General features: G+C 35.7%; 1 protein-coding gene across 1 annotated transcript; it reads left to right on the top strand.

Annotated features, from left to right (window-relative positions):
• Positions 1-69,054: 69,054 nt before the first annotated feature.
• On the top strand, positions 69,055-133,085 carry RUG2 (Regulator of chromosome condensation (RCC1) family protein). The gene is made up of 4 exons (XM_089790230.1): positions 69,055-69,427; positions 107,086-107,302; positions 114,321-114,645; positions 132,067-133,085. The coding sequence occupies exons 1-4, from the start codon at positions 69,090-69,092 to the stop codon at positions 132,585-132,587; spliced, it is 1,401 nt and encodes a 466-aa protein (XP_089646356.1). The 5' UTR covers positions 69,055-69,089; the 3' UTR covers positions 132,588-133,085.
• The last annotated feature ends 11,094 nt before the right edge of the window (positions 133,086-144,179 follow it).

The raw sequence follows: 144,179 nt of genomic DNA, 5'->3' as shown, positions 1-144,179 counted from the left end.
GTTGCTTATTATCAGCCATTTGAAATGTTTTAACTTGTGGGTTTTAGGATCCTTGTAAAACCTATTTTTCTTATAAAAAAAAACATATCTCTTGTTTTTCTTATGTACAAAACTTCAAAAATTCAAAAATTTATAACAACTTATGCCTCAAAATTTGATAACTCCTCCCAAGTTGATAGGTCTGGTTTTGTACTCAAAATTTTGTATTCTTGCTAAGTAAATGTGTCTCAATTGATACTCTTTCATCTGATTTTTCTTTCTCCCCTTTTTTCTTTATCTTCTCTCTATCTCCCCCAAATTCTATATCTCCCCCTTTTTGACACTTATGTCAAATGGGCTATACACTAATAGTGTGTTTGTCCAATAAAGATTTATGGACCTCTAGGATAATTTTGAGAGTTGCATCCCAATTTTCACATGCTACATCCAAAGACTTGATTTGGATAGCTAGCTCGACAACAATGTGGACTAGGTCATCTGGTGTAGAAAGATTTGGGTCTTTCTTCATAAAAGTTTTTGCATAGCCTAACTCCTTGTGCAAAATTTCCATGTGGGGGGTCAAATTTTTTTGGATGCTAATTATTTTTTCCCTTATATTGGCTTCATCTATTGATAATGTAGCTAATTGACTTTGGGTTTGTAGCAAAGTTCTGAAGTTCTTCTCACTTTGAGCTGGTGTCATAGGCAGTTTTGCACTTGATGCATTAATCTGACTTTCCAAACTCAAAATGTGACTTCTTGTCTCTTGTGTGAAGAGTTTTGGATCACATAATTTAGTGTACAGTGAGAAAATGTTCTCAATTACCTTCTTCACACTTTCTACCTTAGTTTCCAATGCAACTTGTGTGAGTGCTATGTCACTTGATATTTTCTCATTCACTTTGCTTTGTAATTTATTTTCTATCCATTCTAATAATTTTGCATGTGTCAAGGTCTGCATCACTTACCTTTTCCACTATAGTTGTCAATTGTTTAATGAGTGGCTTTGTCTCATATGGAGTAGGTAGATGAAATGCATCCAAAAAGATTTCTTTGATATCCAACAATGCTTGCTTCTACCTATGCTCCATTCTGAGAAATTCTGGATGCTTCTTTCTGGCTAAGGCTTCTTGTAGTATGCCCATCTACTCAATTGTCATTGTGTCATAATCATAATTTGGTAACATAATCTCTTCATCCAAGCTTACATCTCCATTTTGTATTACTTCTTTAGCCTTTGATGAACTTGAACTTGAAGTTGACACTAAGATTTGCAATGGTGTTGCATCATGCTCAGTTTCTGAAGAGTTTGACTGGAAGGAGTGCCCGATTCTAGTAAAGTTACCAGTGCTTGAATGACTGCTTGCTCCTTCAGCTTTGGTGTCAACTAGATCTCTTTAGGCTTGTCCTTATTTTCCACAATGACTTGTAATGCACCTTGTACTTGTGTTGGAGGTGCAAATAGATTTATCTGACCTATTTCACTCTGTGCTTCAGTGGTGCCTTGAATTTCCATTGTATCCTTTCCAACTATGTCAACCTCATCTGATGTGGCTTCTAGTATTTTATTTGAAGATTGTACATTAGTGACTTGAGGGGTGATGATAGGTGGTTCTTGTGTATTCACCTCTTCCCTTGTAGTATTATTCGTTGTTTTCTATATTTAATCTACACTCACCAATACAAGATTATCACATAATTTTTCCTACAGTGTAGATTGATCAAGTACCTTTTTAGAGGATTGATCAAGTACCTTTTAAGATCTTTCTTTGTTAGGGGATTGATGTTCTGAGTAGTTAGATCAGAAACATCCTTTACTATGATTGTTTCAGTAGTCTCACTTGTTATTTGTTGAGGGCTAACATTAGGAAATTGTGTATCTTGTACACTTTGTTCTTGTTGTTGTTCTACCTCAGTTGTTGCTTGTTCATCCACATTATTTTTTGTACCTTCCTCAAATGTTTCTTCATTTTTATCATCTTCTTCATCATCTTTGACCTCTATAGGCTCTTGTTCACCTACCCTTACTATTGCTAGTCCATATGTGACTTTCCACGTCTGTGTGGACATCTTCACAACATCTTCAATATTGTTTTGCAATATGTTGAAGGCTTTATATTTAGATACAAACCTAACTAAATATTTCTTCATGGCCTTAGCAATTTGTACCTTACTAAGTTTAGGCATCACTTGTGCAAGTGATGTCTCCCTTATTTGCCTTTCCAAGTTTAAATAATAATGTCATTTCTACTCCACTGTCTCATATAAGCTTTTAGACATAGAGTTAGCAATCTCTAGTGGGGTTTTCTTAAAATTTTCCATCATGGCATATATAGCCTCCTCCACTTGATTATTTTCAACTTTACCAAGGTTATCAAAATCAATATGAGAAAATCCTGACAAATCTGCACTATTCTTAACATTTTCACATGAATTTGCTAAACCAAATAATGGGTTGTGACTCACCACTTTGAATTGGCTATTGTCATCTAATTTAGTTCTTTCTTCATTAGATTCAGCTTGTGCAATGTATTTCCTCCTCGATCTTTTCTACATTCCTCCTTCCTGCTCTACTAGTTTGGCTTTCTCCTTTGCCTTCAGTGTAGTGACACATGCATGAGCCCTTATAATAGGTGTTGTAGGTTTGGGCTGGTTTGGTTTTGCAATTTTCTTGGCTCTTATCACTGGTTGAGCCTTAGCCTTTCTCTTCTTTTGATCAGTAGGAGTAGGGGATTCCTCGACTTCTTCCTCCTTGACACCTTCAGCAACTTTTGTCTCTTCCTCTTGCTAATCATCACCCATTCCTTGTATTAGTGCAAGTGGTGCTTGGTTTTGGGTGTCTTCCTCCTCCTCCTCCTCATCCTCTTCATCTTCTTCCTATTCTGCACCTTCACCAAATTTTGCTTTCAACTTCTTCACCAACTTCTTCTTCTTCTTTATAACAGAGGCAGCTTTTAGTTCCATAGTAATTTTAGACTTGGCCATCTCATAATTTCCAAATGCTTTTGCATCTTTATCAATGTCTTTTGCAAGTAAAGCAATTATTGTTTTAGAGGCTTCATCTACATTTATTTCATAACCTAATGGTCTCAACCATCTTACCCTTGGAGTTGCTACTTGAACAAATGTATAGTCAATATCCACTAGGAAACAAACATCATCATAATGTTTTTCCACTAAAGATACTAGAATTCTATATCTCTTCTTCATAGACTGCTTAGAGTCCTCAAAATAGTTGTTCATTATAGATTCAAAGTTTTCACCCAATTGTTCAATGAACTCACCAATTTGTACTGCCACTGACTTCCTTGTTTTCCATGCAATTGTGCCAAATGTGGGAGAAGTATTTTGAACATAAAAGAAAATACATATCAAAATAGAACCAAATTTACATTGAGAACTCTTAGTCTTTCTTATTGCTCCTAGGTTTTCAATCACGGTTATGGTAGCTTTGCAAGATCATATGTGTGATCTTTCTTGAAAATCTTATAACCAACGTCCATTGCAATACATGGCACACTGTTTAATCTATTGGATTTGTAAAACTTATGTGCAATTACCCTGATTGCAAAATTTATCAATGGATCTGTAATGGTGTCAATTGTCATTCCTCTCTTATTCCACATGACTCTTGTATTCTTCTCAATAACCTCTTTTGAATCACTCCTCAAAGTCTTAGGTTGATCTAAGGCTGGATACCCGGTAACCCTATGGATTATTCTTTTGGTGATTTTGATAGGCCCATTGTTTAATCATAGAGAACTATCATGAATTTTGCTTAACACAATCCTAATCCATTCAATTTTGAAAACATTTAGGAAATCTAGGGCACAAGTTAACCCTTTCTTCTCTACATGAATTTTAAATTCTTCCCTTAACACACCATTCTCACAAAGTCTATTAAATGCTTGCCTAATCTCCATATCACCAATACTTCTAATTTTATAGTTGTAACATTTCCTAACATCTTGAATGATTAAAACATTTGGTAGTATCATGGATAACACACTAGAGGGGTCTTGTTTATAAGTAATATTAGGTATGGCACTGAACATCGGTTGTTAAACCTCATTACTAACTAGTTGAACATTCAAAACCTCCTTTCCCTCTACACCCTTTAAACTAGATGCCATTGTGTGAAACTAGGGTTTCCAAAAATATAAACAGTGTAACTCGACACTTGATAAATAGCTTGCAAGATCTCATGAAATGGTGTTGAATCGCTACTCGAATCTTCTACAAATGCTTTGGATGAATTTTTTAATTGCCTCTTGCTCTCCTTACTCTCTCTCAATTTTGAAATGATGTAAAATAAGCTAAAAATCAATCATATACCCTTTTGGAGTACTGCAATTAATGTTGAGTGCTTACATAGTTGTAAGCTCAGCATCAACCAATTTCAGGCTCACTTAGCATCCACTAGTTTTTATTTATTCAAAAACCATTATGAGCTCAACACCAACTAGCCAATCTATTAGCTTGACATCCTCTAATATTTCACTCGGCAGTCATAGGAAATTTTTCATGCTCAACAATAACATGAAAAACTTAAAGATTTTTCTTTGATCCCTAATAACATCTTGCATCTTTATTCATGCTTCTGTAGAATTTTTAGTACCAAATTCTTTTAGAACTGATGTATGATATAACTTATGAATATCAATCTGACATACCTCTTGATTTCTTAGTTTGATGAGGTGTGATCACCTAACCCATTGGGTGAAGTGATCCCTTCTCCATCTGATGTGTTGCAATCACCCTTTTTCTTCCATGTCTTGTTCATTTCATTTCTAACATTTTCAACATCTGCCTTGCCTTTGCCTTTATCAAACTCACAACTTGGTGCCTTTGACTTTTTGGACAATATCAACTGATGTGACCAATCTTTGAATAGCTAAAACATGTGGTTTGACTCAACCACCTTTTGTAGTCACCTCTGATGTGTGTTCTAATATAATTTTTAGGAACATGTCCATATTCTTGACAATAATGACATCTATATCTTGTATTATAATCATAGTTATAAGAGTTTCCATTGTTCCTTACCTTTGTTTGCCTATTTGATGACCACATGGGTTTGGATCTGCACTCAAATGCTCTATGTCCATAATTCTTATAGTTGTAACAATATCTTTCAAATCTTTATGTGTGCATGATCATAGTTTTGCATTCATGTGCCTGATGACCTTATTTGTTGCACTTGTGAAAGTGAACCATGCTCTTATGCTTGACATTCTGATTTACAGTCTTTCTCTTGCACACATTAGTAGTATGTTCTTTCTTACCACAATTATGACAAGTCAATTTAGAGTTCTTACCTTTTTTGTTCCTTTCTTCGACACTTTTAGATGACTCTCCTTCTTAAGTGCTTGCATATCCGAGTCTAAATGTATCATTATTGGATCTTGGGGATCTTAATAATTGCTCAAAGTATTTGATGGTTTCATTAGGTTTATTAAAACTTTCAACAAATTCTTTTTCCCTATTTAGTTCACTCTTCAATTTCTCATTTTGTAGTTTCAATGTTGTTATCTCAATGTCCTTGACATTTGATTCATAGTTGGCATTCATCATTTGACTCAAATTATCCAATTGCATGTTGAAAATCTTGGTTAGCTTTGATGATTTCTCTTCTAGTCTACTAATCAAAATTCTTTTGTCCTCTTCAATCATGGCTTTATCTTCCATAGCTTTCTTCTTCTGTTCAGTCACTTCACATAGCAGTATGGCTTGTGATTCTTGCTCCAACTTGAGATTCCTAATTTCTTTAGCTTGGACTCTATTCTTTTCCATTAGATCTGCAACTGCTGCATCAAATTCATTAGAGTCTCTATTAGCAAATATCTTTGTAGTGCCCATTTCTCTATATTGTGTGTCATTCTCCTCAATAGCAATTTCCTTCCTTCTCTTCAAAGATTTCTTTAGTTCTTCTCTTGCTTCATTCAGTTGATGTAGAATGAGTTGTATTTCAATTCCCTGATTCTCAATGATCTTTCCCAACTTGTAGACTTCCACTTTCAAGATCTTTCCTCAAAACTGCAAAGCTTCTCTTTCAGAGAAATTAGCCTTGATACCATTTGTTGGAATTACTATAGGAAAGGTAAAATTATGAGGCGGGGGGGGAGGGTGAATCAGTAGTTTAAAATTTGATCCATAAAAGCATTCACCACACATCCATCTCATACATTCACTAAGTTAACTAAAATACCCTATAAAACATGTACTTCTAAATCATGAAAACAAGTAAGCATTCACACATATATGACACCAGATATGATTACCCAAAAACCCTCCAATGAGAAGGTAAAACTAGGGTGGGGATGATAGCACAAATCTTCACTACTATAATAATAAAGTGTATGCAATGAAGGTTACAATGTTTTGATCATGAGACATGATCTACCTTGTGAAAGGTCTTCCCCATTAAAGGCTTACAAAGATTGTTAGGTCTCACCTTGTTAAAGGATTTCAATGCACTGTTAGAAGTGTGCCTTGTTAAAGGACTTCAACTCATAATTAAGTAAGCACCTTATTAGAGAATTTCAATACAGCTTGTTAGGACTACTCTGTTAAGAAATTTAACTAATTCACCTATTAGAATAATTTAACATTGATCTTGTGGTTACCACTTTGTTTCTTGATGAAAAATCACCTCTACACTGATGTACTCTTGACCCTTCTTGATTAGATGTCTTGTTGATGTATACTTTTCCTTTCCTATGTTCTCCTTTAACTGATTCTGCAATGCAATCTCAATTCATAATTCCTTAGTCACCAAGAATGCTTTGTTTTTGCATGCAACCTTCTCTCTTTTCTCCTTCCAAATTTCTTAGATAGTTTAGGGTTTTTCCTCCTTAAGAATATTTAGGTGACTTAGGGTTAGGCATGAATCAATAGCTATGATTGGGGATCCAACTTAAGATTTGTCCTTATCTCCAAAGTATCATAATTTAATCTTTAAGTTGGCTCAAAAATGATTTACATAGTGGTCTATGCCATTACAAACAACTATGACAAAACTGACTTCCTCAGTATCTGAAGTCTCTGATGCTTGACATATACTAGTCTCTGTACTATGACTCAACATCTCTATCACTCGGCATGCTCTGCTTACTTGGCTCCTGAATCACTTAGCATACACTATTTGCTCGACACTTGAGTGACTTGGCACATAAGTGACTCAACACTCACTATCAACTCGGCATGTGCTATTATATACATGTTGTGCTTGACACGTACTACTTGTTTAGCATGAACTAAGTAAATGACTTAAGTGTGTAGACACTCATTAGTCAAAACCAATTTAAGATCAATAGGAGATTGTTGGATATAATCATTTAATTATATGTTGTCTTTGATGTTACACAAATGTCAAGTATATAACAAACAATCAGTGTATGTTGAGCTCACTCAGGAGTTAAAGGAAGTTGTAGTGTATGACAAGCATCTCAGTTTTAACCAAGTTCAGAGTGAGTGTTAACCAAGCTTAGTCGACTACCAAATGGAGTTTGAAGAAAGACAGTGTCTACCGAGTAAACTCAGCAGCCAAAAAAAGTTGGCATGGAACTAGTGTTAATCGAGCTTACTCAATTACCAAAGGAAGTCTAAAGGAAAATCATTTCTGAGTTAGTGTTGACCGAGTTGGGTTAGCTAACAAAGGATTTTCCCTGTATTAGTTTTATTGGTTAGTTCTAGCTCACTCATGGGATGAATTTCATTTGTTTGAAATTTTAGTCAAGTAGACTTGACAAGGTAAATCATTAAAGTATATGGTCAAGTTGAGGATTTAATTATGGATGAGAAGAAGAAGCATGGGATTAAAAAGATAAATCAAGGAAGCAAATTAGGAGTTGACCAAGTTGCAAAGAACAATCTGATCAAGAAGGATCAAGTATTCAAGCCAGAGTAGAGATCTAAGATCAACAAATGCAGTTTGCATCAACAATCAGGTCATATCATTATTACTCTATAATAATTATAGTAGTGAATCAAATCTCTTAATAGAATTAGCTTAACAACTAGTTTCCAAATCTTCTAACAAGGTGGCATTTCTAGATTGAAGTGTCTAAATACCTCTAACAAGGCCACTCCTAATAGTGTGAACTAAATCCTTTAACAGGGTCACACCTAACAATGTGTTTTGTAACTTTAACAGGGTTGGCTCATAACAAGGCTCACTTTAGAAGAGTGAAAAATAATAACTAGTCGCAATTGGTGGTTTCTCCCAAATTGGGTTTCCACGTTAAATCTTGGTGTCTCTTGTGTTCATGTTATTTGCTTTATGATTATGCAACTAAGTTAATTAAGTCACTTGATAAATAAAACTATTATAAACAATAATTGTTGATAATGATATAAATGACAACTTAAACACCATTTCTACAAGTGACAATGAAGTTTATAAGTGACATTATAAAACTAACACATTATAAGTGACATTGTAAAACCAACACAAGCGTTCATGTCGCTTATAAAAGTGCCACATATACGAGTATAAGTCACTTGATAAATGAAACTATTATAAACGATAATTTTTTAGAATGATATAAGTGACAACTAAAACACTATTTATTATAAGCGACAATCAATTGTAAGAAGCAATAACATGTAAGTGACACTTTATATGCAACATGCTTATAAATAATATAAGTGACAAAATGATAAATGAAAATGTTACAAGCGACACATTTATTGCTTATCATAATGCCATTTATAGAAATGATATTTTGAAACACCTTTTTATAAAGTAACATTAACAATGTTGCTTAAAGAAATGTCATTTAGAGAAATGAAATTTTGAAACACCATTTTTTAAATTTACAGTGATACGAGTATAAGTCATTTGATGAATGAAACTATTATAAATGACAATTGTTGATAATGATATAAGTGACAACTGGATACCATTTTTATAAGTGACATTATAAAACTAACACATTATAAGTAACATTGTAAGACTAACACATTGTAAGTGACATGTTGATAAATAATAAAAGTGACAAAAGATAAGTGACACATATTTAAGCAACACATTTATACAAATGTTAGTTATACAAATGTTACTTATACAATCGTCTCTTATAAAATGTCTATTGAAAAAAATTGACTTATACAAATGTCCCTTTACGTTCATAAACATGTGTTTATAGGTTGAACAATGTCGCTTATGATAGTGTCATATGTCTCTTAAAAATGTGTCACTTGTTTGGTCGTCGCTTGTTGTTTTGTAGCTTTTATTATTTATCCATATCTCGCTTATAAAGTGTCACTTATAAAATGTTGCTTATTACATTATATTGTCGCTTATAGAAATGGTGTTTAATTTGTCACTTATATCATTATCTACAATTGTGATTTACAATAGTTTCATTTATCAAGTGACTTATACTCGTATGTTTGTAGCTTATAAAAATGGTGTTTCATATTTCATTTCTCTAAATGACATTTCTATAAGCGAGATTTAAAAATGTTAGTTATTATAATGGTGTTTCAAAATTTCATTTCTATAAATGGCATTACAATAAGCAACATTAACAAATGATAAGTGGCAAAGTGATAGGCGACACATTTTTAAGCAAAACACTTATGCAAATGTCAATTGTACAAATGTTACTTATACAATCTTCTCTTATAAAATGTCCATTAGAAAAAATTGACCAACACAAATGTCCCTTTATGTTCATAAACAACATGTTTTTATAGGTCAGATGAATGTCGCTTATGATAGTGTCATGTGTCTCTTAAAAATGTGTCACTTGTGTGATTGTCACTTATGATTTTGTCGCTTTTTATTATTTATCCATATCTCACTTATAAAATGTCACTTATTACATTACATTGTCACTTAGAGAAATAATGTTTAATTTGTAGCTTACATCATTATCTAAAATTATCGCTTATAATAGTTTTGTTTATCAAGTGACTTGTATGTTTCTAGTTTATAAAAATGGTATTTCAAATTTTCATTTCCCTAAATGACATTTCTATAAGCAAGATTTAAATATGTTAGTTATTATAATGGTATTTCAAAATTTCATTTCTCTAAAGAACATTTCTATAAGCGAGATTTAATAATGTTAGTTATTAAATGGCGTTTCAAAATTTTATTCCTATAAATGTCATTACAATATGCGCTCATGTCACTTATTAAAGTCTAATCTTTAGACTTTCTTGGTATAGTTTAATTATGATTTAAAGTTATTTATATTATTTAACTACAACCTTTTTGTATAACAAAATATGTATAAAAACACCATGTTGATAAAAAGTAATTACACTATGGTATATGAGTATAAATCACTTGATAAATGAAACTATTATAAATGACAATTGTTGATAATGATATAATGACAATTGAAACAAACATTTATTATAACCGACTGATAATTTTAATAAGCAACAATTGATAAATGACACTTTAAATGTGAAATGTTGATAAATAATAAAAGCAACAATTGAAACACCATTTCTATAAGTAACATTTAGAAATGTTGCTTATAGAATTGTCATTTAGAGAAATGAAATTTTGAAACACCATATTTATAATTTACAATGATATGAGTATAAGTGACTCGATAAATAAAACTATTATAAATGACAATTGTTGATAATGATATAAACGACAACTTGAACACCATTTCTATAAGCGACAATGAAGTTTATAAGTGACATTATAAAACTAACACATTATTAGCGACATTGTAAAACTAACACAAGCGTTCATGTCACTTATAATGGTGCCATGTATATGAGTATAAGTCACTTGATAAATGAAATTATTATAAAAAACAATTGTTGATAATGATATAAGCGACAGCTAAAAAATCATTTATTATAAGCAACAATCGATTGTAATAAGTGACAATATATAAGTGACACTTTATATGTGACATGTTGTAAATAATAAAAATGACAAAAAGATAAATGAAAATGTTAGAAGTGACACATTTATTGCTTATCATAATGCCATTTATAGAGATGATATGTTGAAACACCATTTTTATAAGTAACATTTAGAAATGTCATTTAGAGAAATGAAATTTTGAAACACCATTTTTATAATTTACATTGATACGAGTATAAGGCACTTGATAAAGGAAACTATTATAAATGACAATTGCTCATAATGATAAAAGTGACAAAAGATAAGCGTCAAAGTGATAAGTGACACAAATTAAGTGACACACTTATACAAATGTTACTTTTATAATCATCTCTTATAAAATGTGAACTAGAAAAATTTGACTTATACAAATGTCCCTTTACGTTCATAAACAACATGTCTTTACATGTTGGACAAATATCGCTTATGATAGTGTCATATGTCTCTTAAAAATGTGACGCTTTTGTGGTTGTCACTTATTATTTTGTAGCTTTTATTATTAATCCATATCTCACTTATAAATTGTCACTTAAAAAATGTCACTTATTACGTTACATTGTCACTTATAGAAATGGTGTTTAATTTGTAGCTTACACTTTTTTAAGCGACACACTTATACAAATTGTTAGTTTATACAAATGTTACTTATACAATCATCTCTTATAAAATGTCTATTAGAAAAATTTAACTTATGCAAATGTCTCTTTAAGTTCATAAACACCATCTTGCTTATCAAGTGTCACTCTACGTCCTTTATTTGGTAGTCCTTAGTAGTCAATTCCTATGTATCTGTACGAGAGGGCAGAATGGCAATATGTGCCAAAAGGTCTTGATCTTGATTCTTCATTATAAAGGCTAATGTTTTTGCATCACCCTTAGGTGTCTCAGGCTTCTTGATTTATTTTATCAATTCTTTTATTCCTTCCTCTTCTATTAACTCCATTTGTCTCTTTTGTCTGAACCAAACTTCCTTCTTGAGCCATGATGGCGTTCTCCCCATCAGTGACATATACTGAACTAAAGAGGTTGGTTTTGATGTAGGTTCCTTTCCCTTAACACTCCTCTCTAGAATCTTCTTGTTTGTGGAAGAACTTTAGAGTAATCTTTTGTGTCATGTTGGGTTGGGAACCTAACCTTTGTATCAAGAGGAGGTTGTTGCCTTTCTTCCATAATATGCCCTTCCTCTGATACTTCATCAGCATGTAATTTCACATATTCTCCTTTCTCTAAAGTTTGACTCTCAGGTTCAACCATCAGAGGAGGAAGGGCCACTAATCATTGATCCATTACTAATGACATATCCTGTGTTTATAGAGGAGGAACACCAAGAGGCCTTTGTGGTAAGGGAGGTAGTTGATTCCAATCTTCTCTTAATGGCTCATTCTGAGGAGATTTTTGTGATGTGGAGCTAATCAAACTCGAAGGTTTATTTAGTGTGGTTTTCCCATAGATTATTTCTATGGGGGTTTGGGGCAATTCCCTAGGTGCGCTCCTGGTGCCCCTGAAGCCAAAAATGACTCACTATTGTAAAAGGTGTTGGGTGCTTTTTTTTATTGGATGACTTATTCTAGCCCTAATTTTGTAAGCAAAAAAAGCCTGTATAAAATGGCTTTGGGTTAGGGATTTCATAATGTAATGGTGGTATTGTAGCTTATGTGGTGGTATTGAGCTGTAAGGGATTGCCGATTGTAGTTACTAGATAATAATAACATTGGACTTGTTGTTGATGAACATGGTCCAAGGATTGGGTGAAACGCATTAAATATTCATGTCTTGTGTTCTCTTCTATGCAATTTATTATTTTATGATATTGGTTATATTTTTATGTAACTATTATTTATGTATGTGGTTAATCCTAAGAGGAGTATCTTGTATCCTCTCTCCTACCATCTCGGTTCCCATAGACATGAAGTCAAAATTTGAGATGTAAAAAATATCTACTCCCTCGCCTTCCATTTCCTCAATCCACTTTTGTTGTTCCTTTTTCAAGGTCTTAACCTATATAGCCTCCTAAAGCACAAAAGGTGGCATTTGAGTTAAACTTCTTCTCTTCTTTTCTTTTGCGATAGTAGTTGAGAAAGTTCTCTTATTCAAAGGGACAAATTATATTTGTTCCCCTTCCTCCTCATCTTCCACCTCAAGGATGGTTTATGGGACTTGAGGTCATGGAGTGTTATTTTTCTTCAGTCTCCTCCTTTTTACACCTACCATCATTGTTTCTATTCTGGCTCTTTTGGGTATTGAATGGGAGGCTTCTTTTGTAGGAGCTTGAGGCGCTAGAGCTACTTCCTGTGCTGACTGAACCTATTCTTCCTCAGGTTTGGCTTCTTCTTCTTGGGTAGTCAGCTCTACCTAAGCCTCTTCCACTTTCTCCATTTCCTTAGGGGCTCTCTTTCTCTTCTTTCCCTTATCCATTTGTGTCTCAAAGTACTCAACCTCCTACTTATATTGGTGCATCACTTGTGGTCTCACTAGTGATTTAGGAAGGTAGGTCAGTACAGTGACTTTTTCTCCTTTACCTCTCTTAGGTTGATTTGTAGCTTGAAGAGGTAGGGCTTGAGGAACTAGATCCATACAAAAAAACTTCTTGATCCATTCTCTTGTTAGCTCAACTACATGGTTGGCCCGATGATTGATATCATCATTCTCTTCCTGCCTGATACCTACATTCATTATGGGCCTCTCGTAAATCTTATCCCTATTGTACAAGGGATCTAGTATTTCAGGGACATCCTTATCCCATGCTTTGAGAGATATCTCCATGTTGAGCACCTTCTCAACAAGTTGTAGACTCATCTTACAATAATCCCAATTGCAGATATCATAGTCATCTATCACACTCATCCAATGATACTCGAGTGCCTCTTTGGGTATGAACTTTTTTCCCACCAAATGTTGTAGCATCCCAATATTGTCAAAATAAGGGCAAGGTTCTTGGTAATTCTCAAGAGTATATTGATCCCATTCTAATTCAATTGTGGCAATATCTTTCTTTTGCTTTACGTCAAAGGCCCTGATGGTGATTGGCCACACCCAAGTCTTAAATTGGATATAATATGCACCAACTCACATTATCTGTGTTACAACTTCCAGTGATATTCTCTTGACATAGTCTCCCTCAATGAACCTAATGATAGCAAATATAAACCCATCGTTAACCACCCTATATTAAACACTCTCTGGTGGGAGTTTCTTCTTTACTAGCTAAGGGTAAACTACATAAGGCCAAGTATTTATATCTTGCATGCTTCCTTTTCTATATAGTCCTAGATAATTTGTAGTTCTTGCCACCAAAAGATATACCATATAGAAATTCATGTAGAAGCGGGGGTCATTCTTCACTAAAATCAACTTCGCATCCAAATTATCACTTAGTATTGTAGTCTACTATAGGCATCTTTCTTGTTCTGATGGTTTCTATGAGATGTACCATCCATGTCTCCAAATGAATTGCTACACGAAGGCCCATAGCTCTATAGCTCTACTCAAAAGAAGAATTGAGTAGCCAATATCATCAATCATGTAACCTCTAGTCATGTCAATCTTTCCATCTCTTCTTCCCAAGGGTTTTATGTTGATCAGGTACTTCCCTTATCCTAACTCGTTGGCCTTTATTTTGTTCTCCCTATAGCATTTGTTTGTGCTATCATAAGTGATTTGTAGGTATCTATCTACTCATGGAAGGTGAAAGACTTTTTCAATGTTTTGAGATTTGAGATCCAAAAATATCTCTCTAGTCACACTCTTTAACACTTTCTCCTCTAGCACATAGTGATGGGTTAAAGTCATGATCAATTTAGATGATTGACCTAACATTGGGTGAGAAGCAATATTCACCAAACCACTCTAGATTAGTGCTGACACCATGGTTGACCTCTCTTTAGGCTTGTTATGTAATGTAAGAAAAATATTCAATTCAATGTGCCCTAATTCAGTGTCTTGAATCTCATAATGTTTGTCTTGGGACTGAGATTTCTTCATTGCTCCTTGATACTTGAAAATGACCAACTTTGGTGTTATCTTTGCGGTCATGGAGAATGAGGTTGACATTATTATATTTGTACAAAAGAGATAAATGTCAGTTACATTGATGTTAGAAACCTATGATGACCCTAAAGTGTGACTCAGACTAACAGACGACAGACAAAAACTGATAAAAAAAAGGAAAAAATGACTGAAAAATCCCTTAAAGAGTCTGAAATGTACACATGTGCATCTTGCACACTTGTGCATGTGTGCATATGCTCTTTTTGAACTTTGAAGGCACCAAAGATTATAAAAGTGTCTAGTTGCACACTTAGCGCACCTGTACATGTACACAACACATGATAATGCAAATGGATCCTTTTAAGCAGACTTGGTTTGTTTGTGAAGGGTTTTCTCAATCTCACTGGCAAAATCAAACTCTAGATAGGTATGAGCATTTTGAATTTTCATGTACATATACATGTAATCAAGTGTAAAAAAAAATTCTCATCTTCCCCAAACAATTGTGACCATGCATAAAAAGTGTACTTGAAAAAATTCATAAAGGATTCAACAGGATAAGGACCCACATGATCAACATAAATTATTATGTTTTTGTGGCCCTTATACATAAAATGTGCAATTTCCCTGTATCTATTGAACTTCATGGTTCTCTGATATTCATTCTTAGTGTGTTCCTTGTCAATTTTTGTAAGGGCTTGGGTTCTTAATCTAAAACACTCTTTAATACAAGGTTTTGTGATGATTAGTGGCATACCATCCATTTTCCTTGCAATCCTAGTAGTTGGTTCATAATGTTTGGCTACAATGTCTATAAGTTAAGTATCTACAAACACATTTAGGTTTTACCTTAATCCAATCTCCATGGGTTGTCCTAGGTTTTTAATTAATCTTTGTTCACATAGAAATACCAAAACAAAGATCTGCACTGTACTAGAAGATTATCATCTCTACAATTCTCAAATTCATCAACAAAATATTCATTTGACCCTCAGAAGAAGAACCAAGAAACATTTCTAATAACATTTTTTGAATTAATTTCTAAGTGGGTGCTTCCTTTAATTCCTTAACACTGGTGTCTTTCTTTACGAGCATTTTATCCAATCAACTGTATCTAAGGTAAGAGAAGCTTGAACTTACTATTTTTTGCAATTTTCCAAGGACACCGTCAAACCTTCACCCCGAGCTTCTATCTCATCTTTGCTTGTATGTTTAATCATGAAAAGACTCATTTTTGCCAAAGTAATTTATTTATTTTCATTTCATATTTATGAGCCATAACTTTTTGCACATAAATTCACTTCGTAAATTGCCCAATTTGTCACATCATCCAAGTACTCTAAGTTATTAAATTAACTATTTGTCCTTTTAAAAATCAATAAAACTCTTTTCACCTTTTCATGCCTTCATCTTAGGATTTTTCCTAAAGTCGTGATTTTTTAGAACCTCACAAAGCTTTTTCAAATGTTCTTACAAAATCGTGATTTCAAAGCTCATCTTTCCAGTCATTAGTGAAATCATGATTTGCAAACCCTTAAAAAGTTACAATCCAAAATAACAAAGTAATTGCTTTTTCACAAGCCTTGAATTTTGAACTCTTAGAAATGCCCATTTTCACTTTTTCGTTGACACCTTAATCTCTCATCTCTAAAATGGAAAAATTGTATCAAATAAATCTCTTTTGGACAAATATTTTTTTCTAAGGTTTATCATACCCCTCTCACTAATTTTTACATTTCACCTCTTTTCTTTACAACTTGATAGTGAGTGCCCCCGAGTGTTCAACTATCCCCTCATTGAATAAATCAATCTAAGAGTTAGTTGTCAAGATATTAATGATACTATGGTTGTTGTCCTTGAATGATCACACTTTAAACAAAATTCTTTTTTTGATTCCACTTTTTCAAAAGTATAAAAAATAAATTATTTATTCTCACACTTCTTTTAGACTTTTTCAATGCCCAATTTTACAATAAAGGCAATGACAACTCTTCCTTAACCAAGCAATAAGACTTTTGGTGCTCCAAGAGATATCAACCCATATGAATATTTTTCCATGATGATTATGTAGTGCCCACCTATAGTTTGCTTTTCCATTATATTTATCATACTCTTTTATGCCTATTTCATGGATGTGTTAGTTTCAAGGATATTATTTCATTACTTGGACTAGAGATATATCAACGATGATTACTTAGTTGACTATATTTCATATGTTGTTTAATGATTATGGTTACTGGTGCATTAATGATGCTTTAACGATTTGTAGTTAATAAATTTGATTCCTTTCATAGCAATGTGAGATGATGCTTTAATGATGATTACTTCATATTCGTAACAATGCATTATTTTATCTAAGCATTTGATGTTTGACTTATAATTATTATGGTACTTACCCCATACTTGCATGTGTATGGTGTGTGTGTCTATTTTATCTTTCTATTTGTCATGTTTGATGTGGTTAAGGAAGGGAGTCATAATCACTTACTAGTCAAGATTTACACGATGTACCACTCCTTGCTATTGTCAGTTTAGTTTAGATATGTTTATATACATGTACGTGCTTGTCTTTTATGCAGGATGTAAGTACCGGGCATCGACTTCCTGAATTGCCAAGATGAGTGTGTCCTATCACAATAACTCAATGGTAAGAATGAGGAGATAATGTACAGGTCCAATCCCAGCCATAGCCTAAATACTTGTCTTGCAAGTAGGACTCATAACTGACTTTCCACCCTTTTTAAAACCTATAAGTTTATCGTTGTTTGTGTTGTTTGATTTTGAGTTTTGATTAGTTTTGGTAATGTTGCTTTTATGTGGATTTCACTATGTGATTTATTTGGTAAATGGTTTAATTATAATATTTGCGTTAATCATATAATTAAATATTATTTGATTAAAAAAAAATATTAAAGCATGAGAATATTTAATTAATTAAAAAACTAATTAAATATGTGCTTTAATTTAAAAGTCTAAATTTAAAAAATTAGTTAAAGAGAAATTATAATATGATGATATTTAATTAATTATTAAGTAATTAAATATGTACTTCAGTTTAAAAGATTTAATTTACAAGTTTAATTTAAGAAGTTGGACAAAAAGACAATTAAAATATTAAAGATTTAATATTTTTTTATTGTAATTATTTATTTAATAATAATTAAATTAGAGTTGTATTTAAATAAGGAGCTTTGATTATTATTATTAATTTAAATAATAAACTATGCTTTAATTAGTGCTTGCATTAATTAATAAATTGGAAGAAAAAAAAATATAACAAAGTTCATTTAAAGATAAAGTTATAGTCTAATTTTGGGTGTGATAATATTAATTTAATTTAATATAATATATTTAAGAATTCATTTTTAAATAATGTTAAATATTATTATTACTTAAGTTAATAAATATTATATCCTTGCCATCAAGGTTCAAATCTCATGGGGATGAGGTCCTCCGTTTGTGGCCTCACTGGTTCATAGCTCCAGGTCAAAGCGTTTACCCCTCTTAAAAAAAAAAAAAAAAAAAAGTTAATAAATATTATATTAAAAATGCTTTGAAAATTAATAAGAGAGAGTAAACAATTATTTAATATAGTTTATTTTAATTAAATTGCATAAAGTGTATGCATGAAATTAAAATATAATAAATTAAATTAAAGAGAGAAAGCAAATCATTTAAATTAAGATACTTTTGCAATTAAATATCTAAAAAAGTTGTGCATGAAAAGGTAAAAGATAATAAAGTAATAAATAGTGATTGTTCGGTGAGTTTCCTCTTGTGATTGCACAATTAGAGCCTCAATTTAGGGGATAACCCTTTATCAAAGATCTAAAGCTCATTTTGCAATTACACAGGTTTTGGGGAGCAAAATTCATAATTGGATCAAAAGAATTGTTGAAAGTTTCAGAGGGTTTGGATTTGCATGCATTCACAGATTGTCTTAGATTTTAGTTGTGATTTTGAGATAGGGTTTGAAAACCCATTGTAGAATTTTATTGAAAGATTTAGCTACTTTGTGTCTTCTTGGGTGTTTGCTTATTGCTTATTAATTTACAATAGTGATTGTTGAATAAGAAATTATGTTGTAGATTTTGAAAAAGGAAAACTTATTAATCAAGAAAACTTGACTGCAGAAAATTATAGAAAAAATTGTACAAAATTATTGTGATTGTATTCTTATAAACCCCTTTCTAATATAACAAAAATTCGATTATTGAAAATTGGAAGAAAATAATAAATTGATTAGTTTGGGTTTCAACTATAAATTTGTCATTAGAACTATGTGATTGTCATTAATTTTCTAAATATAAATGAATATTATTCTTATATCTAAAATAATTTAATTGCAATATTTATTTGGAAAACATAAGATTAATTGAGAGAAAAGCATGTTGTAACTAAACTTATGCATGCATGTGAAAACAAATATGCTAAAAATAGAAAGCTATGTATAGTAAGATTACATGCATGTGAAAATAAATAAGTTAAAAATAGAAAACTAAGTATAGTATGGTTACATGCATGTGAAAACAAAATAAAACGCTAAGTATAGTAAGATTACATGCATGTGAAAATAAATATGGTAAAAATAGAAAAACTAAGTATAGTATGCTTGCATGATTTGAGAGATCAAAGACATGCAAAAATACTAATTGCATGTTTATTTTTATTTTATAAAAAAATATAATTTAATTTTTACATTTATTTATTTAAAAATAAAAATAAAAATAAATTATTAATTTCTAAAATTAAATAAATAATATCCATTTAGTTATAAAGTGAATGTTAATATTAGTGATTATTTAAGTCTAATTAAACTCTTAGTTGCATATAAATAATTTTATAATTATTAATGCAAGAGGGAAGTTAATAAGTAAATTTATAATTTTATCTCTAATTGCATGATGAATTAAAGGAAAAATAAATATTAATATTAGACTTAAATAAAAGTCATTTTAATATTTTAGAAATTGAAATTAATATCAATATTTAAATATAATAATATACATTTATGTTATTAATTAAATCATTTATAGTTTAAGATTATTTAAATTAATAACATGATAATATTGTATAATATTTTATATGCACAAAAAGATTGAATATTTAAATACTTATTATTTTAAATAAGTATATCATCATAACAATTTATATTAACATATATATTCTTACTTTATTTCTAAGCACATCCTTATGACCCAAATTAAACAAGAGAAATTGGTAGATTTAAATCATGTGGCTGAAAATTATGTGTTTTCCAATATTCTATTTACAGTCTTGTGATGTTTATTTTCATGATGGTTTTTCTTTGTGGGTTGTTTAGTTGGCCAAGTTAGGATGTGAACTAGAGGCGATTTTTGAGATTTCTTTTATGATTATTTGATTGAATGTCATGATGAACTTTATTATTTGAATTGAGATTTATGTTTTATGAGTTTTATGCTATTGAGCAATTTTCAAAACTTGGTTTTTGAGAACCAATGTTATTTTTTGGGTTGCTTGTTAAGGAACCAAATTCAATCAATATTACTTTTTGTAGTATGGGACACTATTGTGGTTTGCGATTTTTGGGAAGGTAGTTTAGGTGCATGTCTATAAGAGTGGCTTGCAATGGGGGCCGAAGCCCAAAGTGGCTGCCAGGGTAACTCATTGTATGTTGTGTAACAAGTGATAATATAGTAATTAAAATATCTTTCCTAGCCCTTTTCTTTGAGATACATTAAAAAGATAAGTTAGAGATTTTTCCTCGTCCATGCCTTGAGTGCTTGTATAGACTAAGGATGGGATGAAGATGATGTCTTAAGAGGTATGACTAGTTTCCTCGTCATCATGAGAGGGTATTCTAGTTTCACATAGAGTTACTAGGGGGTCAAGGTCCTGAGAGACTTCCAGGATAACCCTAGAGTTGGCTCATGTGGTGACACTCCATAGTATGTAGCCTGAGTCTCCATGATTTTTTTATATTTGCCTATAGTGGTGTACTTTTTGGATATTACTTTTGATTGTGCATTTACTGTGAGTTGTTACTCATTGATTGGATGTCATTTATTATTGACAATTGGCTTTTATTAATGATGGTCAGTTATTCATTAGTGGTGTTTTTATTGTTGGAGTTAGTGATTGGTGGTTTACTTTTATTTGATGACAGTTGTTATCTGTTGGTCATTGTGCTTGTGATACTTGACATTGATTTCAAGGTGGTTGTATATTTTTTGTTTTGGTATTTGTATGTTGACTTGGTATGAGATGTTAGTATTGGAACAAGTGTCTTTTCGATTTGATTATCTCTTCTTCTTAAGTAGTTTGTGTTACCCTTGAGATAGTTTTGGCTATTAGGATTCCTTGCTTAGGATTATTTTATGATTTGATTATCTGTGTGTGGATTGTACATTATCTCTCTTGCACGGTGGGAGTGGGAGCCTGATTAGGTGACCACATGGTCAGGAGGTAGTGTATTCTTACCATTTGGGTCCCCCTCAGATTGACAGATGTTGAATGCTCATTGATACAACGACACCATTATCATTTTTCTCTTATCTTGAAGACTTACATTCATTTGATGTATCTATGTATCATGTGTTTTGAGATCCTATGGGATATTGTATTATATATTGATGTACTTGTATCTATTTTCACATACCTTGTGACATGTGCAGTGGATGTTAACTATTAGATGTACTTTCATTGTATTAGTTGTACTTATGCATTTTATTATATGACTATGTATGTGTTTATTCATTTTATGATTATGGACATTGTAATTGAGACTTAAACTTATTAATAAAATTTTATTAAATGTGACTAAACGTGAAGAAACCCTTAAGAAATTGAAACTATATTTGTAATTGATTACATGTTCTTGATGTGTATGTATATATTGCTTCCACATTATTATTACTTTGATGTTGTTTAAACTTTAAAAAAAAAAGTTCAGTAAACTTTGTAACATATTAGGTTTATTTCTTTTGGGTTCTCGAGTGGGATGTTATAGATTACAAATGGGATTAAACCCCTTCATTACAATACTCTTTCTTTCTCGTCACGTCTTTATCCCAAGAGCACTTGTAGTACTTATTCATAACAAAAGTATTTAACTCGTTACTATTTGTGAGACACAAATTCAAGTAAATATTTCATTTACTAAACCATTTGTTGTTTTGTCATATCCAATCCTTTTTTCCTTTTACACAAAATATCATTGAAGACAATCTCAAGCCATCTACCCTCTTCCTTTTGCTCAATTATTTATAATTATCTTATGAGCCTCACTATGGAAATTTTTTCAATAATGTAAAACCCTACCTTAGTCAACATGATATATATGGGATTGAACTTTTAATTTTGAACTTGTTTATAATCAATCATTTTTGGATTTTCTCAATTTTCTTCCAATATAGATCAAAATTATTGTTAACCCATAATTCACAAGCATAGAGAACAACTAGAAGCACTACAAGCTCATAAAGATTTTGAGTAGTTTTCTATTACATGACTCCACTTCTCTGCATCTATTTTAGAAAGCATAAAATGGTTTCCAACCTCCTAAAGTTCAGTTTTTTTTTCACCCTCTCCAACTTAACCTTTGATTGAAGTCAATAGGTATTTGATCATTCACTTCTTCAAAATTACTATCTTCACAATAAAACTTATGTTGGTTATGTTTTATTTTATTTGAGAAGACCTTCACTCTTGTTTTAGCTAATATTGACTTGCATCCCCATTAAACTACACAATTTCTGAAGGGAAAGTAAGTGTTCTTGAAAGTAAAGAGCTGAATTAGAGGTCAAAATAAGGTCATCATAATACAAAATAAGTCTAATAACATATTGACCCAAATGGACATTGTGACCTCCTCGCATATTTAAGAACACTTCAAGTTTATCGATATATAAACCAAAAAGGGTAGGTGACCATGAGCAACCCTTGCTTGACACCTATATCACTTATAATGTTGATTTTCTGGAATAGATTGTGTGGAGATTTTTCATCAACGTTTCGAATCACACTACGTGATCCATCATCAGGAAGAGAGAGCAAGAGATGTTAAATTATGTAAGAGGCAGATTTGGCAGGGTCACAATTTAAGGAGACCAAGAAGAGAGGGACTGCACACGCCCCAACGCAAGTCAAAAGAAGTAAAAAAAAAAAAGACAAAAACAAGCATGGGGGAGACAAAACCACCCCAGACACAAAGAGAAAGCACCACGAGAGACCATAATAAATGATTTGATGCGTACATGTTTAGAGGGTGTTTTAAAAAGTCCACCCATTAGTAATAAAAAGTAATAACAAATAATGCGGGGGAAACCCAATAAATATAAAAAATAATAAAAAGATAAAATAAAAGAAAAAAATTTAAAACATAAGAACAAACACCTCTCAAACTATATGCTTATGTAAGAATGTAAGTGGATAATAAAAACAAGCGTCAAAATATCAAAGAGCTCCCCTCCTAAATTAGAAATTGAATGAAAATATATAAATATCCATATATACTTACGAATAGGCGGGCAATATATATAAAAACGAGCACAACAAAAACAAACAAGTGGCACAAAGTAACATATATATATATATATATATATATATATATATATATATATATATATATATATATATATATATATATATATATATATATATATATATATATATATATATATATATATATATATATATATATATATATATATATATATTAATGTATATATGTTAATGTATATATACAAATGTATATGTCTATATATATATATATAGATACATACATATATATATATATATATATATATACATACATATATATATATGTATATATATATATATATATATATATACATACATACATATATATATATATAGATACATATATACATATATATATATATATAGATACATACATATATATATATATATATACATACATACATATATATATATATATATATGTATGTATCTATATATATATATATATATATATGTATATATATATATATATATATATATATATATATATATATATATATATATATATATATGTATGTATGTATGTATATATATATATATATATATATATATGTATGTATGTATCTATATATATATATATATGTATGTATATATATAATGTGCACACAACACGACTAGAAGAAAACAAACGCAAAAATAAATGAAAAAATAATAAACAACCCCCATACCCAGCCCACGCCAGGCACTGGATACAAAAGATACCACAAAGCAAGAGAATGCAAAACACATATAGAAATGAAACAAACTAGCGCAAAAGTGACAAGGGAATCAACCCCACACGAAGGGATGAAAACCAAAAATGTCAGGAGATAATGCGGAGGAGAGATGAAGAAACACCAAAGACACAAAAGAAGAAGTGGCCAACCTGGGGTAACGTGCAAGGCACCCGAGGAGAGGAGAGGGGGAGAGAGGACAAGAACCGAGGAGAGAGGAGCAGCAAAGCAAGACGGACGGAGAGAGAAAGAGCTGAACCAACGCAATGAGGGTGTTACTCCGCATAAGTCAACAAAGGATGCCACGAGGGGTTGAGAAGCCATCCATCATCACGATTGAGGTTGATGGGGTGGTTAATAATTTCAACTACTTCTTTAAGCTTCCTCTTAAAATAGTTGTCCTCGTGGGAAATGATTTGCGTGTCCTCCAAACATATGTGATGCTTGGTCAAGGAGGAATGTTCAGCCAGCGCCGATTTGTAAACCCTATCGTGTCTAATGTCAGCCACATGCTCCTTGATACGGGTGTGGAATGAGCGGCCTGTTTCGCCAATATAGGGTGTACCACAAGAGCAGACCACTTTGTAAACCCTTGAGTTGGCAAACGAATCTATGGGGTCTTTGATTGGTGGGACACAATTCTTGAGCTTGAAGAGGGGCTTGAAAGCAACATGCAACCCATTTTTGGACAGGATCTTGGCGATCTTATGGGAAATGCCTTCCATGAAAGGGAGGGAGGCAAACAGAGTACGAGGGGGGGGAAGAGAAGGGGGCGAGGAGGCAAAGTGGAGGGACCTAGCTTGGTTTAGGGCTCTAGAAATTTGCCTGGTAGAATAACCATTCAGCCGAAAGACTTGGCGAAGGTGGTTGAGCTCAAGGTTTAGATGATCAACATCACAAATCCTATAGGCTCTTAGGGCCAGGGTCTTGAGAGTGCTAGTTTTATGGCAAGGATGGTGGTGGGAGGACGGATGAATGTATAGGTCGGTATGGGTGGCCTTTCTAAACACACGACGGCCGAGGGAGCCATCCGATTTCTTGATGAGCAAAACATCAAGGAAAGGCAATTGGTTGTTAGACTCTAGCTCTTTGGTGAAAGAAATACAGGGGGTCAAATTGTTGATGTGCTGGTGGAACTCTTCTAACTTGTCCAGCCCATGAGGCCAACAAATGTTAGTATCATCTACATATCTTTTCCACCATTTAGGTTGAAGAGGAAAGGAACGAAGGGCCACCTCTTCAAAATGCTCCATATACAGGTTGGCGATGACAGGGGAGAGAGGGGAGCCCATGGCCACACCATCAACTTGCTCGTAGATGACCCCTTGAAAGGAGAAAAAGGTTGACCTGAGGCAAAGCTCGACCAGACTGGCAATCTCCGCATTGGTCTTGCGCTTCACGATTTCAATGGAATCGGGGATAGGGACCTTCGTGAAGAGAGAGACCACGTCAAAGCTTACCAGGACATCATTGGCATCAAGTCGAGTATCCTTGACAAATTGCACAAAGTGAGAGGAGTCTTTAACAAAGGAATCAGAATTGCCTATCAGAGGAGAGATTAGCTTGGCCAAATGAGCAGCCAAGGGATACGTGGGGGAACCTATAGTGTCAACTATAGGTCTAAGCGGGATGCCCCCCTTGTGGATTTTTGGGACCCCATAGATACGAGGAGTAACTTCCTTGGAGGGAACCAACTTTTTCTTGATATCATCATCAAAAGAAGAGGCCAAGACACGCCCTTTGACTTTTTTTAAGATTTTACTACAAGGGTTACGAGATAAGGTTTTATAGCTAGTTGAGTCGGAGAGGAGGTCTAACATCTTGGAGACGTAGTCTTGTTTGTTCATAATGACCGTAGCATTGCCCTTGTCAGCTTTGATGATTGCTAGGTCATTATGGCGCAACAAGCTTTTGAAAGCAAGAAGCTCAACCTTGGGGATGTTGCCCCTCGGTGGTTTGGCCCGCCTGAGGGCGACTGCACAATCCTGTCTGATAATGTCAGCAACATTATTGGGGAGAGAGCGGATGGCATTCTCAATCTCAATGAGGAAATCAACCCGAGGTATGCTGCGAGGTGCCATCGCAAAATTGAGGCCCCGCTTCAAAAAGTTGAAAGAGTGGGGGTCGAGAGTGGCGTCAGATAAATTGACGACTAATTTGCTCTCCCAGTTGGACACCAAATAAGAGGATATCGGAGAGTCAAGACGACGGGAGGGGGGACAAGGCTCAAGAGAAGAAAGAGGAACCCGTGGTGAAGATCCCAAAGAGGGAGAATGCGAGGTGGGAGGAGCACCCCCGTTCCTCTCCTTCGTAATCCTACTCCGTGGGGAAGTGGGGCCCAAAGGAGAGGCAAGGGTGCGGGAGGGAATGCAAGGAAGACCATTACTCCCATCGTACAGAGCTACATAAGACAACGGCGGAGAAGGGGTGACGGGTTGACAAAAAGTGTGGGTCACATCATCCAAGGACAAGCGGGGAGGAGCAGAGCTTGGAGGGGCTCGAGGAGCAGTGATCAAGGTTGAAACAGCAGGGGCGACATTAATGAAACAAGACAAGGGAGAAGAAGACGTACCTGGCGCGTCAAAAGAATGACTGTTGGAAGAAACTGGCCGTTGAGGACCTGACAACTGCGGGAGAGAGCCGAGCTGAACCACGTCCAAAGGGATGTCACGAGGCTGAGCAGCGAAGGTGCCGACGGCATGGAGATCTGGGACCTGGTGTGGTGACTCTGAATGTTGCAGTGGGCTTGGCTGCGCAGGAATATCCGCCGCGCCACCCATAACATCAAACGACTGCACAGAAGACGAGTGTTGCCGCGGGCTTGGCTTCGCAGGAACATCTGCCGCGCCACCTATAACATCAGACGTCTGCACTGAGGAGGCCCCAAACGTAGCAAAGGTGGAAGACTGGAGAACATCAGTCGGGATATGAGACTGCACATCATCCCCAACAGGAGAACAAGATGGATGCCGGCGAGAAGGGACAGATTGGTAAGGAGACTTCTCTTGCTGCGGTATCGCATGATGTTCACCAATAACACCCGTAACATTGGGTTGCCAGGGTCGTAACTGCAATGTGGGGTCCCCCCGAGCGGCAGAGGTGGACGAGAGGTGTACGGGATGCAAGCCCAGAGACAAACTATCATACCCCCCGCGAGTAGAAGAAGGCTGGAGCCGCGTAGAACTAAACACGCAGGAGGGGGAGCTCAAGGGAGCGAAAGAAGCAGAGATCACGTGATTGTGAACGAACTTGCGAGCCAGCCTTTCAAATTTCTTTTTCTGCCTAGTGATGCAGACCTTCTGACGCCCCAAAGCTTTGGCATGAGATGACGTGTCCAGTCGAATCCAAATATCTGGACACAAAGAGGAAGCAAGCTCAAGATGGAGAGGGAGCAGCCTAATACTCTGAATGCCAGGCTGCTCCCTCTCCATCTTGAGCTTGCTTCCTCTTTGTGTCCAGATATTTGGATTCGACTGGACACGTCATCTCATGCCAAAGCTTTGGGGCGTCAGAAGGTCTGCATCACCAGGCAGAAAAAGAAATTTGAAAGGCTGGCTCGCAAGTTCGTTCACAATCATGTGATCTCTGCTTCTTTCGCTCCCTTGAGCTCCCCCTCCTGCGTGTTTAGTTCTACGCGGCTCCAGCCTTCTTCTACTCGCGGGGGGGATGATAGTTTGTCTCTGGGCTTGCATCCCGTACACCTCTCGTCCACCTCTGCCGCTCGGGGGGACCCCACATTGCAGTTACGACCCTGGAAACCAAATGTTACGGGTGTTATTGGTGAACATCATGCGATACCGCAGCAAGAGAAGTCTCCTTACCAATCTGTCCCTTCTCGCCGGCATCCATCTTGTTCTCCTGTTGGGGATGATGTGCAGTCTCATATCCCGACTGATGTTCTCCAGTCTTCCACCTTTGCTACGTTTGGGGCCTCCTCAGTGCAGACGTCTGATGTTATAGGTGGCGCGGCAGATGTTCCTGCGAAGCCAAGCCCGCGGCAGCACTCGTCTTCTGTGCAGTCGTTTGATGTTATGGGTGGCGCGGCGGATATTCCTGCGCAGCCAAGCCCACTACAACATTCAGAGTCACCACACCAGGTCCCGGATCTCCATGTCGTCGGCACCTTCGTTGCTCAGCCTCGTGACATCCCTTTGGACGTGGTTCAGCTCGGCTCTCCCCCGCAGTCGTCAGGTCCTCAACGGCCAGTTTCTTCCAACGGTCATTCTTTTGACGCGCCAGGTACATCTTCTTCTCCCTTGTCTTGTTTCATTAATGCCGCCCCTGCTGTTTCAACCTTGATCACTGCTCCTCGAGCCCCTCCAAGCTCTGCTCCTCGAGCCCCTCCAAGCTCTGCTCCTCCCCGCTTGTCCTTGGATGATGTGACCCGCACTTTTTGTCAACCTGTCACCCCTTCTCCGCCGTTGTCTTATGTAGCTCTGTACGATGGGAGTAATGGTCTTCCTTGCATTCCCTCCCGCACCCTTGCCTCTCCTTTGGGCCCCACTTCCCCACGGAGTAGGATTACGAAGGAGAGGAACTGGGGTGCTCCTCCCACCTCGCATTCTCCCTCTTTGGGATCTTCACCGCGGGTTCCTCTTTCTTCTCTTGAGCCTTGTCCCCCCTCCCGTCGTCTTGACTCTCCGATATCCTCTTATTTGGTGTCCAACTGGGAGAGCAAATTAGTCGTCAATTTATCTGACGCCACTCTCGACCCCCACTCTTTCAACTTTTTGAAGCGGGGCCTCAATTTTGCGATGGCACCTCGCAGCATACCTCGGGTTGATTTCCTCATTGAGATTGAGAATGCCATCTGCTCTCTCCCCAATAATGTTGCTAACATTATCAGACAGGATTGTGCAGTCGCCCTCAGGCGGGCCAAACCACCGAGGGGCAACATCCCCAAGGTTGAGCTTCTTGCTTTCAAAAGCTTGTTGCGCCATAATGACCTAGCAATCATCAAAGTTGACAAGGGCAATGCTACGGTCATTATGAACAAACAAGACTACGTCTCCAAGATGCTAGACCTCCTCTTCGACTCAACTAGCTATAAAACCTTATCTCGTAACCCTTGTAGTAAAATCTTAAAAAAAGTCAAAGGGCGTGTCTTGGCCTCTTCTTTTGATGATGATATCAAGAAAAAGTTGGTTCCCTCCAAGGAAGTTACTCCTCGTATCTATGGGGTCCCAAAAATCCACAAGGGGGGCATCCTGCTTAGACCTATAGTTGACACTATAGGTTCCCCCACGTATCCCTTGGCTGCTCATTTGGCCAAGCTAATCTCTCCTCTGATAGGCAATTCTGATTCCTTTGTTAAAGACTCCTCTCACTTTGTGCAATTTGTCAAGGATACTCGACTTGATGCCAATGATGTCCTGGTAAGCTTTGACGTGGTCTCTCTCTTCACGAAGGTCCCTATCCCCGATTCCATTGAAATCGTGAAGCGCAAGACCAATGCGGAGATTGCCAGTCTGGTCGAGCTTTGCTTCAGGTCAACCTTTTTCTCCTTTCAAGGGGTCATCTACGAGCAAGTTGATGGTGTGGCCATGGGCTCCCCTCTCTCCCCTGTCATCGCCAACCTGTATATGGAGCATTTTGAAGAGGTGGCCCTTCGTTCCTTTCCTCTTCAACCTAAATGGTGGAAAAGATATGTAGATGATACTAACATTTGTTGGCCTCATGGGCTAGACAAGTTAGAAGATTTCCACCAGCACATCAACAATTTGACCCCCTATATTTCTTTCACCAAAGAGCTAGAGTCTAACAACCAATTGCCTTTCCTTGATGTTTTGCTCATCAAGAAATCGGATGGCTCCCTCGGCCGTCGTGTGTTTAGAAAGGCCACCCATACCGACCTATACATTCATCCGTCCTCCCACCACCATCCTTGCCATAAAACTAGCACTCTCAAGACCCTGGCCCTAAGAGCCTATAGGATTTGTGATGTTGATCATCTAAACCTTGAGCTCAACCACCTTCGCCAAGTCTTTCGGCTGAATGGTTATTCTACCAGGCAAATTTCTAGAGCCCTAAACCAAGCTAGGTCCCTCCACTTTGCCTCCTCGCCCCCTTCTCTTCCCCCCCCTCGTACTCTGTTTGCCTCCCTCCCTTTCGTGGAAGGCATTTCCCATAAGATCGCCAAGATCCTGTCCAAAAATGGGTTGCATGTTGCTTTCAAGCCCCTCTTCAAGCTCAAGAATCGTGTCCCACCAATCAAAGACCCCATAGATTCGTTTTCCAACTCAGGGGTTTACAAAGTGGTCTGCTCTTGTGGTACACCCTATATTGGCAAAACAGGCCGCTCATTCCACACCCGTATCAAGGAGCATGTGGCTGACATTAGACACGATAGGGTTTACAAATCAACGCTGGCTGAACATTCCTCCTTGACCAAGCATCACATATGTTTGGAGGACACGCAAATCATTTCCCACGAGGACAACTATTTTAAGAGGAAGCTTAAAGAAGCAGTTGAAATTATTAACCACCCCATCAACCTCAATCGTGATGATGGATGGCTTCTCAACCCCTCGTGGCATCCTTTGTTGACTTATGCGAAGTAACACCCTCATTGCGTTGGTTCAGCTCTTTCTCTCTCCGTCTGTCTTGCTTTGCTGCTCCTCTCTCCTCGGTTCTTGTCCTCTCTCCCCCTCTCCTCTCCTCGGGTGCCTTGCACGTTACCCCAGGTTGGCCACTTCTTCTTTTGTGTCTTTGGTGTTTCTTCATCTCTCCTCCGCATTATCTCCTGACATTTTTGGTTTTCATCCCTTCGTGTGGGGTTGATTCCCTTGTCACTTTTGCGCTAGTTTGTTTCATTTCTATATGTGTTTTGCATTCTCTTGCTTTGTGGTATCTTTTGTATCCAGTGCCTGGCGTGGGCTGGGTATGGGGGTTGTTTATTATTTTTTCATTTATTTTTGCATTTGTTTTCTTCTAGTTGTGTTGTGTGCACATTATATATATACATACATATATATATAGACACATACATATATATATATATATATATATATATCTATATATATATATATATGTATATATATATATATATGTATATATATATATATATGTATATATATATGTATATATGTATATATATATATATATATATATTTATATATATAGATACATACATATATACATATATATATACATATATATATATATATATGTATATATGTATGTATCTATATATATAAATATATATATATATATATATATACATATATACATATATATATATATATATATATATATATATTTATGTATATATATATATATATAGACATATACATTTGTATATATACATTAACATATATACATTAATATATATATATATATATATATATATATATATGTTACTTTGTGCCACTTGTTTGTTTTTGTTGTGCTCGTTTTTATATATATTGCTCGCCTATTCGTAAGTATATATGGATATTTATATATTTTCATTCAATTTCTAATTTAGGAGGGGAGCTCTTTGATATTTTGACGCTTGTTTTTATTATCCACTTACATTCTTACATAAGCATATAGTTTGAGAGGTGTTTGTTCTTATGTTTTAAAAAAATTTCTTTTATTTTATCTTTTTATTATTTTTTATATTTATTGGGTTTCCCTCGCATTATTTGTTATTACTTTTTATTACTAATGGGTGGACTTTTTAAAACACCCTCTAAACATGTACGCATCAAATCATTTATTATGGTCTCTCGTGGTGCTTTCTCTTTGTGTCTAGGGTGGTTTTGTCTCCCCCATGCTTGTTTTTGTCTATTTTTTTGACTTCTTTTGACTTGCGTTGGGGCGTGTGCAGTCCCTCTCTTCTTGGTCTCCTTAAATTGTGACCCTGCCAAATCTGCCTCTTACATAATTTAACATCTCTTGCTCTCTCTTCCTGATGATGGATCACGTAGTGTGATTCGAAACGTTGATTAAAAATCTCTACACAATCTATTCCAGAAAATCAACATTATAAATCATGGATTGTGGAAATCTGATTGCATTAACCTATATCACTGTTAATTTTTTTTGAGATATCATCTAAAGTTTTGATTTTGACTTTAAACTCCTCATGCAACCTATGAACCATTGATCCAAGGTGTATGAGGACTCCAAGTTTCTCCAACATGTGCTAAAGCTTATCTTTAGGGATTATGCCAAAAGCCTTCTTGAAATAAACAAAACAAAAAAAAAAAAAATTCTTTTTTCTCCCAAAAATTTTCAATGACACACCTTAAAGTTATACCATGTTCCATCATGAAATTCTTAGGTTTGAAACTAGCCTGCCTTTAGCACTTCAATCCTTCTTTTTTTTGTCCACATGCTAATTCCATTTTCTAGAACGCTTCCAAATAACTTTGCAAAAAAACATTTATGATAAAGGTTAGATGATTGGAAGGATTATTTACATTGCCACTATTGAAAAGAGGAATCTCGTGTAGGAGAACCTTTTAATTTCGTTGTAAAATTTAATTGGGTGATGTAATAAGGTCTAAGGGAGACAAATGATGTGGGATTGAGCCTCCTTAAACCCATTTTGTTTATAAGCCCTAAATGGTAGACCCAGTCAACTATAGGACTTTGAGCTACCATGTTTGATAATGATGTAAATCTTTATTAATAAGGATTTTCAAGGTGTATTAGTAGTTAGGAGTGTTTTAGAAATGAATTGGAACACTTAGGAGTTAAATTGAGCATTATAAGTTTAAAAGTGCAAAGTTGCAACTTTGACTTTTGCAACAATGTTGCAAGATTGCAAATCCAAGCCTAAAAATCAATTAAGAGTGGGAAAAATGATCCAAGACAAGATATAAGGCCTTGGAAACTTATTTTGATGGTGGTTCAATCAATCAAGGCAAGAAAGCAAGTTTGTGTGTTTAATTTTGCTCTTTTTTTCCTATCAGCTTGTCATTTTTCATACTCCATATAGTACATTGAATAGTTCTGTGGAGAAATTGATTGTATCTTTAATATTAATGTCTTATCTATCTAAGGAACCAAGTTTTAAGTTATGTGATTTATTGTGTGAAGAGAGCCACAATTTCGAACTCAAATGGGCTTAAATTCCTCAAACCTAGGGGTTTGAAGTTTAAATGAGTTATACATAACATTCCATGGAAAGAATTATAAATAATTTCTTGCAATACTAGGAGTTCTTGTATAGAATGTTTTGCTTTTGGTTTATTTGCAAGATCTATTTTATATTTTTGTAGTCAAGCCCTATGTTGATCACTAGGATGTGGTGAGCTAGGAAGTGAGAAAGAAATTTTGATTGCAGATACTAGTGGAATGAAATTATGGATAGAGATTGTTCAAACATGTACATACCCCTTTCAAATGCTTATATTAAAGGGTGGAAGGATTGGTAAGGTCTGTGGGAGCTATTTGGAGAACTGGTCAAAAGTTGCTCAATAATCCTAATCTTTCTCTATTTGGGTTAAGTGTCTTTATAGTAAAAATAAGGGGTGGTTCTTAGATAGTGTTTAGAAGTCCCAAAAGTTCAATTTAATTGTTAATTTTATTTTGGGGTAATTCAATATTTGTGGGAATCAAATCCCAAGTACCTTATTAGGAGGGCTAATTCTAGTAGGTCACTTTGTAGGTCATTTTGTAGGCCTTCCTCTAACATAACTCATTGTGGGTTTCTAGGAGAAGAACCAAAGTCTCTAAGGAGCCATGTTGGATGTAAAATTCCAATTCAATTCCATGAAAGGTAAGGATATGGTTAGCCCAAGTTGGTGGAGGGAATGCGGTAAGTAATACTTGGGAAGAACTATGAAACAAGGTCAAGGTAGTTAAAGGAATTTATAACTCAACCAATAATAGTTAGTTTGTCCTAGTAGAAACCCTAGGAAGCTAAAGGGAAATAATTAGGTATGGCCTTAGGGAAGGCCACTAGTGAAGAACAATTGGATGGTCGGTGAGATCTTGTTAAGTAATTAAGCATTATTTAGAAGCAAACCACAAACCCCTCTACATCATGATGGTATCGGATTCAATATTTTTGTAATCAGTTTAGTGTATGTTAGACACTCAAGAATTAACGTTTCTATATATCACCAAAGTTAGTAGAATGCCTCCTAAAATAATGACCCTAGTGTCTCTTAGGTAGCTGGTGCAATAAATGATCATCGAAGCTTAGGAGAAAGAAACTAAGAAAGACAAGAAAAAGGAGAAAGGGGAGTTGACATAATGGGGAAACATAATAGATAATGAGGAAGAGGAGAGTCCAATAATAGAAGTGACTATATCTCCATAGCCAGAGAACCAAAGGTATTTCTAGATGCCTTTAAATCAATGAGTAAAGATGATTTTGATGGGTTACCTATATTTAATGGAAATTTGAATGGGGAAGAATTGTTAGACTAGATAGATGGAATGAATATCTATTTTGACTATAAAGAAGTGTCAGATGATAAGAAAGATTTTGTTTCAAAAGCTAGGTTGTAAGGGTCAATCTTGGTGTGGTGATACATTATGCAAGAAGAAAGAGTTCAAGATGGGAAGAAAAAGACCACTTATTGGGAGAGAATGCAGATAAGATGGAAGACTCAATTTTTGCTATCAAATTATGAGGTGTAAATGCACAAAAGGTCACATAACCTTACATAGAGAGAGTTGGATGTCAATTCATATACAAAAGAGTTTCATAGGCTTGGTCTAAGAGCCAAGAAACAAAATAATGAAGTAGATAAGTTATCCATGTACTTGAATGGCCAGAGACAAAATATACCATATGAGATAATCATCCTAGCTCCTAATAATGTGCATGAGTGTTTCCAATTAGTGTTGTGGATTGAAGATAAAACCAAAAGAAGAGGAGAGGAGTTAAAAAATAGAGGCAGCAGATGACATATAGAAAATAGAACCTTTGGCATAGGTAACATGGCTAACAAAGTTGGAGCAACTACTCTAATTGAGGGCAATGGAGAAAGTAGTTGTAGAGGAGGATCTTGTAGAGGAGGCTTTAAAGGAAAGGTAAATTCAAGAGGAAGATTTGGGAATCAAGGCAAAAGTGCCACTGTATTTATTGGTAAGTGCTACAATTACAATTGAGTGGGATATACCATGAGCATATGTCCTAAAAGAGATTCTAGTTCTCATGCAGAGGAAAGGATAACTCAATTTATCCAAGAAGAAGATAGTTGCAGTGTGAACTCACCAATAGGGAGAGAAGGACTATTCTTGGAAGGAGAGATTTTAATGCTTTGGAGAACATTGTTGAAACTGCCAAAATACAACCTGAACTCTCTCAAAGGAAGACTCTCCTTAGAACCACAAGTAAGTCTTATGGTAATATTTACAAATTCATAATTGATTTTGGTTCCAATGAAAATATTGTTTCTTTAGAAATGGTAGAGAAGGTGTCATGGCTAAATAAGGGTCAACAAGTGTTACTAGATGATCAAACTTGGGTTGAGTTTGAGATAGGGCATTATAAGGACAAGGTTTTGTGTGATACTCAATATGGATGATTTCCATCTATTGTTAGGCCGTCCATGGTTGTATGATGTTAAATCCATACACCATGAGGAAATAAATTCCTATGTGATAATAAAGGAGGGTAGGAAATATCAAATGGATCCCTTACTAGATCAGGGGGAAGATAATCATGTAGGTGTTGGAAACTACAATTGAAACAATTGTTGTTTTGTCATTGATTTCAAATATACTAATGAGACATGTTGCTGTCTAATTTAAATGTCATATCTATTTGATTGATAAAGATGATTTGAGAAGTTATTCATAAAAAAAGTACCTCAAGGAAAGGTTGAGTTATGAAAAGGAAGCTACAATGGACATTTGATTAGTTAGACTTTGATAAGACAAAGTGATTGTTTATATCATGTTGATGTGCAAGTCTTTACAATACAAGTCAAGATATATCATTGATGTAAATCTTGACCGAGCAATTGAGTAAGTGTAAGAAATTTTGATTGAAGCTAGTGCCAACCGAGCCACTGTACAAGTTGAGCAAATGTAGTGTTGACCGAGCATTAGTATCGACTGAGAAAGCTAGTTAATATTGAGAAAATAGTTCAACATCAACCAAGTGATAGTATTTTGAATGCTTATGAGGAATCATTATTTTCAACTAACTTAGTTAATTTCTTGGAATATGGAAAGTGTGTTGAACATAAGTTTGATGAGTTAGATCATTTAATTCAAGGAGAGGATTTGGTAGAATACTTATGATCAAATTCGATGGATAAGAAGTTTATAGAAAAAGAGGAAGATGAATAGATACAATAAACCTAATAAATAATATCATAAACCCTAAGATCTATAGTGATAATGAAAAACAACAAAGCCAAAATTACCTATTTAAGGAGGCCTTGAGATAAAGAGAAAAGAGTGTTTAAGAGCAAAGCAGGAGAAAATAATGCTTGTGTAGATGTTGAAGTTGATAAGTGAATACGATCATAAGGCTTATGTTTGTTGTGAAGAGAATATTGACTTCTTGAAGGGTTTCCAAGTGAGTCAAGGATAGAGATGACAAAGGGGAAACTTATCAGGGAATCAACACATCAACTAAATGGTGATATAAACCTATAAAAGTGAGTTTTAATCATACATATCAAACCTTATTATTTTCTTTCTAATCATTGTAAATAGTTTGTATTGAATTCTTTTTAATCAAATATTTACCTAACAATCATTGAAGGACTTAGTAGTTTGTGTAAATCCTTTAACAAGGTGACATTCTAAATGAAATGATCAAAGTCCTCTGACAAGGCCACTCCTAATAGGGTGATTAAATCCTCTAACTAGGTCACATTTAATAGTGTGTATTGTAACCTTTAATAGGGTTGGCTCCTAACAGAGCTCACTTAAAAAGAGTGAAAAAATGGTGAGATGTTGCTAGTATTTTTTCCCAAATTGGGTTTCCACATTAAAGCCTAGTGTCAAAATTGTGTTGAATGTTTTATGGTGTTTTGCATTTACATGTTTTACATTCAACAAGTCTATTATCTTAGGATAGTAGATTACTATTAATTTTGTTTATCATTATACTGTAGAGACTGAATTACAACAGGATAAGCAAAACAATAAATGTGTAATTCTTGATTGTTCAAATGGTACTTATGGACCTTGAGTAACTGATTCAACCCCCCCTCTCAATTATTCTAAACATTTATAACAATTAGTATCAGAGCTTAGTTCTTATAAGAGAAGTTTGTGTTGTAATATCTTATTGGAAAGAATGCTTTTGAGAGGGGGGGGGGGGGTGTGAATCAGAAGTATTAGCTTCTAACCTATTTTTCAATCCTTAATAACATATCTTTAAAATGAACATGCATGCATAGAAACACTAAGCAATTATGAGAAACGTATGCATCACCACATAACACTTTGAGATTTTGGTAACCCAGAAACCCTCTAGGAATAAGAAGGTAAAATTGGGGTGGGGATGATACCCACAAAAATTACTGCAGCAATAATGTTTAACCACTTCTGATGGTCTGCCCTGTTAAAGGCTTTTACATTGTATCAATAGTGACCTGTTTAAAGGATTTACAAACACTTTACATGAAGTGTTACCTTGTCAAAGGATTTAATCACCTGTTTAAAGGATCTACAAAATAACTGTTAAGCTAACCTATCATCATAAGATTTCCTTTCTAATACAATGACTAAAGAGTATTAGGTATAATAAACCTGATAGCTTACAATCCTTGATTGCTGAATATAGGCACTTGATCTGCTTTCTTCTGATCTTGATCCTCTGAGATCTGATACTCATTTGTATCCCCTACTTTGTTCTTGATTAACTGGATATTTAACTGCTAATCTCTTCCTCTGAGTCTTTTTATACTTCACTCTAAAAATAGTTTGCCTTCCACACCTTTTGTCCCTTTTTTTTTAATAAGACATAGTCTTCCTTATAAAGACATTCAAAGACTTAGGGTTAGATGTGGATCTACGATCCATATTGAATCTCTGTTTCCTGCACATTCCTTATACTTCTATCATTGGTTGCATGCCTTCTCCATTTTTCTTATTGGCTGCATGTAGATTGCATAGGAAATATAAATGATTTGATCTTATCACTTAAATCCTTCAAGATTTGTCATATGTCGGCCATGAAAATGGTTTACATTTGAGTTTGTGAAGTTACAAACTCATATGCTGATTCTGAGCTACTTGGCACTTACTGCTTCCTGATGCTCGGCACCTTCTGTAACTCGGCTCCTGTATCATTCCTATCTTGCTCGGCATTGTTTATGACTCGGCACCTGAATATTGCTTGGCATTTGTATCATACTCAGCACCTGTAGTCACTCGGCATTTGATCTTCACTCAGCACCTGAAGATCACTCAACATCTGATGTCTTTCCTAACTCGGCACAACCTGTGGCTCGACATACACAGTGTACTCGACTTTAATGTAGAAAGTGGTTAATTGTGTTGGCACTCAAGTGTCAAAACCATTCTTAGACTAAAAATCTCCCCCTTTGACATGAGTGTCAAAAACACTTAACTAAACATTATTTATCTAATCTTATGATTACGTTCACTGATCTGCTTGGTATATATACAAAGCTGTAAAATACTTTGATCATAATGTTGTAACTTACAATATATACCTCAAAAATTATTATAACTCCCCCTGAGTTGATCATGCCTTGTAATGTCATGAATTCTGATGTATTGTGCCATAATGCCTAATATTCTCTTTAATATATCTTCACAATATTCACAATATTATCTCCCCCTTAGAATATTATCTCCCCCTTTTTGATACGGATGTCAAAGGGTCCTAAATAGTAATGCCATGCTTGGCCAAAAATGTCTTATTTACCTCAAGGAGTATTTGGAGAGCTGCATCCCAGTTATTTAAGGCAATATCCAATGACTTTTGTTGGATGGCAAGTTCGGCTGATAGATCAACAAGTCCTTTATGTGTAGAAATGTTTGGATCCTTCTTCAGAACTGTTTTTGCATACATTTGCTCCTTGTGTAATACTTCCAAGTGAGGAGTGATGGAGGCTTGGATTTGCATAAGCTTTTCTTTGATAGTGGCCTCTTCTGCTAATAATGCAGCTAATTCCCTCTGAGTGTGAAGTGTTTGAGAAAATTGCTTTTCACTTTGTGCAAGATCTGAGGGTAGTTGCTTGCTAGAGAGCTTTAATTTACTCTCAAGGTTCAAAATTTTTAGATTTATTTCTTGTGTGAACTTGGAAAAATTGCACAATTTTCTATAAAGGGAAAATATGTTCCCTAATACACTCTTTACATTTTCCAATTTCTTAGCTAGGTCAACCTATCCCGAAATTATGTTATTAGCTATTTTCTAGTTGACTTTGCCTACAAACTTCTTTTTTGACCATTCCATGAGTTTAACATTAGTATCATGGTCTTCATTATTCACTCGGTCAACTATATCAGATAGTTGCTCAAGTATTGGCCTATTTGCATCTGGAGGTTGAAGACTAAAAGCATCCATGAATATATTTTTTATCTCATTCATTGCCTGCTTGTATTTGTAGTCTTTCCTCATTGCCTCTTGCCTCCTTCTCTTATCCAATGCATTCTGTATTTCATTCATCTTTTCCTCATTTAGAGTGCTTGAATCATAATAGGGTATTTTAATTTCTTCATCAAGCTCAAGAATACCATAATGAATGGTCCTGGCTACCCTAGTAGAGCTTGAGTTTGGTGTACTGACATGTAAGGTCATTGTTTCAGTACTCAACTTATGACTGGGTTTGGTGGGAGTTCCTATTTTTGGTAATTCAACCAAAGTTTGTATTGCAGATTCCTCTTTATCTTGTGTTTCTTCTTTGTCCTCTTCTTCTTGCTTGGCTTCTTCTTGTGTCACTGCTATTGGAGGTATACTTGCTATCTGAATTATTATCCCTATGACTACCTCTATTGTTGCACTTGGCTCCTGATGAGCTTGAATGGCTATTGTTGGTGGTGATAGAAATGCAAGCCCAGTAGTTTGAATGATTTGAGGTGGTTCTTGCGGTGACACCTTGGCTTCTTTGAGTTTGTCTACTGACTTTTGGAGATTATCCACACTGACCAATATAGGACTCATACACAATTACGCTTGTAGAGTTGTTTGGTCAAGGGTCTTAGTAAGATCCTTTGCAGTTAATGGATCAATGTTTTGACATGTGGTGTCAACAACATCCTTAATCTTTATTATCTTTGCAGGTGTGGTAGTAGAGTGAGGCGGGCTACGAGGTGAAAGTTGTGTGTCTTGCACACTTTGTTGTTCATTAGTACCTTTTTCTTCATCTCTTCCTTCCTCCTCTCTTTCTTTCTTGTTTTCCTCTTCTTCAACCTTTTTCTCTTCTTCTGTCTTCTCTTCTCTCCTCTTCCTTCTTTCCTCTAGTTTAGCAACAACTTCCTCTTTGTATACCTCTTCAAGGACATCTTTAGTTGTCTTGTACAAGTTTTTCCAAACTCTTGTAGTTCTTTGTACAACTTCTTCAATTTTGTTTTGTAGGATGGAGAATGCCCTATATTTAGGTGTAAACCTTTTACTATGCCTTTTGACTACTTGAGTTACATGTTCCTTTGTTAAATCAAGTAGTAGGTTTTCTAGGGTTGATTCCCTCATCTCTTTCTCCATCATTAGACATAAATGCCATCTGTATTCTATAGTTTTAGACAATTCCTTTGGCAATTGTCCATCTAGTTCAAGAGGTGTATACTTGAACTGTGCCATTAATGCATAGATTGATTCTTCTATGCTATTTTGTTCCTCTCTACTAAACTTATTGAAATCAATCTTTTTCATTTCACTTAAATCTCCATTCCTAATCTTCTCACATAATATATCAATTGAAGATTTAGAAGGATGACTTACCCTTTCAGTCTGATCTTCTTCATCAGTATCAGGTTGGGCCATATATATTTTCCTTTTCTTTGGCTCTTCCTATTCCTTTTTGACTGTGTTCTTCTTCTTTGTGGCTTCCTCTTTGGCATTTTGGGTGGAGGCTCTTGTTGTAGCTCTAGTTGTTGGCTTCTTGGGCGTTTGCATGGCAGCTTTCTTTGGTGAAGGCTGAGAAGAAAGAGGTGTCTTTGTCTTTCTTTTGATGACTCTGCCTTTGATGGGTGCCTTCTTGGTTTCTGCTTCCTTGGCACTCTCATCTTTCTCTTCAAGTGGCTCTTGTTCTAGCTCACCTTCTTCTTCTCCTTCACTAATCTCTTATGCTGCACTTGATTCTTCAACACCAAATTTCTTCTTTAACTTCTTTACCAGCTTGTCCTTTTTCTTTACTGCTGAGGTTGTCTTGAGTTATGTAACAACTCTTGATTTGACAGTGTCAAATGTTCCAAATGCCTTGGCAGATTTGTCCATTTCCTCTGCAAGTAATGTTGTGATGGTTGCAGAAGCTTGGTCAACATCAAGCTCATATCCCAATGGTCTAAGCCATCTTGTTTTTAGAAGGACTGCTTGAATGCAAGTATAATCAATATCAACAAGAAAACATATGTCATTTACATGCTTTTCTACTAGTGAAACTGGTATTCTCATTCTTTTCTTCATTGAATTTTTGAAATCCTCAAAATAGATAGACATTTGATCATCAAAGCTATCTCCCATTTGTGCAATGAAATCATTAATTTGATCAACAATGGTTCTATTCTGACTCCAGTTAATTTTGCCAAATGAAGGGAATTCCTTCATTACATAGAAGAATATACAAACCAACACTGAACCAAATTTACACTATGCTCACTTGGACTTTCTAATAGCTCCAAGATTTTCATTGATCTGTTGCAACAAGAGCTCTGCAAGGTCATAGGTGTGGTCTTTCTTTACAAGCTTATGTGCCACATCCATTGCTATGTAGGGTACACTATTTAACCTGTTGGATTGATAAAACTTATGTGATATGATCCTTACAACAAAGTCTAGAAGGGGATCAGTTATGGTGTCTATGGTCATACCTCTATTGTTCCATTTTGCACCTGTGTTCTTCTCAATTGTTTCCTTCTTTTCACTTCTTAATGTCTTTGGCCGATCTAGGGTTGGAAAACTTGTAACCCTATGAACCATTTTCTTAGTAATTTTGACTGGTCCTTGTTCTAACCAGAATGATCCATCATGGATTCTGTTGAATATTATGCGTATCCACTCACTTTTGAATACAATTAGGAAAACTAGGGCTTTGGTTAAACCCTTCTTTTCTATAATGAAAAACTCATCTTTCAGGATACCATTTTCACAGAGTTTGTTATAGGCATTAAATATTTCCAAATCTCCTATGGCTCCTATTTTACAATTATAGCACTTTCGCACATCCTGAACCATAACGACTTTTTCAGGGATGACGGATAGGGCACCAGCAGGATCGCTTTTGTATGCAACTTCTAGTATAGGTCTAAAATCAGGTTGCTTAACCTCATTGTTGACAAGTTGAATTTCATGGCTCACTATCCCTTGGGTCATTTTTGAACTAGACGCCATTTATATCTGAACTAGGGTTTAACTATTAAAGCAAATTTCTCAAACTGTAAAACTCGGCACTTGAGGAAAATACCTGGATAGATGCTTAGGTCGCTTGGGTAGATGTTGAATCATTGGTTAAAAGCTTGAAAATAGCTCAGTTGTGCTCAAGGTAATCTCTCTTCATTTGAGTGTCTCAAGAATGAATCAATTTTTACTTTTAAGCGACAAACGAAACTTTGCATTTAATGCATTTTAGTACCTGCACTTGTCACTTGGTTTCCAAATGTTTTTCAACTTGGCATCCACTTATTTTGTTAATAACTCGACATCCAAGGCAGTTTCACTTGGCATCCAAAGACAACTCGGCATCATCTTTCAAGTTTAGTCTTAGCATCTTGTCTCATGCAAATTTATACTTTGTAGTGTTTCTTCATGGTTTAGGGATGATGTGTGATACTTCCTTATGTATCAGCCCTATAGGCTTATCTTGTGATTAGTTAGATGAGAAATGATCACTTGACCTCATGGGTGAAGTGACCCTTTCATAGGATGTACTTGATCCATCCTTTTTCTACCATGTCTTCTTCATGTTTGTTCTTATTTGTTCCATGTCAATCTTTTTTTTCCCTTATTTACTTCAGTCTTGGGTGCCTTGGCCTTTGTTGGACAATTTTTGCTGACATGTCCAGTTTTCAAGCAACTAAAGCAAGTATTTTGGTTCAACCATCTTTTATAGTTACCCTTGAAATGTGTTCTTATGCAATTCTAGGGTGTATGTCCATACTCTTGGCAATAGTGACAACTATACCTGGTGTTATAATCCCAGTGGTAGTGACCTTCATTCTCTTTTGCTAGTTGATTTGATGTCCACATAGGCTTTGAACTGCATTCAAATGCCCTGTGTCCATATTTCTTTCAATTATGACAATGTCCATTAAATCTTTGTGTCCTTGGGACTTTGGATTTGCAATCTTGTGTCATATATCCTTGCATGTTGCATTTGTGACAGTAACTCTTGTTTTTGGGTGTGTTTTGCTGATTGAATCTTCTACTCCTGCAAATATTAGTAGTATGTCCCTTTTTATTATAGTAATGACAATTGGGTTTAGAATCCTTACCTTTGTCACTTCTTTGCTCAACACTCTTTGATGATTCACCAACTTCAGTGTTGTTGTATCCAAGTCCTGATGTATCATGGGCAGATCTTGGAGATTTCAGCAACTGTTCAAAGTACTTTATGGCTTCACTTGACTTGTTTAGATTCTTTGCTACCTCTTTTTCTCTGTTCAATTCATTCATCATTTGTTCATTCTGCATCTTCAGAGTTGAGATCTCAATCTCTTTCATATTGAGTTCATGATGAAGGTTCATCATTTGGGCAAGTGTATCCATTTGCATGTTTGACATCCTTGTTAATTCAATACATTTTTCTTCAAGTCTATTTGCAAGATTTCTTTTGTCATTTTCCATCATGACTTTGTCCTCAACTGCTCTTTTCTTTTGTTCAGTGATTTCACATAACATTATGGCCTGTGATTCATGTTCCATCTTGAGAGATCTTATCCCTTTTGCTTGAACTTTATTTTTCTCCATCAGTTCTGCTATTGCTACATCAAACTCTTTAGTGTCTCCATTGGCAAACATTTGTGTGGTATCAATCTCCTTGTAGTGTATATCATTTTTAGCTATGGCTATCTCCTTTCTTCTTTTCAAAGATTTTCTTAATTCCACTCTAGCTTCCTCTACTTTTTGTAGAGTGAGATGCACATCTATCACTTGGTTCTCAATGATCTTTCCAAGTTTGAAAACTTCCATCTTTAGATCTTTTCCTCCAAGTTGTTAGGCTCCTTCTTGAGAGGACAAGAGCTTTGATACCAATTGTTGTAATATCTTATTGGAAAGAATGCTTCTGAGAGGAAGGGGGGGGGGGGGGGGGGGGTTGGGTGAATCAGAAGTATTAGCTTCTAACCTATTTTTCAATCCTTAATAACATATCTTTAAAATGAACATGCATGCATAGAAACATTAAGCAATTATGAGAAACATATGCATCACCACATAACACTTTGAGATTTTGGTAACCTAGAAACCCTCCAAGAATAAGAAAGTAAAACTGGGGTGGGGATGATACCCACAAAAATTACTACAGCAATAATGTTTAACCACTTCTAATGGTCTGCCCTATTAAAGGCTTTTACACTGTATCAATAGTGCCCTGGTTAAAGGATTTACAAACACTTTACATGAAGTGTTACCCTGTCAAAGGATTTAATCACCTATTTAAAAGATCTAAAAAATAGTTGTTAAGCTAACCTATCATCATAGGATTTCCTTTCTAATACAATAACTAAAGAGTATTAGGTATAATAAACCTGATAGCTTACAATCCTTGATTGCTAAATACAAGCACTTGATATGCTTTCTTCTGATCTTGATCCTCTGAGATCTGATACTCGTTTGTATCCCCTACTTCGTTCTTGATTAACTGGATATTTAACTGCTAATCTCTTCCTCTAAGTCTTTTTATACTTCACTCTGAAAATAGTTTGCCTTCCACACCTTTTTTCCCTTTTTTTTTAATGAGACTTAGTCTTCCTTATAAATACATTCAAAGACTTAGGGTTAGATGTGGATCTACGATCCATATTGGATCTCTCTTTCCTGCACATTCCTTATACTTCTATAATTGGTTGCATGCCTTCTCCATTTTTCTTATTGGTTGCATGTAGATTGCATAGGAAATATAAATGATTTGATCTTATCACTTAAATCCTTCGAGATTCATCATATGTCGGCCATGAAAATGGCTTATATCTGAGTTTGTGAAGTTACAAACTCATAGGCTGATTCTGAGCTACTCGGCACTTACTGCTTCCTGATGCTCGACACCTTCTGTAACTTGGCTCCTATATCATTCCTATCTTGCTTGGCATTGTTTATGACTCGACACCTGAATATTGCTTGGCATTTGTATCATACTCGGCACCTGTAGTCACTTGGCATTTGATCTTCACTCGACACCTAAAGGCTACTCGACACCTGAAGATCACTCAGCATCTAATGTCTTTCCTGACTCAGCACAACCTATGGCTCGGCATACATAGTGTACTCGGCTTTAATGTAGAAAGTGGTTAAGTGTGTTGGCACTCAAGTGTGAAAACTATTCTTAGACTAATAGTTTGAAGGTACTTAAAGCTAAATATGATGATTCAAAAAAGAGAGCTACCAAATTTGAACAAGGAGAACTTTTTTTTCTTGGCAAAGATTAATGAGGTTGCGTATATCTAGTATCAACAATGCTGCTATAGACTTTGTAGACAATGAATATGTGAAGATAACAACTATTCTTCTGACTGTTCAACAATTGAAAGAAAAAAAAAGAACACTGTCAAGCAATATTGGAAATTGCTTCAGCACTAAGTTATGTTGAGTTTGATGATATAAAGGATTGTGACAGTGTAAAACAAATCTGGGACAAATTGAAGACCATATATGGAGGAGATGACAATGTCTTGAGAGGAAAATTAGAAAGCTTGAGAGGTAAATTTGATGACATGAGAATGATAGAAAGAGAGATCATAGTACAATATTGCACAAGAATCAAGGAAGTTGTCAATTCTATTCGAGGTGCAAATGGAATAATTGAAGATAAAACAATAATAAACAAGTTATTGAGGACTCTACTTCCTATATATGCCATTAGAGTTTTAGCTATTCAAAAGTTGAGATGTACTCCAGGTAAAACTTTGACCTTGGAACATGTAATTGGTAGACTTATTGCTTTTGAGATGTCTAACTTTGATAACTACACACATGCTATGACTAAATCTACTTTTAAGTCACAACTAGTTCTTAGCAAAAGGAAAGGTAAACATGTGAAGAGTGACAATGACATCTTTGATGATGAGCTTTATGAACTCGAAGCACTTATTGCAAAAATATTTGGAAGAGGCAGAGGTAAATACAAAGGTAAATTACCTATTATTTGTTTTTCATGCAACAAGGTTGGTCATATTGTTGCTAGATGTCTTGACGGAGAAGATAAGGATGAGAGAAAGGAAAGCAAGTGCAAAGGAAGAAGAGATGATCAAGACTACAAGAAGAACAAGGATGAAAAAGGTAAGAAATCTTGTTATATTGCTAAAGAAGAAATTGACACTGAATCTGAAATTAATGATGACAGAGTTGTCTATGTTGCTATATTGCTCTGTTGAAGATGAGAAAACTGTATTAATCTCGTATGTGAAAAAAGTGACTGATGGATAATTGATAGTGGATGCTCGAATCATATGAATGATGATAGAAACAAATTTGAGGACATTGGACCATACAAAGGTGGATGTGTAAATTTGGTAATGATTCCATGTGTTGTAAAAAGTAAAGGTACAATTCAATTGATTGACAAAATTAAGTGTGACAATGTTTATTGGGTTGAAGGACTTAACTACAATTTGTTGAGTGTTTCACAAATAAAAAAATCAAGATATAGAGTTGAATTCCATCACTGAAAAAGCAAGATATATGATGTTGATGGTAATTTGATTAGCAGTGGTAATCAGACAAGAGGTAATTTGTTCTACCTATATTTATCTAATGAGGAAATGTTTGTTTGCACAAAAAGAAGATGTTTGGTTATGGCACAAAAGGTAATGGCATGTAAATTTTGACAATTTGGTGAACATAGTAAAATGAAGAAAATAAGAGGGTTGCTTAAACTAAAGAAGCCAGACAGTGCTATGTATAAACAATGTCAATTGGGAAAAATGACCAAGTCTAGTTTCAAGAGCAAAACATATACATCAAGTGATATTTTGGAATTTGTTCATACTGACCTAAGTGGACCTATTGATGTTCAAAGCTATCGTGGAGATACGTATTTCATTCTATTTGTTGGTGACTATTCTAGGATGATGATTGTGATGTTTCTTAAAGCTAAATTTGATGCTTTTCTATTATTTAAGTGGTATTTAACCTGAGTTGAAAAATAAATAGGGAAGAGTCTAAAGTGTTTTAAATTTGAAACAGGTGGTGAATTTATTTCCAATGAGTTCAATACATTCTGTAATGGTAGAGGAATTAAAAGATAGATGTCAACACCATGGACCCCTCCTTAGAATGGGATAGTTGAAAGGAGAAACATATCAATTATGGACTATGAAAGAACATTTTCGATGGAGATGAATATATCGCAGAAGTATTGGAGAGAGGCTATTATTACTATTGTCTATACCCTAAATAGAGTACAAGTCAAGAAAGGTACAAATGCTACACCTTTTGAACTATGGTATGGATTTTTTCTAAATGTGAAATATTTCAAAATATTTGGAAGCAAATGTTATATATATTCAAAGATAATAGAAATGGAAAACTTGATGAAATGAGTGATGAAGGTATATTACTAGGATATTCCACCAAAAGTAAAGCTTATAAGCGTTAAAACTCTAACACTAACAAAGTTGTGGAAAGTGCAAATACGAAACTTGATGAATTTATAGAAAGAAATGACATTGAATGTAAGGAAAAACCTGAAGATTACAATACATTCATAGATGTGGATGATGGTTCTCCCAACACTCCAAATGAACAAGTGAACCAAGCTACAATTTCCTACCAGACAAGAAATGATGAAGTACAACAACAAGTTGTCGAGCAACAAAAAATGGGAGTTGAGCAAGAGGCTAAAGATGTCGAGTCATAGACAAGCAATATTGACCATCATATAGACAATGTTGAGCATGAAAAACATGGACCAAAACCTAACCAAGAAAGAAATAATGAGCTTGAGATTATTTTCCAAGATGAACCTGTTGAAGAATAGAGAAGAAGACCACGTTTGCTAGCTAAGTATGTAAGAAGACATCATAAACTTGAACAAATAATTGGAGATGTGGAATTTGGTGTTATGACAAGAAAGAAACTCAAAGATGATACATGCTTACTTTGTGAATTTAAGGCCAAATCAGTGAAGGACGCTCTAGGCAATGAAGATTGGACTCTGACAATGAATGAAGAAATTGAACAAGTTGAGAAGAATAATACTTGGACCCTAGTACCAAGACCAAAATACAAAAATGTTATTGGAACAAAGTAAGTTTTTAGGAATAAACTAAATGAAAATGGTAAAGTTACAAGGAACAAGGCAAGAGTGGTATGCAAAGGATATGCTCAAGAAGGAATAGTTAACTTTGGTGAAACTTTTTCTCCTGTGGCAAGACTAGAAGGAATCAAAACTCTTCTTGCATACATAGCCTAAAAGAATTTTAAGGTATATCAAATGGATGTCAAATTTGCATTTCTAAATGGTATACTTGAGGAAGAAGTGTACATAGAACAACCTGAAGGTTTTGTGAACCCAGACAAGAAGAATATGGTATGGAAACTAAACAAATCTCTTTATGGATTGAAACAAGCTCCAAGAGCATGGTATGAAATACTACATAATTATTTGGTGAAGATTGGTTTTTAAAGGACAAACGATAACAGTAACCTATAATTGAAAACTAGTAAGAACAATGAAGTACTACTATCTAAAAATTTTGTTGATGACATTATATTTGGAGGAAAAGAAGCATTATGCAAATCATTTGCTGATGAAATGATGAAGGAATTTCAAATGCCTATGTTTTGTGAAATCAAATTCTTTGTGGGATTACAAGTATGTCAAATTAAATCTAGTATTTTCATTACTTAGTCCAAATATATTAAGCAGATATTAAAGACCTTTGGAATGGAAGAATCAAAACCAGTAAGCACACCTTTGTCTATAGGACACAAATTATCTAAAAATGATGAAACTATTGATGTATACTAGACACTATACAGATTAATGATTGGAAAATTGCAATGTGTTGTTCGTAATAGACCTAATATTGCATTAGTTGTTGGGATAGTTGCTAGATTTTCAACAAATCCTAAATAGAATCACATGATGGCAGTGAAAAGGATATTGAGATATTTGAAAGGTACATAAGACTATGGATTGTATTACAAGAGAAGTGATAGATTTGAATTAAAGGTATTCACTGACTCTGATTGGATGTGAAATATTGATGATAGAAAAAGCACCAATGGAGGTGCATTCTTTCTAGGAAAGAGATTGGTGTCGTGGGCAAGCAAGAAACAAAATTGTATTTCCTAATCAACAGTTGAACCTGAGTATGTGGCAACTGTAGTGAATTGTTCAAACATTATGTGGATCAAAAAATTGCTAAAAGGAATGAAAGAATAAATTACAGATCCATTGGTTATCTATTATGATAACACAAGTGCTATCAACATATCAAAGAATCTAGTGATGCACAAAAAAATAAAGCACATTGCTATCAAATATAACTACTTGAGGGAACTAGTTCAAGACAAAGAAGTCTAGTTATAATATGTGCACACCAAAGAACAAATTGCAAACATATTCACTAAAGCCTTACCTAAAGATGCTCATGAATATCTCAGAGGTAAATTAAGGGTGATTTCCCTAAACAAAGAAACTTAAGGAGAGATGGTGCATTGCATCAAATGTGCTACTTAAAATATCATACACATTGATGCAAATAATTTTGCTTTAGGAGATGCCTAAGGTAGTGAAGATTAGTAAGAAAAAGACCAGCATAACAGATTAGTCATAGACAGATGACAAAAATCAAGTAGACATGCAAATATTTACATGATCAAGATGTATGAAGTATATGAAGCCAAGAAGAGCTAGTGTCTTTGGCATTGTTGTCAAAGAGGGAGAGAATTACCAAACTAAAGAAGGAATAACCAAAGAGGGAGAGATACACCTTAGATGGAGAGAATCATGAAAGAGAAGAGAGAATCATATACTACAAAGGGATAGATTTGAATATGAAGAATGACACAAGATGATAAAGGGAGTTTTCTGAAATTGCATAGATGGGACTCAAACTGAAACTAAGGATATTGTTCACTCATAGTGAATTTTTTTTTATTGAAAGGTAAGAAAGAGCGAGATTGTATTCCTGTACTATAAGATGTATTGAGGTGTTCCCATCAATGCCAAAGAGGGAGATTGTTGGAAACTACAATTGAAATAATTATTGTTCTGTCATTGATGTCAAATCTATTGATGAGACATGTTCCTATCTGATCTAAATGTCATATCTACTTGATTGATAAAGAGGATTTGAGAAGTTACTCATAACAAAAGAACCTAGAGGAAAGGTTGAGTTGTAAAAAGGAAGCTACAATGGACATTTGATTAGTTAAAATTTGATAAGACAAAGTGATTGTTTCTATCATGTTGATTCTCAAGTCTTTATAGTACAAGTCAATATATATCATTAATATAAAGCTTGACCGAGCAGTTGAGCAAAAGTGTATGGAATACCGAGTGATGCTAGTGTCAACCGATCCATAGTACAAGTTAAGCAAATTTATGTTAGAATTATAATAGGAAACGTAAACTCTAAGAGGGGGGTGAATCAATGCTTAAAACTTTTACCCATAAAAACATTCACCATACATCCATCTCACCATTTAACAAGTAAACTAAGATACCATATAAAGCATATACATCTAAAGTATGTAAACAATTAAGCACTCACACATGTATGACACAAGATATGATTATCCAGAACCCCTCCAATAAGAAGGTAAAACTGGAGTGGGGATGACACCCACAAATCTTCACTATTGCAGTAATAAAGTGTATCCAATGAAGGTTACAATATTTGATCATGAAACATGATCTACCCTATGAAAGGTCTACCCTGTTAAAAGCTTACAAAGACTGTTAGCTCTTACCCTGTTAAAGGATCTCAATGCCCTATTAGAAGTGTGCCTGATTAGAGGACTTTAACTCACAATTAAGCAAACACCTTATTAGAGGATTTCAATACAGCCTATTAGGACTACTCTGTTAAGAGATTTAACTGATTCACTTATTAGAATGTCTCAACAATGATCTTGTGATTAGCACTCTATTACTTGATGTCAAATCACCTCTATACTAATGTGTACTTGATCCTTTCTGATCAGATGTCTCTCTATTGTTCATTGTTTCCTTCCTTTGTTCTCCTTTAACTGATTATGCAATGTAACTCAAATCATAATACCTTGGTCAATATGAATGTCCTCTTTGTGCATGCAAAATCTCCTTCTCTCTCTCTGATCATTCATAAACAGTTTAGGGTTTGTCCTCCTTAAGAAGACTTAGGTGACTTAGGGTTAGGTATGAATCAACGGTTGTGATTCACCCATATTGTAGCTTAAAACTTCCCTTTTCCTGATTGGATGCATGCAATACATAGGGATTCCCACTTAAGATTCATCCTTATCAACAAAATATTGTAAATCAATCCTTAAGTCAGCTCAAAAATGGCTTACATAGTAGTTTTTGCCAATACAAACAACTATGTCAAAATTGTGTCACTCAACATCTGAAGTCTCTGATGCTTAGCACTAACTATGACTTCAATGTTGTCACTCGGTAATTGAATGATTTGGCATGCAAGTGCTCGGTAATTGAATCACTCAGCACATACTATCTACTCGGCACTTGAATGACTCGGCACATGAGTGACTCGAGACTCACTGTTTACTCGACATTCTCTAACTTACATGTTGTGCTTAGCATATGTTACTTGTTTAGCATGAACTAAGTAAATGACTTAAGTGTGTAGACACTCACTTGTCAAAACTAATATGAGATTGTGATATTGCTATCAAGATTTAATTATGTGATTTTGAATCAAACTCATTAACCCATGTTTCATGAGTAGTGATTCAACATGAATCCATCTCTCATGAGAATAAATGGAACACGTAGCACTCATTGGATCTAGGTCATGCTCACAGGGGTGAAGCGCTGGAACTTCTTGGTAGGTCACTCATCTAGTACTACTCCAGCCTGAGTGTGCTTAACTATGGAGTTTCCTCCATGGTTAAAATCAAATCTTGCAACCCCATTTACAAAACCTTCATCAAGTGTTGTGCCTTATGAACCATTCATTAGAAAGCCCCTTAAGCTCATCAATTGATAAGTAGGAGATAATTTCTACAGTAAGTCAAATTGTGATATTACTATCAAGATTTAACTGTGTGATTTTGAGTCAAACTCAATAACCCATGTTTCATGAGTAGTGATTCAACATGAATCCATCTCTCATGAGAATAAATGGAACACTTATCACTCATTGGATCTAGGTGATGCTCATAGGGGTGAAGCACTGGGACTTCTTGGGAGGTCATCCATCCTAGTACTACTATAGCCTGAGCGTACTTAATTATGGGGTTTCCTCCATGGTTAAATCCAAAGCTTGCAATCCCTACTTATCAATTGATGAGCTTAAGGGGCTTTCTAATGAATGGTTCATAAGGCACAACACTTGGTGAAGGTTTTGCAAATGGGGTTGCAAGCTTTGGATTTAACCATGGAGGAAACTCCATAGTTAAGTGCGCTTAGGCTAGAGTAGTACTAGGATGGGTGACCTCTTGGGAAGTCCTAGTGCTTCAACCTTGCGAGCATCACCTAGATCCAATAAGTGCTAAGTGTTCCATCTATTCTCATGAGAGATGGATTCATGTTGAATCACTACTCATGAAACATGGGTCAATGAGTTTGACTCAAAATCACACAGTTAAATCCTGATAGTAATATCACAATTGACTTGCTGTGGAAATTATCTCCTACTTATCAATTGATGAGCTTAAGGGGATTTCTAATGAATGTTTCATAAGGAACAACACTTGGTGAAGGTTTTTCAAATGGGGTTGCAAGCTTTGGATTTAACCATGGAGGAAACTCCATAGCAAAGCACGCTCAGGCTAGAGTAGTACTAGGATGGGTGACCTCCCAGGAAGTCCTTGTGCTTCACCCCTGTGAGCATCACCTAGATCTAATGAGTGCTAAGTGTTCCATTTATTCTCATGAGAGATGGATTCATGTTGAATCACTACTCATGAAACATTTGTCAATGAGTTTGACTCAAAATCACACAGTTAAATCTTGATAGCAATATCACAATTTGACTTGCTATAGAAATTATCTCCTACTTATCAATATGAGATTAACAATCTCCCCCTTTGACATGAGTGTCAAAAACACTTGGTCATGCATTAATGATCTTATCCTTACGAGCATAACATGGATGTTTATTCAGCTTCTATACAAAATTTCAAAATATCAAAATTTTGCAATACATAACTTATACCTCAAAGTTTTATAACTCCCCTTGAATTGAATGTTCAGTCATGTTCTATATGTTGTATCAACTGATACTCTTTCTTTGTTCTTGTCTGAACTGATGTTTGCATTTTGTTGTTCTCTTTCTCCCTCTTTGTTCTTACCCCCCCTTGAGTATATATATCTTCTTTGCTCGGCTTGCTTGCTCCCCATTGCTCTTATTCCCCCTTTTTGACACTGATGTCAATGGGTTATACACTAATAGTGTATTTGTCCAAAAAAGATATATGGACCTCAAGAATAATCTTTAGAGTGGCATCCCAATTACCACAAGCTACCTCCAAAGACTTGATTTGGATGGCTGGCTTGATAGCAAGGCGGACTAGGTCATCCAATGTAGAAAGATTGGGGTCTTTCTTCATAAGTGTTTCTACATAACCTAGTTCATTGTGTAAAATCTCCATGTGAGGAGTCAATGTCAACTATATGTTGATTAGTTTAGCCCTTATGTTGGCTTCATCTGCTTGTAATGATGCTAACTGACTCTAGGACTATAATAGGGACCTAAAATTTTTCTCATTTTTAGCTAGAGAATTGGACCAAGTAACATCGAATGTCTGTATGTGGGTCTCCAAACTCAGGATGTGATTCCTTCTTGTGTGAAGAGTGTAGGATTACAGAGTTTAGTGCACAAAGAGAAAATATTTTGTAGTACCTTCTTCAAACTATCTATCTTGGTTGCCAATGTAACTTATGTTAGTGCAATACGATTTGATATCTTCTCATTTACCTTATTTTGAAACTTCCTTTTAGACCATTCTAGTAATTCCACATTAGTATCTAGGTCTTTGTCACTAACCCTTTCCACTATATTGGTTAATTGTTTAATGATGGGCTTGGTTTCATCTGGAGTTGACAAACTAAATGTGTATAGGAAAATCTCTTTAATGTCAATCAAAGCTTTTTTCTGCCCATGCTCCCTTCTGAACAGTTCTTGATGTTTCTTCTTTGCTAGGGCCTCTTATAATATACCCATCTACTCAATTTTTATTGTTGCACAATCAAATTTAGGCAATACAATTTCTTCATCTAGGCTAACATCTCCATACGTAGTTACCTCTTCTGCCTTAGATGAGCTATGAATCGGCCTTGAGAATTGAAATGGTGTAGCATTTGTGCTTGACCTTTGAAGAGCTTGACTAGAAGGAGTACTGAATTCTGGTAATGTTACCAATGCTTGAATAACTAGTAGCTCCTTTGGCTTGGGTGCCAAACTTGTCTCTTTAGTCTTGTCCTTTTCTACCTCTATAGTTCCAATTGCACCTTGATCTTATGCTAGAGATGCAAGTGCATCTACCTGACCTATTTGGACTTGAGTTCCATCATTTTTTGGAGTTTCTATCTTGTCTTCTCCAACTATCTCATCCTTATCTTTTTCAGTTTCTAGGTCATTCACTGAGATTGGAGTGTCTTGCATAAGTGTACTGACAATGGAACTTCTTGTCTCCTTCCTTTGATATACCACTAAAGGTTGTGAAGGTTGTACACTTGTGACTTGAGGAGTGATTAAAGATGTTTCTTATGTTTTCACTTCCTGTGCTACAATTATTGTTCCTATCTTCTGAATTTCTCCTGCACTCACCAGTATAGGGTTGTCCCTTAGTTTGACCTAGAGAGTGTACTGGACAAGTATCTTTTTTAAATCATCCTCTGTAAGGGAATTGATTTTTTGAGTAGTAGTCTCAAAAACATCCTTTACTATGATAATTTTAGTGTTTACACTTGTCTCCTATGGAGGGCTAGCCCTCGACATTTGTGTATCTTGGATACTATGTTCTGTTTGCTGCTCTTCCTCAGATAGTGTCCGGTTGTCAATATTCATATTTGTGCCTCCCTCAACTATGCCTTGTTCAGTATCATCTTTTTCATTCTCTCCTACCTTAATAAGTGTTTGGTCAGCTTTTCTTGATGTTGACAGTCCATACGTTAACTTCCACATTTGTTTGGACTTTTGTACAACATCCTCTGAGTTGTTTTGTAATATGTTGAATGCCCTATATTTTGGCACAAATCTTATAGCACACTTCTTAATGGTTTTAGACATTTCAGCCTTATTAAGTTCTGGCATAACTTGATTAAGGGTTGTCTCCCTAATTTGATTTTAAGTGTCTAAATAATAATACCATTTTTGCTCGACTCTATTATATAAACTTTTAGGTATGGAGTTGGCAAGTTCTAGAGGAGCCTTTTTAAATGTAGCCATCATGGCATGTATTGCATCTTCAACTTGGTTCTTTTCAATCTTCCCAAGATTGTCAAACTCAATGTGAGAGAAACCTAACAAATCAACATTGTTTCTAATGTTCTCACATAAATTATCTAGATCTGAAGAGGGATTGTGACTCACCAATTGAAATTGGTTGTTATCATTTGATTTAGTCTTCTCTTCATTAGATTCATCTTGTGCCACATACTTCCTCCTCGATCTCTTCTGTGTCTCAGCTTTCTTCTCCTTAGGCTTGACTACTTCTTTAGCCTTTTGTGCAGTGACTCTTGTATTAGCCCTTGTGGTAGGTGTTGTGGGTTTGGGCTAATTAGGTTTAGCAACCTTCTTTGGTTTGTTCACTACTGGAGTCTTTGCTTTCCTCTTTTTCTTCTCAGTAGTTGTAGGTGCTTCATTGGCTTCTTCTTCCTTAGCACCTTCTGCAGTTTCTACTTCCTCTTCTTGTTGGTCTTCTCCTTGACCTCGTGTCAATGCCAGTGGTGCTTGCCCCTATTTTTCCTCTTCTTCTTCATCATCTTCCTCTACTTCTTCACCAAATTTTTCTTTCAATTTCTTTACCAGTTTGTTCTTCTTCCCGATCATTGAAGTAGTCTTCAATTCCATAGTGATCTTTGATTTGATCAAGTCATAATTTCCAAATGCTTTAGCCTATCCACTTCTTCTGCAAGTAATGTTGTGATTGCTACAGAGGCTTCGTAAACCTTTATTTCATATATTAATGGCCTTAGCCATCTCACCCTGGGAATTGTTGCTTGTACATATGTGAAATCAATATCAAGTAGGAAGCAACCATCATTAAAATGTTTCTCCACTAGTGAGACTCGTATCTTTAATCTTTTCTTCATTGTTTGTTTGAAATCTTTAAAGTAACTTGTCATGACAGATTCAATGTTTTTACCTAATTGCTCAATGAATTCGCCTATTTGAACTGCAATAGGTTTGTTCACCTTCCATGCAACCTTGCCAAATGTAGGGAATTTATTCTACACATAAAAGAAAATACATACAAGAATAGATCCAAATTTAAAATGTGCAATCCTGGTCTTCCTTCTCCCAAATTTTCAACCAATTGTTGCAACTGCAACTCAGAAAGATCATAAGTATGATCCTTCTTCACAATTGTGTAACCCATATCAATCTTAGTGTAGGGTACACTGTTTAATCTACTAGACTGATAAAACTTGTGTGCTATGACCCTTACTGCAAAAGCTATCAGCAGATCTGTGATAGTATCAATTGTCATACCTCTTTTATTCCACGTAGCCCCTATTCTTTGTTCAATTATTTCCTTTGATTCACTTCTCATGGTCTTTGGTCGATCTAGGGTTGGATACCCTGTTACTTTGTGAATACTCTTCTTAGTGATTTTCACTGGACCATTTTTAAACCATACAAAGTTGTCATAAATTCTACTCAAAACAATTTTAATCCACTCTATCTTGAATACATTGGGAAAACCTAGGGCACGAGTTAACCCTTTGTTCTCAACAGTTTTAAATTCTTCCTTCAAAACTCTGTTTTCACATAATTTTCCATATGTTTCCCTGATCTTCATATCACCTATGCTTCCAACTTTGCATGTGTAACAATTCCTAACATCCTGAATTATTAAAACTTGCGATGGTATCATGGACAACGCACCGAAGGGATCCTATTTATAAGCTATATCTAGGATAACCCTAAAAGTAGGTTGTTTCATTTAATTACTTATCAATTGAACATTTAGAACCTCTTTTTCATCCACACCTTTCACTGCTGATGAACTATATGCCATTACATGAAACTAGGGTTTGCAAAATTTAAAACTACGTAGCTCGCCACACGATAAATACCTTGCGAATCCTGCTAGAATAATGTTCAACAACCTTTCAAATCTCTTGGAAATTCTTAGATAAAATTCTCTAGATCGCCTTTAGCTCTTCGTACTCTTCTTCAAATTTGAGTAATGTTAAATGAGCATAAATTGATCAAATAGCCCTTAAAACACTGCATTTAATGTTAAGTGCTTACATAGCTATAAGCTCGACTTCAATTAAATTTTTGGTTCACTCGACATCCATCTATTTTTCCATACACTTAGAAACTACTACAAGCTCGACCTCAACTAAAAAATTTCATTAGCTCAACAACCATATGAAACTTTTCACACTAACAAAACTTAAAGCTTATTCTCGATTCCTAACAACACTTTGCATCTTTATTCATGCATATGTAATCTTTTCAAAACTAAATCCTTGGAACTGATGTATGGTATATCTTTTTAAAATATCAGTCCCACGTACCTCTTGATTACTTAATTTGATGAGGTGTGATCACTTGACCCATTGGGTGAAGTGATCCCATCTACACTTGATGAGTTGCAATATTCCTTTCTCTTCCATGTCTTGTTCATCTCATCTCTAACATTCTCAAAATTTGCCTTTCCTTTTCCTTTGTTGAACTCACAACTTGGTTCCTTTGACCTTGTTGGACAATATCTGCTTATATAACTAGTCTTCAAATAGCTAAAACGTGTGGTTTGACTTAGCCACCTTTATTAATCACTTCTGAAATGTGTTCTAATACAATTTCAGGAACATGTCCATACTCTTAACAGTAGTGACAACTATACCTTGTATTATAATCCCAATTATAAGAGTTTCCATTATTCTTTACCTTTGTTTGCTTGTTTGATGACCACTTGTGTTTGGATCTACATTCAAAAGATCTATGTCCATACTTCTAATAGTTATAACAATATCCTTCAAATCTTTGGATGTGCATGGTCTTGGTTTTGCATTCACATGTCTGATGACCTTGTTTTTTGCACTTATGGCAGTGACCCATGTTCTTCTGCTTAACATTTTGATTTACAGTCTTGCTCTTGCAAATATTAGTAGTATGTTCTTTCTTACCACAATTATGATAGGTCAGTTTGGAGTTCTTACCTTTGTTACTTCTTTCTTCATCACTTTTGGATGATTCTCCTTCTTTAGTACTAGTATATCCCAATCTAGATGTATCATTGTTAGATCTAGGGAATCTCATCAATTGTTCAATGTACTTGATGGCTTCACTAGGTTTATTGAAACTTTCAACAATCTCCTTTTCCCTTTTCAGATCATTGCTCAACTAATCATTCTACAACTTCAGTGTTGTGATCTCAATGTCTTTACTATTTATTTCATGATTAGTAATCATGACTTCATTCATTGTTTCCAATTGCATGTGAGCAATCCTATTTATTTTTGATGATTTCTCTTCTAGTCTGTTGGTTAAAACCTTTTTATCATCTTCAATCATGACTTTTCCTTCCATAGCTTTCTTTTTTTGTTCAGCCACCTCACATAGTAATATGGCTTGTGATTCTTGCTCTATCTTAATATTTTTGATCTCTTCAGTCTATTCTTTTCCATTAGATCTACAACTACTACATCAAATTCATTGGAGTTTCTATTTGAAAATAGTTTAGTAGTGTCCATCTCATGGTATTGTGTGTCATTCTCCTCAATAGCAATTTCCTTCCTTCTTCTCAATTATTTCTTTAGATCTTCTCTTGCTTCATTCAACTGATGTAGAATGAGTTGTATTTCAATCTCCTGGTTCTCAATAATCTTTCCCAACTTGTAGTCTTCCATTTCCAAGATCTTTCCTCAAAGATGCAAAGCTTCACTTTCAAAGGACAAAGCTCTAATACAAATTGTTGGAATTACAAGAGAGAAAAGCTCTGAGAGGGGAGGGGAGTGGTGGTGGTGAATCAGTGCTTAAAACTTTTGCCTATAAAAACATCAATCTCACCATTTAACAAGTAAACTAAAATAACATATAAAGCATATACATCTAAAGTATGTAAACAAGGAATGCTTACCACATGTATGACACAAGATATGATTACCCAAAAACCTCCAATGAGAAGGTAAAACTAGGGTGGGGATGACACCCACAAATCTTCACTACTATAGTAATAAAGTCTATCTAATAAAGGTTACAATGTTTGATCACGAAACATGATCTACCCTGTGAAAGGTCTGCCCTGTTAAAAGCTTACAAAGATTGTTAGGTCTTACCCTATTAAAGGATTTCAACACTTTGTTAGAAGTGTGCCTGATTAGAGGACTTCAACTCATAATTAAGTAAGCACCTTGTTAGAGGATTTGAATACAGGCTGTTAGGATTACCTTGTTAAGAGATTTAACTAATTCACTTGTTAGAATGTCTTAGCAATGATCCTATGATTAACACTCTATTGCTTGATGTTAGATCGCCTCTATGTTAATGTGTACTTGATCCATTCTGATTAGATGTCTCTCTGTTGTTCACTATTTCCTTCCTCTGTTCTCCTTTAACTGATTATGCAATATAACTCAAACCATAATATCTTGGTCACCATGAATGTCCTCTTTGTGCATGCAAAATCTCATTCTCTCTCCCTAATCATTCATAAAAAGTTTAGGGTTTGTCCTCCTTAAGAAGACTTAGGTGACTTAGGCTTAGGTATGAATCAACAACTGTGATTCACCCATATTTCCACTTAAACCTTCCCTTTTCTTGATTGGATGCATGTAATACATAGGGATTTCCACTTAAGATTTGTCCTTCTCAACAAAAGATCATAAATCAATCCTCAGGTCAGCTAACAAATGGTTTACATAGTAGTTTGTGCCAATACAAACAAGTATGTCAAAATTATGTTACTCAGCATATGAAATCCCTAGTGCTCAATGCTAACTGTGACTTCAATGTTATCACTCGGTAACTGAATGAATCAACATGCACTGCTTGCTTAGTAACTGAATCACTCGACACATATTATCTACTTGGCACTTGAATGACTCGGTACGTGAGTAACTTAGCACTCACTATTTACTTGACATACTCTAACTTACATGTTGTACTCAACATATGTTACTTGTTCAACATGAGCTAAGTAAATGACTTAAGTGTATAGACACTCACTTGTCAAAACAAGTATGAGATTAACTATTTAGTGTTAATCGAGCATCAATATTGACTAAGCCAGCTAGTTAATGCTGCGCCAAGAGTTCAACAATAATTAAGTAATTCAGTGATGGCCGAGTGACAATATTTTGAATGCATGTGAAGAATCATGATTTCTAGCTGACTCAGTTGATTTCTTAGGATATGGAAAGCGTGTTTAAGATAAGTTTTATGGGTTGGATCATTTAATTCAAGGAGAAGATTAGGTAGAATACTCATGATTGAATTCGATGAATGAGAAGTTTATAGACAAGGAGGAAGATGAACATATATAATGAACCTGATGAATTAGATTGTAAACCCTAAGATCTATGATAATCATGAAAAATGACAAAGCCAAAATTACCTATTTAAGGAGGCCTAGAGATAAAGAGAAAAGAGTGTGTGAGAGTGAAGCAAGAGAAAATAATGGTTGTGCAGATGTTGAAGTTGATAAGCGAATCTGAGCACAAGGCTTAAGTTTGTTGTGAAGAGAATATTGACTGCTTGAAGGGTTGTCAAGTGAGTCAAGGATATAGATGACAAAGGGGATCTTATCAGGGAATCAACACATGAACCAAATAATGATCTGAAGTTGCAAAAGTGAGTTGTAATCATACAGATCAAACCCTACTATTTTCTTTCTAATCATTTTAAACAATTTGTATTGAAATCCTTTTGAGAAAAGGTTGACCTAATAGTCATTGAAGGACTTAATAGTCTATGTAAATCCTTTAACAAGGTGACATTCTAAATGGAATTATTAAAGTCCTCTAACAAGGTCACTCCTAGCAGGGTGATTAAATCCTCTAACCAAGTCACATTTAATAATGTGTGTTGTAACCTTTAAAAGCATTAGCCTATATCAGAGCTCACTTTAAAAGAGTGAACAAGTGGTGACATATTGCTGGTGGTTTTTCCCAAATTGGGTTTCCACGTTAAATCCTAGTGTCAAACTTGTGTTGAATATTTTATGGTGTTTTACATATAGCAAGTCTATTATCTTAGGACATTGGATTACTAGAATTTTTGTTTATCAGTATACAATAGAGTTTGAGTTACAACAGAATAAGAAAATAGTAAATGTTTTTAATGTTTGATTGTTCAAACGGTACTTGTGGACGTTGAGTAATTGAATCACCCCCACCCCCCTCATTTATTCTAAATATTTCTAATAGGAGGATCTAATTTCATGTTGCTCAGTGGCAAGAAGTTCTTAAAAATTTTGAAATCAAAAGGTGGCCAAGGTTATGTCATTATGGTAAAACCCAAAGAAGTGGTGAAATTTAAGGATAAACTTGAGGTACATGCAAAAGTATAGAAATTGTGGATCAGTGTAAGGATATTGTAGTCAAAGAGATACCTGATGCATTACCCCTATGAAACATTAGCTATTAGATAGACTTAATATTATGAGACATCCTACCCAACAAAGCTACTTATAAGATGACACCTTGTCAAAAGAAAGAAATAGGGAAACAAGTGCAAAAACTATTAGATAAAGGGCTTATAAGGAAGACTTTAAGTCCTTGTATGGCCCCTACATGTTGGTGCTTAAGAAAGATGGAAAGTGGAGGATGTGTATTTATTCAAGAGTCATTAACAAGATTGCTATAATATATAGATTCCCCATGCCTATGATATAGGACTCAATGGACTACTTGGGTAGCATATGTTACTTTTCTAAGGTGGATTAGAAATTAGGGTATCATCAAATTAGGACCAAGCTAGGGGATCAATGGAAGATAATCTTCAAAACTAATGGAGGATTGTATGAATGAATGGTGATGCCTTTTGGGCTCACAAATGTACTTGGCACATTTATGCATCTTATGATTGAGGTCCTTGTTGAATTTATTGGCAATTTTGTTATACTATACCTTTATGACATTTTGATATTTAGTAGGACTAAGGAGGAGCATCTCAAACATTTGGATATGGTACTCAAGAAGATGCATCAAGAAAGATTGATGATCAACTTGAAGAAGAATGAGTTGTTAAAAAATGAACTTGTTTATCTTGGTTTTGTGGCATCACAAGGTTGTTTGAAGATGGATCCCTCTAAGGTAGTAGCCATCCTTAATTGGTCAATTACTAAGTTAGTAGGGGACATAAAAAGTTTCCATGGGTTAGATTCCTTCTATAGAAAGCTTATAAGAGGTTTTACATGTATATGTGCTCCTATCCTTAATGCCATAAAAAAATGGGATAAAGTGTTAATTTTCTTGGACTAACAAAGTTGATCATAGTTTTGAGAGTTTGAAAAAGGAAGTTTTAGAGTTACCTTCATCAAGGATTTTATATTTTAACCAACTGTTCACAATAAAGTGTGATACAAGTAAGATGGTCATAGGAACAATATTGAGTTTGAACATCCTGTAGCATTCTTCTCAGAGAAACTAAATGAGGCCAAACAAAGATATTCTACTTATGATCTAGAATTAGATGCCATGCTACAAGATTTAAAGAAATGAAGGCATTTTTTTACCTAAAGAGTTTATTGTAGACATTGATAATCATGCCCTTGGCTTATTAAATAGATAAGAGAAACTAAATCAAAGACATTTAAAGTGTGTAGAGTAGTTCTAGGCTTATACCTTTATCATCAAGAATAAGAAGGGTACTACAAATAAGGTGACAGATACTTTGATAAGAAGGGTCCTTACTATATAGATAATGCAATTACAAACTACAGGGTTTGAAGATTTGAATGACTTGTACAAGGGAGACAAAGACTTTGTAGAAGCCTATAAAGTTTTCTCTCATCTTGCTTATGCTTACCTTGTTGATTATTCCGACTTAAACTTGTAGGATGGACTATTGCTTAAGGGACATTATCGTGCATTCCCCAGTGTTCAATGAGGGAAAACATCATTAAAGAAAAGCATAGGGTAAATCTTGATGGGAACTTTGGCCTAGACAAAACCCTAGAATAGGTAACACAATATTATCATTGGCTTGAGGTGTAGAGTGATGTCAAAAACTTTGTGGGGTTGTGCTCAATTTGACAAAGGGAAAAAGGTACCTCATATAATGTATGCCTCCATCAAATGTTGGCTATTCCTACTAGACCTTGGGAGTTTCCTAGCATGGACTTTGTCTTAGGATTGCCTGAAACTTTTAGGGGATTCGATAGTGTGTATGTTGTAGTGGATAGGTTTAGTAAAATGACACATTTCATCCCATGCAGAAGTGCTAATGATGTTTCATACATAAAGAGGATTTTCTTTAAAGAAATTGTTAGAATTCATGGGCTTTGACTTAGTATTTTTAGTGATAGAGAATCTAAGTTTGTAGGTCAATTTTGGAGGACCTCATGGAAAAAATTGGGAACTAATCTTCATCCTCATCAGTTTATCATCTACAACCCAATGGTCAAATTGAAGTGGTAAATAGGTCCTTGGGAAATCTATTGAGGATTCTTACCAAACAATATGGACAAGCATGGGACTTAGTCATTGGTCAAGAGTGAATATGAATATAATGATTCAACCAACATGAGTACTGGAAAAATTCCTTTTGAAATTGTGTGTGGATATCATCCAATAGGAATAATATAACTCAAAGATCTAAGTACAATGGTTAAAAGAAGTGCTCGATGAGAAAATTTTGTAGAGAACATAAAGGAAATACATGAATATGTTAGGAAGAGTTTTCAACAGAGTACAAAGAAATACAAGGTCCAAGCAAACATTATAAGGAAGAAGCTCATTTCAAAGTAAGTAATCTAGTGATGGCCCACTCGAGGGAAAAATGATTACATAAAGGACAACCTCCAAAAATTCTCATGAAGAAGATATGACCATTAAAGATAGTGCACAAATTTGGTAACAATGCATATGAGGTGGAATTGCCTCCTAACCTTTGACTTTCACGTATCTTTGATGTTAGCGACCCTTATCCTTTCAAAGGAAATATGATACATATAGGGAAAGATGATGTCGCAACATTAGATGAAGTAGATTGGATTAAGGATCTACCTCCTAGCCAATCATTGTAGTTGGAGTGCATTTTAGACTCCAAGGTCATCAAGAAGACTAGAAAGGGGTTTGTGTGAAATATTGGGGTGAATGGGCTACCTTACCTGATGTAGAAGCTATAGAGATGATAGAGGTAGATTTAATCAAGCATGGAACAACTATTTAGGCCTTATCAACTCAAGGGACTTGAGTTTTCCCTGCCCCAAGCGTATGGTGCAAGAGAAAATTTCAATTTTGTTGTAAAATGTAACTATGTGATGCAATAAGATCTAAGGGCAACGAATCATGTAGGATTGAGCCTCCTTAGACCCATTTTGTTTTTAAGCCATGACTGGTAGACTTAGTCAACTATAGGAATTTGAGCTACCAAGGGTGGTCATGATGTATGTCTTGCTTAGGAAGGGTGTTTCAAGGTGGATAAGGAGTTTGGAGTGTTTTAGAAGTGACTTGGAACACTTAGGAGTGAAATTGAGCTTTTGAAGTTTAAAAGTGCAAAGTTGCAACTTTGCAACTTTGGCAACAATGTTGCAAGATTGCAACTCCAAGCTCGCAAATTAGTTAGGAATGAACATAGTTGATCCAAGAGCATATATAAGGCCTTAGAAATTGATTTTGATGGTGGTTGAATCGACTAAGTCAAGAAATCAAGTTTGTGTTTTTAATTTTACTCTATTTTCCCTATTAACTTGTCATGTTTCTTTCTATAATTCATAGTACATTAAGGAGTTTTGTTAAGAAATTGACTGTTTCTTCAAGCTTGGTGCTTTAGCTATGTAAGGAACCTAGTTTGAAGTTTTGAGGTTTCTCGTGTGAAGAGAGTCATGATTTTGAACCTGAGCAGGTTTAAAACCCTCAAAACCTAGGGTTTTGAAGTTAAAATGAGTTTCACCTAGCATTCCATAATCATAATTCTAAATATCTTCTTGGAAGCTAGGGTTGCTTGTATAGAAATATTTGTTTGTTTGTTTTGGACTTGCCAAGATCAATTTTCTTTTTTTGCAATGAAGCCCTAGGTTGATCACTGAGATTTAGTGAGCGAGGAAGTAAGAAAGAAAATCTAATTGTAGATACTAGTGGATTAAATGGTGGAATCAAATCATGGATAAAGGTTCTTTATAAATGTACAAGCCCCTTTCAAATGATTAGACTCCAAGGAGAAAGGATTGGTAAGGTTTGTTAAAGCTATTTGGAATTTTGGTCAAAAGTTGGTCACTAAGCCTAATTGCTCTATTTGTGTTGAGTGTCTTAAGAGTACAACCCATGTGTACTTCTTAGATATTGTTGAGAAGTCCCAAAAAGGTGTCTGAATCATTAAATTTTCTTAGGGGTTCATTTAAGAGTTGTGGGATTTAAAGCCCAAATACTCGATTAGGAGAGCTACTTCTAGTAGGTCACTTTATAGGCCTTCCAACAACCGAACTCATTGTGAGTTTTGAAGAGAAGAACCAAAAGTCTCTAAGGGGCCATGTTGGATGCAAACAAATTATTCAATACAATGAGAAGTGAGGAGTTGGTTAGATCTAATTTTGTAGAGGGAACGTGTTAAGTAGTCCTTGGGAAGGACTAGGAAAAAAGGTCAAGGTGGTTGAAGGAATTTGTAACTTAACCAAGAATAGTTAGTTTTTCCTGATAAAAACCTTGGGAAGGTGAAGGGAAAAACTTAGGTGGGACATTGGGGAAGGCCACTAGTAGAGAACCATTGGATGGCCAGTGAGATCTTGTTATTTAACTAATCATTGTTTAGAAGGAAACCACAAACCCCTCTACATCAGAATCACAAGACTCATTTTCTAATCTAAATGGAACCCTTGTTGAATGTTGTTGTTGGAGATCTTTGTAATGCAAGGTGCAAGAGTTTGCAAACCCCACTATAGATACTCTTCTTAAAGATCTACAAGGTTTTTTTCTTTACAAACACCTTATTTCTTGATATGCATCTCAATCTCATGAATAGCGAAAAGTTAAACATTAGCGTTGACTGAGGGGGATTGTCAACTTTTGAATTTTTCTCATAAAGTTCCCTTGCATAATCAAACCATTAAGAAGCTCTGGTACAGGAGCACACTCTAATGCATCTTCATCAAGGGAATAATGTATTAAAACTTCTCCTTATGATCCATGAAATAAGTCCTACTTGTGAGGCCAAGGGACACAAGATGCATTTATAAATCTTGTCGTCCACCTTGGGTCAAGGGACACTTTTATGCATTTTATGCTAGGTCTAGGAGTCCAGATGTTAGGAGTTCTAAAATAATGTTTTAAACATGTTCTTAGGCCTCTAGAATGCAAGGAATAATGACAACTTGTTGTTTTGCAACTTATTGCAAAAAGTTGCTAATTAACAACTTTTGCATTTTTTGTTGTCTTAGTGTTAAAATGTTCCTAACCACCTTTTGGTTGGAGGAACTGCTAGGATTTTTTAAAATAGGATGGAAATGATGTCCTATGATAGAGAGGAAGTAAGATTGTATAGAGGAAGCATTGAATCAATTGAAAAATTAAATTTTTGGTGTAATTTTGCTATTTTCTGGCATTGTACAGCTTGGTATGGTTTGACACCATAATTTGGATCACATGGTCAGATAGAGAGAAAAGTCACCTTTCCATTGCATTTGATTTGAAGCTTTTAAGTGGAGGAACAAGCCTATTAGAAGGATCTTTATGCTGATTGCCTTGTTGTCAACCCATACCTAGGGTTTCATAGGTTTTTGCTCATATCTTGCAAAGAAACCATGGGAAAAATCTAATGTTTAGCAATTTGCAAGGTATGGCAATGTACGTTAAAACTTTTGTGGTTGCAGGTTGTGAAAATGTTGGCCGCTAGAGTTATCAACAAAATCCTAGGACAAGCATCTCCATGTGATTGTCCAAATTGTGCAAATGAATGCATAGATCGAGTTGGGGGTGGAATCTGAAGGTGAAATAAAAAACTTAGCAATGTTTCATGAACCTTGACATGATACAAGTGTCGGTGATGACTGGGAGGCAGTTTCTAGGGTCCTTGCTTTGTTAATCAACCCTAATTCCTATTAGGCAACTTAGAGGAAAAGTGGTATTTGGGGATTGACCAAGTGTTCATCTATTTGGGTATCTTGAGGATAGTTATTTGTGGCTTGTTGAACCAAAATTTGTGTTGGTAGTGCCCTTGGGAGTCAGATATTCCAAATTGTTGGTCACAATCCTTGTAGCCCTCCTTGTAGAAAGTGAACATTCCTTGTATGCCAAAACTTGAGGAAAGTGTTGTAAAATCACAAACTTGTTTGTTGGATTGTTCTTAGTGAGAGGGAAATTGGACTCCACCCTGAAAGTCAAGTGTAACCTTGAGTACCTATTGTTCTGAGATTTGGTCTAAGTAACCAAGTAGAAGGGTAGACTGTGGGTGTGGACTACCTTGTGGAGTCCCATTTCATGTTGGCAATAAGATTTGGAACAATGTGTTCATTCTAAACAGTATCAAAGGAGTTGAAAGTGTAGATAGCTTGGGGCTCTCCACCAACCTCTAATATATTGTATGTTTTCATTTTTCTTGGTTGAAGCTCTTTCCAAAATAACTTGGGTTATTTTTTCCAAAAAAGATTAACACTTCCCATCTTATGATCATGAAATCGACTTTTTTCTTGCTTAAAATATGCTTGTAAGCTTTGATGTTTATTTTGTCCTTGTTTGAATGTTTCAAAGTTCTTCTCACCTTTTTGCATTCTTCACTTAACCATGCAATAACTAGAAAGAAATTTGTTTCAGCTTTCTTAATTTTTTGCCCTTTTCCACTCAATAACAGTAGTTTGATTAAGATTTGTTAAAATGACTCTAAAGGCCATGCAACGAAATTTTCCATCTTAAAAAGTTTCAAGCTCTAACTTGAATATATTATAATTTATTTTAGTGTAAAAGAATTTTTCCTTTTGTTGAAGATTACTTATTACATTAAGTTTTGCTGATTTGTTTCTTTTAGATTTGTGCTCTAACTTGAATATATTATATTTTTTTTTAGTGAAAAAGAATTTTGCCTTTCGTTGAAGATTGCTAACGAGAGTTTTACCATGTGTTTCTTTTAGATTTGTGATGAGAATTTAAATCCCAAAATTGCCTTGTGCTATTCTATACATTGTAGGTGTGCTCCATCTAAGCCCAACCATTTTAAGTCCATTACCCATTCATTAATAAAAAATACATCATCTCCAAATACTGAACTACAAAAACCCCCACCTAAAAACCACGATCTCACGACAAAACCCAATGACACTCTTTTCCACAGCCAGACTACTCTTCAGTTGCAACCGAAGCATATACTTTTTTCTACGGTCATCTGCATCAAAGCCGAACGCCAGGTGGTTTTGCAACACCAAGATTAGCCAAAAATCGGTTTACAGCTTCGGAGATGGGAGCCATGGGGCACTGGGTTTGCCTTATCCGGGAGATGCACACGTGCCCACACACGTAGAGGGTCTCCCGGGCCACGTCAGCAGCGTGACAGCTGGACACTACCATTCACTGGCCATTACCTGCGATGGAGAGGTGTGGGCGTGGGGTAGGAATGAAGAGGGCCAGCTTGGACGTGCCCTTGATTGCCCAAGGTGATTTTTGAATTAGACGGCTTCTTTCCAAAAATCATCTGAATGAGGATTTAGGAATATTTGTATTTGCAATTTTGAAGAATTTATAACGCAAGATTTAAGTTTAGTTTTCAGAGCTGTTATCAGTATTTTGATGATTGTAGCATTTGATAATTCAAAAAGAAGGGCACATACGAATGCGGTGTAGCATCGGGTTGCTCTAGTTCTGGCACCTACGCTGTTATGTTTGAATTATTTTTGAGGGATGGGGATAACATCCCTCAGCTTTAATCAGTACAAAAAGCTAAATTAGAGGGATTTAACCTCTTTCTTGATTTTTTTGAGAGAAATCAGTACAAAACAAATAGCAAGAATTGAACCTCGTTTCGTTCTATTTTGAGAGAAGCACTTCTAGCTATATTTCAGAAGCTTGCGACTGGGCAAAACTGGGGAGATCCATCTTTGACTGGGATTTGGGGGCTTGGTAAGCTTATAAAGTAGTTAAACTTGGCAAAAGTCATCTAAAATCTTAGCAAAATCCAGTCAAGTAAAGCGGTTTTCTTGTTTTGTACTCAATGTTGATTGGGATGGTTGACCTCATGGGAAATCCCAATTCTTCATATATGTGAGCATCACCTAGATGCAATGAGTCTAAGTGTTTTTTTATTGACATGAGAGACGAGTTCTTGTGAGTTTGATTGACCGTGGAATGTTTAAGTCTGAAACCCGCTTTTCCTCTAGCACATTTTTTTTTTCCTGTCCGAATGCTATTTCTATTTGCAAAAAAGAAAATCGTAACTTGGTTCTATAATTGGAAGGATTGTTGACATCATAAGTCTTTAGAAATCACAAGACTAGTTGTCCAGTCTAAAGGGAGGTGCAAGAGTTTGCTACCCCACTATAGTTACTCTTACCTGAATATCTATAAGGTCTTTTACTTTACCTGTTAAATTTTTGAATCAGATTGCATGAAATTCAGTATACAGAAACACAAACTAAATAGCACAACTTTATATCTCGAGAAAGCCCTCCACATGAGGGTGAGAAACCCAGCCACAAAAATAAATAAAAATCCTTTAATGAATTCGCAGATCTGGAGACAATGATCTCAAGCTTAATAAGAGTAGTATCTACTATGAGATTGTTAACTCTTAAAAAATTAGCAGAAGTATGTAACGATCACACAGATCAAGCAATACCCTTACTCAGCAATAACAGTATATGAGATTGTGATGTGAATATCAGGATTTAACTGTGTGAAATCCTGATATTCACATCACAATTTGACTTGCTGTGGAAATTATCTCCTACTTATCAGTATATGAGATCTCAAAAATATCTCACAAATGCAAAGTATGAAATGATATATGCTTCAGAATTGATCATACAATGATCATATTCACAAATATCTTAGACAGATAATACACATAATCAGCAATGATAAAGTCTGAAGCAGACTCAAAGGCAGCTGATCACCATTCTGATTTGCACCAATATTCACTTCAATATAATCACCATCCGACCGCTAACCAGGCTTGACCTTGCCGAGAAATATTATATCGAAAGTGTTAGTGGTTAATGCAACTACATGTTCTTCCATGTATTTCTCATGCCGTTAATCACCGTGGATCGCTACTTGGAGATTTATGTGCTCCAGTTTACTGCTTCAAACTGTGTGTGTTAAATTCCAAAGTTTATGATCCACTTGTCCAGTTTCACCATTCCCAGCCTTATTTAACTGGCTGATGTGTTGGTTGAACTCGAGTTTACTCCAGCACTTCCTTAATTGTAATCTTTACTTTTAAAGCTTTTGCTGCCATCAATAAACTGTAGAATGTTTTTTAATCTGTTGCTCGGTTGTTTTTTGTCAGTTGCTCTGTTCATACAGAGACATTGTTATTTTTTTCTTTCCTCTGATGTTCTGTGCAGCTCAAGCTGCAAATTTCACATGGTATCAGAGCTTAGTTGCGGGAAAGGAAAAATATAATTTCCTCTGTTGCAGGTATAGAAAATTAGAACTGAAAATGGAATCTCCAGCCTCTATTATTCTCACACCATACAACTACTTTGATTGGAAGCCTAAAATTTTACTTCAGCTCTGAAGTAAAGGTCTCTATTGAATAGTTAAGAATAAAGAGGTTGAGCCCAATTCGGCAGTAGAGAAATCTAAATACTTCAACCGTGTGGATGAAGCAATTGGTCTGTTATGCTTGTCCATATCTCAAGAACTGTTGTTCCATGTTGAGGCATGCACAACTCCAAGCGAAGTTTGGGATACCTTGGAGACCCTATTTGGAAAGCAAGACAAAATGCGGGGTCATATCCTTGAAAATGAACTCATCTCATTAGATCCAAGGAATTTTGGCAATATCCAAGATTACTTCACAAAGTTCAAAGCTTTGTTGCTTCAGCTGAAAGGATGTGGTATTGATAAGTCCAATGAAGAAAGTAAGTTAGTTCTTGCCATTCTATCAAAGTTGGGTCCAGAATATGCAGTATTTGTTTCTTCTTTCCACACAATCAGACTCAGGAGCAAATTGGAAGATGCCCACACTCAATGCCTTTATTGAGTCTCTAATACATGAGTAGGATAAGCTTATTAAGATGGGTACCTTGAAGAATTCCAAAGCTCATGCACTCATTGTGCATACAGCTGGGAAGAATAACTCTAAATCCAATCAGCAATCCAAAGGAAAATGAAAGAAGGATTCAGATCCAAGAAAGGAAGTTAATCTAAAACCTTCAGATGGGTCTACAGGTTCAAAAGAAAAGGACACAAAGGGCAAATCAAAGTGCACATATTGCAACCGCGGGTATCATCTAGAATCATCATGCATAAAGAAGACCATTGATCTTGTGGCGCAGACACTTCAACAGCATAATCTTGGTGGTTTTATTCCTGAGAGTGCCAAGAAGCAAAAAGAAAAAGCACCAGAAACCAAAGGCAATGCTCATGCCTTGATAGCTATTCATTCTTCCTCAGATGCATGGATCATAGATTCTGGAGCTTCACACCACATGGCAGCCACAAAAGATGCTCTTTCATCTTTGAAACCATATTCTGGTTCTCCTATTCTCATGGGAGATGGATCTCTTGTAGAAGCAACTGGAATTGGGAAGGTAGAGCTTGGAATTGGAAGTTTTGAGAATGTCTTGCATATCCCAAAACTTTCTGTAAATTTACTTTTTGTGTATCAAATGACACATACTGGAACTGGGAGGAGAGTTGAATTCACACCAAATTCACTCATGATCTATGACATGCAAGAGAACTCCAACATTGTTGTTGGTAAGGTGAATCATCAATCTCATTTGTACACTTTCTCTGATTTTGTTGCAAAATCAGATTCTACTTTACTTCCAACACATGCAAATGATGAAAGTAGAACTTGGCATGAAAGATTTGGACATCTAAATTTTAGATACATGCAACAACTTAGCAATGAAGGAATGGTAAAAGGCTTGCCAACCATGGAATTCTCTAATGGAGTTTGTGAAGGTTGTGCTCTTGGAAAACATCTAGAAGAAAAGTTTCCCAAGGGAATCTCATGGAGAGCCTCTTCTCCTCTAGAGCTTGTTCATAGTGATTTAATGGGTCCTTTTCCTAAGCCTTCCATGAGCAAAGCCAGATATGTCCTTACATTCATTGATGATTACTCGAGGTACACATGGGTATACTTTCTTAAATACAAGTCTGAAGTGTTTGAGAATCTCAAGCTTTTCAAAGCCCATGTAGAAAAACAATCTGGAAAATTGGTTAAGATCCTCCGCACAGATAATGGGAGGGAGTATGTCAACAATGATGTCCAAAATCTTTGTGATGAAGCAGGAATACAGCTGCAGAACACAGTTCCATATACTCAACAACAGAATGGGGTAGCTGAGTGGAAGAACCGATCTTTAAAAGAGATCGCTAGTTGCATGTTGCATGCTAGGTCACTTCCCTCAAAACTGTGGGCTGAAGCAATCAACTGTGCTTCATATATCCAAAATAGATCTTTTCAAAAATCTGTTAAAGAAAAAACTCCTTTTGAAGCATGGAGAGGTATCCAACCAACGGTCACTCATTTTCGTATTTTTGGATCTTGTGCATGGGCTCGCATTCCTATTGATAAAATGAAGGCTTTGGATCCTCAAAGCAAGAATTGTATCTTTGTTGGTTATCCAGATGGTGTAAAGCATAGTTTAAAAACTCGGTATCGGCAATATCTCGGCTGGCCCAAATATTTTGAAAAACTCGGAATCGGCAAAAACTCGGCGAAAAAATCGGCAATAAATCGGCACTTTTATCGAACATTTGAAAATATAATTTTTAAAAAAATACACCTTGATACACCAAATTTGAAGAACATATACGAGATTTCGCTATATAATAATCAAAGTTTAGAGTTAAATACATATCAACATGAATATAGCAAATTAATACTCATAGTTGTGACTCCTGATGTTAGCTAGTTATTATTTACATTTTAAATTTAAACAATAAATATATTTTAATTTTATATACAAATATTTATTATCTAAATATATTATCTATTAATGTTAATTTTTCAAATATGTGTAAATTTATGTGTTAGATAATATAAAGTATAAACAAATATTTAAGTCTATTGGTTAAAAACCCTTGTCAAATTTATTCTATAAATTTAGCTATACAAGGATAAGAGTTTTACTAAATGAATTTATAATAATTTAAACATAAATTTAATAAGAATTTAATTATAAATCTATAAATTTGTAAAACAAAATTTAAGAAGACTTTTCAATATTATCACAATTTATAAACTCATTACTAAACACCACAAATTAAAGTATAACTTTCATAATTAAAACTATATAAAAAATAAATCTAAATACCCTAATTTATAATGCCATAAAGATGAACTATAAAATATACACCATAGTATTTTTAAAATCAATGTCGTCAGGTGCAATCTTCGCAGCCTGCAGGTGCCATCGCAAGTGCCGACGAATTCAACAAGCCAACATCGTGATTTCTCGCGAGATTTTCTGCAAAACCATGACGCGCTATTTGGAAAAAATTGTCACCGATATTTTCAACGTTTTAATCGGTAGTTGGTTTGACCTGCGATATATCGCGATTATAGCAATATACCGCCCTTTTTTTGAACTATGGTGTAAAGGGTTATAGATTGCTAGATCTTTCTATAGAACAACTCTTCGTTGAAGGGAGTGTATATTTTGATGAAAGTCCCATGCTAGCATCTCAAATGCAACATACTACCACTTCTATGCTTCTTCCTCTCACAGATCTTGAGGATGATGAAGATACTACAAATCTGATTTTAGATTCATCTGAATTTGATGAACGTGAACGTGAACATGAACATGAACATGAACATGCATGTCTCAATTGGGATTCTAGTGATGATTTAGCATCTCCTATGAGAAGACAAAGAACATGGAGCTTGGCTGATATATATGATGCTCCTCATGCATTTTTAGCTATCAATTCTATTATTCCAATGCATGTTTATCTACTTCAAGCATTAGATCCTCAAACTCATGCTGAAGCTGTAGGGAATCCTCATTGGGATGTTGTTATGGATGAGGAGTACAATTCTCTTATTGAAAACCAAACTTGGGAGCTGGTTCCACTTCCATCCAATCGCAAGCTTGTCAGGTGCAAGTGGATCTATTGAACAAAGAAATCAGCAAATGGTCAAGTGAGTAGATACAAAGCAAGGTTGGTAGCCAAGCAAGTTCAAGGCATTGATTATGATGAGACTTTTTCTCTTGTGGCAAAAATGGATTCCATTCGATTGGCTCTAGCCATTGCAGCAGCAAAAAGTTGGGAGATTCATCACATGGATGTGAAAAATGCTTTTCTTCATGGTGATCTTGAGGAGGAGATCTACATGGAGCAGCCACAAGGGTATGTACATAATTCCTCACTAGTATGCAAGCTCAAGAAATCACTTTATGGCCTCAAACAAGCACCTCGTGCTTGGTATGCTAAAATGGATTCTTATCATCTGTCTCAAATTTTTATGAGATGTAAATCTGATCCAAATGTTTATATGTTGAGAACATCTGACTCTTTGTTGCTCATAGTACTCTATATAGATGATCTACTAATCATAAGTGATTCATGCTCACCGATTGTGGCAACCAAGGCAGCTTTGCATGATACCTTTGCTATGACAGACATGGGCCTTCTCAATTTCTTTCTTGGTCTTGAAATCAGTCAAAATGAATCAGGTGTCACAGTTGCTCAATCCAAGTATGCACGAGATCTCTTGGTTCGATTTCCCATGAGTGATTGTAAACCAATACTCACACCTTTTCTATCCGGGGTCAAGCTGGAAGATGGAAAAGATACACCATTGGCTGATTGTACACTCTATCGTCAGTGTGTGGGAAGTCTTCTTTATCTCACTCATTCTCATCTAGATCTATCATATGCAGTGGGCGTTGTTTCCAGATACATGCAGGAGCCTCGTGAACTACATTGGAAAGCTGCCAAGCGTATCCTTCGTTATGTTCAAGGAACTATTAGCTATGGAATTCGTTATTCAACTGGATGCACTTTGGATCTCATTGGCTACACTGACTCTGATTGGGTTGGTGATAGCATTGATCGCAAGTCCACTTCAGGCTATGTTCTCAATTTGGGTTCTGGTCCCATCTGTTGGTCAAGCAAAAAAAATCTTCCATTGCTCTCTCTTCCACGGATGCTGAATATAGAGGTGTGGTCAATGCTACCACACAGACTATTTGATTGCAAAATTTTCTCACTGAATTGGGTATCTCATTTCATCTACCGACCATCATTTGGTGTGACAATCAAAGTACATTGAAGATTTGCCAAAATACAATATAGCGACAATGGACAAAGCACATTGAGATCCATATGCACTTCATTCGAGATCTCATTCATGAAGGCATCATTGATTTACGGTATTGTCCTACTTCTTATTAGATTGTTGACATCTTCACGAAGTCATTCACTGAGCAGAAGTTTCAGCTTCTCCAAAAACTACTTGGGGTGAAAAACACTCTAATGTCGTAGTTCTCTTCTCTTGTAAGTATTCATTTTGAAGGGGGGTTTTCTTCCCACTGGGTTTTCCCTTTTTCCTCTGTCTCTTCTCAAGCTAGGTAGTTAGCATTAAGGGGGGGTATTAGTGGTTAATGCAACTACATGTTCTTCCATGTATTTCTCATGCTGTTAATCACTGTGGATCACTACTTGGAGATTTATGTGCTCCAGTTAACTGCTTCAAATTGTATGTGTTAAATTCCAAAGTTTATGATCCACGTGTCCAGTTTCTCCATTCCCAGCCTTAGTTAACTGGCTGATGTGTTGGTTGAACTTGAGTAAATAAAAGTGACCTTATCAACACTATCTTAACTAATAACTTTCACTAAAGAATGCTTCTACTTGATCTATAGTACATTAAATTAAATAACATTTACAAATCAATTATATCCTATTGACTAAGGCTATCTAACATTAAATTCCCTAAATCCAACTAACCATGTTAATCATATCAACTTACTAATTAAATTTCAATATAGCCAAAGAAAAGTTAATTTATATTAACTTCTAACTATCCCCAACTAACATATTTTAACTACAACAATACTAACCCACCCAATTGATTATAAATCTACTAAATATTCTACCTCTCTTAACACTACATACACGTCTACTTATCCACTAAATAACATTTCCAATCCTACCTTAACAACTATTCTAATCCCTTAATTGTAATCTTTACTTTGAAAGCTTTTTCTGCTGTCAATAAATTGTAGAATGTTTTTAATCTGCTGCTAGGTTGTTTTTCTTCAGTTGCTCTATTTTTTTTTAGTTGCTCTGTTCATACAGAGACATTGTTATTTTTTTCTTTCCTCTGATGTTCTGTGCAGCTAAAGCTGCAAATTTCACAGAAAGAATATTGTGATGTGGAGCCTAATCAGACTCAGAGGTTAATTTTCCCCACTTTATTTGGCACGGTTTCCCCCCAGATTTTACTACAGGGGTTAGATAGGGTCAAGAGGTAGAGCCCCTTCCAGGGTCTTGGGGTAGAGCCCCAGGTGCACTCCCTGTCGCAGTTCATAGTGGGGTTAAGGTGCAATGCTCCCGCACCACTGAAAGTTTGACTGACTTTATTATTGTATAAGGCATTGGCTGCTATTTTTCTATTGGACGACTTATTCTAGCCCTAATTTTGTAAACGCCAAAAAGTTTGTATAAAATGGCTTAGGGTTAGGGATTTCATAATGTATGATGAGATTGTAGCTTCTTGCGGCGATATTGAGCTGTAAAAGATTGCAGATTGTAATCGTTGGATAATAAGAATATTGTACTCGCTGTTTGGTGCTTGTAGCCCAGGGATTGGGTGAACCACATTAAATCTTTGTGTCTTGTGTTCTCTTTTGTGCGATTTATTGTTTTTCTGATATTGGTAATATTTGCATATAATTGTTATTTTTGTCTCGTTAATTCTATACCAAGGGACATCACATGATGGCACAATAAAAGCTTAATGGTAGAACCCATGCTATTTTGAATACTACCATCCATGTGGTCATCACCAATACTCATAATTTAATCCCACATACGAGCATAACATAGCTTCACCCAAAACGTCACTGTCAATATTCATCAAGACATTGTTCTATGCAAACCAACATGAATAGTATAGGCTTCTCCTTGTTGAATGCAAAGGGTCATTGCCATCACCCATCATGAATCGATGATAGTTACAAAGAAACAACAAATTGAATCCTCTAGTGATGACCTGTTCACCACAATCCGATAGTGGAAGCTCAAAAGATACAAGCGACAAATCCATATTTACTTGAAGCTTAGTGACACTTGTAATGACCTTCATTAAGGCTGGATGGTGAAAGTTACACCATGACATGAACTATTCAGAATATGAAGATCCATGTACATTGACTAACTATTAGAGGTCTTTAATAATCGATCATAGGAGTACAACAATAGACATAATGCAACCAGCTGAGACTGAATGAAATCAACACCATTATCAGAACAATCAAGTTGCTGCCAGGCATAGAATGAGGAAGCAATCTAGCATCATGAAATTGAAAAGGCTTGAAATCGGATTTAGTTTGTACAACCATCATAGGTAGGAATGATCTCTGCTGCAGCTACTAGAACATTAGCATTTCTAACACCTAATTTCTTGAGACCTCTCTCAATCTCATAAATAGTGAAAAGTTTAATTTTAGTGTTGTTAGAGGGGGATTGTCATTCTCCAAATTTTGCTCATAAAACTACCTTGCATAATCAAATCATTGAGAAGCTCTAATATCGTTTTATATAAGTGTTTTGCTTGGTTGAAGCTCTTTCCAAAATAATTTGGGGTTATTTTTCCCAAAAAAGATTAACTCTTCTCGTCTGTGATCATGAAATCAACTTTCTTCTTCTTAAATTATGCTTGTATGCATTGGTGTTTAGCTTGCCCTTGTTTGGACTCTTTCAAAGTTCTTTTCACCTCTTTGCATTCTTCATCAAGCCATGTATTAATTACAAAGACAAAGCAATTTGTTTTAGATTTCCTACTTTTTGCCCTTTTGCACTCAACAAATGGCACTTTGAATTAGAATATAACGGTTCGAGATAACCCTTTTGTGTCAAATGAATTCTGCCTTTTGCTGAAGATTTCTTATTACACTGAATTTCCATTCTACTTTGCTTCTTTTCGATCCATGAGATGCTTATATAAATAAGTTTGTGGTGAGAATTTTAACCCCAAAGTTGCTTACCAATTGAAACATCCTTTATGTTATCAGACAAACCATGTGATCGAACTGTATAATTCGCTACATTGTGTCATTGTATACATTGCAAGTAAGATTACTGGATTTGTCCATCTAGCCCAACCTCTTTAAAGTCCCTTCACTCATTCATTCAAGAATTGCATTATCTCCTATCTAACCCCTATTGTCTTTAAAAAAATGAACTATAAAAACCCCACAAATAAAAAAAAGACTCAAAACTGAATGACATTTTTTTCCAAAGTCAAACTTCTCTTGAGTACTAGCCAAAGCATATATTATTGCCTATGGTCATTTGCATCAAAGCCGAACATCAGGTGGTTTTTCAACATCAAGATAAGCTAATAATCAGACAACTTCGGAGATGAGAGCCATGGGGCACTTGGTTTGCCCTATCTGAGAGATGCACATGTACCCACCCATGTAGAGGGCCTCCTATGCCATGCGAGCAGTGTGGCAACTAGATGCTACCATTCTCTGGCTATTACTTGCGATGGAGAGGTGTAGGTGTGGGATAGGAATGAAGAGGGCCAGCTTGGACATACTCTTGATTGCCCAAGGTAATTTTTAAACTTGACGGTTTTCTTTGCAGGAGGATTTTAGGATTATTTGTATTTGCAATTTTGAAGAATTGAGAATGAAGGATTTAACTTTCGAGACCTCTTTTCACTATATTGATGTTTTTTTGCATTTGATAATCTAACAAGTAGGATACATATGAGTGCAGGGTAGCCTCAGGTTGCTCTAGTTTTGGCACCTGAGGCCTCATGTTTAGTATGGTAAAATAATGATTTTGTTATTGGACATATACATGATCTATATATACAAGTATACAAAAAAATGGTTCTATAATGAACAAGAGAGAAAAATAGAAACATTTTGAAGAAAGAAAGTGAAAGGTTCCATACTGAATAGAGAGAGAATATGGAAACATAGAAAAGTAACCATTAGAAATAGAAGTAAATCTACGGACGAGGGAGAAACAAAAATAGAGAAATTTATCTCTAATACCCTCCCTTAATGGTCAATCTAACTTAGCAGGGGAATCCGTTCTATATGTTTGTTGCCCCCACTTTTGTTCTTCCCATGATAAAACAAGTGAACTTTAGATATCAAGTCAAAAGTGGTATTCTTCTGTTTTTCTTATAGCGAGTCTAAGTCTAGTTTTCCTTAAGCTAGGAGATCTTTATTGGGTTTCCCTCATTTGCCGTTTCTTCTAATGAACCGGGTGGGTTATCCTAAATTGATGTCTCATAATGGGTAAGTTTAGTACCTAACCTGATAAAGATCATGTTCCACTCACTGACGACCTAATATAGATATTCAAGGATGATTTTCAAATTCCCATTCTTTATTTTGAAACTTCTACAAGAATTTTCAGTTTGCTTTCTCCTTGGTGGGTTTCGGCCCATGAAGGTGGATTTTCAATCAAATGTAGAAGATACAGCAAAAATGCTCGGGAATGCTCCATCTGCTTAAATAATGGTGAAAGAACCTAGTCAAAGGTGGTCTGACTTTCTTTGAAATCTGATCGATAGCTTTTATTTAATTCGCGTGTCTACATTGCAAAGTTGACAAGTCAAATGCCTCAGAGATTAAATTCAGATCGTCAGATGAAGACCATATCGATGGATGACATTTTGAGATGCAATTATAATGGTCCTTAGAGATGTATCTTTCCAGCCGTCGGATCTAAAAGATCAACGCTCACTACACGTTCGCAAGTGATTAAGGATAACCCACAGTCAACGTAGCGAAGCTGTGAAAAGTAACTAGAGCATTCAAATATTGAATAGTCACATAGTTGCTGGTGGTTAGAGCTAATCCAGAGTTAAGGCAGTGATGGAGTGAAATAATAGAATTAAACCTTTTCGCGTGATTGCAATATGAGAAAATGCTAAGGAATAAACTATAGCGACAGTGGGAAAGACAATAAAAGTTGAGGTGAACAGTTTTCGCAAGGTCGCCAGCTAAGAAGCATTCAAGACATTTTAAGTGGCGACCTAAAGAATATGATTACTGAATGCTTAAATTTCTTCATTCGCTTGGTCGCGCGGTTTAAGTGAATGAGAAGTATTATGTTAGTGACTGAGTGAAAGCAATTAAAGGTGAAGTGATCGCAAGATCGCAAGAGAAAGAAATGTTAAGCCTTAAATTGCAACGAAGATGCATGATGGTCAATTTAATAGTCATTGTTAGATTGCAGCCTGTTCTAGTCAAAAGAAAATTAAGGGTACGAAGTTGTGACAAAGAAAACAGAATGACACTTGTTCATATGAGCCCATCATATTCTACAGTCATCAAAATTTCCAGCTAATGAAATAGTGCCACTTGTCTACCACCATGTACATAGCTGGAAGATGGACTTGCATTGCAAATCAAACATTAAATTAAGTTTTTTTTAATTATAGCCGTTAGATCTTTAAGATCGACACCCATCACACGTTTGCATCTGGGTAAAGTTGACTTGAGGTCCTCAGTTGCGAAGTTGTGAAATGAAGATGTCAATTAAAGTGTGATCGCATGGTTGTGGGCAGTTAGAAAGTAACCCAAAGTTAATCGACGAAGCAACGAAAGTTAGTGGTCGCATCGTTGCATGGTTAAATTATAAGCATAAGTTTTGAGTTGCGACTCAGCTAAAGTGATGACTGTGAAACTTTAAAACAAATAGTCGCATGATTGTTGGTGGTTAAATGAAACCCAGAGTTAGCACAGCAAAGCAACAGAAGCCATTGATCGCATGGTCGCTAGTGGTCAAATGAAACCCAAAGTTAGCATGGCGAAACAATGAAAGCCATTAATCGCATGGTCGCAGGGGTTAAAGATAAATCATGAGTCAAAGTAGCGAAGCTGCGAAAAGACTAAAGGTCGCATCGTCGTTGGTAGTTTAAGTCAACCTTGGCTTAAGGTTGCGAACAAGTGAAAATCGATTGATTGCATCGTCGCATCGGAAGAAGACATCGAATGAATGATGGTTGCGAAGAAGCAAAAAGGGAAAAAGTAAAAAGATTTTTAATGTTTTAATCATGATCGTTGATAGAGGATTGACAGTAGAGATTTAAATCTGCAGTGACCGTTGGAATATGAAATACAATTTTTGGCGCGAAGATGATTGCTACAGATCAAAGAGGAATATGAATCATTTTTGAGGGTTTCTAACCATTTCTGCTTCCTTTCTTTGATGTATTGAATTGCAATCGATGACTGTTGGATTTCTGAGTGATTCAAGTGCTCTATTAATGCAATTGATGAATCTGTAACTAGCCAAGAGCCCAGAGAGGAGGCCTATAAATGTAATTTTCATAGTTAATGAAAAGGTCAACAAATTTTGGAGTGAAATACTCGTTGTTGCTGAGACAAGAATTGTAGTGTTTGATACCATTGATTAACTACTCCATGCATATGTTAGTTTGTGTATTTCTTTCAAGGTAGATTAGAAATTAGAAAACAAACGGAGTTTTGTATCTCTTTTCAATTTAACTAATAAGTAATTAGAGAATTGCTAAAGTTAAAAGAAATACTTTGATTGTAGTCTTGCATATTAGCATCATATCATATCATTCTGCATATAATTCATGCTACAAGTTTTCATAATTGCATGATCAATTACGTCGATTCATAAGATGTGTGAATTGCCGGAATTGATCTCATTTCAAGACCAACCCATTGCCTGAGTTATTCTTGCCTAGGTCTAACTTGGTTTACCTCTTTTGTTCTGTGGTCAAGAACACATCATAGTAGGATAAAAAATAAACAAATTCTTTGAAAATCATATATAAGGGAGCTGTACCTATAATTTAGAGGGAAATTAGTTATCAAGTAACATTTTCTCAACTGTTGTATTCAATTGTTCTTTACACACTTGGGCACTTTGGGGGTTATTATAAGAAAGAACAATCCGTTTACCAACAATGTTTTGCAATAATGGTCTATGGTACCCAAAACAAGCACCTCAAGGCGATGGTACTCGAAGATCGATTCTCTGCTTTTAGGTGTTGTAGTTCTTTTCGTTGAATCACTAATTGCCTTCGAAGAGAAGATTGGTGAGAGATGCCATGACACATTTTTAATGCAAGAACGTAAATATCTGAAAAGGTACAAACTTCAAAGTAGATTGAGGGAAGACCCAAAAAAAAGAAGTTACCCAGAAGAGCTTGAAAAACCAAGAAAGAAATTGAAATTAGATTTTAATCCGCGGGCTCAAAAATCAAGGCACAAAAAATGATGCACCTGAAAAAATGGAGACCAACCCAGATAAGATTTGCAAAACCTTTCCAAGAATTTGCAAAATGTTTTTCAAAACGACAAATAATCTGAGAGTTTTGCAAGAAACCCTAGCCACATTTGGAAAAACAAGAAAGTGTAGGTTTGAATGTAAAAATGGTGGAAAAACAAACATTGTTGGATGAAAATCAGAGACAAAACCCGAGACGCTGCCCTTGCAGAAGATGTGTAGAAAAAGATAGGTCAAAAATGCCTTAATAGGCCACAAAATTGCAGAAAAACAGGCTTACAAAAAAGGCAAATACAAGCCCAAAAATGCCAAAAAGCTAGTTGTTTTACAGAGGAAGTTGGTCATGTGGGTAGGGGAAAGACAGATAATGCACGTGTTACAAGAGAAAAGCTGTCCAGAGAAAAAAAATACATAAACCTTGGGCAACAATTTTTTTAACACACTTAGTCAAATGATGTTGAAAATTTGGAGTCTTAAATTTCATGAAGAAATTTAAGATTTCAAAACCTATTTCAAAAAATAATTTTGAAGATTTGAAAAATGAAATAATTAGTTTTTGAACAAAATAGCTCAAATACCATATTATGGTAAATTAAAGAATATGTTATTAAACAAAGATCATAAATGATCTATATATACAAGTATACACAAGAATGTTTCTATAATGAACAAAGAGAGAGAAATAGAAAGAGAAAGAGAAAGTTTCCATATTGAGTAGACAGAGAATATGGAAACATAGAAGAGGAGTGACCATAAAAAATAGAAGTAAATCTACAGAAGATAGAGAAACAAAAATAGAGAGATTTATCTCTAATAGTGTTTGAGTTATTTTGAGGAATGGGGGTAAGATCCCAGCTTTAATCAATATAATGTGCTAAAATAGAGGGGTTTAACCTCTTTCTTGATTTTTTGTCATAAATGTTTGGACCACAAACATATAACAAGAATGGAATTCCGTCTTGCTCTACTTTGAGAAGCACGTCCAAGAGTTCCAACAATAGTTTAGAAGCTTGTGGCTGGGAAAAATTGGGGAGATCCAGTTTGACTGGGATTTCTTGACTCGGTAAATTTTAAAAAATAATTAAACTCGGCAAAATTTTGTGAAATTCAATCAAGTGTTATAATGACAGTTCTCTTGTTTTCAACCCAATGTTGATTGGGACTGAACAAATTAGCAAATTTAAAAATTACTCAAAAGTTGCCAAAACTCGCAAAAAACAAAGCAAAACTTAGCTAGGTGAGTTAATGGTGTTTTGATGCTTTTCAATTTGGATTTGCAAGTACACAATGAGTTATAATAGTATGTGTCATGCTTTCAACAATGAATTGTTGGCACTTTGAAGTATCCGTTTAACTGTATTGTATGAAAACTTAGGTAAGCCTAAAACTAAACATGAAAACTCAAATATAATGATGTCAAGCAAAGGTGCATAAATATTTAGGATCACAATGCAATACATCAATTGTATAATGGAAGCATTTAAACAAAGCATGGGGATATTTTTAAAGACTAGATAATAATTGGAAGGATCAAGTTTACAGCAGACACCCTTTGATACATCGTACATGATAGGTTGACTTGATGGTCATGAAACATCTCATTTGATTCCATACATGATAAATTTGTTGCGGAGTCATGCCTAGATGGTCCAGGCTTGTCATGTTGCCAATCCAAGTCCTTAATTTGTGTGTTGGGGTCTCATCTAACCAAGATGTCACAACCACATGCGCTATACAATGTGTTGGTAAACAGTTTGTCCCTCACCTTGAATTGGCTTTACCTTGACTCCTTATGCCCAAGATTGTGAGAAACAAGCTATCTACAACAGATTGGATTAGTGCACTCCTATGTCACTAATCCTTGAATTGAAGGTTACAACTCCCCTATGTGAATATGATATTCAATGAATGATGTTTTTAGTTGATCAAAGGGTGACTATGGGTATGCTCTTAACCTGAGAGCAGAAGAGGCTAACTAGATTGCTCATAGACATAAGCAACCCAGGCGAGGCTTAGGGCTAACTACTAATACTACTCCTACTCCTAAATGCAAAATGCAACTAAGCTATGAGAATGCAGCCCAGGCAATGGAAATGAAGCAGATTTGCATGTGAAAGGTAACGTGGAATCTACCTATACTGCTAATCCTCTTTTGAAGTAGAATCCAGAGAGAATTTATTAACTTCATACACAAATGTCCTTCAGCTCCATAAGAAACTAACCTACATGCAAAACTATCTCGACTAGAGGAGACAATGCCCTTAACATCAGAAGTGTTGATCCTAAATGGAATCAAGACCAACAAGATCCTAGTTGTAGACATCATACACATCCTCTATTTCACACACCCTCTTGATTCTCCCTCAGTATCTGGAAATATAGGGGGAGAAGTTGCATGAAATTTGCCGATCCTTTATTGATTGAAATTAAATTACATATATAGGCCCCCTTCCTTGGGTTCTTGGCCATATACAGTCATTATTACATGGAAGACTAGTAGTCTTTAGTTACATTCAATTATTGCATTACCACAGCATTGGAATATCAACAGTTATCCATTACATATCCAAGGAGAAGACGAGATACAATAGAAAGGATAAGAATAGAGAAGGTCAACTGTTACATTATCATTGAGAAACATGCAGAAAACCCTAAGATTCTTCCTTCTAGCGTTGATGGATTCTTTTGCACATGTGTTCATTCTCTGTAAACGCTCCAATCAATGCTCCAGTTCACTCTGCAACCGAAAAGATTTGAACTTGTCGATGAAACATTGGCTCTGCCTTTGAAAACTTCTTTTGCCTTTGACTAACCCTTCACTTTAAATACGATTCATTGATCTTGCAATGAACGGTTGCGATAAGATCTTTTACCTTCGTGAAGACCTTTAAGTGCTTTTTCGAAACCTTAAGTTGGATTGTAGATTAAACTTCATCAATGGCTGGAGATTCAATGGCTGGAGATTCATCTGAAGTGTTGCCTTATGTTTTAATTGGGTCCACGTGGCCTTCCTTTATTTGCTCTCCATCTTAGTAGGGCCCGGATGAGCACCATTCTTTATAAAACACATCAACAGTTAATGCTTTCGTGCATCTTATCTTCACAAGATTATTGGGGCCATATGATTTGCACACCATTTAATTTTGGCCCAAAATGGATTTTGAGTGTGACAAGTGTCGTTATTCTGGGGACTTGCTCCAAAACTTTTTATCGTTCAACATTTAGGCCCGAAATTCATTTGGAGTCGTTGATCTAATCTCCATCTGACAGTTAGGGTCATCCAACCTATAACTTGCAATTGCTTAGTGCACCGCGGGACCCTCACCACGTGGAAGCTTATGATTGGGTTTTGACTATTCAACTTCAAAGACCATGTAAACATGAAAGTTAAATCACTGTTGTCGATTTGACTCTATCTGATGGTCCAAAATGAATCATCGAGCCCTTTGACCTTTCAACGCTCATCCTGCCACCTTAATCGTTGTTCTCCACCATTACTGAATATTTGAGCTCTTCCTCTATATCAAATTCAAATGCTATTCCTTCTAACTCGTTTCCATGATTTGCATCATATCCTCTGGCCTTGATCTTGATGTTCTTTGTTGCCTTTTGCTTTGAATATAAGTGTGATCTTCTTTTCAAAAGCATCCTGTCTTCACCATGGACACTTGATCAAACCATTAGGGTTTCAGAACAACTTCCCTCTTATCTAGGAAATGCATAGACTTACCCTCCCTTTCCTAATCACCTAATATGAACGAATCCATTAGATTGCTTTTGAATGCTCACCTAGGTGCACACAGAGGGATAGATGAGAGGAGAAGTTCCTTAAGGGCAATCTAGACCCAGACATGAGATCACATTGACTCAACCCTAATCTTAGAAGTTTGAAAAATATAGGGGAACTGAAATCATGGCAACACAATGCTATTGAAACTTTAGTAGACAATGTTTACAACAAACACATGATGGTCTTGGTATGTGGTATGCTTTTATATTGTACACACGCTAGCATAGGTTTGACCTCTTCGTTTGATTTCCTATGATTTATGATGAGATGTTTGAAAGCACAAGGGAATAGATCCTTTGCACTTTTTGCTCCCCAATGCTTGTTAGCACCTTAGGTCAATTAACTTCCTTATCTAGAGGTTTTGCAATTTATTTCACGATCATTAAAAATAAAAGTTTTCAAAGGGAGACCAGAAGTTTTGGAAAATCTAGACACGAGTAACTTGGACTTTTGGCTGAGACAAATTGTCTCGCTTGTTGCTTTTCTCTACATACCAATGTTACATTTTTCATAAATTAAAGTTGGCTGCAATCTTGTCTCTAAGTAAATCAAGGAGATCTTCTATCAGGAACCTTTTCCAAAATGCTAATTTTCCCAATGTAACTGCAATGATGAGACAGCCAAATGAATATCCCAATTTCATAGCCAACTTCCGCAAACACTTTTCTAACCTAAATGGATACAAAAGTCTAGCAATTTGACTAAGAGGGTAGAAGGAAAGCCTAATTCACTTGGTTGAAGCTAGGGAACAAACCAACTTGTTTCTCAGAAACAACAACCTCCTAAGATTAAATACACCTCATCTAGATTGACAATTTTTATTGTGAAAAATCCATCAAATGTATAGTTGCAGTTTTTTTCCTATATAGCCAAATTATATGTTGTATATTCAAATAGGAAAATACTATTAATTAGGGGAGATCCTATTTGGCATAAAATATCATTTTTTTTGTTTATTTTTGTTCCATGTTGGTGGTTCTGGCATGTTGTTACGGAGGTTTTTTTCTTAGGTACAACACATTTGGGCATCGCTATATATATGTGTATAGGTGCACTTTCAGTACACCATTTTAAAAACTTTTAAAGTTGCCTCCCATAAAGAATTTCCCTAAATTGTTCCCAGTATGCTTAACAAAGTTTCTATGAAGGATTGAATTATTTCTAGTCTAGATATGCAAATGTGGAAGCAAATAGAAGTCAAAGTTCATTTTTCCACCATGGAGAAGCACTTTTTGAATTTTCCGCAATGGAGTAGTCAACTTGGGATTTTCCACCAAAGGGAAAAAGCAGAGTGGAAAACTCATTTTCTGCTGTGCCTTTCGCAGTCATTTTCAGATTTTCCATTAGGGAAGCACTTTTTGAATTTTCCGCAATGGAGTAGTCAACTTGGGATTTTCCACCAAAGGGAAAAAGTAGAGTGAAAAACTCATTTTCTGCTACGCCTTTCATAGTCATTTTCAGATTTTCCATTGGAGAAGCACTTTTTGAATTTTCCGCAATGGAGTAGTCAACTTGGGATTTTCCACCAAAGGGAAAAAGCAGAGTGGAAAACTCATTTTCCGCTGCGCCTTTCGCAGTCATTTTCAGATTTTCCATTGGAGAAGCAAATGTTTCATTTTCCACCAAAGGGAGAAGCATAGTGGAAAACTCATTTTCCGCTACGCCTTTTGCAATCAAAGTTCAGTTTTCCACATGAGAAGAGAAAAGGCAAATCTCAATCCAAAATAAAGATATATGGGGTCTAGTATCAAGATCACTCCAGTAAAATAATTTGGGAATCAATCTACATCAAAATGGTGCCCACTACATGAGAATAGAAAATTGAAGATTGGGTGCGCTTTTTGCACTCAAAAATGGAATTTCCACCAAGCATTAAATCCACAATAGAGAGATGGAAAAGAGCTCTTAATTGATTAAACAAAGAATAGTAATCTCATAATGATTTATTGCCTGAAGATTTGGACATCAACATGACATTAAATATGAAGTGGAAAACTCATTTTCTGCTACCCCTTTCGCAGTCAGTTTGGAGTTTTCCACAAAGGGAGAAGACAAGAGTCAAATTTCCACAAAGGATGAATTAGAGTGTTTCATAGCTAGTGACCTGATAGCAAAGATGAAGTATTGCTTGTTAATTATTTTCAAAGTGCAGCTGTTACTAGAATGTGTGAATTTCACCTACAATAGAGAAGTGGAAAACTGAGAACTTGGTACGCTTTTCAACCTTTATTTGGGATTTTCCGCCACAAGCATTCTAGAGAATCACTTCCAAAATTCAGCAAGGAATAAACATGGTAAGCATGGAAGATAACATAGTGGCAAATTGAAGACGTCTAGGTTACATAGCATGTGAAAGAAGAGTGGCTGGAAACTTTATTTTATCAATTCTGATTTTGCAACAGTCATATAGACCAGCATTCAGTAGCTCATATCTTTTGACTCGGTGATTATTTTTCCAATTGCTCCGGTTAGAATGAAGATAATTAGGTTTGGAAAAACATATCCAAAGATGAGCTTGATCCAACGGTGGAATCAAAAGATATGCCCCCTGAAACATGACCCATTTTTACCTGGCAGCAGTATTTATTTTGCTGTCCGCTCAACAAAGGAAAGATTTTGATATTGATTTAACATATTTAAATGTCAATTGTTAAAATATAATTTAAATATGTTAATATATATCATAATTAACTTTAAAAGTTAATAAGCATATCAGTTTTCAAAAGGAAAAATATGAGAAGTCGAAGAGACAAGATCAGTTACAGAACTGAAAAGTCACTGGAAGAAACCAAACAGTTGCTGGAGAATGTATTTATTGTAAAACCTTTTCATTTGAAAAGGTTTTTCTTTTCTGCAAGAGTAGGTATTGCTGGAGTAGAGGGGAGACGGTAGTTTATTTTATGCATTTCATTTCATGCATTGATTTCTGTAATAGATTTGGCCAGAGTTGCAAGCAAATAAAAATCAGAGCATTGTATTTGTTGTGTTCAAAACAAAGAATAGTTTTTCTTCAAATCAAAGGATTTGGGTTTTATTTTTTGAATATATTCAATCAGAGCATTGTTGTATTCAATTTTGGACATTATCTTGCATCATATGTCAAATAATGAATGTGTTGTAGATCAGAGTATTTGCATATATTCCTATTGCAGAAATCTAAATATTAAATCTTCATTTCTTCATTGCATTCACATAATTTGCACCCATATTGCATTACCGGTATCAAGAAGTCATAGGAATTGTGGGTTCTTGGCATTGGATAGGTTTAGGAACTAAAATCTGCCTGAGTTAGTTCTGTCTAGGGCTAGCTTGGTTTTCCTCTTCCGTTCTCAGGTTAAGAATGTACCCAATTAGTTTAGGAACAAACAAATTCATTGAATATCATTGATAAGGGAGCTGTACCTTTCAATTCAGAGGAAATCTATCAATCTCATGATAGATTATCCAACTGTTGGTATCAAATTGTTTCTCACAGGTTCGGGCATGTAAGAGTTACATTGGAAAGAACAATCTGTTTACCAACAATGTGTTTGTGTGTATGTATTCATACTTTTTCTTTTTAAAATATACAAAATTGCAGATATATTTGATACATCATATAATATTATGTTTTATAATAATAATAGAATTTGATCTGTAATAGTATGATACTTTGTCATTACTATTATGATAATCATCAAGATAATTGTCTAAGTTGTTAGCTTTGGTCTCCACTCCAAAACCCCCTCATTGTAATCAAGTTTCTTATGTGACAAGAGTTCTCAAAAACTAGTGGGGGTTAGGTATGGAGACCAAAATGCGGTTGAGTAGTAGTGTCCCTCATTGTGGCTTAGGTGCAGTGCCCTCAATAGGGCTGAGGTGTAATCCCCTTGTGGGGGTGTGGGGGTAATCCCTTCATAGGGGTCTAGGGCTAATACTCCCAATGGAGTCAAGGGGCAGCACCCCACAGTGAACCTAGGATGCTTGGGCGGAACCTTGGGTGTGCTTAGGCCACTTTTGTCACAAGACCCATACTCGCTTGTTTAGTATGGGACCACAACCTCCAATGAGCATACTTAGTAACTTTTCTTTTGTTAATTTTGTTCTCAAGTGGGGTTTAGTTACAATTTCCCATTTTGCAGAGGGAATATTGTTTTTGTATATTGTCCACATTTTACAAAACGTGCCTTTTACTTTTAAATTGATCAATGCTGCTTCTTTGGGTTTATCACTCAAAATTTACTGTCATTGATTATTCAATTCAGAACTGTAGGTAGTTAAGTGAAAGTGACATCGTGGAGGCTTTTCAAAATGTGACATCTTGAGAATTGGCGACTTCGAATATACACAATTATAATCTATGGATATCTTATAAGGCTTTGCTTTTAGTAATTGTTATATATTTACAACGGGACACATTGTTACAAATTATTGTCGCTGCTGCAAATACATCAGAAGTCTTTTATAAGGGATTTTATCCAAAGAAATCATACTGTACAGTTCATATAGGTTTAGGATATTCCGAGTATTAGGTTCCAGTAGAGTAATATTGTTACTAACTTAAAGGAAAATCTGTTGTTGGCTTTGCAATCAAGAAAGATTAAGCTTTATAGACATAATTTTTCCACTGTATGCCATATTGAGTTGGGAGTGCTTCTATACATAGTTGTGTTAGTTTTAAGCTTCAACACCAACACTTAATTATATCTAGAAGCACTAGTTTTTTTGCATCAATCCATAATTATATCTAGAAGCACTTTGAACTCAAGATTAACCTTGTCAATAGGTAAAGAAGGGAGATGCTACATGCTGTGACAACTGTTGGGCTTTTGTAATAAGAGGGGTGAAGGATTTTGGTTGGAACGGGAGGCAAAAGAGAATGCAAGAGGGATATGATAAAACAAAAAGAAAGGGTGAGGATTGAAGCTATTAGGATTCAAAGAAGGAATAATCAGTTGTGATTAGTTTTGTGAGAAATAGGAGAATTGGCATTATATAGTGCAAAGGATAGAGAGTAGATACACATAGATGAGTTTACACAAATTTATATGCAACAAAAGCAAGCTAGGAGCAACATTATTAAGCTTAAAGGTTTGAGGGGTTTCACAGGACAAATTTAAGGGTTTAGTTCTCATGTCCCCTTTATGATGAATCCCTAAAACTATCACAAAATTGTCTTATTTTATAAGACCTCAAGATTTTCGAAAAAGACCTGATCTATAAATAACATGTTGTTAGCAGCAGATTATGCACTCTCGTTTCAAAACTTTCCACTTTGAAAATCCCATCAGTCCTAAAGTCGCTTGGTCGTTGTTTTCCTAAAGTCATTACTCGTGACAATGCTACAAAGCCTGCAAGCCGTGACTATATCTTCAACGCTTTCGTGTTCTTGTGACCCAACGACATTGTCGACCAATTGCCCCTTTTTTGAAGTTGATAACTTTCGACCAAAACTTTGGAACTTCAGGAAGAAGCATTTGCTTGATGGTGGGTTTCTCAAAGCACAATCATGATGATGTTACCTTGCATTTAATGAAGCAATCCTAGCGTAATCTTGCAAAGGGACATCTTTTTGAATTGGATGTAAAGAATGTCTTGTCATGAGGTGGTGAAGTACAAGGTTTAAATTTCTCATGTGCCACCCTCTTTAATAAGCTAATTAGAGCAGTTATATTTGAAGTACAAATTCATTCTTCGATCACCTTGTTCTTTGACGATCATCTTGCAAGTTACACCAGCTCGTAGTTCTGTCTCGTCGAGATGGGAATTCTTGTTCTAAAGGGATACAATAATGAAGAACCTGAGCCCGTGCTCTAGCTTGATCTCACAAAAGTAGAAATGGAACAATTTGACATCATCTTCAGTATGTTCACTACCGCTTGGGATTTGAGAACTAGCCATACCCGATACAAGAGTGACATTTTTGAGCTGGAGGGAGAAAGGGACCGCGATGAATCCTGCTTTATACTTGCTGAAGTAGAAGAACGGGCCCTACACTTTATGGTGGACCTCCTCAACCTATTGCATGCAAACGTGGACAAAGAGGAAAGAGTAGAAGATGAAGAAAACGTGAAAGTGGACCCAGATGGAATCTAGGACAGTATCGTTTTTTGATAACAAAATTTAAGGGGTGTTTCCATTTTCTTTTTGTAACCGTCGCCATCAGAAGGGGTAGATAGTGTCATATAAGTATTGTTCTTTTTAAATAGAAGAAAGAAGAAAAGGCGGGGTGTGTAACATATGAATTTTCTCGCCTTGGAAAGAAGAACTATAATCTAAAGTAAAGCAGTTTGGAATGCAATACTTAAAACCATATTACTGAAGTAAACATCGTAAATCCATTTCATGTGAAATTAATGATCAACTAATTAACTGATTTCCATAACAATTCATGAGAAACTATATCATATTAACTAACAAACAGATTTCTTTAACATTACAAAGAACTAGACATTTAATAATTATAAGAAAAATGAAATGCATAGAAAAGATTTGAAGAGGAACATACATAATTTGACTAAGGTGTCTTATAATGTTGTGCAAGCCTCGGCTTTTGGGTAAGAGGAGAAGCATTAGCTTAGGCTTAACCTCCCAACCATAGACATTATCAATCCCCACATAATCTTTTAACAAGAAAGGCCCTCCCTACCTCGGGGTTAGGCTTGGGGCACTATCAGTTTAGCCATCCAAGCAATACTGGTGTTTAGAATGTCCGCTTAGTAATAGGCGGGCATGCCTGATTAATTGGTGCCACCAACATCATATAATCTATAGAAGGCAAGCATGCCTTTAACGACCTTGGCCAAGGATTTAGATGGGTTTATGATACCCGATCGCCATCGCTCTACTTGACAACAAGGTATATGAATTGGACAAACATGAGCTTACATGGAAGTTCTTAGAGTTTAATTATATAATTTATCATGTATGTAGTGTTGATATTTGTTCTTCCTTTTGTAAGAATTTCCTCTACCTCTTCACCCTCTTTCATTGGCCATTCCGGCCAGGTTGAGTCCTTGGTGATCGATCGTTCTGCTAAGCATGGAATTCTTCCATTAGCAGTACATTGTTGGCCCTCAGCTGATGCAAAATGATAAAGCAATTTTGGCATTAAGCTGTTCTTGTGATTTAGAATTCGCAAAAGATATTTCACAAACGTGTAATAAGAAGTAAAGAACCGTTCATAATGAGAGACACATATTGTGCATTTCGACTCATATCTGATGCTTATCAGTTTGCATTTGATCATGAAGAAAAACAAAAGGAGGTCGGCAGACATGAGTCGAGTACCTATACTTCACTTGTAACATTGATACATATTTGATAGAGGATCAATAGCATGTTTAAATCTATCATGATAAATACCGACATTGATTTCTGATAAGAAGAGAGAAGGTAAATGATATCAACATAACCTGATTCATTATCAGTGAGACTTAGGAAGTCTTGATCGAGCGGCTCAAGCCGTTTGAACTGTAGAGACAAATGCTAGAAATCTGATATGGAGAAACTCGTGAGATAAATGAAGCTCGATCTTTTCATATAACAAAGAGTGTCGAGAGGAAAAGAAAAAGCTGAATGCCATCCTCAATAATGTGAGAAGTTTTATATATTGAGCCGCTTCCCCAAAGTGGTAGTTTTAAAACAAGATCCTTGGTTTCTCGAGTTCACCGATTTAAAAAGAAAGAGGCGCCAAATGTATTCGACGTCTCTCATAGAGATTTATAAGTTTGAAAAAATATCAAAGAGCTCCTGTGAAAAGTTTATTAAAACAAATATCTATAAATAAATAAATAAATAAATAAATAAATAAATATATATATATATATATATAAATTAAAAAAAAAAAAAAAAAAAAAAATATATATATATATATATATATATATATATATAAATAAATAAAAATTTCAAAATAATGTCATCACGCTACCATTATGTCCAAGGTCGTACTTATTAAAATACGTATATCTATATACGTGCGTAATTTGGAGAATTATGATTTATCTTAACCTCATATCCTCTCGATATATATATGCATGTATGATGAAGAAAATGAAGACGCCAACATTGAACAACAAAGGTAATGGTTTTGATTAAGATTAAATATATAAATGTTTTGTATGTTGCCCAAGTAGCTCATGCATGTCCAATGTTGTACTATACTATACTAGACTATATAGAGGGGGTCGCTGGCATTCATATATCATATATGACAAACAATGGTAAGCTTGTTATCGCTTCTATCGTGGATTTGGCATGAATATTACTACTTGTTTCCTAGGGGGGTAACAACGAGCAAACGAGCAAGCTAATTTACTGGCGAATAGATACCTTAAAAGGACGGATTTATGTATGGCATTCACATGATCAATCTATTAAGAGAAGAACTAGTTGGTTTTCAAATCTATCTACAAAAGGGCGTAATTTTAGAAAGAAAATGGGTATATAAGCTTTAAAACGACCTCCCCTTGCATCGACCGGGCATCGAATGGGAGATTGATTCATCTTTTAATTCAATTCCAGAATATTGGAAATCCGAAATAGAACTTGAAAACCTTTATGAATGGTAGGAGTCATTACTTTATCTTGATCGAAGCAAAAGTATTGAGGAACTAGAAAACAAACTCGAACAACTAGAAGTTGAACTAGTTCAAGTAGAAGAAGAATTTGCTCTTTCTTCAGAACCAAAAGAAATTATAAATATAGAAAGAAAACGAAAAGTTTGAGAAGTCGAAAGCTACAAAGAAGGGCTATGAAGACTAAAGAAACTTCGTGAGGGGACAAAATTTAAGTATTTTGAACAAGAAAAAATATTACAAGAAGAATTAGATCAAGCAAGAGATGTTATGAAGTCGCTAGATTCTTGCCAAGGTAGTTAGAGGCCATACCTGACGACCAAACCAATGGACTAAGGTAGTGCCCCATTCCTTAAATTCCGTTTAGCAATGCTTTCTCCCCTTCATCTACTCCTGCAACCACTCGTGTAACATCCCATTTTCCTAGGTCTTAATGAACAACTAACATACTAAAAGAAATACAGTTATTACTTCATTTTCATAGGAAGACAGTTAAATCAGTCTTGTTCATATGAAAGAGATTGACAATTAAAATCAGTTAAACATAATTTCTTAACTAAGAACTTAAAACACCATCAATGAATTTACTATAGAAAATAAAATCCACATACCATGGAATTTGAACCAAGAAATCATTGTAGGGATGCTTCTGCAATCACCCAGATTAGTCCACAAATACTATTATAACATAATCATATAATGACTTCCATCCAATACCGCTATATCAAAAATCAAATGATGATTACTATTAAATACAACTATATAAAATTAGGGAATCACATACCGCTATATCAATTACGGCATCGATTACCATTAGATCATTTAGGCATTAGATACCACTATATCACTTAGGGCTTCAATTACCATTGGATCATTTAGAGCATCAGATACCACTGTATTAATTAGGGCTTCAGATACCACTGAATTAATTAAGGCTTTAGATACCACTAAATTAATTAAGGCTTCGGATACCACTGTATCATTCAAGGCTCCAGATACCAGTGTATCATTCCTTTCCTTTCAATTGCTTTTTGTGGCAATAACATAAGATTAGAAGATATGCTCCTATTTATTATTCATATAAATGAAAGGTTGATATAACAATTCATCACAGAAATCTGTCTCTTGCAACTAAATGTAAACTAACTATAACGATGACATAACTCAATTAATCTTACCTTAGTCTTGCCTATACATCATAAAAGTAAAAATACCTGTTCCGACAAAAAATTGAGTGTATAGCTTATCTTTCTTTATGGTACGTCCGACAACTTGGGGAAAGGTGAAACATTGTCAAGGGCTTAACCACCCAACCTTGAACCTTAACTTATTCCCCACACAATCTTTGTCGAGAAAAGCCCTCCCTACCCAAAATAGACAGGGATCATCTTGTCATCTGTTGAGCATCTTGGTATCAAACCACACCACTCGACTTGACAACAAGAGATAATAACGTGATCATGCATGAGCTATTAAATGATATTACTCTAGAATTAATGTATCATATCTGACTTTTATTTTCTAAGTCATTGCAGACTCCATCTCACCTCTTCACCCTTTCTATGGCTATACATCCGGTGAATCCTAGGTGCTCGGATCTTAGAGCAATTGGCTCTATCTGTTGATCCTCAACTAAATTATAAAATATATATATTTTCCAGCTTATCACAATCTATGATTTGAAAAAGATATTTTTAAAGAATGCATAATTTATTGTATAATTCTAGTCTCCATTGGCTTAATGATTTATGGATTCATTTTATGGTTGGCTTTCATTTGCCATGAATAAATCTACTTAAAAGAGAATCAATTCTGTAATATCAAACAAGATATCATCATGATAAATACTGTAGTTTATTGCTATTGCACCATTTGTTCAAGAAAATAGATTAGAAAAATTGGATTCGGGTGTTCCACATAACTTGGATAATTTGTAGATGATGTTTTGCTGAATGCTCAACTACTTGTCACACCTATATTTGCAAAGTAAATAACACAACTCCAACATAAAAGTACTTCACGATTTCTGGCAGAATATCTAAATGGGCATGAAATGGTGGGAAGAATTTATTGAAAGGTATAGACTGGTATTGGCAGGAATATCAATATTAAGAAGAAGGAATTCGGGTGTTGTGGTAGAAGGTGGAAGTGATCATAGAAAAATTGTGGCATGAACAAGGTAGTATGTGCCTAGTTGGCCGTTATGTTTCAGCCTCCCATAAATGTTCTTCAGGCACCATTAACCCAAGTATTTATGAATCACATAATCTGAAATTAAGATAATAAATAAAACTTGATTGCTATGGCCGCAGTGATCTTCCAACTGAAGTTGCAAGTTATTGACTTAAGCAAGAGAGTCGGAAATAAAAGGGAGAGAGTCGGAATTGAGAAGAAGGCAGTTGGGTGCCATGAAAATTATATATCGAATATGAGAGTTGTTGCCTCCTTGTCTCCACCCGTCTCAAGATATCAAAAGGTCTAAGGAGACTCTTTGGCTTTTAAAACATAAAGAATATCTTGACAATTAAAAACGCCAAGTGTTTAATTGGTTATAAACAAGGGAATAATAAAGATGGAAAAAGAGTTGGAAGGCTATAATTCGAATGTTATCATATTTGAATATTATTATAATTTTATATTATATATGTACATGTAAATATATTATGGGGTGACATCACTTTATTAAATTATTATAATACAATGGTGCCATTTCATTTTTATATCTATATGCACGTATATAGGTATATCTATTATAATAATATGGTGAAAGATCATTAAAAATCTTTTGAGGTACTTTTTGTATTTTAACTCAATTATTTATGTTTCTCAAATTATTTATATAAATAGCTCATGCGAGTCCCACAGATGTATCTAGTTTCAAGTCGCTAGGTCCTCAACCCATCTGTCCAGTGATGGTGATGCTCTCGTGCCTAATTCTTTTCCGATAATGCTTCCGCCCCTTCAATGTGTTTCCTGCAAGGAAATTCTCCGCAATTAAATCATATTATCATACCAAGTTATAAATAATCATAACGGCTAGCTGCCTTTTCAATTCCATGAATTCATGATAAATAATCAACTAGCATGTTATCTTCACATGAAATATATATACATATACATATATATGTATATACACACACACACACACATATGACAAGCAATGATTAACTACCATCATCATTAAGCATGTACATAATAACTGTAAACAATCAAGTTCACATGAAATAAATGGTTAACTATAACTTCCCTTTTCACATGATCAAGGAAATGATGGTTTTTGACTAATCATCTCAATGGCTATAAACTAAATTTAATTAGGTCAAATTTTGGGATGTAACTAGGGGGTGGGATGAATAGATAGAAGGCATAATTATGGTTTCATCTGCCAACGTAAAAGACAAATCTTTTTGCTTTTTCATATGAATGCAATATTGGAATTAAATGGGCCTCTGTTTCAATGCCTTGTGTGGATTACTTTTAGATAAATATCAAAGTTTTGTGTTACGTTATCTTTAAATAACGATTGATGAGCATTTCAAGATTTATCACCCAGGTTTGCACTACGAAAAGTTTTATGGAAATGAACTTTGTTTCATTTATACTCATTACCTAGTTTAGATTAGTTTACTTACTTTATTGTTCAGTGTGTGTGCTTGTTGCTTTACTTCGCTTTCTGGTTAAAAGCACATTGGTTTTTCATTCATTGCATATCTTACATGAGGGAGCTATACCTCTAAAATCTAGAGATGGTTTTGGTGTAATTGTGCCTCCCATTTGTCTATTGTGAGTGTTCTATTACATTTTGAGCTGATATGGTCATCTCAGACACTTGTATTTAGAGTGACAAAACATTCACCAACACATGCCAAGACAAAGTTTTGTAAGCATTATGGGTCTTTATGCTGCGCTAATAGGCAAAAGTACGTTATGAAAAGGGACTAGAATCATATGCATGTTTTGATAGATTGAAGCATTTTTTAAATATGACGATCAATTTATTAGAAGAGCATATAATCAGAAATCGGTGATAGAATGATAGCAATTAATTTCATTATATAAGATTAATGGCTAAGCAAATAGAAGTTAATAAACAACAATATAATTGTCTCCTAAAAGGTTCGAATTAACCAATGATAACAGAACACAAACTAGTAAGACATGTGATTAGTAAGGTGAAGGGATATAATGTTGGACGTAACTCCTCCATTTCAAGGAAAAGGGAAGACATATGCCAATGGATATAATCTTAGGGGCATCAGATGAATTTCCCTCACTAGGGTACATCACCTTATAAAGATAGTTAAGGACTATGAGGCCAAAGAGGACAAGGTACTGCTTTGGGGCCTAGGGTTGAGGGTCACTTTTAAGGACACTCTATTGGAGTCTCCTCTACCAATCTCGCATTGATCAATTCTGAAGTAAACTAGAGGGGATCCCCAATCATAAGAGGTAAAGAGGTTGACATGATGGAGGAGAATGGCTACCACGCCTCACTAGGTACACCATGTCATAAGAATGGTTAACGACTTAGGGAGAAGATATATCCCCTACTATTGTTGAACCCCCACCAAATTATTTTGATTTGTTTTGTTAATTTAAATATACCTTAATCCTAGAATTGGATCTATTTCTTGAGTTATATCTACATCATTACCTAACTTGGTTTGTAGTTTTCCTAAACAAACATATCTTATTTTTAACTAAGGATTGTATTTCTAATGGTGATGTGATCTTTATTTCGTTTGGGTTTTTGAATTTGGGGCAAAGTACAAGACGATCCAAGAAAGGGACATTAGATTAGTGAGTTAAAACTTGAATGTGATGCAAGAGCATTCTTGACCTAATTGTAAATTGTAATCATATATCAACTACAAATATTTTGTGCTCTTTTATTTTACAAGTTCCTTTCTATGCATTTGAAGAGGGGTTCCACACTTTCATTTGTATTTTTAGGATGGTTTTGATGATCCTACATTATTGCAAGGGTGTTCAATCGTGGCATTCTTATCACAGTTAGGGACAAATTGGTCATACCAAATATCTCTTATTATGATTGATAAGTAGGAGGTATTCTTCACAATAGGTCAAATTATGATATTGCTATTAGGATTCGCCTTGTGAGGATTGCCTAGGTGCAATGAATGCCAATTGTTCCATTCATTGTCATAATAGATGGGTTCTTGTGAACCACTACTCATGAAACATGGGTCAATGAGTTTGACTAAAACAACTACACAATTGAATCCTGATAGCAATATCATAATCTCTTCTCATGTGGACAACTTGATAGTGCAGTGGCAATTAAATCATGTTTTACACTTAGCAACTATGATCCACGTGCTAATGCATGTTAGCATTGAAGAAGGGAATTACTTAAACATATAATGTCTAAAGAAGGTTTGATCTTGAATGTGTGGATGGTATCAAACTAATTCCAATTCTTAAGAGTAGCAGGGAATCTATCTTTTTTAGGCTATGTTACCAGATTCGCTCAGCAGACCTGGAATCCATGGTTCAGTTCAATGCAAATTCCTATTTGATTTAGATTCGTCCAAAATTTGCTGTAGCCCTGTCAAATTTGTTGCACATCTCCCAGCAGAACCCTGGATGACTTTCAAGCGAATTCTGTAGACCTTGAGACTCAAAATTTTGTCAACTTCAAAACTTGAAGAAAAAATCATTTGAAATCACCAAAAATTTGTGCGGATACTTTTTTAGTTAAGCACTTTTTTTTTTTTGGTTTCTTTCAAGTTGGAGTAGAATAAACCACAGGAATGTACCTAGGCTACAAGATTGCTCTGCCAAAAGGAGACCAAAATGAGTTCTCGACCTAAAGAATGGAAATTATTTTGCGATTCACAAATAGACACAATCGATAATCGTCAACAGCTTATGGGATTTTCGTCCATCAGGGATGGCCTGTTTGTGTAAGCCCATCATTCTGTTCGTCCTCCCGTTTGAGTGCAATAAACAACATCATTGCCTATGCATTAATTTTATATTTTAGGTTTTCTTTTTACATTAACTTTTTTTTTCAAAATAATTTCAATTTCAGTTTCAATTTTTAAGTTATGTTCTTGTTATTCCAAATAAATCTATATCTTCATATTTTATGTTTTAGAGTTTAATCCATGTCCACTTGTAAGTTAATTTTGTGTTTTATTTAATGCATTAAAAAATACCTTTCTAAAACATTTAATCTAAAATTTTAATTGTTGGATGTATAATTTATATAATAATAATTAATTTCAAGTTTTAAATATATTATTATTATGTTTTTTTAAAATTTATTAGAATATATTCAAATTTATATTAATAGATTTATTATTTATATTTAAAATATAAGATTTATAAAGGAGAATTTAATCACAATTTTTTTTGAACTTTTTTTTATGTCGAATTTTCTCTAAATTTTATTTTGTTAATATATGTGGTGGTGTATTTTGCTGTGTTGCTTTTATTAACATAGTGGTGTATGAACTTATCTGTTGCTGCATATATACACATAATACATATTTTTCATATAAATAAAAGCTTGTATTAACAAACCCAAAACACATTTGAACCCAACCCAAAAATAATTTGGATGAATTTTGAACCTGAATCTCAAACTCGCATCCGTACTAGAATCCGAATCGACAATTTAGTTTTTTGGCAAATGAAATATCCCAAATGGATATTGACCCGATTTTTCTTTCCCCGAATAACATTCAAAACACATGTGAAGTTGCATTATAAAACTAGTAATATAAACCATAGGAAATATTCCCAATAGATATTTATCTAGCTCCTTGAATATAATATTCAGAACTCAAACATATGATTTTTTTTAACAAACCAGCAGTATAAAAATCCCAGTGAAGTCTCATAAAACTCCCTAAAACAGGTTAGTGCATTATACTACAGCAATACAACAACCAACATCCAAAATTTAATCTTAAACACAATTTTATAGTCAGATGGGAACACTAAGAGAAGAACTTGTGAGCGCATACGAGACACCTGAAGTGATGTCTCCACAGACAATGGGTTTGCGTCCACTGTCTACCGGCGCGAGGGGCTACGTCCTCACACTGGCTGAAAGCTGAAACTTTTTGACTAACTCTTTGCAAGAGAGAAACTGAAATCTGAATCATAAACTAAGCATACCTAAATGAATGAGTCTCTCTTCATTTTAATCCCCAAAGCTATGACTCTTCGAATACCTTCCTGTCTTTTTGCCTTATCCCTCCTTGTCACGTTTAGCCCACTTTATAATACTAAATTGACCTTTTATAATTTTAATTCATGCTTTCATAGTCAATTTTAATATTATCTGAATGTCTTTAAAATTTTCTAATGTCCCAAAAAGGGGACATTACAACAAATAATTATTTTGAGGCAACTTGCCCAAATTTCACAGAAAAAGCTAATGTAATATTAAAGGTTTTGAGAAAAGGGTAATCATATCATGGGAAGTTGAAGTTGCCATGTCATTTTAGGTGTAAAGGAACGATAGGTATAACCATTGTCAATGTAAAGTTTCTGCAAATTCTGCTATAAATCAGACTGAGATAATACCTTTATAGTGCTGAAGATGGTCTTGAATGTACAGACTTGTATATGAAGTTTGATCAATAGTATAATTACTATTCTGAAACGTTCTTATTTCTGTAATAAATCATACAACGCAGTAATGTAGAGGAGCAGACTTCTATTGTATCTTGTGTGTCCTCTAACCTCATCTATATATTGCACTCAAGAGGCATGTCCTTAGAAAGGATGTGTCTCCTCCCAAGTCGGCCAATATTACCTAATAAATATCTTTTCTAAGATTGGCATCCTTTGAAGAAAATACATTAGTTAGTAAAGATACTAACACACACTATGCATAAACACATTATAATATCTTCCACAATTAGATGCCAATTAGGTTAGATAAACTAAGAGGCCAATCCCTATAAAGGAACTTCATGCTTCATTGGAATTGTATGATCTGTACAATCAGATCAGTATGAGATCGAAGTTACAGAATCAACAGTCAAGTCTAGATTATTTTGGGCCATTGCAGTTATTTTCCTTTGCATCTATTACATACAATGGCTAATGTGCTAATACTAAAACCAAGATGGTTTTGAGCAGCCTATATATTACTAGCAAGCCTTTATAGAACATAGAGGTGAAACATTCAATAATGGAAAAAGAAGCATATGTGATGGTAAAGGTTAAGTGTTTCAGGTCATATCTCTTGGGAGATAGGGCTGTTGCATTCATTCACGCAATAGGATGTTTGTAGGAAAAGATGTTGATGGAATGACAAAATACAATAGTGCAGTTGAAATACAAAATACTATGAGCCCATATGGAAGGATTTGAGAGGAGTGCAATTGAAATGTGAAGATGAGAATGACTCCTAGAAAATCATCATTTTCTTTCACGGATGTGTATGTGCAGGTCACTTAATTGGCACTTGAGATCCTGAGGTCAGGGTACTAGTGCTTGCGCTTTTTTGGTGATGTGATCAAGGAGGTCTGGAAATGGAATTCATGCCAAAAGTTCTCAAGAAATTGAGGGCTCTTTGATTCCTTACTCTTAGGCCCTTTTCAATTTAGGCTTCATTTTGACAATGACAATCAACTTCATTGGTGAAATCTTTGCGAAATCAAACGATGGTTTATGGATCTTTGTTGTCATTGACAACAGCGGGATGCTACAACTAATGTTGTCATGAATTTTAACTTGAGTCACACTAGATGGGATCAATTTTCCACGGTCCATGAATTAGAAAGTTCATTTGTTTGAGTCAAAATTGTGTGTGCTTATTTTCATTGATGTTTCAAATCAAAGTAGTGATTCATATTCAGGAAGAGTTTTGAATTACAGGTTGATTTAGGGCAACGGGTTCCTTGAATTGTGCAAGAAAAATGGAATAGAAATTGGATATTCATCTCCTTATCATCCAGGAAGATTGAATTGAGTAACAAAAACTTGATAAAGATTATGAGGACATTAGATTTGAATAAGAAAAAATGGGATAACAAGATATGATTTGCAATACAGACAGATAAAAATAATGGCAGAGAAAGCCACAGAGCTCACTTGAACTGGTATATGGAGTCAATGCCACATTGTAGTTTAACCTGGAACTCTTTATTTACAAATTGTTACATTTTAATACCCAGACAACAATTGAATATCCTAGTGTATGCATAAATTTATTGAGTTGGAGTAGTCAAGAGGATAGCCTGAGAAAAGAAGGTGGCTTTTCAAAAGAAGATGAAACAATATTGTATAAAAGGCTAAACCAATGTTGTTCAAATCCAATGATATGGTCCTGCTATGAAATGCTAGGTTAGAGGATTAGGGCAAGCATGGGAAATTTGAAGCATTACGAATTAGATCATAAATGATTGACAACCATTTGGGGAGATACATCCTTCTTGTCTGGTTTGGATGGTGAGTTCTTGGAGTTGTTTGTATTACAGGTTGATTTAGGGCAACGGGTTACTTGAATTGTGCAAGAAATTTGGAATAGAAATTGGATATTCATCTCCTTATCATCCAGGAAGATTGAATTGAGTAACAAAAACTTAATAAAGATTTGAGGACATTGGATTTGAATAAGAAAAAATGGGATAACAAGATATGATTTGCAATACAGACAGATAAAATAATGGCAAAGAAAGCCACAGAGCTCACTTGAACTGGTATATGGAGTCAATGCCACATTGTAGTTTAACCTGGAACTCTTTATTTACAAATTGTTACATTTTAATACCTAGACAACAATTGAATATCCTAGTGTATGCATAAATTTATTGAGTTGGAGTAGTCAAGAGGATAGCCTGAGAAAAGAAGTTGGCTTTTCAAAAGAAGATGAAACAATATTGTATAAAAGGCTAAACCAATGCTGTTCAAATCCAATGATATGGTCCTGTTATGAAATGCTAGGTTAGAGGATTAGGGCAAGCATGGGAAATTTGAAACATTATGAATTAGATCATAAATGATTGACAACCATTGGGGAAGATACATCCTTCTTGTCTGGTTTGGATGGCGAGTTCTTGGAGTTGTTTGTTTGTGGACAACATTAAAATTTTTGAAGTACTATTTTTTTGTAAGTTTAGTCTTTCTTTGTCTTGCACTTTGACATTTTTCCCCCTCATATTGCTGTCTTGACATTTTGATTGCTCTATATGTTCACTATGAGGTTTTTTTTTGTCCTACGATTGTATGATATGGGCTTCTGGAAATATTGTAAGCTCTTGTCTTCGAATACCTCCATTGGTTTGGTCTGCACTCTCGGAGCCTTTTTGGATTCTCATCATGCTCATTAGGAGCATGCATCCCCAACTAGAGTCAATGTTGATCAGTTTCCCTTGTGAAATCCTAAATGTTTTTGGGTGTGTTGTGCTTTAAAATCTGGGTTTCATATTGCCTATTTACCTTGAGTTGGCCAGAAAGAAATTTCATGAACATAGGCCAAATGGGTTTTTGAGTTGGCCTTCCCAAAGGAATCCTTAAATCTCTTGTATAAGTTCAAGATAATTTTCTCTAATTAGTGAGGAAACAATGAGGGCATGCGATGTATTTAGAAAGGTACCTACAGTGCACATGCAAGTGGAGTTATTAAAAATAAAGTAAAAGCTAGACATCTGTATACATAGTTAAATATGGAGTTGTTGACAGCTGACCGACAGAAATAAATGAAAAAGGTGTGTGAACACTAGGAACATCTGTAGAGAGTGTTGAAAAGCAGGTGGACAACCAGAACAGGTGTAAAACATAGATAAAAATAAAATTTAATAAAAGTTGGCAGACAGGTAGGAACATTAAATGACATTATAAGATTCATACAGCTATATTTTCTCTTATTTATGAAAGCACCGAGAAACACATTTAGCAACAGTCATATCAAGTTTATTGCGATATTTTTGTTTAAGATAACTTATATTTACTGGATTTACTTTTATAGGTCTTAATGACTTTTGTAATTTGTAACTTATATCCTTTCAATTCTCATTTACTGGCCTGTTGTTTTGAGCTTAATATAATTTCTCTCTTTCTTTATTCTTCATGTGAACTAGAAAATATCACCTATCAGTATAATTGAGCCTTGCAAAACTGCATAGTTTTATGTTTTCCCTGCAATTGGCTAATCTCAAGGCAGTATTTCATCTTGAATGGACTGATAGACTATAATTTGCATTGGATGTTTTTGATTTAAACAGGTTCTAATTTGTAATGGAGACAAAAATACTTTTTGCCATGGATGCTTATAAAGTTACATTGAAACAATTTAGCATGCAGTCTAGTTGTGTTTTGTCTGGCTAAGTTTAATTACCTGCAGACAGAGTTGGAATCAACCGAAGAAGGTGGAGGGCCTGGATGAAGTTGAGGTGATAAGTGCAGCTGCATCTGGTGTTGTGTCAATGGCAATCAGCAATAATGGTTCCTTATGGGTTTGGGGAAAATCCAAAAGAGGCCAGCTCGGCCTTGGTAAAGGAATAACAGAGGCATTTGTTCCACAGAGAGTTGAAGCACTTACTGGTCAGCATGTAGTGCAGGTGCATGGGTACTGAGCCTTGGTGATATTGAGTACAATGGAAAAATTGGTATCATGTTTAGCTTGGCAAATTAGCTGGTTTTAGTTTTTCTCGTGGATATTCTTTTCTCTTTTCTGTTTATTCAGTACTTTCTTTGAAAACCTTATCTAGCACTCATCACTAAATTAAGAGATAGATATATCTAAGGGACAGCATTACAACTTAGGAGATTACCTAGGAGATAGATATATCTATGGGACAGCATTACAAATTAGGAGATTAATAGGAAATAGTAAAATCCGGAGATCTAGATCATATATTTTAACATTCTGAAATCCCCCGTATTATTTTATTAGTTTTTTTTACCCTTTCCAATTTGAATAAAATGCTTTCCTCTCGACAATGGAGAACATATTAGAGGACAGAGGTAGAATATCTATTAAGAGGAAACAAAATACTGTTTAAATAAGGTAAACATGTAAAAAGGAGACATGTAAATGAAAGTAGAAACTTCTTTGTAGAATATTATATACAGTGAGCATCCACTTGATGCAAAGATCCTATGCAATCAGCAATTATCTGTTGTTCTTGAGAAAGTGTGCGTTCTTTAGGAAGGTGTTATCTAGGAAAAGTTTTCAGACAGCTTGTAATGGCCTTCATGCAAATTCTTTGAATGATAACTCACTGATAAACTTTTTTAATGTCACCTAATTTAAATCCAAAAAGCATAGTCAAAATGGCAAAGATTCTTTGCAAACTAACCTGTTGCCATATTCTCCTCCAGCAATAAGAGTAAGTTCATGTGGACACTACAATGACTGGATCAGGTGATTACATTGTCAAGAGTGTATTGGCCCTTGATAAGCCAGCTTGCTTCGGCCTTGAGATTGTTGGACGGTGGCATATGTGTAGGGTCATCATTTTGGTGAAGATTTTTTATCTTAAATAAGGTGATGAGCCTCCAACTGGAGATAAGCTGAGGAGTACTAGCTGTTGGGATGATTTTAATATTTCTTCTATCAATGATGCTACACAAAAAAATGTTGTGAAGACCTTTTTTGTAGAACTCATAAGGAAAGCCATCCAGGCTAGGGGCTTTCCTTGTTGGTCATTTGTGTAAATGCCAAGTGAAGCTGCTCAAGAGTGAGCAATACATGACAAATTTTGAGTAGTAGAATCAAGCTTGCAATGAATGACATCAAGGCATTCTTGTAAAACTGTGGACCGCTTCTATTATCTTCTTGGGCTTAACCACGACTTACAATGGTCAAGAAGGGCCTAAGGAATCTTAGAAAGCTCTGTGAGAATCTCATGAGAAGAATTAATAGCTTTGATCTCCCCTTTAACATGATGACAGACTTTCAAATCTTTGGAAGCTTTGTTGCCAATTTTAAGGATGCGTAAGTGATCTTGGATATGAGCACCATTGGCATGATGGCTATTAATGAGCTTGAGTTTGTGCTTGAGCTGCACAACCAGCAATGCAATGAAGTTGGGGGAAGATCCATTTGATATTCTGTGTCAGTTACATTACTGGTGTATTTGCAAACTTCAACCACTTGTTTCCCATAGTGTCTTAGCAAGGTGGCAGTGTGAGCAACTGTGTCATTCCACCACCCAATTTAACTAGCAGAGAGTAACAAATGTGGTAGAAGGCATCAAACTTGTGCATTGAGATGAAGTGTACCCTCATGAGATAAAAGGTATGTTTAAATGGAATGTTGCATGTTAGAGGCCCACCATCCTGTTGTGAGGTTTTCACACCATTGCCCCATTGCAAATGGGGAGCCCCTCTTTTTGTTTTAGAAGGATTAGATGGTCTTGGTAACAATTATCAAGTCCCTAAGTTGAAGGGATGAGTTTGGGCAACTTTGGCCTGCTGGGAAGCCATGTCTGTCAGGGATATGGGTGAGAGCTGGGCTAAGCTAGTCAAGAGTATGGAGATGAAATCAAAGGATTTGTGATGAAATGAGTTAGAACCTTTTGAAAATTGTTGTTTCAGCTTCATTATGATCTTAGAAAGTTGGGAAAGGTTGTGGGAGGTAATACTGCCTAAGGCGTGTTGAATCCTGAAATTTGGCTAAGTTCGATTTTTTTTGGAATTCCCAAAATCTAAAATCTTTATTATAACTCCGATTAATTTGAAACCTATCTCTAACATCTTAACGATATTTATATTATATATAACTTAGAGTATAAACATATACTTAAATGTTATATTTTTATATAAATCACTTCCCCCTTCAAGCTAAAAACTTGACTAAGTCTGGATGAAGAAGCAAGAGGTGGCAGAATTCCTCTAAGCCCAAAAGTTCCTCTCAATATCAGTCTTCTAGATCCAAGATTTCTGCCACATATTCAATGATGGATATTGGGTGCAAAACCAATCTAAGACTCAATTTGATCCTTCATGGATCCAAAAGGCAAAATTGGTTAAGTTACACGAGGAGAGTGAAAGGTGACAGAATTATTGTCATCCAAGGAATTCCGCCCCAAGAAATTCCTCTATTTCCAAACTCTTTCCCTAATGGAGCACCAAACTTGGATTTGGTAAAAATGCCCAAGTTGTAAGGATAAAAAATTAATAATCAAGGCAATGGAAATAAGGAAATAGTGAAGGTAGGTTATTGAAGCAAGGCAAAATCCATGAAGGATGCTGGAATTCCTCTCATCCAAGGAGTTGCTCCCATATCAATCCTCAACTCCTAAAACCTTTGCCAAGGGAAAACATTATTTTCCTTCATGAAGTCAGGTGGCCAAGTTGTGAGGATTGAAAGTTGGTGATTAGGAGTTGAAATGAGGAAGGGAAAAGGGATATTAATCAGATTTTTTATTTTTGAGCAAGAAAGGGGATGAAAAGATGGTGGAATTCCTTCCTTTAAGGAATTCTACCAGGATCTATCCCCTCTCACCAAAATCATTGCCCCCACAATGAAGACAAACCTTGATGCACATCAAATGCCCAAGTGGAGGAGATAGATAATCAATGGAGGAGTAAGGCAAATGCTGAGAGTCGAAGAAGTTTAAAGATGAAATGATGAAGAATTTAAGAAGTCAATATTGAAGGAGAATCAGATCTTGGAATTCCTCTCTTCCCAGGAATTTTGCTCTAGTGAATTCCTCTAAATTCAAAATCTTCTCCCCCTCAATATGAGATTTCCTTGCAATTGATCAATTCATGATTTGGTGAGGCTAAGGGCAATAGTTAGACGTGAAATTTGACAAAATTTTGAAGTGTGAGATCAATTTTTTTGGACAAAAACAAAGAAGGATAGATCAAGTCATCCACGATAAACTCAAGGATGAAAATGGATGCAAAACAAAATCTAAACTCTCCCACAACCCCCCAAACAATGAAACTTGTCAAGTCTTATGGTTTTATCGACTAAACAAAGCCTTAATAGGAGGGCGAATTTTTCAAGGGAGAGGAATTTTAATCCTCACTTCCCATTATTCTCTGCCATGGGCTGTGAGTGATAGACAAGGAGATGAAACTTGCACAACGAAGAGGATAAAAAACTAATTGTTCCATGTCAATCGCAATCCAGTTGTATCAAGGAATGGTTTGAAGCCAATTAATAACCTGGCAGAATTCCTCTTAGCTAAGGAATTCTGCCTAAGATTTTTCCTCTACCTTCAAAATCTCCACCATGGAGAACTTGGCCAAAACTTAAGATTGTGATCTCAAACTTTCAAATGCAGAAAATAACGATTTCAACCAATTAGAAATCAATTCAAGTCAGATGAAAATCAATCCACCCAAATTGACAAAAGTTTGAAGTGACGTTGATGATTTAGGTGTTTCAAAAGGAGCAAAAGTGGATTCAATAAGTCGGCCATGGAAGAAATATAAATGCTAGTGATGTGGACAATTTAGTTGTTTCAAAAGGAGCAAAATTGAATTCAACAAATCGGCCTTGCAAGGAATATAAGTGCAAATAATAAATTAAATATTATTGGTCTAATTAGGAACTAGTCGGGTCAAGCTATAAGTCAGGCCTTTTCATTTTGTGGATCACCTTTATGGGAGGTAAGGATAAGGATAATTCTGTTTTACCAAAACAAGCGCAGATCCATCTCTCTCTCTCTCTCTCTCTCATGGCAGCGATTTCATCATTGAGAGTAATTTCAAGACTTGAGAGGATTTTAGGAGGTGAGAACATCGCTTATTTTCTTCAAAATCAGAGAGTAAAGTGTTGGAGGAAAGCAATCTGGGCTAAGAAATGAGGAAAGATCAGAATTTGAAGTGTGCTAAAAGGAGAAATGTGGATTAAAACAAGAAAATCAGACCTTAGGAAAGTTGAATTCTTGATGAAATTGCTTTAATAGAGAGAAAAGGTTGAATCAAGATGCATTTTCATAACATATGAGCTTTAAGATTTTCCTTCATTTTGTTTATACATATCAGTTTTGTGAAACTTAATGCATTTTTTCCCTTTGTTTTGCAAGAGAAATGTGGAGCAAGGAGAAGCTAGGAGGGCAATGAGATGATGGCAAACCCAAGCTCGAGGACTTCAAATGAGGAGGTTCAAATTTAGGTTATCAAAAGACAACTAAAAAGATCAAGATCAATTTGGAAATCAAGAAAGCATAGAACAATAAAAACTTAAGAAAGTTTTCATCAACTTGAACTTCCTCCAAAAATCCAAGTTCATTTTGAAGGATCCATTTGGATGAAGGACTTCATCACTTCAAAAAGTTCAAGATTCAAGTTTTCAAGTACAATCAAGTTCAAATCATGGCAATGAGAAAGTTTCCAAGAACGAAGATGGAGAAAATTTGAGAATATGAAGCAATTTGGGAGTTTGTCATCCCAATTGGAGGCTTGATAATGTTGAGTATCAAGTAATATTTCCTCATCACCAAAGGATTGATCAAGTCCATGAGATAAGAATGCTGATGTAGCGCCCACTTGTCTTCGACCAATTAGAAATTTTTAGTTACACATGTCATATTATGCCAAGTGTACAATTTTCTTATTGGCTCTCAAAAGCAATGCAAGTTTCTTATTGGCCCACAGTGTGGTGCCTTCATGTAATTGGATGATAGGGTGGCAACCCTAATTATGATTTGCAATGAGCAAATCATGGCCCTTCATTGTAATTGAACAACTATAAAAGGCCAAGGTCTCCTCATTTGTAAAGGGTTAGACATTAGAGAAGTCAGCTAGTAGTAGAAGTAGAGTGGGAGAGGAGACTTGATGAGATTGTTGCCATAATGCTATCAAAGTAATTGATGATTCATTGTTGGTCTTCATGGTGGACTACTTAATGTTGCTTTGAAGCATTGCATGTTTTCTTCAATTCCTCACTTAGATTAGATTGCATTTCATGTTAAGTAGAGGTAGAAGTAGATGAATGAAAGATATTGTTGAATGGTGATTAGTGGTGAAGCTAGTGTCCATACCTTTTGGTACTTGTTGGTTGTAAGTAACAATGCAAGGTTAGATTTGGGCCTAATTGTTTTAACTAATATTGGAGATGTTCATTTAGATTATGCCTTTATAGGGTATTTGTATAAATAATGACAATGTAAATATCATTCCCGTATCCATAGAAAATATCACCCTCCTATGCCTTGTTGATACAACAAAGCAAGGATTGGTTCCCCATCATCAAGATTGTTTTACATTCTTTGAGTTAGATAGAATTATAGCCCTAACCGTTGCAATTGATTTGGTTGGAAGTAATTGAAGAAGTTAAAGTCAAGTTTATATTCATTGAATGAATAGTGTGAGTCCCTTTGTGATAATCAACATATCACATCATTAAAACTAAATGAAAATCTACAATAAGAAGGAACCTTGAGGTTGTCTCATCTGATCACACAATTCATTGACATTGTTTAGCATATGAGCATCACTATTCAAGAGAGAGTTGGAAATTTGGTATTTTATCTTGGAATACTAAGTATTTGATTTTGTGGAACAAAACTTACATCAACACATCCCAATCTACTTAGAAAATGATGAGACAATTGTATGACCGGACAATTTTTAGGTGAACATCCACCATGGATGGACCAAATGGATGAACGTGGAACATGCGTTGCTTAAATATTGTGATGTGATCAAGTCGCTTAAGGACCTACTTGAGATTTGCATTGAAGATAGACCATGCAAACCAAGGACTCGATACTTGATGTTGTCACTAGATATTTGTGTTTGACAAATTGTTGTTTTTAAAGTAAAACCAAGCTTCATGTCACTGATGCACCATCTGGTAGAGAACTGCCTTTGACTCCTTGTCCTCAAAGTGATTCAAAAGAAGCAAGTTGTTAGCATTTCCACAACATCATTCTTTCTAGACCATCATTAGGAGTGTAAACATTAATGAGGTTCACAAAGTGATCAGCAGTGTGAAATCTGATCCACAGAATATAGCACATCAGATTGAGCTAATGGAAGACACAGATTGAGGGGAGAACAATATATTTGTGCCATCATGACCATCCTCATATAGGGTGCTGAAGTTGCTATGCGTAAGGTTATATCATCCTTAAAGCATGTGGACTAGAACCCAAGATTTTATTATCTTGGGGGCAAATTACATCAAAAGGGCCAAGCTTTTGATAAGACTTGATAGTTGATAGAGAGCTTATGAGAAGCATCAATGAGGCTGTGTACATTTCACAAGATAATTTCTAGTTGTCTATTGTGATTTGTTAAAACTTAAAACAACTACATTATTGTCTAGAAGAGTGTGCTGGTTTGGCATAATGAAGTCACCCTATGAGATGGGTGAGCTTTCCTTCACTATTGCAAATCTAATTTCATATGTACATATTTATATTTGGATTCTGAAGCTTTAATTTTTTTATTTCCAAATAAAGGGAACCATTGTGGGATTAATTCTCATGGCCTGCAAGGTCACTCTAACCGGTTGCAAAAGAACAGTTTGTTTCTCCCTGTGAAATGGAAATCTGATGTATTATTGAGGTTAGACACCAGGATAGAAAACTGAGTCAATTTGATGCATGTAGCCCAAGATGCTGATTACCCCTTTATTAATACTGGAGTTGTTTGGCTTAACATTTGCAGGTGGCTCTTGGATGGGGCCATGCTTTGGCACGCACGTTAGAAGGGAAATTATATAGCTGGGGATATGCTGCAGATGGAAGGCTGGGCTTGATTACAACATGTCTGGAAGAGTCCAAGTTCCAGAACAAATCAATTTTATTGTCAGATACAAAGAATCCAGAAAGCAAGGCTTCTAGGTTTGAGATTGCAGAAAAACTCGTTCTTGAAGAACTAGAAAAGGAGAAAAATCTACCTATCTGCTGGAACCCATGTCTTGTAAACGATTTAAATCTTTTACATGCAGTAGATATTGCTTGTGGACTTGACCATTCCCTTTTACTTTGTGGTATCTTTTCTTATCTTTTGGTCTTTCATGATGAGGAGGCTTGTATTGCTTTTATTATTTATATTAGTAATAACAGTTTAGCATGTATAAGTTATTTTGAACGTTCCAACATGAAGGTTGCTATTTTTTTGTACCATAAATATCATAAATTCTGTTGCCGGCAATTCTACTTTTGATTTAAAAAAATACTCGCTGTTGTTAATTTTTTTTGTCAGAAAGATAATAATGCAAAATCTTTTCCTTGGTTGCCTAACAAATACATCTTGGCTTTGCATCTGAAAAATGGAAATTGTTTAAAGTTTAAATTTCCATGTCTCATTTATGGAAAGTGCTGTTTCATTTTCATTAATGCTGAAAGAATGTATCTGTTGATTGTAAGGGAGAGTCATTTGTTGTAACATTTGCAGAATTCATTGCATGAGATGTGTGAAGAGAATTGAAGATTTTTGTGGAAGAACTAGCAGGCAGTGCATACGTTTTGATTAACTACAGCCATACCAATAAAAAGCTCACGCGTTTGAGTTTTGGCCATTTTTGGAAAGTCACCTCCAGTTATAAAGATAATGAAAAATGGAAGGATTTTTTTGTGTCAATCATCTGATTGATACAAGTGATAAACTTCTTGCTGCAGTAAACTAAGAACCATAAATTGGCCTATCATAAATTTTTGACATTTACTAAATGTTGGAAATGAAAACAGTTTACAAGAATGAACACTTCAGAAGGTGAAGAGCATTAAACAACATTATAAAACAAAAGGGAGACAATGTACACCTGAGAGAAATCCAATGTACTCGAAGACCTTAGAAAAGAGGGTCGGTGCCTACTCTCATTTCTACTGAATCAATGAGATTATGAGGTTGAAGGGAATGCTCTTTATTATAGCCATTGAGAAGACTGGAGGAGTATTGCATCTCTACAATTCCTCTTCACACCAACTATATCATCTCTATACTCAACTGTAATGTATAAAACAATATGATACCAACTCCGGGTCAACTCTTGGCGAAGACATGTCCCATTGAAATCCCTGTTGAAACAATACCAACTACATCTTATTTAATGTACATGTACGCTTACCAATTTTAACATGAAGTTCTGTTTACAAGGAAAGCCCGCATATGGGGATTAAAAGTGCATTTGTCTTCAAGGATGTTTCTGCCTCCCTTTACTCTTTTTCTAATACAAATTCTGTGGTGAGCTTCCTAATACCGAAAGTGATAGATTCAGTTATTTTTTACACATTTGACCTAAGACCAGCTCATTACCGAGGAATGAGTGAGATTTATCAAGAATATACATATTGTTACAGATGAATAAGTGGTAAATCCAGCCAGGGTTTATCATTATTCTGTGTAATCATCCAGAGACCATAACTTTGTAAAATGAGCTTTGTTGCTGCTCCTATTGAGATGTTAGAAAGTTATTGAAGAGTTAACCTTGAGTGGCGATTGCATAAAGGTTTGATAAAGGTTCTTAATTTCCATGTCTCGATAATTTTTTTAAGCAGATTATTGGGTCTCCCACTAGAATCTAATAGGACTAATGTGGATCATGTTCAGCAACCAAACTTACCTGTAGAAAAGTGCCCCTTACCGTTCTTAACCATTCCCTTGTGTCGGTTCATGATCACTAAGCTTTGAGTCCACAAATTTGTCATTTGTAGTTACCCTTTATTAGACTAGTGATTCCAATATGGTAGAGAATGTTGTTAACAATGTACAAATGTATAATTTACAGTATTACCCTCACATTCTTTTTAATTATTGAAACAAGACACATTGCAAAATATATCTATATTGATTGTATCAAGTGAGTTGCATGCTAGTACAGATGCTCACCAATATTACCATACCCTTTGCTACATATAGCACTTGGATTGGTTGCTAATACCAACCGATGCGATGTTTGGTACAAAACCTACCTAATAACTACTTAACTAATTTATTACAAAGTTACCTTTGACATTATCCCCCCAAAAAAGAGTCGTTTCCATACAACTAACAAGCTTAGGAAGAGGGATGAGAAGACGTCCGTAGAGTTGAAGCTGAAATTGAAGCTACAACTGGAGTAGCCGAGGCTATGAGACAGGCCAATTGTTGCTTGAGTAGCTGCACATCTCGTTCCGGTGCAAGTTGTTTAGTACGCGCACCTTGTAGGAGCCTTAATGCATTCATTCTGTCTTTGTCTTATTGAAGAGTTAACCTTGAGTGGCGATTGCATAAAGGTTTGTTAAAGTTTCTTAATTTCCACGTCGCGATAATTTTTTAAGCAGATTATTGGGTCTCCCACTAGAACCCAATAGGACTAATGTGGCTCATGTTCAACAACCAACTTATCTGCAAAAAGGTGCCCCTTACCATTCTTAACCATTCGCTTGTGTCGGTTCGTGATCGCTAAGCTTTGAGTCCACAAATTTGTCATTTGTAGTTACCCTTTATTAGACTATTGATGCCAATATGGTAGAGAATGTTGCTAACAATGTACAAATGTATAATTTACAGTACTACCATCACATTCTTTTTAATTATTGAAACAAGACACATTGCAAAATATATCTATATTGATTGTATCAATTGAGTTACATGCTAGTACTGAGGCTCACCAATATTACCATACCCTTTCTATTCCCACTGAGTGCTACATATAGCACTTGGATTGGTTGCTAATACCAACCGACGTGATGTTTGGTGCAAAACTTACCTAATAACTACTTAATTAATTTATTACAAAATTACCCTCTACATTATCCCCCCAAAAAAGAGTTGTTTCCATACAACTAACAAGCTTAGGAAGAGGGATGAGAAGACGTCCTTAGAGTTGAAGCTGAAATTGAAGCTACAACTGGAGTGGCCGAGGCTATGAGACAGGCCAATTGTTGCTTGAGTAGCTGCACATCTCGTTCCAGTGCAAGTTGTTTTGTATGCACACCTTGTAGGAGCCTTAATGCATTCATTCTGTCTTTGTTGGTTGCTCTTTATGTGTAGTCTGTCTTTGTTGGTTGCTCTTTATGTGTAGTCTGTTCTTCCTTAAGCATGGCTTCCAACCTTTCGACTTGCTTTGTTAGAATTACCCGACCACCCTCGCTTTTTGCCAATTCCCAACTGACTTTCTGTAAGTCAAAAGATACGGGCCAAAAAGTTCCTTCCATTTTAGATAAAACATGAGCTAATGGCCTGCATGAGTGTACTATTTGTGATGCTTGCCACTATTGAGAGTGTACTTCTATTTCCTCAATAGGCTAGCCTTGGTCTGCAAATGTCCTCATAAAGTCTTCATGGCACCCTATCCTCATTAAGTATAAGAGGGATTCAACTTGAGAGGCTATGGTAGTCATATCTGCCTCGGCTTTTTGCCAGATTTCCTGTGTTTCCTTAGTTATGATTTCCAATTCTACGAAGATCCTTTGAGTGCGTTCGTCACAAGGTGGGGATATGCTTTCTCCTACATTAGCCTGGCTCTCTTCCTCTAAAGCTGCCAGTTCTACCTGAATGTCTTCAGTCTCCTTGTGTGGCTTTAGGAGTCATTCCTCAAGTATGGGTAGTATAGGTTCTCTTAGCAAATGCGGAGATGTCCTTCTGTTTCGTGGTCTCCCCATTGTTGATGCGAGTTTTGTATCACTTACATAACATATTAGGATTTGAATATTCAATATGGGATATCAAACATGCAACTCCTCTCTTGAAAAGTTATTACTCATGAAGACATAAGCAATAGCTCCAATGTTCCTTACACCGTTGGATACTCACTCAGTTTTATCGATGTGATTCGCTGGTAATCATGTAGGTGGCCTTACGCTATTCATTCAAGGATGACTTGGACTTTGGTGGAATGAAGGTGATGATGACTCGATTTGTGAAATGTGCGGAGGCAGATAATGTTGATGATGGTGGTGATGGAGGATGTGTCTGCCATTGATGATGTTGATGGGAAAGTGATGGTTGTGGAAGGTGAATGGATGAGTTCTATCACTTAACTTACTTCTCTAAGCTTCGACTACCCAACTACTCACTATTCTACTCCTACCTATGAATGTATTGAACCTAATGAGAGCTGACCAACGGCCTCACTTCCATAGGTGCAATGATTCAAAGGAATAATAGACTAGTTTACCACACTAGGCTTCCCAACCAGCCGCTAGGATGCTAGTGGTCTAGTATTGATCCCTATCAAACATTTACCAATGCTACCACACTACTATCCACCTACTTCACTTTCACTTGAACAACTTAAAACAACTTGAAATAAAATCTAAGTAAGTGGAAGTAGAAAACATGCAATAATACCCAATGTTCTTGATCAACATGCCAATCGCAACAATGAAAAAGAGAGCATTTTGGTATTATCTTCGCAACAATTTCTCCAACCCCTTTACAAATGAGAGCAAATGGCCTTTTATAGGGGCTAGAAATACAATGGACGGTGGAGATCAAAACAAGATCAATGATCCAGATTAGATCTTCAAAACCCTAATTAGGGTTGCCACCCCATCGGCCAATGAGAAGCTGCCACCTCATCAATGGACCAATGAAAAAAGTGCAAAAAGTGGCAACCAATGAGAAGGCACCAAAATGGTGGCCAATCAGAAATAGACACTTGTCCTATTCTAGAAGAAAGGGAAAATTTGCCACTTGGGCTTACATCAAATGATCTTCTAATATAAATCTTCTCTTTTCTTTCATTTTCTTAGCTAAGGCAATGAACTTAGCTAGCCTTTCGTTAACTTCTTCCATAGGAGAACAAGGTGTGTGCTTTGCCCTGAGTTCCATTGACTTCACCACGCTGCTTGCTGCTTGTAGCATCTTTTCATGATCCTTCTCATATTCATTCACAAATCCAATAAGAGCACTGAGAGAGGAAAGGGTGCCCAAATGCTTCTTCTTGATAGCAACCTTCCCCAACTCATCCAACCTTGATCCAAAATTTGTCTCGTTGACATCTTCTTTGCCAAGGGGGATTGTCCTTCCTTCAGTCTGTCCCTCATCCGTATCATGTCCACTGTACAAATATTGGTGTCGGTTATTCACTTCATTTTCGAGAAGAAGGAAGTTTTGGGCGTAATATCCTCTTTGTCTTTCTTAGTGTTCGCCCGCTTGGGATTCTTATTTGCACTATCATCCTCCATGCTCGTCGCCCTATTATGAGATGGTAGAGTGGTGGACCAAAAGGCAAGAAGAACCAAGCAGAGCAATCCTTAGACTAGAATGAAAGATGGATGTCAGCTTAAGCACTCCTTGCAACTCTAGATGATGAAAATTCACCTTAACCAGTAAACTTATAGCGACTTTTCGGAACCTAGGATATGACTTTCAAGAAGTTCAAATCCCTTTGCAAATTAGAAATTTATCATGCAATTCACCTCCAAATAAAATTTCCCAACCTAGGGCAAAAATCGCAGCCACTTGCAAAAATCAGAATTTTATCTCCCACAAAATTTGGCCTCCACAAATTTCGGCTCCCACAAATTTTGGCTCCCACAAATTTCGCCTTCCACAAAATTCGCCAAGCAAGAAGAGTGCAGATTTGCTCTTGCAAAATCACCAACACCTTGAGAAGGAGAAGTGAGAAGTGAGAAAGAAATAGGAGAGAGGCCTCCTTTTATACCCAACTTTCTTCTTGGACCCTGGGAGAAAGAAAAACAAATAATTAATGCAAAATTATGGCCCACAATTAAATACTTAACCATAATTAATTTTGCCATGATGAAAATTATCTTTCTAAATTGCAAAATGAAATTAAATGGTGCCTTGGATATGTTAAATATTTCCATTTAATGAGGATTTAGTAATTAATACGTCATTAAAATTGGATTTTGGCTAACCAAAAGCCATTTTTCAATATTAAATTACCAATTTCATTAAAGGCAAAAAGTTTTCAAGGCAATTTTAATCTATTAAAGCCATTTTTTTGCAATTTCTACCCAAATCAATTTTGCTATGCCAATAATTTTTTTTTTTGACAAAAATAAAATAAAATTTCTTTTAGAGCCAAAAATTGATTTTGCAATTTTATTTCACCATCACAAAAATTAATTTTCTTCACCAAAAAAAAAAAAGATTTTCCAAAAGACTAGATTTAAAGAAATTTTCATTTTTTGAAAATTATCCAATTTTATACAATTATATCCAAATTTTCAAAAGAAAATGTTTAAGTACAAAATTTACAATTTTATCCTGCCAAGTGTTGCTCTTTTAAAATTTGTTTGGTCTAAGGATGAAATTGGTGGCTCTGGAAAATCAAGTTGAAACTGGGTGAAAATAAATCTAACCCTCTCCCCACATTTGGCCCAAAGGTGTCCAAGGCTCAAAATTTTCAAAACTCAAAATTGTTGGACAATCCAAAAATTTGCCAAGGCGATTGGAAAAAAGGGGGTCCCCAAAAATTTTGGGGCGATGGTGTGAAAACTTCACAACACCCATCTCATTGTTCGTGCTCCTAATTTTGTGGCCTACTTCCCAATTGTCAAGCTGTAGTAGTGGTGAGAGAAGGAGCTAGTGTGGATGTTGCCAATCCTTTGTTTGTTGGTGTTGTCCTGGGTGACACTAACAATGCAATCGACTGTCCTATCTTGATCCCTTGAGTGGTAAGGATCCTTATTGTATGGCCTCCCGCTTTGGTGCACCTCAAGTCCACTATTTTGGTACCTGATATCCTGTCTATAGGAACAAGATGAGCCATCTGTGAAAGCTAGGAGGGTGCAAAATTTATCCGCTTGGCACCCCAATCTACCAAACTTGGTCCACTTGTTGCTCCTTCCCATGTTCCCCCTATCTCTTTCCTGCCCATTCCTTCCATACTCGTATGCTTGGTGTTCGTATAGCCTTCCTAGCTAGTGCAACTAGTGTCTGTACAACCTTCCTAGCTTGTACAAATGGTGTTTGTACAACCTGTACTTCCTTGGAGACAGTATTCATATAGACACCGTCCTTAGCATTCCGCTTTTGCACATTACTTGTTGCTGTAGGAAGTGGTCCTTCTGCGACCTTCACCATTTCAATATCTTTGGATGTATTTGCTGCAGTTGTTTGTGAAGTCTGATACTCTTCTTCTTCTTGCTAGCTAGATTCTTCCTCTTCTGATGATGTTTCTTCCTTTTCTTCAGGGCTGCTCTCCGTGCTTGTGTTGTGTGTTGGGTTCACCCTATCTTGCCTTCTTGCATGGCTCAATAGCTTTGACACTTCCTCCTTCAGTTATAATGTCCATACGCAGCTTGTAGAACATAGTAGGCTTATATGTCTTAACCCTATTTTCTGGAACAAAACTTCCCCGATATTCAGGGGCAACTTGTGTGCGTAGAGCCTCTAGAAACAACACTATAGCTTGATGAGGCATATAGAAAGTCTTGTACTCCTTTATCCTATCAGAAAGTAGCTGGTCCTAGTTATAAACTTTACCCTCATATGCCCCTTTCACCTGTGGAAGCATGGAAATGGCAATCTTTGATGTCTGACTCCCTCCTATTAGTTTACTTTTTATCAAGTCCACTACACACCACCATTCTGCATTCATGACCAAGCTCTTTTTGATGCCTTTGCCATTGCTCCAAATGTCGTCCCACTGTTTTTGTGTTAGATTTTCTTTGCATGCTAACTCTACTAAGTGTGTCCTTTCTTCCATCGTCATTTTTGGAGATTTGGCTGCCTGTTGCCCTCTGTTTGGTACTCCAAACGCCTTTGTGAAATTTTGGGGTACATATGAGACTGTAATGTTTTGCTGTAGATGTTTGATAATAGACCTATAGCCTTTCTTGACATAGCTGTGCACTAGGGTTCACAACATTGGTTAAAACTCCTTGAGGTAAAAAATAGGCATAAACATAATCTTGTCTATTTCTGCTTTACTCAACGCAACCTTCAATGGATGTTTCTCGTTTGTCCCTTGTCACCAATTCCAACATTTTGTTCTTGCCACTCCTTCAAAATTAATGTTTGCTGCAGATTTCTCCTCTGTGCTTCCTTTGTTTTTCTTAGTTTTGCTTGCAGTCGCCATTTACTTCTTTTCTCCTCTCTTTTCTTGTGCCCTTGAATTCCTTTTATGCTCCCACCAAGAACTCTTTCTATGAATATACACTCTCCACTCTTTTATAATTTTTCCCAACACATTCCCTCATGTGGTTCACAAAATTTTCCTTCGCTATATTACATAATTTCTTCGCTATACCTTCACAACATCTTGTGATTGCATAGATTATATTTACGAGTCCCTTATATACCTCTTCCTTTCTTGTGCGTGCTTGTTGTGGGCCCACCCCTTGGGCTACCTTCCTTTGCGTACGTAGGTGCACGATGCTTGCGTATGGGTGCTCCAATGTGCAAGGTCCCCTCTCTGTATGCATATGGAAATTTTGCCCTTCTATTGTACGTCGAACCTGCGTACAGTCACGCATGCACGTGTACCTTCCAACTGAGAGCTCATACAGTCATGTGCTTATGGTATTCCTCTTGATTGTACATCCAAATGCATATGGACGTTCTCTTCCTATTTGCAGCTAGTTACTTTCATCGTACACCCTTGTTGTCGAACAAGTTATCTTCTGCACTTGTGTTTGCCTTATTTTTCCTTATTTTTCTTCTCCTTGTCTCTAATCTTCCTCCACCTTTTGTCCGTCTCCTTGGGGTTTGCTCTCATTTGCCAATAGCCATCAATTCTCACCCACAAAGCAGGGGGCCCAAATAGTGCATTTGTGAGATGCTTATTTCAATCTTTGTCTGGCTTGTAGGGCTCTTGTATGATGACTGTGTCTTCTTCAATTTCATCATCTTGTCAGAGTGTCCATCCTTCTTTGGTAGAGTATCCTAACATATTGATTTCTCCTATATGCCTTTCGTGATAGATTTTCAGTCTGGAACCATTTATTGGCTCTTTGATTAGTTTGTCATTGAGGGTTGACAACTTTATCGCCCCATTGTAACCAATTTCTCTTATTTTGTATGGTCCCAGCCATTGCACTTTAAACTTCCTTGGTTTGATTTCGTTACGACCGTTATATTTTAGAACTAATTGCCCAAGTCTTTCCAAAGGTGTTTGTCATGCCAAAAATTTCTCTGGCGTTTTGCCTCCTCAGTAACCCATTGTGTTGCCACTCGCCTTTCCTCCAATTTGATGAGTTTGTTGAGCCGTTCTCTTAAGTTGCTTTCTTCATCCCGTTTGTTTTCCACTGGCACTTTAAGGTTGGGTACCATGAATTCAGCGGGTACTATTATTTCTTGGTTGCACATCATGTGAAAGAGTGTGCATCCTATAGTTACCTTGTATGAAGTTTAATAGGCCCACAGTTTGATAGGCAACCTTTCCTCCCAGTTGCCATCCTCCACTCTGCAAGTTTTATACAAGATTTATACAAAAACCTTATTTGTGGATTCCGCCTGACCATTGGTGCATGGACAGTACACACTGGACAAGTTATGGAAAATGTGAAATTCTTGTGTCATATCCCGTTTCACTTGATTTACAAAATGCACGCCTTTGTCTGTGCTAATGGAGATTGGAATCCCAAATCTTGTAACAATTATGTTCACATAGGAATTTGGCCATATTGTCGTGTTGTTTGGAAGAGCTCTTGCCTCCGCCCATTTTGTAAGGTACTCTGTAGCAACTACAATATGCCAATAGTGTCTGGCTGTACTTGCTTTTAGTGGTCCTACAAAGTCTAGTCCCTACCTTTCGAATAATTCCCATGGTTGCGAAGGGAATAAGTGCATGAATTTCCTTTTCGTTGGCTTTCCTATCCTTTGACATGTATCACATCTTGCCGCCCACTCTTTGGCGTCTGTATAAAGTGTTGGCCACCATAGTCCAGCCAAAAGTACCTTCCTAGGTGTGGCATCGGGCCCCATGTGTCCTCCTGCCAGACCTTCATGAGACTCTTGGTAATATGCTAGGAATTTCTTCTTCCATTACACATGTATGCAGCACTTGATTTGACCCCATTTTATAAAGTAATCCCTCTATGAGATAGAACCTCTTACTTTTCAAGGCTATCTTCCTCCTCTCAATGGCTGCCATATCTATGGGGAATGACGCCATGGATAGGTATTTCCCAATTTGTTCATACCAACTTGGAAATATTGAAATCTAGAAGAGATGGGTGTTTGGAAAATCCTCATTCATCCCTCCTGTTGATCCCCCCTACTTTATCCTGGATCAATGATCTGCCATGACATGGATTTTGCTTAGTCTTACTATAATTTTGAATGTAAATTCTTGGAGTAGGATAAGCCATTTACTCACCCTCTCTTGTATTATTGGTTTGTTGACGAGATAAAGGAATGCTTGATGGTCTACATAGAAAGTGAGTGGTGCGGCAAGGAGGTAGTGGCAAAATTTCTAAATCAAGTACACCATGCCCAATGCTTCTCTTTCAGTCGTACCGTAATTCATTTTCATCTTTGAGAGTAGCTTACTGGCAAAGTAGACTGGGTGGTCTAGTCCTTCTCTTCCTACCTTCTCCAAAGTTGCCTCCATGGCAAAGTTAGATGGATCTACATGTACGTGGAACTCCTTGCTCCAATTGGGATAGACCAGTATTGGTGCTCCTACCACCAGCGTCGCCTTGAGCTTCTTCAATGCTTTAGTCTGCTCTGTTCCCCATGTAAATGGTTCCCCTTTTCTTGTGAGCTTTTCTGGGGGTAGTGATATTTTTGCAAATCCTTTAATGAATTGTCTATAGTATTGCCCACATGGTCCAAAAATGACTTTACTCTTGTTATATCTTGAGGATTCTCCATCTCCATGATTACTTTGATTTTTTTGGATTAGGTTTAAGTCCTTCCTTACATAAAATGTGCCCCCAACAATTTTCCTTGGGGTACCATTAATCGGCATTTTTTTGAATTTAGAGCTAGTTATGCCCTCTTGCAATGTTCTATGCATTCTCATAATATTGGAAGATGGGTATCTTTGCCATTAAACACCGACCAGTTATTGAGGAATGCTCTGAAATTGCTGGTTGCCATTCTAGCGAATATGTGAAGTATAAATCTTTGAAACGTGGCAAGGGTGTTACATAACTCGAACGACATTCTATAATAAGCATACACTATCTTCTACTACAAAAGTAGTTTTCAATTTATCTTCCTCTGCGATGCTGATCTGGTTGTAACCGGAAAACTTGTCCATGAACAAGTACAACTCATGTCCTGCTACCTCCTCTAATATCTCATTTGTGAATGGTATTGGAAAGGGGTTTTTTATTGTCATTGCATTTAAGCATCGAAAATCCACACATATTCTAATTTGATTGGCGTCCTTTTTCACAGAAATGACTATTTGAGATACCCATTTGCTAGTTTGTACCTTGCAAATACTTTCAGCTTCTAACATTTTTTTCGATCTCCTCCTGTACTTTGGCTGCCTAATTCTTATTCATATGATATGGTCTCTTCCATACTGGTCAGGCATTAGGTACTAGTGGGTATCCTATGTACGCATAATTTTGTTGCAATGCCCTTTAGGTCCTTATATGTCCATGCAAACACATCTCTATATTCCAAGAATATTTTGAGTGTCGACCCCTTCAGTTTTGGGTCCCAATCATCCCCTACTATTATTGGTTTAGGTTCCTTTTGATCTCCTAGGTCGAGTTCTATCACCTTTGGTTCCTCATACTTGATTTCCTCATGTTCTCGGAACTGGTGTGTGAGTGTCTCATCCAACAACACCATCCCTTCTTTATACTTCATGTATTCCTCTAGGTATTTATCCTTTGCTTCCTCCATTCTAGCAATCTCGAGCATATTGCAACTTGGTTGGAATACCTCATATTCCTCCAACTGCCAGTGGAATAATCCATTGAGGGAGTTTGTCTCATCCTCTGAGCAATTTCCAAGTCTTAGAATGCCTTCCTCATCTGGTTCCATTTCTCCATTTCCCTCGCACTCCCTACCTTCCAATTCTGAGTTGGATGCCAATTCTTGACTTACTACCTGGGTTTGTAAGTCAATTGTGTACTTCCCTTCATTTTTGATGGATAATGTACTGCATTTCCAATTATGGTTAGCTAGCACTAACCATTCTCTACCTAGTAAGGCGTCATAGCCCTTCTTCTCAAGTGTAATAACTATGAAGTCTAGAAAAAATTGTTGTGTGCCTACAATTACCTTTTGGGCCATTAGTGTTCCTAGAGGTTTTATGCCATGTTGATCTACTCCTACTAGGTGGAAGATGGGTGGCTAGAGGTTGGGTTTACCCAATGCTCTCCATGTCTCCTCCGAAAGCACGTTCACTCTAAATCCTTCATCCACTATGGTGTTTGTCAACTTGTGTCCCATGATTTTGATTTCCACCATTGCAGGAGTCCTTCCCATTCCTACCGCAAATAGTGTTGGTTCTAGGATCCTTGAATTCTTTGATACTTCCTCATGTTTTCGTTCTCGTTCGTTTTACTTTCCTCCTGTTTGGTGTTATCTCTCTTAGTTTTGGAGATTGCTACCCTTAGTTGCTACAAAGTATCTAGTAAGTCGGTCACCCTTACTGATATCGTAGTTTGCAACATCTGTCTTATTGTGTTAGTTTCAAATTGGGACCATACAGAAGGATTTATTACCTCTTGGTAATAGTGTTGCTCTTCCTCCACAGTCACCCGAGCCTCCTTCAGTTGTTCCTTTTCTGTTTGTGGGTTTGGGTACAAGACTTTCTTTTCTTGTAAGCGAGTGACCACCATCAGTTTTTCTTCTGAGTTTGTAACTTCCAACACATTCCCAGCCTTCCTTTTTGGGACAATCCACATCTTCATGGTTTCTTGGTCCGCACCACCTGAATAGCTTGCTTCCACCATTTTGACAATCCCGTGTGAAGTGCCCCCATTCGTTACATCTTCAACACTGGATCTTTGGACGACCTTTTTCATCGTATTGAATACAACTGCATGGTGTGTTGTTATCGTTGCCTCCTCTTTTATTGTTCGATATCCTCCTGGAGAGGCCTCAAAATTATTGTTTCTTGGTGGAGTTATAGGAGGTGTAGATTGTTCTCTAGTCAAGAGTACTTGAGCGCTTCTTGTTGTCAAGTTGTATGAGCATTCTTTGAGGGAATGTCCCAATACCTTACAGATAGACAATTACCTTTTATGTTCCCCTCGCTACGACACTCTGTACACCATACTTCTTTGCCTCCTTTAGTTTCTTTTCTTGCCTTCATTTCTTTCATCATCTGCATCATGTCTTTGTGGAGTGCTTTTACTGTTTTTGATTCTTCCTCACTTTCTTCTTCGCTGCTTGCATCAGTGGTTCTTTTTTTATTCCTCGTCGTTTTGTCCTCACTTTCAATGTCCATAGCCCTATCACAAGCCTTCTTATAGGTGGATGGAGGCACCACCTTCATTTTCCTTCAAATGGAGGGGTTAAACCCTTCTATGAACCATCTTTTCTGTAGTTCATTTGCCGGTTTATTTTTGAGTTTCCCTATGAACTGCTTCAATCTCCGGTGGTATACCCAAACACTTTTGTTCTTCCTTTGTTGGGTATTATATATCTCCGCTACCACCTTGTCATCATCTCTCAATAGCTTGAATTCCGCCTCAAAAGCTTTCTTCAAGGCAGGCCATGTTGCCTTTTCCTCATCTGCCAGGTCTGTGTACCAATTGATTGCTATTCCTCAGAGGGTTGCAGGAAAGGCTTTTAACCAGTAATCCTTATCGTCCTATCCCCCTTCCTCCCATATAGTTACACATGTCTCACTGTGCCTTATGGAGTCCTCTGATCCCTCGCCTTAAAATTTGGAAGTTTTTGTTTATCTGGTGGATTCGACATCTTCTTTGATTAGTTTGCTGCAAATTTTCTCCTTGTCCTTTCGGTATACTTCCATTGGGTTGTAATACTTCCCTTCTCTCATGCTCTCTGCCTCTGCCTTTGGTGGTAATGGGATTCCCACCTCCTAGGAGTTTTTGGTTTTGTCTGCCCTATGTTTGGTTCGTCCGAAATGGCTAGTCTTTCTATTCCCCTTACTATACTTTCCAATAGGTCTGCTACTTCCCCGTTGAGATTTCCTTCTTCGTCTCTACTAAGAGCTTGCTCACTCTGTTTTGATCCTTTGTGTACTTGTTGGGTGAGAGCGTGTAGTCTTCACCTCCATTCTACTTGTTGTTGCTCCAAAAATACTCGCCTCACTTCCTCCTCTATGTCTTCCACTTGGGTTTCCTTCTTGTGTCTCCTATTCTTATTGGAAAGAGGGGGCATTAATTAGTGGCTCCTGGTTCCTCCACCAGGGGCTTGTTCTACGGTTGCTTGTATCCCTTGGGGTCTTCTTCCCTATGAGTCCTTTGATGGGATCAATGTTTGTTGCCTTCTTTGTTCCCTCGACTTGGCTTCTCTATGTTTGTCTACTGTTACTAGCCTCCATGTGAGCAGTCTTGGGAGACTCCCGAGGAGATCATACAAAACCTCTTTCACCGTGAGTTTGGTATGTACTATACCGGTGGGGAGAGCCCTTTGCTCTGCCTCCTAGCAGACATACTTGTCAATTGCTACATCCCACGCCTTTATGAGGTCCTTTGTCAATTGATCTTCCCTTATTACTTCCTCTTCCTCAATGTTGCTGTTGGTTATCACTGTTTGCTAGTCAAAGGGTTGGCCCATTATGTTTCCATCTTCCCCCCCGCCTTCCCGATTTAGGCAATGACGCTAGAAATGTTGATGCCAATATGGTAGAGAATGTTGCCAACAATGTACGAATGTATAATTTACAGTACTACCATCACATTCATTCCAATAATTGAAACAAGACAAATGGAAACATATATCTTTATTGATTGTACCAATTGAGTTACATACTAGTATTTATGTTCACGAATATTACTGTACCCTTTCTATTCCCACTGAGTGCTACAGATAGCACTTGGATTGGTTACTAATTCCACCCAACACGATGTTTGGTACAAAACTTACCTAATAACTACTAAATTAATTTATTACGAAATTACCCTCTGCAAAGACCTAATCTCACAGGTAGAGATTAGAAACTCAAGGGAGAAGATAATATCTCAAATATAGATTAATATTGACCCTGAAGAAATGATAATATCATTTTGTTGAATTAGTACACTGGGCAGCAATGTCACAATAATGAAGGGTATTGTCATTTTTTTGGTCATTATGAAGGTCAACAAGTACTTTCTTTTATCCAAGCATAGATAATTTTGATTTTTACAAATTCACAATATAAATACACATTATAAGTATCACTTATATTTCAATACGGTGAATTAGTAAAATCATAACAGTACGAAAAATTAATTTAAAGCTGGGAATTAATTAACCTTCAGAACTGTGATGCCTCTTCCTGGGACTAATCCCTTTTCTCCTTTAACAAACTTTCTTGCTATTTTGTCATCAAACTTGCACAATCTCTGATGATAAATCTTATTTTTATATTGAGGGTATAAAGAGTCACCATAACAAACTGATATGTCTTCGCAATTTTCTTTCATCAGAATTATACAAGCAGTCTAATGATGGGATCAAGTCATTTTCTTCTTTAACAAAATCTCTTACAAGTTTCTGTCATCAAATTTATACAAATAGTTTTCAGTTATAGATTTTCTTGAGTTGGCATAACAAACACGCGCGTTTTTTGCAATTTTGATATATATTTTTTTTGGTTGATGAATTAAGGGTTATATTAAGACGCCCCTCACCTTAAAAAACAATAATGAAAACTGCAATTATGATTCAAGAACTTTGCTCAGGCTGATCCTGATACAATCCAAACAAGTAAAAGAAAACCATCCAGCACACAATGACCAGCCAGCCCAACCTTGTTATGAGATCGGAAGATCATGTTCAAGGAAGCCCACATCTTTAAAGAATATATCCTGTGAGATAGCGTTGTATGATCACCCTTATCTGAGGCCCCAGCAATGGGCATAAAATTCTTCTGCCCACACACAAAGAAGCTGAAGGTTGCTCTCATTTTGGGAGGAAGAAAACTGAAGGGACCCAGACACAGCAGCTGTAGAAGACACAAGCTCAAACAAGCGTAACAAACACAGGAGGCTCCTCGAGGGATCTGAAGAGGGCACACAAGAAACCCCATTTGAAGAAACATGAATAGCTTAGCATTCTTTCTTTAATAAGCTCGACGAAGATTCTTATGCCTGAATTCTGTCAAGTTTCTGCCTTGTGACCAAGGTCAAAATAATCTTGGCATCTAAAAATTATACTCATAATCTTGGACAACTGTTACTAAATTCTATTTTCTACTTCAAGCCAAATCTCTCTGCTAAGTGACCCTTTGCAAAGTGCATTTCAATCTGAGATTCTGAAGGTGAGCAATGGTGAGATGGGATCAATCAGTCATATCTAGAGGGATAAATTTGCCAAAAGCAACAGGCTAAAATTGCAGGGGAGGTTTGACAACCAAAGCCTCCCCACTCGCCCCTCCCGCACACCTCCTCTCCCCCTCAAGAATAAACTTACTATCCCCATTGTGCAAACTAAAATGTAAAAGCCATAGGCAAATGGGGAGAGCTTCCAATTTTTAGATACCCAATTATGGAGATAAAGAAAGCTACACCAAAAATGACAACCTGCAAATCAAACCCATTTCAGCATAATCTTCGTCATTGACAATATTGGGACCCTAAGAAAGAGATTTAGCAACCAAATACCTTGTAGCTGTACCAGAAGACTTAAAATTATCCTTGGGAACATGTGCATGATGAATGAGAGAAGAGCCACCCTCAATGAGAGACACCCTAAGGAAGCCCTTGTGGCTTCATTGGACAGCATCAGGAGGCTGAAATGTCAGTAGGAGGATGAGTTATCTGCACAGATGCAACATGTCTTGAATAAGAGTTCTAAGAGCGGCAGCAGCAGCCCCAGCTCCTGGAAGCTGCTTGGACGCAGTGGCAGGTTTGACTGGAAGACCCACTGGAGACAACCATTTGACACCATCAGTGTTTCTTGCAGGAGAGGAGCGAAACATTATTGGTTGAGGTAGCAGCCATAGGAAGATTCTTTCAACCTTTGCTAGATATTTAGGATATTTCTTAGTCAAATTGGCTTTTTCAGATTTGACCCTGAATAGTATGCATTAGGTCAATGGAGGGGAGAAAATAATTTTAAAAATTATATTCATGGGTCTGCATGGTTTGAGTAGTCAAATTATCACCAAAAATTTGCCTTTTTAAGAATTGTGGCAAACTCGAAGGGCCAAACCCAGAGAAATTTCTTAATTAACAGCAGGATTTTTTCTCTTGTAGTTTAAATTCCTTGCTTTTAAGTTTTGGTCATTGCAATATAAATCTTTCATCAAATATTCAGTTATTATCAATAAAAGCACTTGTAACAGCAATAAATTAGCATACCTTTTATCTAAGACTGAGTTTTCATTTCAGTTTTGAATACGTTTATTCAATTTATATTTATATTGGACAAAACCTTTTTTTCGGTGGATTAGTTAACTTTGTGCATTTTTGCTGTTCAGATAATGGGTTGCTCTTTAGCTTTGGAGAAAATACATATGGTCAACTTGGAAGAATGTCAAATGGATCTCAACTGGAATCAGTGGATTTGAATCAAAAGGTAGTATCAACAGCAGCAGGCATTGGGCACTCTCTAGCTATTGCAGTGGATCAAACATCAAATACTTCAGGAGGAGACAACAGACTAAATGCATGCATTTCCGAGGGATCAAAAAGAAGCATATTCTCTTGGGGATGGAATTCAACTTCTCAACTTGGGAGATCAACTGGGGAAGGTTATAGACCTGGAAGAGTTGAAGGGTTGGAAGGAGAGGAGCCAGTGTTTGTGTCTGCTGGGCGTGCACATTCTATTGCTGTTACTTCTAAAAGGGAACTTTGGGTGTGGGGTTGTGGAAGAAATGGAAGGCTTGGCTTGGGAAGCAATGCTGACGAACCTGAACCATATCCAGTTGAGGCCCTTGAAGGTTTAAAAGTCCTTCAAGCTGTGTGTGGTTTTGATCACAATCTTCTCTTAGTTGATTGACAAAAATACAGCTCCAGCGTACCAAAAATTAAAATACCTTCCATGCAGATGTTTCTAACATTTTCTTTTTGACTTGAATCCAACATTTTACTGGAGCTACAAACTAAGACCTTTTGTGTTTTTTTATCAACAAATCTTATTTGTTGTAGTACTCAAGCTAGCATGATCCACATTTGGTTTAGATGTTAAAGGAAATGCGTTATCCTAATAATTGAAATTAGATTTAATATGTTCTGGGATGAGCAACTCAATTAAATTGATCAACAAACAAAAGTTTGTTGAATGTTAAGGCTTATCTAGACTTATCTGGCAGGCAAGTTTGGGCAAGATGTAGATGGGCAACTTTTCACTCGTCAAAATTCTAAATTGGGCCAGGAAACTCGTACTCTGAAGTTGTTTTCTTCACAACTGATACCTTTAAAAGATGCTTTCAACAGGCCTTAGTATGTGCCTGTAGGCTTATAAGGATATATGAGTGAAATCCAAAATTTTATTGCCCACGTTGACTTGCTTATTGCCTCTATTAGATTGTAATAACACATAATATTCTCTACCTAATTTCATTCGTGATTCCCCCAGTTAATAATATCTACCAAGCTAATATCATATAATTACCCTATTTTGGAACTTTTTATGTGCAAATTGATTTGTGCACAACATATTTGATAGCATATTGGTCTTTTTGTAATGTGATCGACAATCTATCAATCTGTGTAGTTTATTTTCTGTGTACTTGAAGCTATGTCTGGGGCATTGACTTCCTTTTGCATATCATATCATTACCCTATTTTGGAACTTTCCATGTGCAAATTGATTTGTGCACAACATATTTGATAGCATATTGGTCTTTTTTTAATGTGATAAACAATCTATCAGTCTGTATAGTTTTTTTTTCTGTGTACTTGAAGCTATGTCTGGGGCATTGACTCCCTTCTGCACAATGATTTCCCATTTTATTTGGATAAATATTTTTTTACTAATGGTATATGTATGAATTTTCTATTTTAGAGAATTGAAGGTCAAGAATGCAAAACATCATTAGAGTTTATAAATGAATATAAAGATGAAGATGCTAATATAATTTTACAATAGACTTTACTCCTCTCGGTATCTGCTGCCTACCTTAGAGGAGCAGAGCCTTGAATAAGCACAAATGATCTGTAAGGTGCTCAATGGATGACTACAATTAGCATTGTAAGAGGGGGCACTCTCTGTACGGCTTTGACTGGTGAAAATTCACTGTTTTGTTGAATAAGGCAAGAGCCTACAATGTGATGGTAAACTGTGATACTTTCATATGGGAGGTCTTGGGTATAAGTCGACTTGAGCTTGACACACAATAATAATTAATATCCACAATAATAAATATTCTAGATTTGGCCCATTACCTATAAAAAATAAATAAATAATGGACTTGTAGTAAATATTTGATAATTACAAAAGGATGAATATATATCTCCTCTGTACAGGCTGCTTGCACCATCTTTCAGTGGAAATCTCATTCATTATCTACCGCATTGATAGCAACATGCTATTTAATTGGCTGTGTTGTGGTTGCTGGGCATTCATTTTTATATGAGTATTATGCCCATTCTATTTTGGTATTTGAGAAACTTATTTAGATGGGTTTTGGGTTTCTAGATAACCTTGGTAGAGGTGGATTTTTCCTTTTCCTTTTCCTTTCTGGTATCGCTAAGAAAATAAGCTTTTTATTTTAGAGATCTTTAGTCAAGATTGCAGAACATTTGCTATCTTTTAATCTAACATAGGGAGCTTGAGGAATGATGCAAAATCTTTTCATGGCAAAGTTTGTACCTCTTAATATGGAATCTGGCTTTGGAGATTACGTACACATGGATGAAAAGTCTAGCGAAGATTGTTCAATTGTGTAGCCTATCCATGGATGTAAGTAACAAACATCAAGATCTAGTCAATTAGTTGTTCAATACAAAGTATAAAGTAGAATGAATAAGGAAATGGTGTATTTTATTTAATCTACAATAGTTACCACAAGAAACTATGTGAAGCTTTACAACTTCAACAAATCGAAGGCCTTCAATCCAATACGATGGATTTCACAGGAAACTCTTTCCCAGTCTGTAATTATGGACGATATGCAACATGAGCAATATTGGAAAATCACAGTCTTTTGCCATCATCACAAACAAATGATCAGTTAGTTCCTCACTAATGGAGGACTTAATGTTGTGATTACTTAGCCTTCCACTTGAAACAAGCTTTTTGCCTTAAACTTCTTGTCCAATCTTTATCCTTTCATCCCCAACCTTACCTCTCAAACGAGTTTCAAAAATTCCCTTAATGGAAAGGTACTCTTATCAAGTTAGCCCGGTCTCAAAATAATTGATCTCTGATAAACTTTTTCATCAATTCCCAAGTATCACAAAACGTTGTACTCTTTTTCACCTTTGTTTTCTAGGAATGATTTTTGTTGCTCTCCTTCATTGCAAGACATTGAAAATGGATCCTCGTAATCTTCCAGGTAAACGAAATAGCTCCAATTTGAATAATTGACTCAGCAACATCTTCAATTGTGAAATGTAAACTTAGAAGCTCAAAGACGTTGTACAACTTTAGCGGGGCACTTTGTTTGGCATTATCATTGTCTTTACAGTTTAAACTTATCTTTTTACGGACAAAAAATTTCAACCAATCATCATGTCTTAGTGAAATACATTCTTAGGCTTGATCTAGACTACTTTTAAAACTGCAATGCCATAGTTCAACAAGATTTCAGAACTTGCAAAACGAATATAGAACTTTTTTTTTTGGTGATGCAAAACTACCGACCTCCAAAACACTCCTACTTAGAATAGCACACTTCGAAATAGCACAAATCACAGAAATGAGATGTACAATTGAAAATATCAACACCCTAAACATTTCTAGACTCAAAGATTGCAATAATGAATTCAAGTAGGTACATTTCTAATGTAGGGTTCATATACAAGTGGTAAACATCTTTTTCATTGTCACAACTCAAGTCTTATATTTCTTGAGTGTTGAATGGGTTAAATGAGCAACTTGAATTATTTTCATTATTAGGTATAGCATACATTTATAACTCTTACTAGAAATCAAAGCTACCCAGTAACCTTTGCAAAAGTCTATTTGTTAGTTTAAATTGTGTTCCACTTGTGTTTGACGAACTCTCATTTTTCAAGTTTAAAGAATGTTTCAATTTTGTTTCCTTAGTGTTTGATGAACTCTAATATTTCGAGTTTAATGTGTTTCAGTTATGTATGATGAACTGCCATTTTTTATTCATCACCAATAGAGTTTGATGAGCAATGATTTAAACTTGTGTTGTGGCTGAGCTCATTGAACTCTCTTCGTGAAAGTTATTCTTGAAATTTCTTTCCATTAAGTTATGTATAACTAACTCTCATTTTTAATTGATCACCAATAGAATTTGATGAACATTGATTTTAACTTGTGTTGTGTTTGAGTTTGTTGAACTCTCTTTGTTAAAGTTATTCTTGAAATTCTTTCCCCATGGATTGAGATCAATTTCAAGATACACACAATAGGAGAAACCAAAATTCTCCCTTATAGCATTCATTTACTCCCTTAATTTGACATCCCACAATTATTTGATATCATTTTATTTGCTCCCTTTATTTGGTATCTCACAATTATTCAAGATGACAATACACTTTCTTTGATCTTATGAGTTTGGGGAACAAATTGAGCAATTATTAGTTCCCGTCTTTGGTGGGATGCTTATGCATGTGTTAGATGAATATGCTATTTTTAATCGACCAATCACTTTTGAGAATACATGAATTTGCATACAGTTTTATAGCTTAAATATTTATGGATTTCTAAATAATCAAATAAATAAACAATAAGGCTTCTATTTACTACAGGAAAGTTGGCAATTCCATCGAAAGAGTATGGAAATAAGAGAGAATAAGACTACTTTCTTGGAAATCAAACTATAAGAACCATTGGTTTTTTAAAAGGAACTGTAGTAATAATATTTGCAATTAACATGCACAACTATCATAGAAGGAAACATAGTTTCTTGGGTTTCTATTTTAGCATTATGTTATTCATGAATTCAAATTGTGCATGATATAAACACAAATGTATTTGTTAATACAAAAGTTTGCACCAATGCTTGGACTTTAAACCCCAAGAAACCTCATGTAACATGAAAACAACCTCCAAGTGCGGGACTTGAACTTCGAGGCTAAATCTTCATAGAAGGTCAACTTCTTTACAATCACGATACACCTAAGTACTGCTTTTGTTGAGGAAAAGGGAGAAGGATTGCATGACAATTAAATGTTGAAAGGGAAATGTGGTGATGCACCATATTGAAACTATGACAGCGCTTGTATGATAATTGTACATAACATCAACAAGGCCTCCCAAATTACACAAATCTTAAGTGTAGTTTACCCCCCAAGGACTCATATGTAGGTTAGAACAAATGAAACATTGCAAGGAAAGAGATATACACAATGCAACATTCACAATATACAAACCTAAAAGAGAAAATAAACACATTCAACACATGGAAAAATGTGCACAAGATAGTTGAATGGTAAGAAAATAAAAGCAATGATTTCTATTAATGCAAGGAAAAACAAAATTACAAATGCAAGGCATAGCCATTGAAAGAGAACCAACAAAGAACCCAAAATATTTACAAAAGATTACCTTAAAAGAGTTGGTGTAACTTAGAATACAACTTAGAAGGTTAAACTCCAACCATGATGGAGTTAAGTTACATAGGACACAAATAAATGAAAAATCGGACCAAAATTTGGTCGGATAGCAACTTGATAATAGAACTGACAAAGAAAAGAAAATGAGTGCATATGACAATTGGAAAGAACAAAAATATCCTTGCAAACAATAAAGAGGCACATGGATGCACTGACATCATGTAAAGGACTAAGTGAAGTGTCACTTTGCATTGAATAATCCAACTCTGGTAACGTGTAGTAGTCACAAATAGTCAAATTGTGCCATTGCAAAAAAACAATTTGTATGGTTAACACAATGTATCAAGCTACCCAATACTTGTAAGTAACAACACTACACATGAAAATATAGCCAAGCCTGTAATGTCTCCGTTTTTTATTTAATTAATTACTGTATTACAAGGGAGAAGCGTCTAGAGTGTGTATTAATTATTGGAAAGGGGGAAGCCTCTAGTAATTTAATTTTCTAGAAGCACAATTAATTATTGTATTGCAAAGGAGGATTTTCTAGAGAGTGCATTAATTATTGGAAGGGGGAAGCTTCTAGTACTTGCAATTAATTAATATTTGATTCCCTTCTAGCAGGGTGTAGGAAAAGTATAAATAGAGGGGGGAGAGTCATTGTTGAGCATCGGATTATTGTATCGGATGATTGTGAATTGCATTTGATAAGAGCTTGGATGTGTGAGTCACATATCTTTCTTGGTAATAGAGGACATTCATCCTCTCTTGTAACATTCTAGACGTCATTCCTTGGGGATTTGGCCTTTGGAATACATTGCTTTGTACTTGATTTTATCATTTTAAGAACTAATATACTTTCAGCATCGGTTCAATCTTCAGTTTGCATAAAACACTATTTCAGCAGTTGGTTTAGTTTTTGGGCATTTCTAGGGTGCCCATTACAGTGGTATTAGAGCTATAAGTCCTGCCATCCTATGGAGGTCTTATAAGAAATTTGGGATAGCTGGATAAAGGGAAAAGTGTTTGACAAAATGTATATCGGTCCAAATCAAGATGTGATGTTCAGACGGTTATTGGGTACATTAGAGGAGGGGCAACGTATGCAACAAGAGTAGAACAGGCGAATGAATATGATGTTGCAGCTTATGGCTAGACAGATGGGCATCAATATTGAAGATTTGTATGTTGCTCCAGTTCAGAAGGTAGTTGCTTCCTCAAGTGGGATCAAGACATGTATAGAGTCATCCATCTACGATGTTGGTGATGTGGGTGTTTCAACAAAGTCAATAGATGTGGGTTTATGCTCTAGTATTATTGATTCACAATCTAGTGTTGAGTCATGTGTGCAGAGTCAGGAGTCCACATATGAAGCTTTGTTAGGAGATGGCGATGCAACAATAATGAGATTAGGAGAATGCGAGGATACTGTCATATCAGCAACCACTTCTGTGTCAGTTGAACCATCCAACGAGGAGTTTAGTAGTATGCATGCAGTTGTAGATGTGTGCTCTGATGATAGTACATTTGTTACTGCTAATGAGGTGAGTGATATAGTGATAGAGTCATATTATACTATCGATCAACAAAGTGTTGATGTTCACTTCTTGGAAAGTATTATGTTCAACATGGATGCAACATTATCTTATGACAATCTGATGTTTGAGGTTGATGTTGATCACTCACCCGAGTGGAGTTGGGCTCAGTTTTCACCATCTACAAAGATTCAGTTTTGTGCTGCAATAGTTGGGAAGAAGAGATTTCATAAATCTACTATGGAGCCGTCTTTTGGTGACATTCTAATTTCTACATCATCAACACAATTTTTGGGTGCTAGGCTATAGGACATGTGGTTGGTCCTGATGATGCTCATTTGTAGTTGGTTTAATGTCCACAGGGATGTTGTATACTACTTCAATTGGGATCAAGGTGGAGGATGAAGTTCATTGTATTGTTGGATTGCTTGAGGACAAGCAATTTCAAGGAGGGCAGACTTTAATGTCCTTATCTTTTATTTACTTAATTTAATTAATTACTATATTACAAAGGAGAAGCTTCTAGAGTGTGTATTAATTATTGAAAAGGGGGAAGCCTCTAGTAATTTAATTTTCTAGAAGCACAATTAATTATTGTATTGCAAGGGAGGAGTTTCTAGAGAGTGCATTAATTATTGGAAGGGGGAAGCTTCTAGTACTTGCAATTAATTAATATTTGATTCCCTTCTAGAAGGGTGTAGGAAAAGTATAAATAGAGGGGGGTGAGTCATTGTTGAGCATCGAATTATTGCATCAGATGATTGTCATTCCCCGGGGGTTTGGCCTTTGGAATACATTGCTTGGTACTTGATTTTATCATTTTAAGAACTAATATAATTTCAGCATCGGTTCAATCTTCAATTTGCATAAATTCCTTCTTGCTCATGTTGTGTGGATTGAAACCTATGCAAAGACATTTAAATCACTTTCAGCAATTGGTTTAGTTTTTGGGCATTTCTAGGGTGCCCATTCTAGATGGTATTAGATTTGTTTCTAGGGTATCCATTACAGTGGTATTAGAGCTGCTCATTACAGTGGTATCAGAGCTATAAGTCCTGCCATCCTGTGGAGGTCTTATAGGGAATTTGGAAAAGCCGGATAGAGGGAACAGTATTTGAAAAAATGCTCAGATGGTTACTGGGTACATTAGAGGCGGGGCAACGTTTGCAACTGGAGCAAAATAGGCAAATGGATGTGATGTTGCAGCTTATGGCTAGATAGATGAACATCAATATTGACGATTTTTATGTTGCTCTAGTGCAGGAGATAGTTGATTCCTCAAGTGGGATCGAGACACGTATAGAGCCATCCAACTATGATGTGGGCATTTCAACAGAGTCAGTAGATGTGGGTTTACGCTCTAGTATTATTGATTCAAAATCTGGTGTTGAGTCATGTATGTAGAGTCAAGAGTCCACATATGAAGCCTTGTCAGGGGATGGCGATGTAACAATAGTGGGATTAGGAGAATGTGAGGATATTGTCATACCAACAGCCACTTCTGTATCAGTTGTACCATCCAACAAGGAGTTTAACAGTATGCATGCAATTGTTGATGTGTGTTCTAATGATGGTGCACATGTTGATGATTATGAATTTTCATCAACTACAGATCCAGTTCAGTTTTCTGTTGTGGCAGTTAGTGTTGTTCCTATGTCCATATATTTTGATGTGGCCACACCTATTGTTGATACAATTAGCATGAGTGCATATGGTTCGCTTGTAGCTACATCTTTTTCAATGCATGTTGGCCATGATCAAGATTCTAGTCCAATATATATTATGTGGGTGGATATAGGGAAGAAGAGGTTTCATAGATCTTCTACGACGTTGCCTTCTGGTGACATTCTGACTTCTACATCATCAGCACAAGTTTTAGGTGGTAGGCTGCAAGACATGTGGTTGGTCCTAATGATGCTGGTTAGCAATTGGTTTAATGTCCACAAGGATATCACATATTACTTCAATTGGGATCCAGGTGGAGGTTGAATTTCATTGTATTGCTAGATTGCTTGAGGACAAGCAATTTCAAGGAGGGTGGACTGTAATGTCTGCACATTGGCAATTAAATTAATTTCTTATAAAGTCATTAAATAAATTAAAAATTAAACGATGACTTTATATTTAATTAATTAAATTAATTATTGTATTACAAGGGAGAAGCTTCTAGAGTGTGTATTAATTATTGGAAGGGGGAAGCTTCTAGCACTTGCAATTAATTAATGTTTTAGTTCTTTCTAGAAGGGTGAAGGAAAAGGATAAATAGGGGTGAGAGTCTCATTGTTTGGCATGGGATTTTTGTAAATGACATTTGATAAGAACTTGGATGTGTGACTCATATATCTTTTCTTGGCATTAGGGGAAGTTCATCCTCTCTTGTAACATTCTAGACGTCATTCTTATGGGGTTTGGCCTTTGGAATACATTGCTATGTACTTGATTTTATCATTTTGAGAACTAATATTATTTCAATAGTGATTCAGTCTTCAATTTGCATAAATTCCTTCTTGCTCATGTTGTGTGGATTAAAACCTATGCAAAGACATTTAAATCACTTTCAACAATTGGTTTAGTTCTTGGGCATTTCTAGGGTGCCCATTACAGGCCATCAATAAAAATGAGATATGTCCAAAGAAGATTCTAATTGGAATGGACGACTCAGATGCAACACCAAAATCCCTCAATGCAAGATTAAAACACAACCCATGATAAAAAAGCTCTTGATTGGACATTTGATATGACTTTGTAACAAACAACACTAAGAAGAATGGAAAAACTACAAAATGACAAAAAGCTTCACTATTCTGCAAGTTGCAATTTTACCCTCTCACTACAAATCTGTGAAAAAAAAATGATACAATGTGTTATCCCACCCATGTCATTGACTTATTGTTTGTTCACCATTTCACAAGGACCCCCAACAAGGTATTGCAAAGATGTGAAAGAAACATGGGTTGTCAATCAAGAAGAAGATACAAAAAGTAAAACTTGATAAAATGTACCACTAACACTGACCCACAACACCTAGCAATCAAATAGAAGGAAACCATGTGGAAAAACTTAATTGGTCTCACCATTTTGCAAGGAAAAAAATGAATCCAACAAAATAATGAAACAAGGATAACAAGAAGGTTAACCTATCAAGATATTTGTATAACATGAAATAAGTTTTGTCAATGACATCCTGTTTATGCATTTTGATAAAATACGCCATATGTTTCATTGACATTTTCCCATTGGGATAACATACCCATCATGACACCATATTTTCCCTTATTCCAATACCTTGATGAACATATATCACCAAGACCTAAGAGATATTTTGTGGATGTTCTTCTGAAACGAGACCTTTAGCCCTAGTACAGTAGAAAGAGTCTCATGATATTGGCCTCTAAGTGGAGGGGTAAAACAAAGGTTATTCGTAGATAACATGACATGTTAACCCATTGTAAAAGAGTTCAACCCATTGAAAATATCTCAGACTAGTTATTTATGATGGGATGAATGGAGGCAAAAATAACTAACAATATCCAAATTGAAAAGAAAACTTGAAAATCAAGAACACAAGTTTTGAACCAACAAATCTTTCCTAAATTTCTATGACCATAAATTTTGCAAAAATGCATCTTCCTTTAAATATGTTTTCTTTCTATGACCAATTAACATGAGGATTTGAATATTATTTTTGTAGTGGCCTAGATTTCCCAGGCATATCTTGAACTACCACAACAATTTTTTAAATGATAGTTTCAACCATCCATTGCATTTTCAAGCAATTTTTACTAACCAAAGTGTTGCAAAACATAACAAGAGCTCTGATAGAGTTTGAGTCCTTGCCTATTGAAAAAAAGATAATAAAAATTTGGAACTATTCAAATTGCAACAATTATCAATACAAAAATAAAAAGGATGCATGTAACACATCTAAGTAGAAATACACATTAAAAACCTTTAAAAGAAAACAAACCAAACATACGTAACACAAATGTAAAAATATTATTTTCAAATCAAGGGTTGTATGGTTGTCAAGTTCTTTACTAAATCGTAGGCCAAGTACTATAACATTGAAGTGTTAGTATTTTTTAAGAAATAGCAGTGTTAGAATATTTTAAGAAATTGTAGGCCAACTACTATTGCTTTAAAGTGGATTATAAATATAAATATAATGTTATTTAGTTACTCAAAAATTTAAAAGTAATCAAATATAAGATCACTTATCCCAATAACAATTTACAATGTTATTTAGTTATTCTAGAAATTTAAAACCAATTAAAAATAGGATCACTTATCCTGATCAATATTTGAAATGACACTCTGCAAATTGAATGTGCCACAACCAAAACTAAATCTAGACCAAAAAATCCCAAAGCAATAGAACCAAACTTAGATACACAAGCCCCACTTTGTAAGAGACCAAACAAATGAAATTGATTAGACTTGTTCTAATGGTGGCTTAACAAATGAAAACCATTTCTGTAAAATAATAATACTACAATACTTGAATGTCAAAATGGATTAACCCATCCCTTTCTAACTTAAAGATATGTAGAGAATTCAATACAATTACTCAGATTGAAAGAGAAGACATGTTCCACCAATTTCATAATTGCTTGTATGGAACTTTTAGGGGAAAAAAACCAAGACACGTGCCACCACCACCCCCATCACCACCACCCTAGATCAAATCTACTCCTTTAAATAGAGTGTAAGATTAATACTTTCTTTCCCCATCTTCGTTTACAATATCTACAATTGTATCTGAAATTGAAAAAGTTGCCCTATCTTCATTTACAATATCTACACTTGTATATGCAATAGAAAAGTTGACACTTATAAATATATTTTGTTTGTTGATAATTTTTTTTTGTCTTCTATGACAAGAGAAAAACTTGCATCTCTATGTACATGAGATCCACTTAGAAATAATCTTGAGTAGATGTAATAGAAATAATCTTTAGTAAATCTAATTGATTATAAATTATGCAGAGTCCAAACTTTTCCATTGTAAATACAAAATTTTGAAATAGATTAAAAATTAGTGAAAATCCACTCATTTAGATTATCTTGAGCTTTGAGCCTATTGGAAATTGATCATTACAAAGTTTCTTCTTTTTGATTAGTTGAGTCACCGTGCAGTGCTTGAGATCTTGTAATGAAATTACATTGTAACATTTTTGTTTGTAAGCTATTCTTTCAGTACAATGCATAATAATAGCACATTCAAAGTCATCATCATGTGGGAACTGCCCTCTTAATATTTTTTATATAAGAGTTGACTCTGTAAGTATTAATGAAGTCTAGAAATTGTCACTTTTTACCTTAGACATAATGGAAATTAACACTAGTAATATAAACTCTTTGGT

The sequence above is a fragment of the Cupressus sempervirens genome, chromosome 1 (assembly GCF_028749045.1).
Source record: "Cupressus sempervirens isolate cs-2001-9-10 chromosome 1, ASM2874904v1, whole genome shotgun sequence".
NCBI classification, from domain to species: Eukaryota; Viridiplantae; Streptophyta; class Pinopsida; order Cupressales; family Cupressaceae; genus Cupressus; species Cupressus sempervirens.
This window is presented reverse-complemented; position numbering and strand designations above follow the sequence as displayed.

Excerpts from the sequence above, each read along its gene's own strand:
- RUG2 (XM_089790230.1), top strand. The coding sequence starts at position 69,090 with ATGACACTCTTTTCCACAGCCAGACTACTCTTCAGTTGCAACCGAAGC. Across the intron at positions 69,428-107,085 it reads CGTGCCCTTGATTGCCCAAG|ACAGAGTTGGAATCAACCGA; the intron begins GTGATTTTTGAA and ends AATTACCTGCAG. Across the intron at positions 107,303-114,320 it reads CTGGTCAGCATGTAGTGCAG|GTGGCTCTTGGATGGGGCCA; the intron begins GTGCATGGGTAC and ends TAACATTTGCAG.